The sequence below is a fragment of the Pseudochaenichthys georgianus genome, chromosome 8, assembly GCF_902827115.2.
Source record: "Pseudochaenichthys georgianus chromosome 8, fPseGeo1.2, whole genome shotgun sequence".
Lineage (NCBI taxonomy): Eukaryota > Metazoa > Chordata > Actinopteri > Perciformes > Channichthyidae > Pseudochaenichthys > Pseudochaenichthys georgianus.
Genome location: NC_047510.2, coordinates 2,755,975 through 2,871,748, shown reverse-complemented (window position 1 = coordinate 2,871,748; position 115,774 = coordinate 2,755,975). Strand labels below are relative to the sequence as shown.

The window sequence follows — 115,774 nt, the reverse complement described above, 5'->3', positions numbered from 1 at the left end:
CGCATGCCCTCAATAGGGTAGTCACGCTTTGGGAAGAGGTGTTTCATTTCACAGATCCACCTTGATTGTTATTGTGAAGAGGGACGGGACGGGGGAACATTCAGAGGATGAAGAAGCATAAACATAACTTGTTTGTAAAACGGACAGCACGTCAGTTTCAAGAAAGATGACACCGTGTTTATGCATGACATGCAACATATCTTGAAGTCCTACAAAAAAAGAGTATATTGTGTTGAAAATATTGCCAAAAGTCGTAATATTGTATAATGTATTAGTTGCATGTTGTATTTTTGCTAGCAATCACTATGTAGTTTTTTCAAAAATATAATGGAAAAAAAAGCGAGAAAGACAAAAACAAAATACGTTGAAAAGGGGATGAGTATGTCTGTCTCTCGGGGGGTTGGTGTGTTAAGAGTCACAGTCTTAAAGAAAATCTGCTCAGAAAAAGTACTTAACTTTCTACCAGTTGTAAAGTTGTCATATATAAAAAACGCTATCAAAAAAGTAAGAGACTTACTGTTCCTTTGTGAGAGAATTACACACAAATCTGCCGAGTGTCTGTAAAAAGTCTTAAAAATCACAAAACCTGCCTTTTAGAGAAACAGTCTTTTAAAAAAAGATATGATCAAGGGGGCATTAAGATCTTTAAACTATTAAAACCCTCTTCAAAAGAGACTTCCCCTTCACTGTCCTGCTTCATTGTAGGATTTCTGCCATGTCTCTACTTCAGTTTGACCATCTCTGTTATTATGTGATGGAATACTAGATAAATAAGTAATTAGATACCTTACCGTTACTGCGCTCATAAAGAATGATAAGAATAAGAATAATGCGTATTGAACTGGTTTAATTAATTAGTGATTTTATTTAAGGTAATTAGTTAGAAGCCCTATTTTATCAGTATGTCTGCACAGCAGTTACAATGGTCAAACTACATTAACACAGAATTGTCCCCATTCTTTCTTTAATAGTTACTAACATTAGATATTTTTAATGAGATATGGACCGCAAAACAAAAGATATCCCTGGTTTTCATTTAAAAAATCAAGTCACTTGTTGCTTATTTTGTTATGAGATGATGATGTGAATTACTGTTCAAATTAGTTAATGAAATAATCGTTTGGTTATTTTATGCATAGCCTAATGTTACATTTATGTGCTTAAGAATGCCTTCAAGACAGAGGAGACTGAAGCATATCTTCAGCTGTAGGCGTCTGAACCCGGCATACAAACTGTATTCGTTTCTTGATTGGAGCACCCAACGGATGTCTGTAAGTTGTCACCGGTGTCTCGCTGATTAAACTCATATCAAGACGTCTCTTGGCCATTTTCTCTCGACTTGAAAAATATTTAAGAGTGACGCTGGCTTTTTTTATTTAACCAACCTCTAACGGGGGAGGGGTGAGGGGTGAGGAAAGTGTGTGTGTGTGTGTGTGTGTTCCTCCCCCGACCACCATATGCTCTCTCCCTTCATGGTTGCGTGTAGATCTCGGGAAGACACCAGAGTTAACACAGCCCAATCTGTTGAGGTCAGTGTCGCTTTAACACTACGAGGTCCATACGTTTCTCCATTCTTCAGATTGTAGAAATGTAGTTCAAAAGGCTGACTTTTTAAAATATCTGTTTTTTATATGCTTTACTTTGATTTGGAGCACCCAATGGATGGCTGTAAGTTGTCACCGGTGTCTCGCTGATTAAATTCATATCAAGACGTCTCTTGGCCATTTTCTCTCGACTTGAAAAATGAGTGACGCTGGCTTTTTATTTAGACAGAGGGAGAGGGTGAGGGGCGGGGAAAGTGTGTGGGTGTGTGTGTGTGTGTGTGTTCCCCCTCCTTCACCATATGTTTTCTCCCCTCATGTCCTGTCATGTCCTGTTTGCAAAAACAGAGAGTTTTAAATATATGTTTTTAGATGCTTTTACTTTTGATTAATTTCATGTTATTTGCAAGTATTTGTAAGTTACATTCGATACTGTATACAGGATTAACCACACAGGAAGTGGTTAGGAGGCGGGACATATATCCTAGGCATATTAATTGATTGAAAACAACGGCATTTTATTTTTCTCATTTTTTTTAATTTTAATTTAATTTTAATTTATTTTTGTAAACCGGAAGCGGAGGCGGGACATCCGCCGGAAGCGGGGGCGGGACATCCGGTCGAACGAGGCGGGACTTCCGGTCGAACGAGGCGGGACTTCCGGTTTTCAAAATAAAAAGGTGGGACTTCCGGTCAAATAAGGCGGGACTTCCGGCCAAAAAGGGGCGGGGCGACCTGTCACTTTTTCTGCATACTAATGAGATTGATATGGCATTTGTACTACTACTAGTATGACAATACGACACCCTCTGTCCTTAGACCCTCTGTCCTTAGACCCTCACATCGTACAAGGAAAAACTCCCGGAGAAAACCCACAGTTTAAAGGGAAAAATGGGAGAAACCTCAGGGAGAGCAACAGAGGAGGGATCTCTCTCCCAGGACGGACAGATGTGCAATAGATGCCGTGTGTAAATTGAAAAGATAATACATTTGCAACATAGGTAGTCCAAATGTTTGGAAATGCATGTGTGTATAATAGGAAGATGAATCCACGAGGATATCCATCCAGGACCTTGTTGAATACATGTATTTATTAGAGCCCTGACAACAGAACAACCCCGTATTAGCTTCATGTTAAAACATTCAAACAATTATTTAACAGGTCATTCAAATTCAAAAGTATGTTTATGACAAAAGATTTTAGTTTGACTAATAAAACATTTTTTTATCTAAAACTGCACCCCAGACATTTTGTTGTCAAACCCTTTTATTTTTTCATGGTTGTTCAACCACGATTTAATTTAAAATAAGTTGCAAACTTTGTATTTTTTCCTCAGACTGAAGACTTTTCACAATGACAAACGTGTAATGTTTACTGCGGCACGACGTGGATGCTTTGCTGTGACATTATCGGTGGTGTTCAGTCCATGAAGGTGAGGAGTTTGCCCGACTGATTTTAGTAATAGATACATGGTTCATCGTGGATCATGATCATTCTGATACATTTTACAAAGAAAGCAATGTCCATTCTCAAGCAAACTCTTCAGGAAAAGAATGAACATAACAATAGAATTAAAAATATTTATTTACACAGGACATTCTCAACCTCACCATTATAAAACTAATAATTCAAAACACAGACTTATATGCGTATATATTTCTTGCCAGAAGAGAGCATTGAAGCATAACATTCTGTGAGACCATTCAGTGTGTGTGTATGTGCATATAACAAGGTGCCAGAACGCTTATTATGTGTATACTACTAAAATAAACAGGTACTAGGTAAGTGCTCGTAGTACGACTCGTAACACTTCCATCCCCCAAAAATATATATTTGAATCATCTCAAAATGAAAATAAACTGTCCCAATGAAACAAATCAACCAAAAAAAAGTCAGCAGTCAGTGGCGACATCACTCAGTCAACAAAAACGTTATTCAAATGTTGTAAATCACAGCAACCCTTGTAGTTTTTAAGCATAACGTCATAAATGAGCACAGAGACTATGAGGCTGATTGGTCAGTAGTATGCAACTTTAGTAGAAAACCACAGGCATGCACTCACGCAATCAATGCGCTCATAATGATCCACAGGCGGAAATAAAAAACAATATATAATATTTGTAAAACCAAGGTCTAAAATTGGTTCCTGTTGTTGCTGTTGTAAATATTTGTTTGTTTTTGTTTGTGAAGTTGTAAAAAGGACGAACGTGCAGTTCGTCAAACAAATCGAACGTGCAGTTCGTCCTGGTCTGAATCACAAGGCTAAAACACAATATACACTTCGCTTTGTTTAACATTTGTAGACATGGGTCGGCACTTCTGAGTGCCATCGTAGTACATGTAAAACAAGTCTGTTATTGATTTTATTCTCCTTATGCTTTGCCGGCTCTCGGGTATAACTTCAACTTAAATTACGAGAGCCACCAATTTGGCGTTTGCCAGCTAGCTAACATTCGCTAGCTAGCTAACTGAAAAACCATGCAATCATCGCAGAGTAGCTGTAAATGCTCTCTAATAAAATATATTATTTTAATGTTGCTAGTGCTAAACCAGAAGAACTAAGACATAAGCGTTTGAACCATATAAAGTCAATAAGTAGTGTGCCTATGTTGAAATCAATCCTTGAAGGGAGACCACATGAGACAATGTGGATAGAGTTTTCCTCATTGGCATCGAGGATAGGGTTCTCAAGGGTTGTGCTACGGTTCTCTCTCCCATCCTTCACTCCAGCACTTGAGAAACCCAGCTTGCCAGAACCCAACTACTACCAACCAATCACACTCCAATAGTCATAAAAGGCCTAGAAAAGGCCCACACTTGTTGTTAGTAAGCAAGATAACAATTCCTTCTGCTGGTTTTACACTGCTTCACACAACTGGTAGCAGGATAATTTAAGTCACATGCCAATTAAAAGGCATGAGGAAGAATGTCAGCACCCAACTATGAATTTAATAAATGTTTCTTTCAACTTCTACCAAAATCTTATGAGGTTAGTAAATTGACACGTTTAATAGGCATCAAAATACAAACTATGTATTTCGACAATTCACTAGCGGCATTTACTTGGCGGTTCTGACGTGGGCCGGTCGAGAGTCCCGGGCTGATTTGTGGTCCCAGTCCGCCCCGGCTCCTGACTCATAACATGTCAGGGATAGGGGCGGACAACGACTTCATATTTGTCTCATTCAGGGAACGTTCTTCTTTTGTTTTTCGACCAACAGGATCACTAACAGGACGCCACAGCACCAACAGCCGCTGTTGAGGACAGAGAAAATGGACAAAAGTTAACAGAATAATATTGAAAACCAATAATAAAGCAGAAAAACTGTAAGCGGGTTGTGTTGGTGCTCTTACTTGTCTGAAAGAGCCCTCTGTGAAGTAGAACTTGCTGACAGCAGAGATGGGTATTGGGACCACACAGGAGATGGCTATGGCCCAGCCCAGGTTGTAGGCCCAGTTTGGGTACACAGAGCCGTCGCTTGTTTTCAGAGGCTGGAAATCCAGAAAGAAGCCAATGAAGCAAACCTTGAAGGAAAAGCAGAGGAAAACAAAATCATTGTTCTGTGGAATATTTTTGACACAGTCTACCGACATTTAGGTAGGTATTCCTCCCTTTCAAACATACATCCCTGTTTTAACAAATTAGAGGTCGCCCAAATAGGCAGTAAGATCCAAGGGGGCTAATCTAGTCTGTCATAAAACAGCGGTGATATATTGTCAAGATTTAGTTATCATAGAAACATTTCTAAAAGGGCTGAGAGTGTTTATTTGGGCCTACAATTGTGTGTGCACTATAGTTCACTTCACTATAGTTGTATTCATCAAAAGTATGCATTCTACTTTCTTTCAGACTTGTGTGTAACTCACAGTGCAGATCAGAGGGGTGACGTAACGCCAGCACACAGTGTAGAAAACCCCCGGCCTCTGTCCCGTCATGTCTTCAAGTGCATCATGTATCCTCTCAGCCCCTGCATTATTAAAACTGTTTGTTAGTAACATTTTAAAAGGACAGGACCTCCTGCTGTAAAATAACGATGTACGTCACACCAATGGATTGGCATTTAACAACTTATTGGAACACAAACATTTTTTATGAAGCCCTAAAACTAACATGAGACAATTTAAGGCTAATAGACCAAATAAAAAAATTATTGTATGTACACATAACTACAACAGGCAAAGACGGATTTATCTAAAAAAGTATCTACTATATCAGGGGTGGGGAACCTCCGGCCTCCGGGCCGTATACGGACCGCGAGACCATTTGGTACGGCCCTCGAGGTAATTTATAAACACACGCAAAAAATGAAAAGATTAAAGAACTCTAGACCGCAAAATAATTAAACAAGCAAGTGCCTGTTTTTCCTGGCCAAGGTCAGGGTCCTTGAACACAACACGAGCCTAACGTGTCATCACCAGTGTTGGGTGTAACGCGTTACAAAAGTAACGGAGTTACAGTAATATATTACTTTTTGCTGTAACGAAGTAATGTAACGCATTACTAATGAAATGTGGGTAATATATTACCCGTTACAATGCTCAGTAACGCAGTTACAACACATTTTAACCCGAAATGAAATGGTGTTTTGTTTTTTAACAATGTACTAACATAGCGAGACATTCCGACACCAGACAAATTGTGTGGGTAGATTAGTAAACCTGGTGTTACCCTTCAGGCTTCGCGCCGGGATCTTTGGGGCAGTTGAATGTTATTCACCCGCTATTCAAAAAAGAGAACGGAGCGAAAAATACTAACAACAAATGGTGTCAGGTGCGCGTGACCTGCTCCGCTGCGCGTGCATCATTTCCAAAGTGCTTCCACAGCAGTGACACACATCTGTGGATAATCATTTATACGAAAATGGTTAAAGCAACCATCACTAAACGCCAGCAACACTGCATCTACTGCAGACCGTAGCAACAGGTCAGATGGGGACATCACGTTACCCTCCGTTGTGGACACTCGCTTACTCCCGCCTGACTCGCCGCCCTCGCCCCCGGAGCAGCAGTCTTCATCGCCCGAAACACCGCCGCCCCTCTGCGGCCCGCAGGTGCCAGGATACCACGGCAAATCAGAGCCTGCCCAGGTAGGTATATCTAAACAAGTACCCGCCTGTACAGTGGGGTTAGGTGGTCATTTTGCAGCTTGTGGTATACAAATAGACAATGGAATATTCATGTGAAAATAGTGCCATATTCTGCCATGCCTGTAGAAATGTTGGGTCAAACATAATGCACACAATAGCACAGATGCCTTCACCACGAATGGCTACAAAAAGATCTCATATCCCAAGCTTATCAACAAGCTGATGTTGCAGCTGAAATGATCTCCAGGTCACAAAGTCAACCTCACATGATGATGTGATCCAGTTTTCAAGCACAGTACATATTCTCTTCCCAGAGTATATGATGGGACCAAGGTGATGATTTAGTAGGCTACATGGTTTTAATAATACTTTTGCTTTTCAATGTTTGCCATTTCAAACCATGAGCTGGTTCAAATAATATTTGCCTTGATTTACGATATGTTCTCATTTGTTTTATCAGTAGAGTTTTGAAGCTGTTGTGCTTTTCTTTGCCACAGTCCACTTTGGACTGTATGAGATATTTCAGGATTGCACTTTTAACTCACTTGAAATGTTGTCACTTGCTTGGTTTCAAAACATAACAAATGCCATAATCTGTTCATTGGGACCATCAATGCTATTTTTCATTGCTGTTGCCGGCCACTATTGCTCATGTAAACCTACTACTGCTGCGCCCCCTGTAACCTCAGAGGCACCCTGAGTCATGTTGTTCTGGAGCCGGGCCTGTACACGGCCATAAACTGAACACACTACAGAGCCCATTCCATGTCCTGTTAGTGTTTACTTCCTGTCTGCCTTCTCCTGGTGATTTATCTGATGTCCAGCGCTCCGTCTTTTAACCTATTTTCCTTTCTCTTTCTTGATCCTCCTTAGCAACCTTCATTATAGTCCTTGACAGTGGTCTGTACTGTATCAACGTGTCACATGTTAAGAATTTACAATCAGAATCGAGTATTCAACTAACCCGTGTAATACAAGATGTTAGTAGCCTTAAGGACCTACACAGTTGTTATACTATTCCACATTGCCCTTCACTGGATGTATAATGAGCTGCACTAAACTATATTTCAGCATTTAAAATACCTAGCCATTCTTTTGCGGTTATTTTGTGAAAGTAACTAGAAAAGTAACTAAAGTAGTGTAACTCATTACATTTCAGAGACAGTAATTTTGTAATGTAACTTATTACTTTCAAAAGAGAGTAATAAGTAATATGTAATATATTACATTTTGGAAGTAACTTGCCCAACACTGGTCATCACGTGGTATATGTCTCGTCTGACAGGGGTGCAGTTCTGACGGAGAGCACCAGAACGCCGCTCCGGCACTTCAGAAATTGCAGTACCCATAAGGAGCTGTACACATGCCACCATTTTTGCGTGGCTGTGTCTTTAGTTGTAAACTCTGTTCATCTGTCATACTGATCATACAGTCAATAACTTTGTTGTTATTAGCATCTGGTTAGCTCAACCAGTGAGGTAAAGGCACATCTTTATATGATCATTATAGTTATAAAAAAATAAGAGAATAAAGTAAACAGGTATGAAATACCATATGACAGTAAAAAAAAGTTGTTATTAATAAACAAGAATACAGTTTTTACAATGACGGACAAATCTGAAAGCAGTCTGTAATTTTGACAGATTAGAACAAACTCGGAACAGCGCCAACGTTTCCCCGCAGCGAGGCTCCGGTGTTATGCCGTGTTATGCATGCCCTCCAAAAAGGAAAATATACCGTTTCCAAACCTAACTGTGCCGTACAAATCATTGAAATGTGAGTGTTGGCGTTTTACGCTGTGCACGCTCCCGCGAGGTGCAGCAGCCTTGCATAACACGGCGCATGCTCCCCCCCCCCCGTTGACAGTTCACCAGCATGCATTCCCCCCCGTCAGAGTTGTGTAAAGGCCGACGGTTAATTCTGGATTTTGACGGAAGTTTTACGATCCTGTCCGTCAAAATGACGGGCATCGAAAAAGTCTAGCGCAACCTTGATCCATATACAGTGGGGCAAAAAAGTATTTAGTCAGCCACCAATTGTGTAAATTCTCCCACTTACAAAGATGAGAGAGGCCTGTAATTTTCATCCTAGGTATACCTCAACTATGAGAGACAGAATGAGAAAAGAAAATCCAGAAAATCACATTGTCTGATTTTTAAAGAATTTATTTGCAAATTATGGTGGAAAATAAGTATTTGGTCAATAACAAAAGTTCATCTCAATACTTTGTTATATACCCTTTGTTGGCAATGACAGAGGTCAAACGTTTTCTGTAAGTCTTCACAAGGTTTTCACACACTGTTGCTGGTATTTTGGCCCATTCCTCCATGCAGATCTCCTCGAGAGCAGTGATGTGTTGGGGCTGTCACTGGGCAACACAGACTTTCAACTCCCAACAAAGATGTTCTATAGGGTTGAGATCTGGAGACTGGCTAGGCCACTGGCTAGGCCAGGACCTTGAAATACTTCTTACGAAGCCACTCCTTCGTTGCCCGGGCAGTGTGTTTGGGATCATTGTCATGCTGAAAGACCCAGCCACGTTTCATCTTCAATGCCCTTGCTGATGGAAGGAGGTTGTCACTCAAAATCTCACGATACATGGCCCCATTCATTCTTTCCTTTACACGGATCAGTCGTCCTGGTCCCTTTGCAGAAAAACAGCCCCAAAGCATGATGTTTCCACCCCCATGTTTCACAGTAGGTATGGTGTTCTTTGGATGCAACTCAGCATTCTTTCTCCTCCAAACACGTCTAGTTGAGTTTTTACCAAAAAGTTCTATTTTGGTTTCATCTGACCATATGACATTCTCCCAATCCTCTTCTGGATCATCTAAATGCTCTCTAGCAAACTTCAGACGGGCCTGGACCAGGGTTTCCGTTAGCCGGTAATTACCGGTTTTTAGCTGGTAAAATTTATTAAAAACCGGTAAATTCAAAACCTGCCGGTCAAAATGTCTGGTAATAATTAGGGAGGCTCCGATCGATCGGCCGCCGGTCATTATCGGCCGATATTCACTCTTAATAGTTTGATCGGTGCTCTCTATAAAGGCCGATCAGGAGAGCTGGATCTGATCGATATGGACATAAACGCGAGTGAAGTGTAACCGGACGCGAGAGAGAGATCAGATCAGCTGCTGAGTCTGACCGAGACACGCAGCTCTGCATAATCACCTGAAGCCCCGCCCTCTGTTTAGCGAGCTGCAGGAGCTGCATGAGAAACTGACGGGCTGTCAGGAGAGAGAGGGAGGGAGAGGAAAAGAGAGGATCTGTTTCTCCCGTGTTATTATTCAAATGTGATGTAAACTTTGAATAATGTACGTTATCTACTACAAGTAGTTTGTTTGAATGTAATAATTATGTTGTTTGTTGTTTGTGGAATAATTTATTGAAAAATGAATCTTTCGATCTGTTACGATTATAAACTGAAGCAATATAAAAATGAGCCCCGTGAACTGAGTTTTAAACTGAAGCATATCTGCTCATAGTCCGGTAATTACCTGCTAACGGAAACTCTGCTACACAACTCTTATTATTATTATTGAAATATGACCGGTAAGTTTCAAATTAGTCCGGTAAAATAAATTCTGCCCGGACATTTGACCGGCGAGAAAAAATCCTAGCGGAAACCCTGGCCTGGACATGTACTGGCTTAAGCAGGGGGACACGTCTGGCACTGCAGGATTTGAGTCCCTGGCGGCGTAGTGTGTTACTGATGGTAGCCTTTGTTACTTTGGTCCCAGCTCTCTGCAGGTCATTGACTCGGTCCCCCGTGTGGTTCTGGGATTTTTGCTCACCGTTCTTGTGATCATTTTGACCCCACGGGGTGAGATCTTGCGTGGAGCCCCAGATCGAGGGAGATTATCAGTGGTCTTGTATGTCTTCCATTTTCTAATAATTGCTCCACAGTTGATTTCTTCACACCAAGCTGCTTACCTATTGCAGATTCAGTCTTCCCAGCCTGGTGCAGGTCTACCATTTTGTTTCTGGTGTCCTTTGACAGCTCTTTGGTCTTGGCCATAGTGGAGTTTGGAGTGTGACTGTTTGAGGTTGTGGACAGGTGTCTTTTATACTGATAACGAGTTCAAACAGGTGCCATTAATACAGTTAACAAGTGGAGGACAGAGGAGGCTCTTAAAGAAGAAGTTACAGGTCTGTGAGAGCCAGAAATCTTGTTTGTTTGTAGGTGACCAAATACTTATTTTACCGAGGAATTTACCAATTAATTCATTAAAAATCCTACAATGTGATTTCCTGGATTCTTTCCCCCATTCTGTCTCTCATAGTTGAAGTGTACCTAGGATGAACATTACAGGCCTCTCATCTTTTTAAGTGGGTGAACTTGCACAATTGGTGGCTGACTAAATACTTTTTTGCCCCACTGTATCTCTTAATTTTGCTCTCAAAGTGCACAAGATTTATGGTATTAACTTAGAGGAGGTTAGGTCCCCCCCCACTTAAATCATGTTCACATGGATAGGAAACTAAATACATTTGCACACATCTTGTGTCCATATCTTTCTGTGTTGGTGGTCATGCCACAACCGTGCACGTGCATGCATACGCGAGTCATGGTAAGATATCTGGATTAAGAGGTTGCTTTTTCTTTGCACAGCATAAAAGAAAGGCCAAATGAATGGGCTGTGATTTTAGTATTTCATTCAGGTCAATCATTTGTACGGCCCTCGGAGGATGTTGAAAAAATGTAAATGGCCCTTGAGAGGAGAAAGGTTCCCCACCCCTGTCCTATATATATATATATATAAGAAATGTTCAGGTAGAGAAAAATCAATTGTCAATGAGCAGCATGTGGTTTGTGAAAGGATATGTGCTGGACTATTGGCGTGGGTAACACACTGTTGTCATCAATATGAACCAGCTGAGATTCCAGAAAAGTTTCTATCTGCCCTTTCGCATCTCCACATTACAGTTACACTACTTTAAGGGTGGTTCTACATGTTGCCACTGGATGTAAATTATAAGGTGTGTGAAATTAAGACCATTGTTTGTATGGTTAAGAGACAGAAAGGATTCCTAAAAAGGTTTGGTACTTTTAACAAATTAACGTTTTAGATGTACTGTATAGCTGGATATTAAAATTGCATGTGGTTAACTAAAGCATAACTGAACCTTGGTACTTATAGCACTTACCGAAGGCCCAGCCAACAGCCACACACTGGACCAAAGACACAAATAGCAGACATATCCCATTGGCACCATAGTAATCAATCAGCTCGAACTGGTATACTCCACCCTGGGTAACACAGAAGAGATAATGTCAATTAAATACTCATCCCATATGAGAACATGCTAAATGTTAGCCAATGTGTGTGGGAGGGGGAATGCCAGCCTGTTTAGTACCTGTGTGGTGAGAGTGATCTGTAACAGGAAGGTGAAAGAGCTGAAGACGACGAGGAGAATTTCTCTGCGCCAAGGTCTGCGCATCTGTCCAGGGAACATGTCAATCATTGATGATGTTAACGTTTCCAAACCTGCAAACTGACACAAACAAGCAGACAGAAAAGTAATGAGCCTAGCTGGGTTTTCACAATCATTCCATACATGGCTCACAAGATTTAGGAAGTATGGGGCCTTATCTGAATACTGGAGGTACAATCACCATTGAAGCCTAGGTGTTATGCATGGCATACTCTCAATGTTCTTTCCAATGACACAAAGACAAGAAGTATTTTTGGGATAATGGGTCTTGCAAATTGTGGTCATTCCAAATCTAACTCTCCCACAGAAACCAGAAGAAAATGATGTCGCACAATGTCTGGTTCAAAGAATGTGTTACACATGGTGCCTGTCAAGTGAATTGGTGATCTATTGCTTTTGCTAAGAAAACTACAGGACACATTTGCTCCAGTGAAGTTGCTGAAAAATGGCTTCCGATCTGGTACTCCCTTCCAACTTCCTCTGAATCTCTTGCGAGGACCAAATACTAGAGAGCTAGCTCGTGTCCTCCGCTGTCCACTGCTGTTGAAGTTTGCATTCATGATTTTGTCGTAGTGTTGTATTTTACAGGACCGGCTGCTGTGGAAACGGTAAGAATTGATTCGCAGTCAGGCAATAGCTCCAAACTGACCAATCAGAGGAGGCGCGGCACTGCACGTGACTCGGGATCGGAGAGTATGTTTGTTTGTTTTCTAAGTCATTCATTCATTACACGTTTGTTTTGTCAAGTTTTTCTTTTCGTCAAGTGTGCTGTGTTGTTTTGTTTGTTTTTTATGGAGCCTGGCGAGCTCACATAAGTGAACAATAAGGCAAGATGACGATGGGGAAGAGGACTGCTGTGCTGTTTTTGCTAATGCTAATAACATCTAGCATTCACTGTTTACAAAGCGAAGCCAACGCCGGGATAGCCGTGGGAAGCGAGCAGGTGCTGCGGCCCTATGACAGGGAATGTCTGCTGTCCTTACGGAGAAGAGCGGCCCGGAACCGGGCCTGCTGGACTATGTCCCGGAGGAGCTGCTAAAACGGCCGCCGTTACCATCAATACTCTTCAGCAACGTCCGTTCCTTTAGAAATAAGGTGGAGGAGCTACGCCTCAACACTAGGATCTTAAACGAATACCGTGAGTCATGCATGATGATTTTCACTGAGACTGGCTTCAGGAAGACTTCCCAGACTCATTAGTTCAGTTACAAGGCTTTTCAAACGTTCGTATGGATAGGAACAGTAACTCGGGGAAAGTGAGGGGGGGAGGCATTTGCGCTTATATAAAGGACTCTTGGTGCAGCAATTACACAACAAAAGACACTGTGTGCACTCCCGATATCTAACTCTTATGCCTAAGTCTGAGACCATTTTACCTACAGATGTAGCGCTTCGTTTCAGACGCCTACCCGTGCTGGTCCGTGATCAGCACGGGGTGGGCCCCTGCTGAAAAGGAAAAACCCCCGCAGGACTTGAAACGCCCCCTTGATAAATACATTTAATTATAATTAAACCAGCAGCAATGGATCATGGATCCACCAAGGGGAGCCGTGAAAAGCTGCCACACTGAAACTCATGTGAAATAAACAGCTGATCTACAGGTATCTGATATAGCGGATATTTGTTAAGATCCATATGTCATGGATAGGATCATATTCTGTGCTAAATAAGAGACATGTAATCATTTACTAAACATCACCATGTTTTTATTTAACAAAATAATGTTTAATTCACGTTGGCGTAAGTACAAAACCATCGCTATGTTTTTAGATCAGGAAATGCATCCAGGCTCAAACAAACGATTTTCAATCATAATCCTCACGATCATTTAATGTAGGCCTATCATATGTTCGCGAGTTGAAATTAATGCACTAAATTTAATCCACGTGAGTTTACAACAACAAAAATAATCGCTTTGTTTTTATATCACATCCGACCGGAGGAAAATGCAGCGGCTCTCACTACCGATCATCCTAATCCCACGGGCAAACAATAATATGTACAGTGTTAATAGTTTACTGTAGTATTAGTGTCTAATATTACTGGGGATTTCGGAATGGTAGGCCTACTGGATTTTGATTTATTGTATCGGCTTCATATCGCAATATATTCCCGAAGTCTGAAATGCAAAAATGTCCCACATTAGGGCAATTCACCCTACATTTAATTATTCAAACAAAATCATATTTCGTTTCTTTTTAACGAAATAAATGTGGTTTAATCCACATAATTTACTGTATTAATTGTTTACTGTAGTAGTGTGCACATTACTTTTCGCTGCTTGTTGCACCTGGTTAGAAGCTAAACTGCATTTTGTTGTCTCAGTACCTGCAATAATATGTGCAATAACAATAAAGTTGAATCTAATCTTGAGCAGGAACACATGTATTTAGGCTACTTAGTACATATCTGACATAAACGATTAAACACATTTGTGCATTCTGTAAACCGAGTCAAGCCGAGTCCGGAGGCGGCGGCACATTAAAGTGTGCACCTGATTGTTTAACTTGAAGGTGCCTGATGACATTTAATCATTCAAACAAAATCATATTTCGTTTATTTTTAACGAAATAAATGTGGTTTAATCCGCACAATTTAGGCCTACTGTGTTAATTGTTTACTGTAGTATTGTTTAACTTGAAGGTGCCTGATGCAGAGTCCTGCACGGGTCTGATTTTCAAGACCCGCTCCCGCGACGTGCAATACCGAACCCGCCCCACTACCCGCACATATTGCCAATTAGTTCTGCGACCAGACCCGTCGGCACAAGATCCGCAACCCGACCCGAACCCGCATAGCCTAGCTTATATATGAGTAGTGAACACGTGCAATTATTAACACATGCAGTTGCATATTTGTCTCAAAAAGCGTGGGATGTTGGTTATTTCCTCCATCTAGGATGACACCAAAAGCCTCCCAGACGTTGGATTTCGCTCTTGAGGAAGTGTTATTGAAAATGCTGTATTCTCCATAGAGAGCTTCACCTCAGCCATTTCGAATGTGGCGCGCTCAGCAGCAGATTGATGCGCTGCAGAGGTTATGATTATGCACGGTCCCGCGGGGGAGAAGTCTGAGGATTTAAACATTAAACTAAATTATTATTATTTTAATATATTTATTATGCAATACCCGCGACCCGACCCGCATCATCTTTGTTTTACCCAGAACCGAACCCGGAAAAAAGCGTTTGAAAAAATACCACCCGCGAATCACTTTTTTTGCGGGTCACCCGATGCAGGACTGTAGTGGGAATTTTTATTATTATCATCCTTATTATTATCCTTATTATATTCTTTCATATGTTTAAACCAAATGCTTCTTATTTCCTCTTGTTGTTCTTTTACCAATATTATTCTATTATATTCTCTTATGAGGTTCCCAGTCTCTGCAAGGCCACAGCTGTTTCAGCAGACTGGGAGACTCATACACAGCCAGAGACATCACAAACTTCCCTGCTCTGAGAACCGTTATGTCTATCTACTCAAGGCCACCGGGATGTCTCATCAACAATCTGACTGTGTGAACCTAGATTGTTCTCTCTCCCACTCCTTTTTTCTATATAACCTTTGCTTTTCCATTGTTCTGCGCACTCTCGGGCAGACTTTCCATACTCTGCCCGACCGGTGACAATTAATTATTATGTCGTGTATTTGAAGCTTCAAATAAATAACCAAAAGACAGCTTGGCTTGATTCACCATTTATTTGTTTTATCATTTGACTTGTACTCTCCAGAGCCGTGTTTGGGAGCCAGATTTCCATAACAAATGGCGTTGTCGGCAGGATCTCTGTATGCTTGATCGGGGAAACCTCTGGACGCTGGTGGGTGCGCGCTCCGGGATCTTTGGTCTTCCTCTACCTCGACGGGGAAAAACCGTATGGGACGAGGGGACCAGCGTGGGGGGTGGAACCGATTGACTTCACGAGATCCAACGAACTCAAAGGGCTTTCAATACTCGGTGAGATGTGCAAAGTCTAAATTGTTTAAAGTTAAACGTAATTAAAACTCCATGACATCAGGAGAGGGACTGCTCGAAAACAGAGATATTTGGTATATCTAGCATCGACGGATGAAAAATAGTGTTTTGGTGACACGGAGTGTTTTGGTGACACTTTAATAGTGTTTTGGTGACACGGAGTGTTTTGGTGACACTTTAAAAGACTTTGCTATGGGGGCAAAGCAGGGGAGGGGGTATGTACAGCCTCCTGAGGGTCCAATAGTTGATGTCATGCGAGCAAAATATGGTGAAGAAAGTCTGGCTAAATTAAATATATGGACGGAAATGTTCGGATTTCCTCAGGGAGGTTCTTTGAGTAAATTAAAAATCAAAAACCTAAGGGATAAATTACAAGAGTGTGAAGATGGAATGAAGAAGAAGAGTACAATTAAAGTAAAAGACTTAGAGAAACTAGACACTCATAGAAAGTGTGTAAAATACTGGGAGGATGAAGCAGAGTGCCGTGAAAGAAGGCAATTGGCCGCGGCAATAAAAAAGATACAGGCTGAGGATAAAAGTGCAAAGGAAGAGAAAAAGTGTTTTGTGTTTCAACATAAACTACCCCAAGCTTCCCTCTATCCTCTGTTCACAGGCGTGCGGGACCCTCTCCTCGACTCAGGATTTCCATTCCCTCCTCCACCTCTCCATCTGCTGCCTGCTGAGGAGGCTCTTGGAGGGGCTGCTGCTGCTGTCAACATACCAGACGCCGCTGGAGAAGCTGCACAGCAGGACAGACAGAAAAAGGAAAGAGACGAAGAGAGAAAAGAAAATGAAGAGGAAGAAGCAAGACTGAAAAAGATCCAGGACAAGAGAGAGAAAAAAGAGAGAGAGGCGAAGGCAGCTGAACTCTACAAAAAAGGATGCCTCCGCCACCAGAGCGAACAGGAGGACGAGGAGAATGTTACTGTCGCCTGTCCTATGATACAGGTGGCCGGACCTGAGGGTCCTGCATTAGTCTATCGCCCATGGACCATAGCAGAGATGAAGGAGATATCAAGAGATCACCTGCCAGATGTTGAGTTAGGAGGTGCTAAATTCGCTGCAGCACTTCTCATGTTCTGTAGACAATTTACCCCTACCATGCCGGAGATAAAGACATTGTTGACTCTGAAAATGGGTCCGACACACGTCAGCCACTTCACCGAAATACTGGGAGGTCAACAGCACATGACAAAACCCGAGTGGGATGATGCCCTGAACGCTACCTACCGTGATGCTTTGGGCCGCCTAGAGACTGCAATGACTAAACAATTCCCCGTCAAAGTCGATATGGCAAGAATCTATGCATGTAAGCAGAAACCGGAGGAAACAGTAAATGACTATTACCACCGCTTAGAACAAGTGTTCAAGGAGAATAGCGGGGTTATCAAACAAGAGCCGGGGGCCGAGCCACAAACAGAGGTGGGAGTGTGGGAGACACACCTCAGCAACGCTTTCCTCAACGGCCTATCCCCGGCTATCTCTGCATCGGTGCGAAACTCCTGCATTGGCGTACTGGACGGTGCCCGGCTGGAAGAAATTCGCCGACATGCCGTGCATGCCGAGAAACGGCTCTCAGAAGAAAAGGCCAGTGAAGAAAAGAAACGCCGGGACCGCAAAGACAAGGCCCAGCTGACCATGGTCCAGGCTGTCACAACCACCTGGACCCAAGGTGAGGGCCAGGGCAGAGGGAACCGGGGGGGTTTTCGTGGCCAGGGAGGAAGAGGCAGAGGACGGGGAAGAGACCGCAATAATCGCTGTTTTAACTGCGGAGAGACGGGTCATCAGATCGCTAACTGCCCACACGGAAGCAGAAAAAGAACTTTCGCTCGGATAAATCGGATCCTAACAGACAAAATTCTTCGAACTGACGGAGGGAGAGAGTGGAGGAGGTGGAGGTTCGGTTCGAGGAGACGGACCCCGTGCCAACCACATCAAACCAGGGAAGTGACACACACACACACATCATACACGCGATTGAGAAATTGGAAGAATTAGAGAAAATGTCTGTGATTAAAGAGGTACATATTTGAAATATGACACGGAAAAAGCATTTGAGAAATTTCCCACACTGACCTTAGCTATAATGGGGGTTGATATTACATTTCTGGTTGATTCCGGTGCTACGCACTCTGTGTTAAAAAGGGCAGATCTGCCAGATTGCAAATTTAGTGGAAGATTCATTCACTCGATAGGAGCAGGGGGGGTGACGGTGAAGGAGAAGTTTTCGATACCACTTCAGTGTAAAGATAACGGTGGTGATGATAACCATCCATTTCCAACAACAATCAAACACAGTTTCCTGTTATCATCTGTCTGCCCAATAAATTTACTGGGACGAGATCTGATTCTCCGTTTCGGCTTAGACCTCATTTCCACAAATGAGGGGCTCAAAGTCCGACGACCAACTCCATTGATGGTTCAAAACCCCACTTTTGATGATAAAGAATTGCTAAATGTCTACCAATGGCTGTTAACAACTCCTGACTCTCAGGAGTTGTTGCGTTTGACTCATCAACGTGTTTTTCCACCTGCTGTGTTCATGGAAACTTCTCATTTGCATTGTACTGCTAATGTTGTTGATAATGATGCATGTAGACACAATGATGAGAGTTTTTGCAATGTGTGAATGATGAGATCATGCTTAAAACAATGTATTGGAACTCTCTGTGTAGCGCTATCTCTGTTAAACTAACACACACACAAAACCAGCTGCATCAAATCCCAGGGGCGGTCCCACACATTTCACTAGCCAGGGGGCCACTGACAAATGGAGGGATTTGGGTCCAATCGTTAAAGACTGGGAATCTAGTACTGATTGGACTATCACAGACGACCCGTTGATTGAGTATTCCCCATCACATGACGTGTTTAAGTACAACATTGACTGCTCAGTGCATGTACTGCGTTCTCTGACTCTGACAGGTAATGATGACTATGTTAACCCGTGCTGGCCCATCTGGCCCGGAGTTCTCATTTTTCAGTCATATTTCTGAGCTCCCTGATGCGCTAAAAACAGTGCCTCAAACACTGTGGGCAGCTCACAAATATGACGTAGGTTTAATCCGCTCTGCGGAGCCGGTGGTTATCACTCCGAAATCCACGTTCCGTCCAAATCAACCTCAGTATCCATTGAAACGTGAAGCTGTTGATGGCATCCGGCCAGTGTTTACCTCTCTGCTTAAACAAGGGGTCATTATTCCGTGTAACGATTCCCCGGTCCGCACTCCAGTGTTTCCTGTCAAAAAGATCAGAGACAAACCTCCTGACGAGTGGAGATTTGTCCAGGATTTGCGAGCTGTAAATGCAGCGGTTCACGCTCGGGCACCGCTGGTCCCAAATCCGTATCTGATTCTTTCCCAAGTTCCAGCCTCTGCAGCATTCTTTTCTGTCATCGACCTCTCAAATGCATTTTTCAGTGTCCCTGTACACAAAGACAGCCAATTCTGGTTCGCATTTGAATATGATGGTAAACCTTACACTTTTACACGCCTGTGTCAAGGTTATTGTGAATCACCTACTGTGTACAACCAGGCATTGTGTACAAGTTTGGCCTCTCTCCAGGTTTCTAAAGGCACTGCTCTGATCCAGTATGTGGATGATCTTATGATTTGCGCACCTACAGCAGAGCAGTGTGGGGCCGATACTATTGCTTTGTTAATGCACCTCGCAGCCGAAGGCCATAAGGCCAGTTTGTCTAAACTCCAATATGTACAAAAAACAGTTACATTCTTGGGTCATGTCATTTCAGGAGAGGGGAAAACGCTTTCAGATAAGCGGATTTCATCATTGGCTGCTCTGCCAAAACCTGTCACTAAGCGACAGATGATGTCATTTTTGGGGTTTTGTTCATATTGCAGGTCATTCATTCCAAACTATTCTCAAATCGAGTTACCACTGCGTACTATTACATACGTCACTGGTTCGAAACCTACAGATCATCTTATATGGACACCGGAAGCCGACGAAGCCTTCATTAATATGAAGCTGGCTCTACAATCCCCACCGACTCTAAGTCTACCTGATCACACTAAACCTTTCACTCAGGCAGTGGATGAACGACATGGGTGTATGACCTCAGTTCTACTGCAAGATCATGGAGGAAAACAGAGGCCTGTGGCCTATTTCTCCTCCAAGCTAGATCCTGTAGCTGCTGGCCTGCCTAAATGTCTACGTGCAGTGGCTGCTGCTGAGAAAGCGCTCAACTCCTCACGTGACATTGTGGGATATGCACCTTTGACCCTGTTAGTTCCACATGCTGTTTCACTCATCCTCCTTGAACAGAGAACATCACACCTCTCTGCTGCACGTTACCTCAGGTATCACACCTGCCTGTTAGACATGCCTAATGTTTATGTCAAGCGATGTAACACTCTGAATCCAGCGTCTCTTATGCCTTTGCCTGAAGACGGTGACGAACACGACTGTGTTGCCGTACTTTCCATTGTGTGCACACCGAGACCGGACTTAAAAGACGTTCCTCTGACCAACGCTGACCTCATTTTGTATGTTGATGGGTCTGCCTCTCGCGACCAAGGGGGCACTAATCGGGTGGGTTTTTCTGTTGTTTCAGATTCTGCTGTACTCCGTTCTGGACCGCTTCCATGCCACCTCTCAGCACAGGCAGCAGAGCTCATCGCACTAACTGAAGCCTGCACGTTTGCAGAAGGCAAAACCGTGACTATTTACACTGACTCACGATATGCTTTCGGGGTAGTACACGATTTTGGGGCTATTTGGAAGTGTAGACAATTTCTTAAATCTGATGGCAAACCAGTACTTAACCATGTGCTGGTTGCAGGCTTACTAGACGCCATTTTGCTCCCATCTGAGGTTGCAGTCTGTAAATGTGCCGCACACGCAAGCAGTACAGACCCAGTTTCCCTAGGAAATGCGTCTGCTGACTCAGCCGCAAAGGCAGCTGCCCTGATTCCTCTCGCACCTCACGCACACTCATTTGTTAAAATCCCTGTCCCCTCCTTCACTGACAAAATGTCATCACTGACTTCCATGCAGCAGCTAGCTACGCCAGTTGAGAAAGCTCAATGGAAGGCTGCTGGGGCTGTTTTTGACCCAAAATCCAGCATCTGGGTTGGCCCAAATTCTAATCCATGTCTTCCCAGACATTTTTTCCCTCATTTCGCTAAGTTGACACATGGGTGGGATCATGTGTCAAAAGGGGGGATGTTAGAGTCTATAAATCAGGAGTGGTTCACAAGGGGGTTCACAGTAACAGCTCAAAAGCACTGTGAAGCATGCCTAATCTGCATCATGCAAAATTCTGGTAGACCAGTAAAGGTTACAGGACCCGGAGCACATCCACCTCCCACCAGGCCATTTGAGCACCTAATGCTGGACTTCATTGAGCTAAGCCCATCAGAGGGTAAGAAGCACTGCTTAGTGGTGGTCGACATGTGGTCCAAATGGGTTGAAGCTTTCCCAGTAAAAGCACAGACAGCAAATGCTGTGGCAAAGGCACTACTGAGGGAAATAATTCCTAGATGGGGACTACCAGACAAAATTTCTAGTGACAACGGTTCACATTTTGCTAATGAGGCCATTACGCAGATAGGAGAATACATGGGCATGGACATCAGAAAGCATTGTGCTTATCATCCACAGAGTGGGGGTGGGGTGGAAAGAGAGAACGGCACAATCAAAAACAAACTAGCAAAATGCTGTGCAGACACAGGTCTGTCATGGACACAAGCTCTGCCCATTGTGCTGATGTACATGAGGATGCGGAAAAGAACACGGAGTCAACTCAGCCCATTTGAAATCCTTTTTGGGGCTCCTCCACAGATTGGACTCAAGGCTCCAGGATTTCCTCTTCCCTCCACAACTTTGTGTGAGGATGCTATGTTGTCATATTGTGTTAACCTATCATCCACTTTAGCAGACATCCGACGTCAGGTAGCCGCAGCCTTGCCTACCCCTGCCACTGGTCCGCTTCACCGCCTTCAACCGGGCGACTTCGTGCTGGTCAAGGATTTCCGGAGAAAGAGCTGGAAATCCAATCGTTGGCAAGGTCCCTACCAGGTGCTTCTCGTCACCCAGACAGCGGTCAAGGTCGCCGAGAGAGCTACATGGGTCCACGCCAGCCACTGCAAGGTCGTGGTCACAGGAAAGGAGAAACGGTAGAAGAAGACGACAACAAGTGACATGTCCAAGTCACCAACAGATGACAACAAGTGACATGTCCAAGTCACCAACAGATGACAACAAGTGACATGTCCAAGTCACCAACAGATGACAACAAGTGACGTGTCCAAGTCACCAACAGATGACAACAAGTGACATGTCCAAGTCACCAACAGATGACAACAAGTGACATGTCCAAGTCACCAACAGATGACAACAAGTGACATGTCCAAGTCACCAACAGATGACAACAAGTGACGTGTCCAAGTCACCAACAGATGACAACAAGTGACGTGTCCAAGTCACCAACAGATGACAACAAGTGACATGTCCAAGTCACCAACAGATGACAACAAGTGACGTGTCCAAGTCACCAACAGATGACAACAAGTGACGTGTCCAAGTCACCAACAGATGACAACAAGTGACGTGTCCTAGTCACCACCAGCACCACACTTGCACTACATACACCAAAACACACTACACACAAGGTGTCACGAGCGAGTGCCAGCTGAGCGGTTTCATATGCTCTCTGGTTCCTCGTTTGGGTTATCAGTGTGCGAAGTCTGACGGTCCGTGTCACGAAATCGACCGAGAGAATACACTCACACACTCCATGGAACATTTCCCCCTCGTGATGAGGGCTCGCCTGGAGAGACGACAACGCAACCGTGAGCAATGTGAATGCTACTGGAGAGCCTGGACAATCATAGAATGGTTCCTCTGCATACTTGCCATGATAGTTGTGTTAGGACTAGTCCTATATTTTATGTATCCAGGGTCAGCACACAGCATGTCAGCCAAAATCGAGGTATCCAAGAGGTTCATGGGGAAAGGAGGGCGAACCATATGGGTCGAGGGGCGGGGGAAAGCAGGGCGAACCACATGGGTCGAGGGGCTGGTCAAGACAGGGATTGGTAACATTACTCTAAGGGATGGGGAAGATAGCGCAGTGCAGTTAGACCCGTGCAACTACATGCATTGCCCCGACCCTAAGAAACTGGGGGGGGCAGACGCCTACATTTGCTATGTCGAGAGTGACAGTTACACCGCCACCTCACTGCTCGGGGGGCTGGACTTTTGTTTTATGGACCACCGCGCACACCGATTGGGGTTATACCTTATGGGACGACAAAACAAACATCAAAGGGAGATTGTCTATCTCCAAGGTCAATTCATCGAGCCCCGTCATCCTGTTGCAACTACAGGCTGCCCAGATATCAGACAAGGGTTATTTTGTTGTCTGTATGTATGTATCCGGCGCCGACCCGTGTGGCACATTTTACATAGACATCGCGCCCAAAACTCAGACCCCGGAAAAGCGTAAGCAACCTTTGACGCCACTGTTGACATCCATAGGTACATCTACATTTAATCTATACATAGGCGACCATAGCAACATTGATGTGGGTCAGACTAGTAATGGGATCACCGGTAACGTCTGGTGGCACACTCTGAGATCATTCTTGCAGGCCGCAGGACAAAATGGGTCATGTTATGCATGCACCCTTTTCCCCCAGGACTCATCAATGTCCGTGCCAGTTCGTCCGCGCTCTCTGACCCAGGTTGAACACCTCTGCGCGTTTATGGCTCTGACAAGGCCCATCAAGGGTGAAGACAGCGTAACCGGGTGGCGTTATGCTAGGCAGCTTCCCCCACCATGCAGTAATCGGTCTGACTCCTCTTTGCGTGCATCCACGCTTGACACCACATACGCAAAGTACCAACCCGTCAGCCATGTGCACCCCAGTCATTTGAGAGGGATGAAACACAACCTCTGCATCCAGAGAGTTTACCACAAAACGTCTCTTACACCACATTATTTTTTCCTAGGCACTACTACTGGTTGTACTCGCATCCTACGGAACACATGCGGGGACGGTGCTCACAAAATCTCGTATTGTCACATATCTGGTGCCCCTGAGAGAATCCTTTCTAACGTAGCATTCCCAGATGTTGAACATATTTCCCTCCAACTGGCGTGGCCCAGTGATTCTGGGTTTAGCGCGCCAGAAGATTACGTTTGGTTGTGCGGCAACAAGCTCTATCAAGTTCTGGCTCCCCTTTGGATAGGGACATGCACTCTAGTGGATTTGAATCCAGCAGTCACTGTACTCACGTCCTTAATGCACACGACACATCATTACCCAGAGTTCCAACACCCCGACCACCACAAGGTAAAAAGAGATATGACGTCCGCTGGAGCTAAATTCATGGGTGGCCTGTTCCCATGGTGGGGTACAGTAAACAATGCCCATAAAATAGATACCTTACACGTCCGGCTAGAGAATCTGACTTATGAGACGACTCAAGGCTTCCAGGCTTTGACCCCATTCATAATAGCCTCTAGGAACATGCTCATGCAGCACCAATTCGCTCTTGACCTTTTGTTTGCCTCAAAGGGTGGCCTGTGTCATGTGATCGGTGACTCCTGTTGCACTTACATTCCCGACGCCACCAAGAACATCACTGACACCGTGCTGCATCTTAACAACCTGTTAGCTGACATGAAAGCTGATGACATATCCAACGCAGGGGGCTGGGACTGGTGGGCCTGGCTTACATCAGGCGGGTGGAAAGCATGGCTGGCTAGTATAGTTACACCCCTGGCGATCATTTTTGGCCTATTAATCAGTTGTACCTGTTTGATAATCCCAATACTGAAGAAATGCGTTTCCAGCATGGTGTCCTCAGCTTTCGTTCAGTATACTACTATTCCATTACAAGACAATCCTTTGCGCCACAGTGAGATAGATCAGCTAGAATCAGAAGAGTCTGATTCCGATTCATCAATATAATCATGTGTGTATCTCCTCTCTTATGCTTACATTATATTGGAGTCTGTCCTCCACAAAAACAGCCAGTTTTCTATGATATATTTGTGATGTGTTTACTTAAACCAGCGATGGAATGTATTCATTGATGTGTTATATCAGTCTATCCTATCATTTGTTTTTTTTCTATTGATCAAGTATGATCAAAAGGGGGGAATGTAGTGGGAATTTTTATTATTATCATCCTTATTATTATCCTTATTATATTCTTTCATATGTTTAAACCAAATGCTTCTTATTTCCTCTTGTTGTTCTTTTACCAATATTATTCTATTATATTCTCTTATGAGGTTCCCAGTCTCTGCAAGGCCACAGCTGTTTCAGCAGACTGGGAGACTCATACACAGCCAGAGACATCACAAACTTCCCTGCTCTGAGAACCGTTATGTCTATCTACTCAAGGCCACCGGGATGTCTCATCAACAATCTGACTGTGTGAACCTAGATTGTTCTCTCTCCCACTCCTTTTTTCTATATAACCTTTGCTTTTCCATTGTTCTGCGCACTCTCGGGCAGACTTTCCATACTCTGCCCGACCGGTGACAATTAATTATTATGTCGTGTATTTGAAGCTTCAAATAAATAACCAAAAGACAGCTTGGCTTGATTCACCATTTATTTGTTTTATCATTTGACTTGTACTCTCCAGAGCCGTGTTTGGGAGCCAGATTTCCATAACAGGACTCTGGCCTGATGTGAACATTTCCAGAAAACTCTAGCTTGAATGTCCTTTGTATGTATACAGTAGGCCTACAGTACAGCCCAACCATGTACACCTTTCTTTTTTCCCGTCCAAAGTTTGAATTGGATAAAGGTAATGGTTATCGATGGTGCTTTTATAGCCTATTGTATAATAACTGTGTGATTTATATTGCTTTTCAAATGCATATATGGCCACCCATTTACACGGCTCTTCCCGTCAAGAATATGAATAGAACTTAGTTAGATCACTTTACATTTCTGCAAATAAATGATAAATAAAATGAAAAGAGGAAACAATTTTCAAGTTCAGTTTTCAACGTTTTATTTAAAATAACTGACATAACAGACACCATACTGTAGGCTGCGGAAACCAGGACGAGCTATTTCGGGATCTGTTTTTCCGGGGCTCCCTCTCATTTACCCGGCTCCTGATCTTATGCCACTGGTCAATGTTCAGATTTGGGAAACAATTGGAAACATAGGACTCAATCTTTTTCAACCTCTTGACGGGAAAAAAGGAAGGTGTAAATGTTTGAATGATGAATAAACAGTGAGGAGGGGTACAGTATGAATACACTAGATATACACAGCAGCCCAGCCTGTGAGCAGTATGAACACCAATGAGCGCTCAGCTCAAGATACCAGCGAGTCGAGAGAGAGAGAATGATATCTGCATTTTCTCTTTTGGTTTGATTAGGACACATCCTGGGGATTGTGTTTACAAACATTGACCAGACCGTTCACCAGCCCCCACCCCCCATGTTGCCTATATATGCTGTCCTGTGTTGCGAACTCTTTGTTTAAAACGGCCCGCGAAACTCGCGGAAGTGATTTCAAAACAAAAAGCACTCGTTTGCTTGGAACAAAGAAAACGGTCAAGACACACTGCATTGAGTCTAGAAAATGAATGTTATTAAGGGCTGTAAATATAATAAGCCTGTGTCTAAAATTGACAACAGGCTTATTATATTTACAGCCCTTAAGATACACTTTTGTGTTTAACAGCTGACCACCATGACATACTTTGTTTTAGTAGATTTCGCATGAGAGAAAAATGTATAAATATGAGCATTACATTATATGAATATGAGAACAAAATGCATGAATGTGTGAGTGACAATATATGAATGTGTGCATTGAAATATGATAATATGAAAAGTGAAAAACAATGAACAAGACTTAACGTATTCATCATAATTAATTATATTTTATTTCGTATGGATGTAGGATTTTTGACTTTGTTTAGAGCAGTGATCTTCTACTATATGAACATTGTGGACCCCAAATGACAAAAAAAACGTAAAAACTGATTTTGAAAATGATATTATTTTTCATATAGGTAACACAAACATACACAACGAAACCATTTAAAAGCTGGAAATATATACATGGGATTTTTGATATGATAATGATAATGTGATATGATAATGTGAAAGTTTGATTGAGGTAGCATGGGATTTCATTCTGATAAGGCAAAAGTGTTATTATAAATATAATACAAATATATATATATACACATTATGTACAAAAATCTGTTTTTTATGTCTTTATCTGTGCCACGCTTCAAAGCGGTTTCTGTCAACTACGACACAGAGGGCAACATCACAGATTCCTCCTCCTTCAGGTAAAAAAACAAGCTTAAAGCTTGACTTACGTTCAGAGTTCTCTTCATCATAGTTGAGTCTTCAAAACTCTAAATATATCTAACTATATCTAAATTCTCAATGTTTGTCTGTCATTTTACTTCAATCGCAGTCTCCCGCAGCCTCTCTTCGTCTCCCGCCGCCTGTCTTCGTATATCTTCGTCTCTCTCCATTTCCCGCCGTCTCTCTTCGGTTCCCACCGTCCCTCTTCGTCTATTTTTGTCTCGTTTCGTATCACTCCGTTTACCTGATTACCTCACCCCCTCCCTGGTAAATACATCCTGTTGAGCATAATCTACAGTTTCCAGTATTTTCAGTTTCGTAAAATGATAAAATACGGCGAAGATATTCAAATATGTGCTTCCATTTTTCATACCTTTGAAATGTATTAACTTTATATCATCGTATCTCCGTGTTTACTGGGTCTTTTTGCATGAAACAAAGACGTTGTAACGTTGCAATGTTGTCCGGACTGTTGTTTTTATGCGGCACCGGCTTCAACAGGTCATGTGATCTGATCACGCCGGCGTGACGGTCGACTCCAAAGGGTTAATATTAAATACATATAAGTATTTTTACAACTTGTATTTAGAAATACTCTGTTGTAATTATTGATGCATACATGTGTTCATCCATTCAATGTGGCATCTGCTATAATGGGGTTAATGTATGATATTACTTAATAATACAATACATTATAATATATGATATGATAATTACATTTTAGTTTTATTCATTTCTTATTTCATAGTTTCTCATTATTATTATTTGTATCGCTCATCTTATTTTTGATTTTATTAATCTGTGCTGTCCTGTTTTTCACTCTCACCCTGTTGCTGTTTGAACTACTGAATTTCCCCACGGGATTAATAAAGGTCCATTTTATCTTATCTTAATGTATAAGTTGATTTACTTCAATCTACTGTACTGTGTAAAAACACCCCAACAATATTACAAGAAATATACTGCATAAAGCAAACTATATACTTTATTTGATCTAAGATATTGATGTTTCTACAACACCCAGTTTTCCTTGTGTATTTTGTGAATAAAGCGCCATCTCATGGTTAAATCCTGTAATTGAACAAATGGGGAAATTGGGCAATGCCCTCTAGCAATTTGGCAACACCCCCAGCCACTAGCATCCGCTGGGCTTTTGACTGGGACACACCCATGTGAGTCCTATCTGGGGTGATACATCTGTACCTAGAGACTATGAGAAAAATGTGATCTGTGCTGTTTACATCCCACCCAATGGTAACGCATCAAAGGCTGCCTCACGTGTAGCGGACTGCGTGCACGAGCAGTTAAAGAACAAACCTGATGCACCTATATTTGTAAAAATAACATACTGGACAAATGTTATGGCAACATCAAAGATGCGTATGCTGCTCGGATTAGACCCCCCCTTTCAAATTCGGACCATAACACCGTCCAGCTAATCCCCACCTTTAAGGCTGCCATCAAGAGAAGTAAACCTGTCTCTAAAACTGTCAGTCTATGGCAGGATGAGCATAAAGAAAAGCTAAGTGGCTGCCTCCTGGCCACAGATTGGGAAGTATTCTACCAGGACAATGACACCGATACCATCGCTGAGACCATCACAGACTACATTCATTTTTGTGTCGATACTGTTGTGCCAAAAAAGACCATTAGGATATATCCAAACAATAAAGACTACATCTCATCGGATATTAAACAGTGTATCCGACGAAGAAATATCGCTTTTCAAAAGAACGATGCAATACAACTGAGATCAGCTCAAAGAGCACTAAAGGGGAAACTTAAAGAAGCCCGAGAGCAACATAGTCTGAGTGTCCGAGAGGCTTTCCCAACCAAGAACTCAAAAGAACTGTGGGACTCTGTGAAAGAAATTACAAATCTGAACTTCGGCAAGAGGGAGATGCATGTTCTGGATGAGCTTAACAAAGCAAATTAATTTAAAGGTGGGGTAGGTAAGTTTCAGAAACCGGCTCGAGATACACTTTTTGTTATATTCCATGGAATGCTCTTAACATCCCGATAGCAATGAATATCTTAAGTGCTTTGACAAAAAATCCATAAAAAAAATTCATCTGTAGAAGTAATACTGTAAAAATACTGTAAAAAGTACAACCGATGGCCTACCTGCCTGTCAGCCTTCCATCGGGGCACAAACTTATCTCGTGCCCTCATTGGTCATGTGCGCGTTCGTGTGTGTTGGAGGAGGGGCTCTATAAGGAAGTGGCAGATTTTCTCCGGTTGTGTATTTTCAAATTCTAGCGATCTCGAGCCGGTTTCTCAAACTTACCTACCCCACCTTTAACAACTTCTAGAAACGTTTTGATATTAATTCTGCTTCTAACATTGATGCATGTAATAACTTGTCAACCTATTTAACCTGTGACCCAATACACAATAGAAAAATAATAATTGATGATAGTGCTGTGGCCAGCGTTTTCAAACAACTGCATACTAAGAAGGCCAGTGGGCCAGGCGGTATTTCAGCACTCCTGCTGAAAACGTTTGCAGACGAGCTCACCCCTGCCTGGAGTCCATTATTCCAGCTCTCTGCTGACTCTGGAAGCATCCCTCAAATATGGAAGAAAGCTGTCATCATACCAGTTGCAAAAAAACCATGCCCACATGACAACAACGACTTCGGACCAGTGGCTTTGACCTCAATAGTTATGAAGTCAATAGAACGGATTATTGTAGGGAACTTGCGAACTGAGGTGCAACACCTCTTGGACCCCTACCAGTTTGCGTACAGCGATGGTAGAGGTACAGATGATGCTCTGACCTCTACAACTCACTTTATTCTAAAACACCTGGAAAATCCTTTAGCTTATGCTAGATTAATGTTCATGGACTTTAGCTCAGCTTTTAATACTATTCTTCCCCAAATTATGTTAAAGAAGCTCAATCAGATGGATGTGAACCCTTACTTAATCAGATGGTATCACTCCTTCCTAACTGAAAGACAGCAGCAGGTGAAAGTGAACTCGACCCTCTGACACACAGGTCATAAGCACAGGGGCGCCACAAGGCTGCGTTAGCTCTCCTCTTCTCTTCACACTCTACACAAATGAGTGTAGGAGTCAGCACACACACAACCACATCATAAAGTTTTCTGATGACACAGCCATACTTAGTCTACTGACTAGAGACTCAGACATTTCTATGTATAAACTTGAGATTGAAGAGGTCGTGAAGTGGTGTGAGGCGCACAACCTGGTGTTACATGATCCAAGGAAATGATCTTTGACCCCAAGTCAGTCGGTGATCACAGCCCCGTCCTTATCAACAGGGAGGGAGTTGAGCAGGTTACACGTTTTAAATATTTGGGGATTTATTTTGATGCTCAGTTAGGCTGGGCCCATCAGGTGGATCAGGCATGCTCAAAGATAAGCCAGCGCCTGCATTTTCTGCGTCGGCTCAGGGTTCGTGGAGTGGATAAATGTATCATGTTAATGTTCTACAGGGCAGCAATTGAGTCTATTATTCGTTATTCGTCACAACATGGTTTGGTAACTTGTCAGTTCAATCTACATCACAACTCCAGAGCTGGATAAAAAGGGCCGGAAAAATAATTGGCATGCTTCCACCATCCTCTCTTCAGGAGATATTTGAGGAGATGGTCAGAAAGCAAGGCCGTAAAATCCCATGCGACCCCAAACACATCCTGTATAGAGAGTTTGAGTTGCTTAATGTTCATGGACTTTAGCCCGAGGGCAGAAGGTTTAGATTACCAAACTGTAAATTGAACAGGTATACGTTTTCCTTTATTCCGCTGTCAATCAAGCTGCTCAACAGTCAGAAACAATTGTGATTATGCTGTTAGGAGTTGTTGGGAGGTGCAATGTTTACAGTGTAGTTTGTGCAAAAGAAGGTTAAATAGCGGAAGTGCATTATGTGTAAATAGGTATGGACACAATAGGGATATGTGCAATTTGACGGACATTATGCATAGGTGCAATAGGGAAAGTGCAATATTGATTTGTGTATGAATACAATGGGAAAAGTGCAATATTTGATTATGTATGTGCAATAGGGATATGTGCAATAGGGAAAGTTCTGTACCTGTATGTTTCTTGTTTGTTTATTTGCCTTGTGATATGTAATCTCTGTTCTGTATCTATGACTGATTGACCTGAATGTTTTATGTGTATTATCTCGATGCCCAAGACACATTTCTAAGGGAGACAATAAAGCTCTATCTTATCTTATCTTAACTGGCCCTGGAACCGGTTCGGTGGGAAAGGGGTATCAGTGAGACTAATCTCAACGGAGAGCTGCAGGAGTGGCCCACATGAGAATACGCTTCCCTCTGAAGCAACCTTCCTTGAGAAAACTTAATTAGTTGATTTTGGATGAACACTAAGACTACTTTTAAACGACAAGCCTGATTGTGCGTTCACATCGGACGCATCGCTTTACTCGCAGACGTTTTACTCGCAGACGTTTTACCAAGGCTGTCAGTTGTGTCTAGTCACGTCACTCCAACAAGACGCCCGGGTGAGGAGGCGGGGCATACAGAAATGAATAAAGCAGCGACTGTATTCACCATGCCACAGACATTCTGTGATTTGTACATTAATAACTTCTCTCCAGTTTCTGAACAGATATGAGGAGCTGTGAGCTCTGTGTGCTGTCTCCCAGAGCCAAAGGCTGCTGTTTTGGTTTTCTGATTCAACGTCAGTGACGAGAGTCAGACATTCTGAACGCTGATTGGCTTTTTGCGAGACAGCATCACGCAAATGTGTCGCTCGAGTTGAAACATTTTAACTCTCACCAATGACGCGCCAATTGCGCCATTCGCGCAACTGCAGTCTATCCGCGTCTTTGCATTTACTTTACATGTAATCGTGACACATGAAAAAAATCGCATCGCGTTTTGTGTGAATGTACCTTTAGAGCTCAATTGTGATTCCTGCTCAGATCCATTTTTATTTTTAGGCTTTGTCGTCTTCTTTTTCTTACCTTTCTGTTTATTTCTGTGTGAGTGCAGGAGGGTAACGGAAAAACACAAGTTCAAGTCAAGTCCTAAACTTTGACAAAACGAGTCTTTAACAAGTCATTATGTGCTTTTCACCAAATGTAATAACATCGAATAACAGATATAATACTTAATAATCAAACTGCTCTTTGTTAGTCACATTAATAATCCATTTTCTCTCTGCTGGTAAAGTAACGTGTTTTTTTCTATTTTAAGAGGGATCAGTAAGGTAAGGCTACCGTGACGGTTTGATTCAGAATGAGTTTAGTGGATAAGATCCCTGATGTTGAGGTGACCAGAATATTTATTTCCACTGTGTACAACATGTTTTAAGGGACCCACAATCTATCTGTATGCCAGGGATAATGTGCAGCGAGGCGGTCTCTATGGGGAAAAGAACACCTGAATCTACATCCCTCTGCAGGTGGTACTTTAACTATATTTGTACTTTTACTTGAGTAACATTTTGAATTCAGGACTTTTGATTGTACACTCAGGTACTTTTACTCAAGTACAAGTCCTGAACCACCTCTGACAATAAATCCAAGTGATTACCAAAAAAAAGAAACCTGCTCTGAAGGTTATATTCATTTGACAAATCCTGCACTCAGCTTTGCTTTCTCCAATATCATTGAAATGCAGCCAGATGCTGCTTCTTTTTTCGGTTTTCGCTAAATTCTTGACTTTTTCCGACGCGCTTGCATTTAAATCCGGCTCCCCATCTCCCTGTCGCTCTGTAGCTGGCCTGTACCACTACACCTGCTGTCTTTGGAGCGTCTGCCCCCCACCCTTCTTTCACATAATGGTATGATCTTAGTGTGTCCTCGCATATGATCAGCAAAATAAAGTCCCGCCCCTGCCTGCATGGATTCACAGCAAGAGTAGGAACGGCTGAAGATTCTGCTCCCCCCGACTGGAGTCTGCTCTTCTAGAAGCATCTCGCGATTGGCGTGTTGGAGACCCCTGAATGAAAGTATCAAGTCACCTCAAGTCAGAAGGCTCAAGTCCAAGTCAAGTCCTGAGTCATTGGTGTTCAAGTCCAAGTCGAGTCGCAAGTGTTTTGTGATTTTGTCAAGTCGAGTCCAAAGACATCAAATTGATGAATCGAGTCTGACTCGAGTCCAAGTCATGTGACTCGAGTCCACACCTCTGCTATTTAGCTTCAGCTAGTTAGCAGCAAAATGCCTCCGTTCTCTACAGATGACTTCCAGTGGTGGATTTAGGATTGTATGAGTTCCGGGAGTTGTTGGGTGGGGGGTGCAGGGATAAAGTGCAATTTTTTCCAAGTGGGGGGTGGACCGAACATCCTTTAGGGGGGTCGTCGGCTCCTCTAGGGGGGTCCGGGGGCATGATTCCCCGGGAGCATGCCCCCTTTGTATTGAAGTTAAAAGCATCAATCTGGTGCACTTTGAGAGCATTAACCCTCTGGAGTCGGTGGACGCGCCGGCGCGTCCAAGTGCGCATAATTTTACGTAATTAATCATATATTTTCGAATATAAGGAGTAGAAACATGATTCAGATATCCACGGAATCGCTGGAAGGGTATCTTTCCAGCGGTATCTCCTGTGAGACTGTAACCATGGCACAGCAGCCAATATGGCCGCTCAAAGCAGCTTGACTTTACACTGCGTGGGATTGGTGGATTGGTGTGTCCGTCAAGGAAATCTCGGCCGGCAGCCATCATGGTCTGAAATGACCAATGGACATCGAGAAATCACTAAGGACCTACCCACCAAGTAAAGAAAACATAAACCACATGTCTCCCATCAGTTTACGTCTGTGTGGAGAGAGAGACAATCAGAGAAAATGGCTAAAAAAAACTTTACAGTTGCCGACTTCGCTAGAGATTTTTTTCGCTAGCAGCAGTGAAGATAGAGCCTCAGAACCTGAAGTATTCGACTCGTCTGAAGAAGAAGAACACAAAGACAACAACAAGGATATATTTGGACATGGGTAAGTGTAAATATTACAGTAATAGTGTACTGGCAATGTGTGGGGAATACCGCGAACATGAACAATAGGTTTATTGATATTTTTTATCGATAGTCATGAACTTTTTCTTCAAAAATAAAAATAGACTCCATTAGCAAACGTTTACTCTGTGTTAACGTTATTTTGGTGTGTACAGTGAGATTACATGTGTAGATGATTAAATGAATCATTTATTCGTCCCACAACCGAGACATTTACAGTGACATCGATTATTTTATCATACTGTCCTGTACAGATGAGACTTTGTAATCAGATGTAGCCTATGTATATGTGTGTCTGTGATTTTATACTGAAGTAAAGTAACTGGAACTGTGTGTGCGTGTGTGTGTGTGTGTGTGTGTGTGTGTGTGTGTGTGTGTGTGTGTGTGTGTGTGTGTGTGTGTGTGTGTGTGTGTGTGTGTGTGTGTGTGTGTGTGTGTGTGTGTGTGTGTGTGTGTGTGTGTGTGTGTGAGAGATCGAGAGAGACTTCTTCTGCAACCTCCCAAACTTTCTTTTTATGTGTGCATTGTTATTTGTGCTTGAGCAACATTTTACTTGAACTTTATTTCAATGAAATTAGTTGTAATTATTGTCCTACATTTTAATTTGTTTTACAGAGATGTTTCACAGCTGCCTGGGCCTAGTGGCCCACAGGTGGCGTTTATCCAGCAGCCACAACATCCATCTGTGCCGGCCCCCAGGTCAAGATCTACTGTTGCTCAAGGGCCTTCACCAGAGCCATCACCACCAAGGACCAGCAGACCAGCATCACTACAGCTGCCTCCACCTCCATCTGCGGCTGCCACCAGGTCAAGATACACCTCAGCACAAAGGCTCCACCACAGCCATCACCTTCAACCCAGCCAGCAGGAGGTCATGGAGGTCTCGTATCGCACTTGTACACCCCACCTACACAGCAGCCCATGCACCATCACCCCCACCTACACAGCAGCCAGACCCACTGTCTTGGAAGACAGACAAAGACCTTGACACTATCTTGACATTTATAATGAATAGTTGGTTGAATGTTCTGATGTTCAATGTTGTAAATAGTTAGATTTTCCAGTTTCTTATATTTATATAAATAGTTGATTGAAAAAAAAAGGTTGAATGCTCAATTTGTATTTTTACACATCACATGTATGTAATATGAAGTCATTATTCAGTCCTAATGTATCTGCTGTGATGAAAGTAGAGTGATAAACACCTGTTTTACTTAAAATTCGAATTAATTTTTTTTCATTTCAGACACGAATAACATATTTATATACAGTGTCATTCAAATATTTCACTGCTTTTGTGATCCTAAGACTTTGGTAACCAAATCTAAAACAATTCGATCACATGAGTAAATTTGTGTTTTCACAAGAGTTTTGAAGATTTTCCGAAAATCGGATTTAACATTTTAAGCTTTTGAGCTACTTATCTCATCAAACAGTGCTCTAAGGTGAGTAATTTGCATATATAGCAATACCAGAGATTGTCCTGAACATTTTGATAATTAACACATGGGGTGCCATGTGAGAAGAAATACATTTAAAAGGGGATTTAAGAAAACATCAAAAATTCGAGAAAATACCCTTAGACTCCAGAGGGTTAATACCTTAAAGCGGACAAAAGGCACTGGATAACACTTATTCATTAACACCCTTTAATGAAGCAAACTAATGCCTTAACTCACTCAAATACAGTTGTTTACTTATTTCGGTGAAATGAATGTGCGTAGAGTTTTAAAGGATGCGGATAGTCTCACCTTGATTCTGGCGCATTGCTTATCGTTTTATAGATCTATTCTCATCCACCATCTTTGTTTGTGACGTAATGAGTGTAAGAGTCACGTTTCTGAATCGGACACTCTGAGTGGATGCAGTCACAGCCAATCGGAGTCTGAATCAGAGGGTTGCCTGTCAGTTCCGTTGCTATGGTTCCGTTGTTATGTGTACTGAAACGAGAGCCGGTATAATTCCACGCGCGAAAACAAATTAAAAACGTTATATCTTAGGATCATTTTTATTTATGTTCTGTATACAGGGTTGGGTTGTAACGGAATACATGTAACGGCGTTACGTAATCAGAATACAAAAATCAAGTAACTGTATTCAGCTCGCGTTACATTTGAAAAACGAGTAATCTGATTACAGTGAGTGAATACATTTTGGATTACTTATTGGAATTATTGGTGGAAAGATTTCCTCTCAACATTTAATATTCAAGTAGTAACAGCCGAATCATCACAGCCCACAAAACCTATTACCGCCCCAGATGGACCAAAATAGCGTTTGAAAAAAAAATCGCGGGTCCGCTCGCTCAGTGAAACAATAACAACGAAACATGGAGGAACAAAAGTCTGCGTTTAAATCGCGTGAGTGTATATATAGGTGTGTGTGGTTAAAACACATCAGCCTGCGGTCGCTCTTTAGTCTTTAGCCTTACTAATGATTATTGCTGAAGGTAAACACAGTGAAGGCGGTGCGTGAAAGGCGGTGCGTGAAAGGCGGTGCGTGAAAGGCACTGCGCGGCTCGCTCGTCTTCTCAGAGGCGGAGTTAACCCTCCTGCTGCCTCCTGGCGCTGCAGAGATGTCATGAAGTGAAGGAGGTGTTCCTTCTAAAAAACAGCTGTGGGCAGCAGATACTGTGAGTGTCACGGACATGAATTCATAGATCAAGGCAGACTGGTGCACACACTCTCCTGTTTTGCCAATCCGGTGCTTAAACTATAGCTCTACACCCCTGGCCGACATGTCCTTAAAATGAAGTCTGAGTTCGACATTTTAATTCATGTCCTGCCAACACTGGACAGACAGGTGACACGCCCGTTCTAAGCCGTGTCCCTCACTCTCCTCACATCCCAAGCTGCATCCCCAAAGAGTGTATTATGTTGCTACATCGTTTCAGATGTTATGTTTCAGTTGTGCTCTTGATAAGCCATTAAAACAGTAAAAACACGTTCAGTTTCCTTTTGATTTTTTGTGTCTCCTGTTCACCAAAACATACCCATCTGTGATGGAAAAAGAAAGTAATCCAAAAGTAATCTAAAAGTAATCTGATTACGTAACTGTAACTGTATTCGGATTACTTTCAGAGCCATGTAATCAGTAATCAGTAACTGATTACATTTACAAAGTAACCCTCCCAACCCTGTCTGTATACATACTAACATAAGGGTATACTTAGTGTGGTTACTCCATGTTTACTAGCTATAACATTAACGTTACATCACTCTTTTTCACTTCTTACTCAGTCAGCCCTCTGGCTGACTGCAGATATCACCATTAGATTAACAAACCTGAAACATCATCCATTTCTTCACTGCTTTTGATGACATTGTTGTCAGCCAACCCAGTCTCACGGCATTTCGTGTTCACCAACACGATTTTTAATCTATTGATTCGTGTTCACCATCACGATTTGCCCCTTTTTTTCGTGTTGCACAGGACGATTTTAAAAGCAATGTATTTCTACTGGTAATGTGTTTCATGCCTGCAGGCTGCAGCAGGTCTTTTTCTCCAGTCGGGTCGTGGAAGACCGGAAGCTGTGTGGTTCATAAAAACATGTTCTTACTCAATATCAAGCCACAATTATTGCTTTTATTTTAAATCGTATAATTTCGGACTTTTGTTGCCGTCTGTGAGGAAAATAAATGGGGCTCAGAGCCTCAGGATACTGAAATCTGTATTTTAAATATTTGTTTCCTTCTAATTTGTTATTCTTTTCAAAATAACACACTGTTATTTACTCACCAATAACACACAATTATCCTTGCTTTTATTTATTGGTTTAATTCCATAATCTCTGGCTTTTTTGGTGTCCGTCAGGAACTGAATTTCAAAATAAAAATAACCGGAAACAGACGTAGGCCTATAAGGGACATTTCTAGCATCATTGCGATTGTCAACAATTCTGAGTTTAGGATGGCCGAAGACACTACACTACCCATAATCCCCAGCTATCGTTTAGGACTACAGTTCCCGTAAGGTTACGCAGAGCGTCAAACAGCTGTGTGAAATGGAACGAAACCACGCCAGACTATCCAAAACTGGAATCGAACACCCCTCCAGAACTACACATGCTGGCTATTGTGTTTCGCAAAATGTTCTATGGGACGTCTCGACTGAACGTTTTCGTTTTTCCCACAATTAGAAGTTGCCATTATTAAACACATTGGTGTTATCAAATGTAAAACATATAATTAATAAATGGGTGAAAACCGCTTGTGTCCATAATGCGCAGCATTAATATATACCCACATGACAGCTCATTGCTACTTTGTAATTCTACTCCACTACAATTCAGAGGTTAACCTGGTATTTTTACTCCACTGCATTTATTTGAGTTACTTTGCAGATTCTGATTAATTATGTGAAATATAAACAACCCTTAAATCAGACTTTAGTTACACCTGAGTAAAATTCAGGTAAGGTGATTGTCAAGTGCCAACAATCAGGAGAGATATTTGATAGTTGGTGCTTGAGAAGACTAAACATGTATCTGCAATTGACATGAATGGAAACAAGTAATAAAGTATATTCATTACTCGTTATTCTCTACTAATAGTTAATTAAAGACTGTATATTATGGCTATTTTGCACATCCCTTTCAAGATTTTCAAAGGTTTATTGACATATCATACACAACTACGGTGTAGTTATGCAATGAATGAAAAACTTGGGTCACAGGTTCCTCAACAGTACATTACAAGACATCTATCAATATGTGTGTACCTCCACCATTAAACTGTCATATTCTGCACATTTCTTATTCTATCTACATACATAGTATACATTATAATTAATGTGTATAATATCGGTTAAAATAAGTGCTTCAACATAGTTAACATTGCAGGAAAGCAATATATTAGACGTTAATTACTTTGTCAGGCTTAATATTTAATATTTAATGTTTAAATAAAGGTTAATCCGTTTTTCTGTTTTGCACCTCCTCCTATTAATATCTTTGTACATTCTGCACTAAACTGTTTTATTGTAGAGATCACTTATAGTATCTTCTTGATTTTTTATATTCTATATGTCTATATTTATACTTTCCCCCTATGAAAGTATGTACTCATGTACATAAAAACAAGAATTCAATAACGTGCTTTAACCACTAGGAGGTGCACACAAGGTGCACACAGCCATAATAACTTTGTATTATTAGTGTGTATGTACAACATCTGAAGATGTATAGTTTTATGCATGCTTTCACATCATTTTACAGCATATTGCTATACTATTTCAGACACAGTATTTACATTCTTACATTCAAAGAAAATCAGTAATATCTTTGAAAGCTACAGTCCTTTTCTATCAGCTGTGCACCGTTATGGTGTAAATATAACCTATCTATGAATTAGATCAAATGTAAAAGTCAGCCGAATTAGTGTTGATACTGCAAGGAGACGTATTGTGTGAAGAGAAATTGAAGATGTTGTTTAATTGTTGATATATTTATGATCCACGTCAAGTATTCAGTTTCGGCGCCATTTCTTCCAGTTTTTCCAAAGGTCTTCTCATCAGGGCTCTCTAAATAAAGAACTACGGCAGATCTGTAATATGTAATGCAGCCGAACCGTGTATTACAATGCCGTTATGTGATGACTTTCAAAGAGAAAAGCAAGAGCACTCGGAATTAAGTATTATTTTATACTTTTAAAATGTTTTCCGGATTTCATATAATATAAACACCAAATTCCAGCATGCATTGCGGCTAACACATCCAATCAACGAGCTTAAAACCATAGCTGAGGATCTTGGGTAATCGCTCGAAATGCCTACGTCTGTTTCCGGTTATATTTATTTGAAATTCAGTTCCTGACGGACACCAAAAAAGCCCGAGATTATGGAATTAAACCAATAAATAAAAGCAAGGATAATTGAGTGTTATTGGTGACTAAATAACAGTGTGTTATTTTGAAAAGAATAACAAATTAGAAGGAAAAAAAGATTTAAAAAATACAGATTTCAGTATCCTGAGGCTCTGAGCCCCATTTATTTCCTCACAGACGACAACAAAAGTTCGAAATTATACGATTTAAAATAAAAGCAATAACTGTGGCTTGATATTGAGTAAGAACATGTTTTTATGAACCACACAGCTTCCGGTCTTCCACGACCCGACTGGAGAAAAAGACGTGCTGCAGCCTGCAGGCACGAAACACATTACCAGTAGAAATACATTGCTTTTAAAATCGTGCTGTGCAACACGAAAAAAAGGGGCAAATCGTGAACACGAATCAATAGATTAAAAATCGTGTTGGTGAACACGAAATGCCGTGAGACTGGGTTGTGTCAGCTGCTGATACTGCTGCAGCTTGTGGCGCCTGCTTCAATGAAAATAACTTTATAATATCCGTAACTTTATAGGCTATTAGCAGAGGTGGGGACTCGAGTCACATGACTTGACTCGAGTCGCATATTTTTTGACTTGAGACTTGCTTGACTAACATTGATAAAAGACTTGACTTTGACTTGGTGTTCATGACTTGAGACTTGACTTAAGCTTGAGACAGATGACTTGAAAGGACTTGACTTTTTAAAATTAAATATGTGCATTTGTTTTTGTATTGAGATATTACATTTAGTTTTTTCTAAACGTGATTGGGTGATTATAGCGCCGTGTGCGCAAACCTGGCAACCCACTAGACGGCAGGAGTGTCGAGAGGGGTCTCCCTGCAGACCTCCACTCTCAGGACAGTTCCGGTGCAGACCTCCACTCTCAGGACACCTCCACTGTCAGTAAAGGAAGTGACGATTCTGACGTGTGCTAGGCTAATAATGATGCTAATGATAGCTAATTCCTAATAGTAGTATGTGTGTCGTTTGTACAGTGCTACTTATATGTTATGTAAAGCCTGCATACTTATGTGTTTTATTTCTGTATTGTTACAGTTTTACAAAGTAAAAGAAGACTTTTAAATGTTAGCTAACTGTCTAGCTACGCATAGGGATACGCGCTGTAAGGGCAGAACAGTTCAATCAATCTAAGTGATACTGTACTGATATGAACTACAATACAAGATGTCCCTATATATATATATATATATATATATAAGTTGGTCATAAAATGTGTTCTGATCTTCATCTAAGTCACAACAATAGACAAACACAGTCTGCTTAAACTAATACCACACAAACAATTATATGTGTTCATGTTTTTATTGAACACACCATGTAAACATTCACAGTGCAGGGTGGAAAAAGTATGTGAACCCCTCGGCTAAAGACTTCTTCAAGAGCTAATTGGAGTCAGGAGTCAGCCAACCTGGAGTCAAATCAATGAGACGAGATTGGAGGTGTTGGTTAAAGCTGCCCTGCCCTATAAAAAATACACACCAGTTTTGAATTTGCTATTCTTAAGAAGCATTGCCAGATGTGAGCCATGCCTCGCTCAGAAGAGCTCTCAGAAGACCTACGATTAAGAATTGTTGACTTGCATAAAGCTGGAAAGGGTTACAAAAGTATCTCTAAAACATACTTGCCAACCTTGAGACCTCAGAAATCGGGAGCATTTCAAAACCACTGCGCGGGGGGGATCGCCGGAGCTGTATTAGATTAACATTAACATGCTTATTGTAGTTGTAAGTGCACTGCCTTGCGGCCTGTAGCACCATCCTTGATGGAGCATATGTGTGGGCTGGAACTGTATTTTACAGGAAAGGAGTGAGCAGAGGGTCGAGTAGTCGATTGTTGTTCTGTTTTCTGTGACTATCTTCCTCACCCTCTCAGACTTTCAGTTGTGCGCTACTGAAGAGATGCGCTACCATGGAAACCAAACAATGGTGTAGCTGTATTAAAATCAGAGTGGAAACAGTCCTGAGTAAATCTGATTTGGTCAGACATCGGGAGAAATGTGACCCCGGGAGGAAACCGGGAGAGGGCAATGAAATCGGGAGGGTTGGCAAGTATGCTCTAAAAGCCTTGATGTTCATCAGTCCACGGTAAGACAAATTGTCTATAAATGGAGAAAGTTCAGCACTGTTGCTACTCTCCCTAGGAGTGGCCGTCCTGTAAAGATGACTGCAAGATCACAGCGCAGAATGCTCAATGAGGTGAAGAAGAATCCTAGAGTGTCAGCTAGAGACTTAAAGAAATCTCTGGCACATGCTAACATCTCTGTTGACGAATCTACGATACGTAAAACACTGAACAAGAATGGAGTTCATGGGAGGACACCACGGAGGAAGCCACTGCTGTCCATAAAAAACATTGCTGCACATTTGAAGTTTGCAAAAGAGCACCTGGATGTTCCACAGCACTACTGGCAACATATTCTGTGGACAGATGAAACCAAAGTTGAGTTGTTTGGAAGGAACACACAACGCTATGTGTGCAGAATCCAAAGGGTTCACATACTTTTTCTTGCAACTGTATGTGCTGGGTCCAGGCTCAAGGGTGTATGGCACTCTCAACTATTTCCAGGACATGCCGGGGCCCAGCCTGCCAGTAGCTTTGCCGATATATGTGTTGATAGGTAATAGATTAAGAGCGGTGAATCAGCTTAGAAACAGGAAGCGCTCAAACGTTTGTGTGAGTTTATCAAATTTAGCAGTGATTCCATGTCAGCCAGAGCTTGTCACAAAAAACCTGACTGATAGTGTATTAACAAACTTAGACTAGCTTTATTAAATGTCAGGTCTTTGGCAGGAAAAACATTTTTAATCAATGATTTTATCACTGAGCACAATCTCGATTTTATGTTTTTAACGGAAACTTGGTTTGAACAAAATAACAGTGCAGCTGTTCTTATCGAATCCACCCCTCCCAACTTCAGTTTTATGAGTCAGGAAAGAATGCATAAGAAAGGAGGTGGAGTTGCTATTTTGTTCAATGATTCCATTCAATGCAGGAAGACATCAATGTGAACTGTGCTTCTTTTTAATATGTGGCCCTTCAGCTGAAATGCTCCTCTCGAGCTCTGTTCCTAAATATCTATAGACCACCCAAATACTGTTCAAAAAGAGTTAACTACAAAGCGATATTTAACTGAAAATACTAGGGAAATGTTTACTCAGAATTTTTCTTCCACATTTGCCCCTGCTAACATCTCAGTAAATGAGCTAGTAGATCATTTTGATTAAAGAAAATATCTCCATGGAGAAAGGCCATGACCGTGAAAACAGAAAAAAGAGTGTTGAAAAGCTGAACGCAGGTGGCAAAAAAAAAATCTCCGGGTTCATTTTGAAAGAGAGACTTGGCTTTTATAAATTTGAATTGAAAAATGCACGACAGTCTTTCTTCTCTGACATCATTGACAAAAACCAAAACAACGCACGTGCCTTGTTTTCTACCATTGCCAGACTAACTAACCCCCCAGTGTCAGTAGCCTCTGAATTTCTATCCACCAGGGCCTGCAATGAATTTTCCCCCTTCACTGACAAAATTCAGAAAATTAGACAAGCAGTCAGTGCCTCTGTATCAGGTACAGTAAAAGTGTTGTCCCTGTGTCCACTTAACATCAATTCAAACACCATGACACAATTCCATCAGATTAATGATAAAAACCTAGAGGACATTATTCAACTTCTGAAATCCTCCTCCTGCTGCCTTGATATTATACCTACAGGATTTTTCAAATATGTTTTGCCTTGCATGGCCTCAGATCTACTTCATATAGTAAACACATCTCTTCACTCAGGTGTTTTTCCACAGGCTCTAAAAATGGCAGTCATCAAACCGCTCTTAAAAAAGAATAATCTAGATGCTTCAGTAATGAACAATCACAGGCCCATATCAAACCTGCCATTTCTAGGTAAAATCATTGAAAAAGTAGTTTTTCAACAGTTGAGTAATTTCTTGCATTTAAAGGAATGGTATGCTCATGACACTCATTTTTTAAAAATTATCATCCGATAAAACAGACCAGTCTCTGCCAGTCTCTCTTTTTTTCTTTTTAATCCGATGACATTATCAGTGATTTTAAACTGATTATATACCGAAATAACATCAACACTGTGGGCGCCGCCATTTCCCGGACGTGACGTAATCCATGCGTTTGGTTTTCGAAGACACGTTGATCTCCATGTTATTTACTGTAGTTTCTCTATTCAAATATGCCTCACTGTATCGCGAAATATTGCCATAATTCGGATAGGAACAATCCACGGAATGCTCGGTTCCATCTGTTGCCAAAAGGTAAGCATAAGAAGTACATTCGGAGGCAGTGGCTAGCGAAATGTGGCCGGCCCGAACCGAGAGATTTACAGGCTCATGTATGCAGCGAACATTTCACATTTCCGGACGACTACTCTGAGAGTATGATCAAACATAACATGGGATTTAAAGAACAACCATTACTCAATGGAGATGCAGTACCATCGGTCTTTCTGGTGTCATCACCGACCAGGACACCAGTTCGGCCAGTTGAGAAATCGCCCTCTGCAAGTGTGAAGCGACGGAGGAGCAGAAGTAGTGCTCGGAGTAAGAATAAGGTATGTTATAGCGCATTTCCATTGCAGCGGCTAGCCCCGTTTTAACGTCCTTTAGCGTCCAGGCCAGGACAGTTTTTGGTGGCCTTTCCATATAGCGTAGTACCGGCTAGTGTGTATTTTACCCGAGTTTTTTCCGGCCCCATAAAATCGTGATTCTATGGCCAGGGACAACGAAGCTGAGTATGCTAAACTAGAGAGGGAATCGCTAGCAAGGGTGGTACTACATGCATACATATAGTATCTTATATCATCTTCCCATTATACACACATGCATTTCCAAACATTTGGACTACCTATGTTGCAAATGTATTATCTTTTCAATTTACACACGGCATCTATTGCACGTCTGTCCGTCCTGGGAGAGGGATCCCTCCTCTGTTGCTCTCCCTGAGGTTTCTCCCATGTTCCCTTTAAACTGTGAGTTTTCTTCGGAAGTTTTTCCTTGTACGATGTGAGGGTCTTAGGACAGAGGGTGTCGTATTGTCATACTGATATGTATGGCTGAATTCCCCCATCCAATCTCTTCACATTGGTCAAAACTTGTTCCTCTGCTGACGAGTCCGAACTGAAATACTCCACCATGTTTCCGTGTGTTGACAAAGTGAACGCATGGATGACGTCACGACCATCACGTGACTACTGAAAATGGCAAACATGGCGGCGGCCAGACGGAATATACAGGTCTTGATAAAAAAGAGCTATAAAATCATTATTTACCGGGGAATATCGCTGATTTCTTCAGGGTATGGTTTAAACATAACGTTTCACTAAATACTGAAGTTTTGATTAATTATCTAATGAGTGGACCATTCCTTTAAATAACTGTTTCGATGTGTTCCAGTCAGGCTTTCGTCCAAACCACAGCACTGAGACTGCTCTTGTAAAGGTCTTCAATGACATCCACTTAAACAAAGACAGTGGCAGAACTTCAGTGTTAGTATTATTAGATCTCAGTGCTGCGTTTGACACTGTTGACCACAGCATATTACTAGACCGACTGGAAAACTGGGTGGGACTTTCGGAAACAGTTCTAAATTGGTTTGAATCCTACTTAAAGGACAGAAAAAAACGTTGTTTCTATAGGTAAATACACATCTGAATTGACAAATATAACATGTGGGGTTCCTCAAGGCTCCATCTTGGGGCCTCTTCTCTTTAACATCTACATGCTACCACTGGCTCAGATAATGAAAAACTACAAAATAAGTTACCATACTGTAGCTATGCGGATGACACCCACATTTACACAACCATTTCACCAGGAGACTATGCTCCAATTCAGACACTGAGTAAGTGCATTGAACAAATCAATGACTGGATGAACTTTCTCCAATTAAACAAAGATAAAACTGAGGTAATGGTTTTTGGAGCCAAGGCAGAACGTATATAAGTTAGCGCTGAGCTTCAGTCTGCAATGTTCAAAACAACAGATAAAGCCATAAATCTAGGTGTAGTCATGGACTCTGACCTGAGTTTCAACTGTCACATTAAAATAGTTACTAAATCAGCCTACTATCACCTAAAGAATATATCTAGGATTAAAAGACTAATGTCACAGCAGGATTTGGAAAAACGTATCCATGCTTGTATCTTCAGCAGACTGGACTACTGTAATGGTGTCTTCACAGGTCTCACTAAAAAATCCTTTAGAAAGCTGCAGCTGATTCAGAACGCCGCTGCTCGAGTCCTTACCAACACTAAGAAAGTGGATCACATCACTGCTGTTCTGAAGTCTTTACACTGGCTTCCTGTGTGTCAAATAATTTATTTAAAAAATACTGCTGCTGGTTTATAAAGCACTGAATGGTTTAGGCCAAAAATACATTTCTGATCTACTGCTAAATTATGAACCATCCAGATCTCTCAGGTCTTCAGGGACTGGTCAGCTTTCTGTCACCAGAGTCAGAACTAAACATAGTAAAGCAGTGTTCAGTTATTATGCTCCAAATATCTGGAACAATCTTTGTGTCGCTGCTTTTAATTCATATATTCATATATTAAACTGCACTGTAACTTTTATTATCTTTGCTTTTTATCTTTGCTTTTTATCTTTGCTTTTAAATTAGTGTTTTTAAATGTCATTTTATATCATTGTTTTTAAATGAGTGTTTCTAGATATCATTTTATAATATGTTTCTTAATGCTCTTAATGTCTTTCATTTTTGTAAAGCACTTAGAATTGCCTTGTGTTGAAAGGTGCTATATAAATAAACTTGCCTTGCCTTACAATCCCTGGCCCAGAAAGCTTATTCTAAGTCTATCGACAAGTATAGCTGAGTTGGTTAGGAATGTTAGCTATTGGTTCCATCTTGAACCAAAGAGTAATTACAATTTGGATGCTGGATGAAAAGTCAGAGGTAGTAAGTTTTTACTAAAAGAAAAATATGTCAAAAGAAAGTCAGGGAATTCATCATTTTTGGAAAGTGGAGTTTGATGGCAATCCATCCATCATTTTAAAGGTATTTTAGTGTATATTAAAGTGGTCGACTGACTGACCAACTACATTGCCATCATATTATATTAATATTTAATTCTCCAATATTACATTTGCCAATGTTTTTGCATGTGTGTTCACTGATACAGCATAAACAGTTGCAGCATATCTTAAGTTAATCCTATGTGAAGGACACCAACCGTTTGTGGTGTATCTTACCACAGTGTCCAGTCCCAACAGAATGAGCATAATGAAGAAGCATGCGGCCCACAGCTGAGGCACGGGCATCATGGCAACAGCCTGAGGAAAAGCGATGAATGCTAGCCCCGGGCCTGCGAGGACAGAAGAGAAATTTGAATTGTTGTGAGGGTACTTTTGATTCTGAGAGAGATGGTAGAGATGGTAGCTTTGCACTTGAAAATCGTACCTGATGTGACAACCTTTTCGATGGGAATGCCCTGTTTTTCGGCCATGAATCCGAGACATGAGAAGACTGCAAACCCGGAAACTAAGCTGGTGCAACTATTGAGCACACATAACCACACACTGTCCCTGCATACACAAACACAAAGCACAGCATGCAGAGCAGAACTCAGTGGGAAAATGTACTGACAGTAATAGACTTTATGTTGTTGAGCGGACAATCCGTCCTTAGGTAGTTTCGATGTTCTTATTGCCCCTAGATGTATCTATATCTTAAGGTAGTTCTAGTTTTCATCTTTGAGATTTACAAAAGAAAGCACAGCTACACTTTATCCCCTATTTCTTAGTATTGTTTGAATGTAGTCATACATTATTATTAGGGCTGTCAGTCGATTACAATATTTAATCGCGATTAATCGCATGATTGTCCATAGTTAATCGCAAATTAATCGCACATTTTTTATCTGTTCTAAATGTACCTTAGAGGAATATTTTTCAAGTTTTTAATACTCTTATCAACATATGAGTGGACAAATATGCTTTATGCTAATGTTTATTATCATTTGAACAATAACAAATATTCTATATTAAACACATAACCTCTGAACATTACAAATATTCGCCTCAATTCAACCTGGAACCTCTCTCATACAATACAAATGGGGTGTGTGTGTGTGTGTGTGTGTGTGTGTGTGTGTGTGTGTGTGTGTGTGTGTGTGTGTGTGTGTGTGTGTGTGTGTGTGTGTGTGTGCGTGTATATGTGTGTGTGTTGGATCGTTGGAGCTATGTGCTCGAACGGGAGCTGCCTGGACGCTGCAATCATGTTGCTGCAATCATGAGTGTGCTGACTTCTCCTACAATGTCCCTCTGTCTGGCTTCCTACATAAAGTCAAGTACTCGGTGCAGTTGTGGCGAAATGTCGCGACTCTGTTTTCATTTAAACAGCTCCTTATATCCGTTAGCGCAGCTAGCTAGCACCAGATGCTAACAACAACAATGCACGTAAGGTCTCTCTCTCGCTCGCTCGGGCCACACACACACACACACACACACACACACACACACACCCTCTCGGTCCTCCCGATGGCCAGTCGGTGCCTGCCGGTGAGCGTGGAAGTGTGGTCTGCCACAAGCGGGCAGCAGGAGCGGGACTGTCAGCAGATGGTATTTTAAACTCGATGCGCTCTGAAACTACGGGGCAGCCGAGGAAAAAAAATACACATGCGTTAATCGCGTTAAAATAATTAGTGGCGTTAATTTTGTTTTGCGTTAACGCGTTAATAACGCGTTAACTTGACAGCCCTAATTATTATATAACCCAGTACGTGGCAGATACTCAAAGAAAATGAAACCCAATCAACAAAAGCTTCCAATATATTAATGGAGCTACTGATCACATGACTAACCTGTAACAGTTGTTTGTGACTTTGTTGTAACTGCTCATTGTGATATGGCTTCCTGATGCAACGCCATAGGAGAAGAGGACCTGGGCACAAGCCTCCATCCACACCTCATGAAGAAAGATTTAAAAAACACGTATTTAGGTTATCAGCGTTATATCAGTCACAGGAGGATCTTGTTTCATCTACCTTCTTTTGTGTATTCAATTCAGGTAGGTGTGCAACTGTGCAGGGTCTACCTGAAGGTCCACCAGGCGAGAAGGATCTGGATACAGGTAGTAGACCACACCCTGCCAGGCCCCCGGCAACGTCAACCCCTTGACCAGCAAGATGGCCAGCATCACATAGGGGAACACAGCTGTGAAATACACCACCTGAGATGAATAAAAAAAATCCTCTATGTTTATTATGTGACCTGTTTGTAGAGGTCTACTTAATATGTTATACTGCACATGAACAATACAACAACATGCACAATGGTAGATAGCTCATTTGAATTAAGAGGAATCAATTGTACAGCTGCCAGGAGATGCACATCCTGCACCTGGTAGGATACCTGCAGAAAGGTTGTAACGGGTAAAAAATACATTTATATAAATCCAAGGGCACAAACACAGATAGAAAAAATGCATGTCATTGGAGTTCTGTCTAATATTTTAGAGGAGAGTGGACAATGTCTTTAATCCCAATCAAACTTGGAATGTGTACGTTTTCTTTGCAAAACTACAGGTGGCATTGTTAGGAAAATTAGCGTTGGGCGTGTCTGGAGCTTGGGGGAGTGAACGCAAGCAACGCGACCAACAACCAATCACATGAATGTTCCGCCCCGGTCATAGTAAACAAAAAAGCCCGGTTCTTCTATCCACTAGCCAAAATGGATGCCGGTTTGGTAGCAAGGGTGGCATTGGTATATGCAGTGTATCTCGGGAGGCGACATCGTGTGCGTCGCTGTTGGGTACATCTGATACTCCGAAAACGTCTGCAACGGGGAGAATACCACGTTTTGGTCCAAGCGCTCCATCTGGATGATGAACTGTTTCACCAGTACTTCAGAATGAGCAAAGACCATTTCGACGAGTTGCTCGGCAAAGTGGGTCCACTGATAACAAAGGCGGACACCACCATGCGTTTGTCAATCGGACCCGCCGAGCGACTCGCCATCTTTCTACGGTACGTTTTGTGTATTTCTATTTCTGTAATATGACTCTGTATAGAAAGAGAGAGAATGCATGCCATGGATGAATGATGAATGAAGTATGTGATTTAGTTCAGATGGATAACATTAATTAAGATAGCTAGGTAAACACAGTATTGCTCCCCTGTGCATGTGGGGTCTTTGTGTGTGTGTTTCTGTGGGGTGTGTGTGTGTGTCTGTGGGGTGTGTGTGTGTGTCTGTGGAGTCTTTGTATGTCTGTCTGTGGGGTGTGTGTGTGTGTCTGTGGGGTGTGTGTGTATGTGGGGTCTGTGTGTGTGCATGTGCGTGTGTGTGTGTGTGTGTGTGTGTGTGTGTGTGTGTGTGTGTGTGTGTGTGTGTGTGTGTGTGTGTCTGTGGGGTCTTTGTGTGTGTGTCTGTGGGGTATGTGTGTGTGTGTGCGTGTGTATATGTGGGGTCTTTGTGTGTGTGTGTGTGTGTGTGTGTGTGTGTGTGTGTGTGTGTGTGTGTGTGTGTGTGTGTGGGGGGGGGGGGGTCTGTGTGTGTGAGAAAGGCAGAGAGGGGTGCGGCAGATGTACTGTGGCACACAGAGCAGGTGTATGTGTGTGTGTGTGTGGGGGGGTCTGTGTGTGTGTGTGTCAGCTACCGCCTGACACCGTCGTCCCAGGAGCAGAGCGGCTCGGCCTTCTTCCCCATGTGTTTGTTGGAGATGAGGCTTTTCCGCTGATGGACAACCTGCTGCGTCCGTTCCCTGGACGTCACCTCACACGCGAAAGGAGGCTGTTCAACTACCGCCTCAGCCGGGCCTGGTTGGTGATTGAATGTGCGTTTGGCATCCTCTCATCTCGGTGGAGAATGTTCAGGCGTGTCATCACCACCAGCCCGGAGGTAACAGAGTTGTGTGTGAAGGCCGCCTGTGTGTTGCACAACTTCCTCCGCAGGAAGACAATAGGAAGGAAAACACGCAAATCTGTCGAGGACTCCATGATGCTCAAGATACTCCAACCCTGTGTGATGTACCAAGGATGGGCTCCAACAATGCCACACGCAGATCGCTCCAACTGCGGGAGAACTTCTGCTCCTATTTCAATGAGGAGGGTGCAGTGCCATGGCAGCAGAATGTGGTGTAGGGTCACCATCACCATGGCTCTTTTAAGAGCCTCCAAACCAAAAGCTCTTTTAAGAGCTACCCATATTTTCTTTAAAAAGCAAATATTCCAAATGAGCCATTTAAAAATAAAACATTCCTAATAAACATGTTTCTTGAATTGATGTGTGTGGATAAAAAAAAACTCAAAAATTATTTTGTGGAACTGAAAACGGACTCCTTAAAAATAACTCGTCCTCATCCTCCACCACTACTGGTGGGGGTGGTGGAGGATGAGGACGAGGTGGTGGCGTGAGCAGAGGACTGATGGCTGACATCAAGCCCTTTTCAAAGGAGGATATCTCCCTTCCCCTTCTCCCCCGGTCCTGGTCCTGAACAATCGCCACCTCCTCCTGTCCTGTCTCCCCTGCCTGGGCTGGCTGACTGTCGGCTGGCTGGCTGGCTGTTGGCTGACTGTCTAGCTCACTTTCTTGCTGGCTCTCTGCCTCTGGCACCAGGTTGGATGGGGGCAGGGTTTGCCGGGGGACATTACTGGACGTCTCACGGTCAATGAGAAATGGGGTTAAAAACCCCATCACGGGGAACAGATGTGGAGAGGCACAACGCAAGGGCGCCGGAAGCAGGGGGGCCAGGGGGCCATTGCCCCCCCCCCACTGTACAGCCCTGCCCCACATTTTTGCAGCGGCGGATGCCGCGGAATACTGTACACATCCTGTTTCAATAATTCCCCTCTACTTCTAAAGTTGCATCTAAAAATCTGATCTGATCTGTGTATATTTTGTTATTTTTTATTGTTATATTCAATCTCATTAGCTACAGGCATTTTTGAAGCTTGTAAAGGGAAGATGACAGCTCTCACTCGCCACTCTGCTGTTCCACAGCGCCGCTTCCCCTCCCTCCGCTGAAATTATGAATGTAAGGCGTATTATAGCGGCCAAAATCAAATATAAGAAAGAAATATAACGCAAAGTAAAGTGCCGCTGAGGCACCCGTAAGCTAATCTTACGCATGGGAAAGAATCAAGATCCGAGCAAAAGTCGTTTCAGTGCGATTTATTATACACACATCAAGCATTTCTCTTCCTTCTTACCCGATGGTAAAAAACCATAAGCCTACCGGGTGTGCCGCTCACTTCCACCTGTTTCCCATATTTATAATGAGCAGGTATCCCCTCCCCCGGTGCCCAAAGGCTGCCTTTACAAAAACAGAGGCATAGTACAACTTATTTGATAAACTTAAATAAGAATTAAAAGGAAGATTTACTATAAACAAAAAAGAACAATAAAATAAATGGATAACTATGAAATAATATAAGCTCCTAGATATGGCTTCATCACGTATAGTAATCATAGGTAACACGTCAGGTTCCGTTACAGTTTGTTTTCATCTGATTTCAAATAAACAAAGTTTTAGTTTAAAGTTTATACGCACTTTTTGTCCCCCCCACTTCTGAAATGAATCCGGCGCCGCTGGCACAACGTGTCTACGTACATGCACTCCCTTAGAATAGGTTGAGGGAAAGGGGTAGCAAGTAAGAAGTAAGGAACAGAGGTGGAGAGGCACAATGTGTCTACGTACATGCACTCCCTTAGGATAGGGTTAGAGAAAAGAGTAGGAATTAAGATGTATGCGCCACATCTATACCATGAGCGCATTGCTCCTAAAAAGTTTTTTTGGCACTGACACCAATCAACAGTTGTGCGTCGACTCGGCAGGGATCAAGGCATGGGAAAGGCATGTGCCTCTCCCTGCTTCCACCGTCTACACCAGCGGTGAAAAAACTAAAATACACAGTGGGCCAAAATTCAAAAAGCGGTACTAGTCGAGGGCCGGACTGGTTCAATGTTTATTGCATGACTTATTGTAATGAACTTATTGCACACATTAAACCTGGAACTAACAAAGCTTAAATTACTGCCTATAAAAACAACATTAAACATTAAATAATCAGTTGCATTCATTTCTTATGGCTCTATCTGCAGCTTTTCCGGAGTCATTTCTTACGATTACATTTTCCCACAGACCAACAACAGCTTTAAAAAAACAATTTCCCTCAAAGAAAAAAACTAACATGCTCTGTTGTCGTGAGAGAAAAAGTGCAGAAGGAAACATCCATTAAACTCAGTTTGCTGCTCTGTGATGCTAGTTCAAGCCAGATACTTGGCATCTCATCTTGGGTGTAAGTTCATCAATGTTTGGGCTCAGGCTCAGAGCTGAGGAAATCCTCAGGATTGAGTGAAGGTGTGCGTGCAATACACCGGCGGGCCAGATCTAATAGTAATTAAACATTATCCTGTGGGCCAAAATTAAATCCACCAAGGGCCTTGAGTTTGACACATGTGGTCTACACACACAACCAAATTACATCTATACCATGAGTACATTGCTCCTAAAAAGTGTTTCTGGCACTGACACCAGTACTCGAGTTGAGGGGGGATGAGGGGGGATGGCATCCCCCCTGAAATAAAAACGGTCAAAATCATCCCCCTTCTAAAACTGCCATTCCCCCTTTCCATCCCTTATGTAATTGTATCAATGAACGTGGCACTGGTATTACTGCTATTTCAACATTAATTTTGCGCATTTTGAGTAAAATACTGTGGGCGAGGGAGCACGCACACACGCAATGACATTTTACCAAGTCACTGACGCTATACTATGCGAGTGCCGTAGAGGGCGCCAGAGCGCCGTGATGTGCCTGTTTGATCGATGCCAGAAGCGCAGGTAACGGTCATCACAATGGCCAAGCAACCAGGAGGACAACGCGATCTGAGGGACTTCATATTTAAAAATACTAAAAATAACATTTCAGGTAAGCCAAGAATCAGTAATCTTAGTCAACTCATTACTCACTACTTTAGTCACCAAAGGTGGAATCTATGGACATAAGCAGCAATAACAACTTAGTTTGGAGTTATACGTTTTTCTCTCGTGTTAGCTAGCTGGTAAGACTCAAAAGAAAACTGTTGATGAAATGATACCACCAGCACCAGAAGAGCTGAAACCCCTCCTTCAAGCAGTGAACACTCTGGTCATCGCCACAGCGAGGTAAAAAGCATGTCAGCCTTGCTTTTCATCAAGTGTGTTGGCCCTCCACTGAATAAGTTCAGACCAGAGGTATATGTCAAGACTTGGCTTCAAAGCCATTGCTTAGCTAACAATCCGAAAGCAAGAGCCAGACAAATTGAGACCAAAAAGCATGATTATGAACATCTTTGGAAACTTCTATGAGATGGGGGAGAATGGAGTAGGCAGCCATTGACAACATTGGTCCTATTTTGTATTATCTGTATATTTTTTTAATATATTTTCATATTTTGTAAACAATTTCAATTTGCACTTAATGCCCTGTTAAAAAAAGTAACATTGGGAATGTTAACATAAAATATTTGTATTTGAACTGCAATAAAATGATGACGGATCAATATTTTTCTAATTTTTTTCCTCAAATTTTTCATGAAGTGTTTAATTTACATAATGATTTTCATTAATTACGATACAAATGTAACCCTTTAGATACCAGTTTTGATTGTATACCAGTAACTGCTTAACCTACAAGATTTGTACCATAGACTTCCATTATAACCACATTTTTGTATCCCCTCCCCCCTTTAAATTAAAGTGAAAAAAAGATTTTGCACTAATTGTCCTCTGCATTTGACCCTAAATGTTAGTGGTGCCATGGCAGCCCGGGGACCGACTCTAATTCTGAGGTGCCTTGGTCAAGAGCAATGAAAGGAGTATCTTAACATCCATAACATGCATGTTGTTTTAGGAGTATAATAATTATCTTTATGCTGGTTGGTCTCCCACCCTCGGCGGGTTATCAGCACAAATTATGTCCCCATATGATAAAATCCACCATCCCCCCTGATTTTGACATTCATTTTGCAAGTCCGAGTCAAGTCTCAAGTCTTTGCGCTCAAGTCCGTGTCAAGTCTCAAGTCTTTGCGCTCAAGTCCGAGTCAAGTCTCAAGTCAGGATGGGCAAGTTCAAGTCAATTCCAAGTCCTAAACTTTGACAAAACAAGTCTTAAACAAGTCATTATGTGCTTTTCACCAAATGTAATGACATCGATCAACAGAATAATACTTAATAATCAAACTGCTGTTTGTTAGTCACATTAATCATTTAATAATCAATTTTCTCTCTGCTGGTAAAGTAACATGTTTTTTTCTATTTTAAGAGGGATCAGTAAGGTAAGGCTACCGTGACGGTTTGATTCAGAAGGAGTTTAATGTATAAGATCCCTGATTTTGAGGTGACCAGAATATTTATTTCCACTGTGTACAATATGTTATAAGGGACCCACAATCTATTTGTATGCAAGGGATAATGTGCAGCGAGGCGGTCTCTATGGGGAAAAGAACACCTGAATCTAGATCCCTCTGCAGGTGGTACTAACTATATTTTGATAATACTTTTGTACTCTTACTTGTAACATTTTGAATGCAGGACTTTTTATTGTAACCGAGTATTCCTACACTCTGGTACTTTTACTCAAGTACAAGATCTGAACTTCTCCCACCTCTGACAGTAAATCCTGAGTGGTTACAAAAGAAAAACCCTGCTCTGAAAGTTATTTTCATTTGACAAATCCTGCACTCAGCTTTGCTTTCTCCAATATCACATATAAGATATAAGATAAGCTAGGTGCCTTCTCCTCTGCCAAAGCCCCTCTTACCTGTGTGGTTCCCCAAGGCTCTATTCTGGGCCCCATCCTTTTTCTACTGTACATACTGCCCCTAGGTTCAATTCTCACAAAACACAACATCCCCTTCCATTGTTACGCCGATGATGTACAGATCTATTTGCCTCTCAATTCTAATGTCAACTCATTACAGCTATTGATGGAGTGCTTGACAGAGATCAAATCCTGGCTGAGCAAACATTTTCTCAACTTCAACGAGAACAAGACCGAGGTCATCTTTTTCGGACCCCAACCGCCAGCCTCTCCGGTTGATATTCTGGGCTGCCTCAATAAAAATATCCTCCCCTCTGTCATGAACCTTGGAGTGACCTTCAATAGCGCTTTTAAATTTGATAAGCAGGTCAGCTGCGTAGTCAAAACCTGCTTTTTTAAAATACGACTATTGGCCAAGACCAAGTCGTTTTTATCTTTTAAAGATCTGGAAATGGTTATTAATGCCTTTGTAACCACAAGGTTGAATTATTGCAACGCCCTATACGTGGGTATGGACCAGGCGTCAATTAGACGCCTGCAGCTAGTGCAGAACGCAGCTGCACGTCTTCTCACTGGCCACAAAAAGCGTAACCACATCACCCCAATTCTGGCCTCATTGCACTGGCTTCCAATTCGGTTCAGAATTGATTTTAAACTCCTTTTAATGCACTAAATGGGCTGGATCCGGCCTATATAGCCAAACTCCTCCATCGCCACACCCCAGCCAGAGCATTAAGGTCGGCTGACCAGCTGCTGCTGATAGTGCCCAAGACCAGGCTCAAAACCAGAGGGCTCCGAGCCTTCGCAGCAGCTGGCCCTAGGCTCTGGAACACTCTGCCCCTCCACGTGAGGTCGGCCCAGACCCTAGGGGTTTTTAAATCTTCACTTAAAACACACTTCTTCTCTCTGGCCTTCTAGTCAGAGCGGAGCACGACTCATGACATTTCCCTGTGTTTGATTTTTATATTTGCTGTTGTAATTTTTTGTCTTCTGTTTGCGACTGTAGTAATGTGTTATTTATTATTTGCATGTACAGCACTTTGGCTCGACAAAATCTTTGGCAAAAATCGTTTTTAAAATGTGCTATATAAATAAAACCTGATTTGATTTGATATTCATAATATTTAATAAAGAAGTGTTAATTAATGGAAAAACTTCCTTTAACAGATTAGTTGGAATTGGGTCTAAGATACACGTTGATGGTTTAAAAGAAAGAATCATTGAATTCAATTGTTCAAGGTTTATGGTTGACAAGCATTATAATTTACTATCTAGTGTAATATTAGAACTTACGTTTCTGGGAGCTGTTGATAACACTATACTGGTCAAAGGCAAGAGGTCATTCATTATGTTTCTAAGAGTAACAATTTTATCATTAAAAAAGCACATAAGACTTCCGGTTGGGCATGACGGAGTAGAGACGTGCGTAGTTCTGCTCCCGCAAACTTTTGTGTTGTAACTTTTCTGAAGCCCGTAACTCTTCTCTAACTTACATTTAAGTGAACGTTAATATTATTCCACTCACAACGCCACCGTAGTATGCCGTCCAAACCGGCGAACAGCAACAAAAAAGAACAAAGCGCCAGGACCGATAGCCCCGAGCTAGCTAGCAACAATCTCAGCATGGCGGGCATAGCTGGCCTCCTTGAAGATCACCGTAGAGCTCTCTCTGCCGACTTTAAGTCTGCCATCTCAACTCTCGAAGCAAAACTAGACCGAATCCAAGCGACTGTGTCAGACGGGCAGACAATTGCTTCGCTCGAGTCCAATGCTAACTTGCAGGACGAACGCATTTTAGCCCTGGAGGCTCCTTGTGCTACGCTAACGGACAGCAATGTTAAACTGCTGGCCAAAGTCACTGATCTCGAGTCCCGCAGCCTGGCGCAACAATATAAGAATCGTCGGTTTGCCAGAATCCATTGAGGGCACTCATCCCTCGACATTCTTACCGAAGCTGCTGATGGAGGTCTTTGGTGAGGGCGTCCTTGATTCGCCGCCGGAGTGCGACAGGGCCCACCGCTCACTCACCGACAAGCCCAAGCCGGGGCAAAGGCCACGGCCGGTCATCATCCGCGTCCACAGGTACCAGCAGAAGGAGAAAATTATCCGCGAGGCCCGGGCCAGGAGAGGCAAGCTACAGTACCAAGATACGCCCATCGCCATCTACGAGGACTACACACCCGAAGTGATGGAACAGCGCTACAAATACCGAGAGGTGATGGCGGAGCTTTACAACCTAGGGCTCAAGCCAGCCCTGCTGTTCCCTTCGAGGCTTTCCATCGTATCGAAGGAGGGAGGTAAGAAGAGATTCTCCTCGGTGGCAGAGGCTAAAGGCTACATAGCATCCATTCGTCCTGACGCTGACTAGCACTAATGGTGCCGATAACTCTTGCGTCTGATGGGACGTTTGGTAAGAGACTATTACTTCTTCTTTTTTCGGATTCTGCTTTCATGGACACTTTTTGTACATGCACCTTAGCCACTCTGGTATTTGCACTGATAGTTTGAGCCAAGTGCTGATATTGCAATGAACATGAATGCACCTGCTACTGTTTACACTACATGGGACCCAAGTACTTGGACTGTAATGAAATGCTGTTTGAACTGATTCCTTCTATGCAATTTTATTTTGTTTTACTTTATCTCTGGGCCTTATTTTTTTGTATGTATGTTACTTGAGATCTATGTCAGTGCCTTATTGCCCTCTGCTATGCTTATATTGGCTGGCTGTTTACCTATCTATGGATGTTGTACTATTCTATGCATATAGATATACACTTGAGTTTGTTTTTTTGTTTGTTCACTTTAATACTCTTCCGTGTTACAATGGGCTTCCCGCTTTTAGTATAGGGAACGGGACCCCGGAAGATAAGTTCAGCTGTTGAGCTTTCGAGGGGTGAGAACCAGAGGGGCGTAAGTGACATTTTGGTCAAAAATGAGTTATATATATCAAATGAAAGCTCTCGATGAGCTCTTTCTACTGCCAAAAGGGTGCATGTTAATTCAAAACCAATCCAGAGTTATTCATCAAAAACCAAAAAACTTAACACAGAATACACTGAACTATTTTGGGGCCAAAAGGACGTAAGTGCACTTTTGGCCCTTTTGGCCCTGAGAAATGTATTATGGGTAAAGCCTTTGGATAGCACTTGAGTCAAAATGGCTGACACCATATGTAAGCAAGCCAGGTCAACCATGAGAAGAAAGCTTTTCACTGCTGAAGAAGTGTTACCATAGGCGGCGCGTGAGGCTCAGGTTTGGGAAGGCTAAATCACTTTTTTTACCTGACGCTGCCCGCCTCCGGCGTCTATAGAAAAGAGATCAACTCAGTGAAAGCACCGCCTGCTGACCAATCAGAGCTCAGTGTGCGGAGTTTAAATCTATCAAGTCATATTACAGGATAAAGGAAATACAGTTTAAACTGCTGTATGCAGAGAAGACGCCGACGTGTCGCACTTATCATTCATATCACATTCAATCAGATCATCGATCATATAATATCATAGCCTATATTATCTCCTTATCTGAGTCAGCTGAGCCGTATCTGGCCGTGCAACACTCACAGTGTCACATACTGTATGCAGAAGTATTATTTTAAGCAACACATTAGGTTGACTAAACACTCAACTCAAATGTAATTAAAGTCAGATCCACTCGTGTCTTAGATGGGGCAGTGATATCATAAAACTGTTACGCTTTCAAACACTCGGTAGTTTATTTATTTTTTTAACCAGTTGTTCTGTATTCACCTTGCAGGTGGCTTGTATCCTGGATTATTATGTTTAAGTCATGGATGACTAATATTAGACAAATATGAACTTTAAAGTTCATATTTGTCTAATATTAGTTTACTTTTCATTAATGAAGTATGACGCTGCGCTGTCAGTACACTTGTCCCTGTTTGTGATTGGTCAAATGTTGCTAACCCCACCCCTTTCACGTGAACGCGCTCTCAGCTGGTGAGAGAAGCCCTGGCTTGATTTACCGACTTGATATTAACCAGCGTCGAGATCTCGTTTGTTAGGGTTAGTTTAGATAACTCAAACATATCCAGGGTTGGAACTGGCTTCGTAGTACAGGGCACAGGTGGCTGCATAGCAGTGCTAATGTCAAAGACACATTATACATTATATTTTTATTTTACCAGGATGCAGTGACACAAATATCTGGGAAGGCTTAGTCTTCCCTAGCCTACAGCACCCGCCGCCCCTGAGTGTTACTAAGCTTATTTCAAGATGCAGAAGAGCTTGATGAAGAGAATGAAATAATCCAGGATTCAAAGTCAATGCTGAATGACAAAGGAAACTTAGTTTCTACAGATCCATCTTCAACAGAGAATTCAACTCATCAGAGATCAGCACGCATGTTCCAGTATCTGTCAACTCTTTCAGGTACTGAGCATGTGGTGCTGTACTCTGACACATGTGGTGGGCAGAACAGGAATGCTGGTTTTAGTGCCATGTGTCTCCATGCAGTCAACAACTTGCCCATCTCCATTCATGGAGTCTGGACACAGCAAGATGGAATGTGACAGTATTCATGCAGCCATTGAGACCGACAGAAAAAAAGGGCCTTTGTACAGTTCGGAGGGGTACTATACTGTTGTGAGGATGGCAAGGAGGAACATGCCATAGAAGGTGATTGAGCTTGGGCACAGTGACTTTCTGGATTTCAAGTCCTTCTCACAACACGCTGCTCGATTATGGCAAAAATCATAATCACGATTATTTTGGTCAATATTGATATCACGATTATTAAATACGATTATTCATTGACTTTGAAAACATATTGAACTTAAAAAAAAATAATAATAATTTGAACAGTATCTTTTTAACAGTTGATTACCCTGAACTTTAAGTATAACTCAACTGCAAAGTATTCAGCTGAAGCCACATCTTTTTTAAATTCCCCACGGCATTTGTCATATAGGGCAGGCAGTGCAGATCTGGTGAAATGATGCCGAGATGGCATGGCGTAACGCTTGTCCATAGTGTTAGCCACTAGCCAGTTGCTTAAACCCCTGGTTGCTAACCGTGCTAACTGGGCACATGTCTTTAGCTATGTAGAATGTGATGGCATGTGTTATATCTTTGTGTCCTTGCGAGCTGGTTGAGTAGGCCGTGGCACTGTAAAGCGCGTCCTTAATTGATGACTGTGATATGGTGGATGAAGTCGAGGGGGCACGCTCGTGAACTGTCAACAGGGGGGGGGGGGGGCCTCGCTGCGGGGAAATTGTGGACCTCGTTGCAAGCCAAAATCGTAATCGAGATTAAAATACGATTAATTGCACAGCCCTACAACACACGGTCCGAAACAGAACCAAAGACACAGAGGGACAAACAGTTAGTTGGCAGAAAATGAAATGGCTGTGCCTGTGCTACACAAAAGAGGATCCGAAAAGGACTCAGTTCAAATATGAGCTGTCCGACCAAGCTGCAAGTTGGAAAGCAGGAGAGTGATCTCTTTTTTCCTTTTGTTTTTTTTGTTTGGGTTTTTCTCCCTGTGTTTTTGTCTCTTTTCCCTGTGTTTCTTTTGTTTTTCCCGTGTGTTATTTCTGGTGTTTTCCCTTCCCCTTGTGTGTCTCCTGTGCTCATCAGTGTCAGCCCCGCCCCTGATTGTTCCCACCTGTGTCTAGTTACCCTGTGTTTAAATCCCCCTGTCTCCCAGTGTTCAGTGTCGGTTCGTCTTGTGTATTGGCTTGTCCTCGGTGAGTGTTCTGTTCGGTATTTGTCAGCATAGCCTTGGAATAAAGGAATTCTTTTTACGTTAATCTGCATTTGGGTCCTACCTGCTTCACACACCGTAACAAGACCAGAGGTGCTCGTGCAATTGAACCAAAGAAGATGCACACAGGTCCACCTGCGATCACTGCTGTGAAAAAGAAAGACGTACTCACACAAACGGGAGTATCCCTCACTCCTATGTGGACTATACCAGTCTTTGCAAGTCATCCAGGCAGAGCAGGCTATATGTCCTTTCAAATCAATCTGAAACCTTAACGTACATGGTCTGCATGAAATATGCTGTTGTCGTATATAAATAATTATATTGCTATACAATGTTCTAAAGTAGTTTTTGATTTTCCAAACAGTTATTAGGCCAGGTTTAATGTAATGTATTGTTATTCAGTGAACTCATTTGATATTGATATTTGATATGATCCAATGGACTGTAGCCTATTTTCAATTGGTGATTTGGGGAAATGGCTAAACAATTAACTATTTGGCAAAATAATTACATTCAATGAACTAATATGATATAAGGATATTTTCATATAATATTGTTATTATAACAATTGATTACTGTTACTTTTGACCTCATTAATGTAAAGCCTTTTCCCTATTTTGATCAGATACCTTTTTCTTAGTTTGAGATAAATCTTAGTTCCAAAAAGGCGCATGTGACTTTCTTCCGCATAAAAAAAAGATAGAAGAATATTTTTTTCAATGAAAGTCAAAATATTGTTCATTAAGTATATTGTCATCCACATGTTTATGAAGTTTTCATATTAAAGATTGAATTTAATAAACAAAGTCAAGACAAAGTATGGTAGTTTTTAGTTTTGGCTCTCCTGAAAAGTTGGTCAAACGCCCCTCTGGTTCTCACCCCTCGCTTTGAGCTATAGCGCTCAGACAAGGTTTGTATTTGGGATGCTCCAGGTATGGTCACATTTGGGTTTATGGGTTGTGTTTTGTTTATGGTTTGTCTATTTTTGCCTTCGCTTGTTTTTGTTGTACTGTTTTTTCCCCCCCTTCCCCGGTCTTCTTCTTCTTCTTCCCCCCCACCACTCCTCTCCCCTCAGTCCTCGGGAAGCACAACGGTTTCAGACCACCTTCATTAGACTCCCCATATGACTAACAGTATGACGACTGCTGGCAGAAGTGTGCGTCTGATCTCCTGGAACACCAGAGGAATGAACAAAGCTATTAAAATTGGTAAGGTCTTGACTCGACTGCAACATCTTAAAGGGGACATTATATTTTTACAAGAAACACACCTTAAAACGTCTGACACCCTTTGCATCAAGCGGGCGTGGATGGGCCATTACTTCCACTCAAGATTTTCTAGTAGAGCCAGAGGTGCTGCCATTATTATTCACAAGAGTGTGATGTTCGTACCAACAAATACTATTCTCGACAATAATGGCCGCTACGTCATAGTTTCAGGTGTCTTGCAGGGCATGCCTGTAATTTTGGTTTCCGTTTACGCACCCAACTGGGATGATGACCAATTCTTTATGAACCTTTTTGCTAAAATCCCGAACGCAGACAATCACCGCATAATCATGGGTGGAGATTTTAACTTGATTCAAGATGTGCACCTCGACAGGTCATCCCTTAAGCTTGGCACTCTCTCAAAATCCGCTAATGTAGTCTCAAATTATGCAGCACAATTAGGAATCTCAGACCCTTGGAGATTTAAAAACCCTCAAAGTAAGGCTTTCTCTTTTTTCTCACACGTCCACCACACATTCTCGCGAATAGATTTTTTTCTGCTCGATGACAGCTTGCTACACCTTGCCAGCGCGTGTCAATACCATCCTATAGCCACCTCAGATCACGCCCCTGTATCAATTGACATCCACTTCCCTCTTAGTGTTACTCCCGCTAAGTTGTGGAGGTTTAGTTCCCACCTGCTGTCAGATGACAAGTTTAAGGACTTTGTTAATTCACAGATTCGTTTATATATCGAAATTAATGACACTGCTGATGTAAGTTGTGGAACAGTGTGGGAGGCTCTCAAAGCCTATGTTCGTGGGCAGGTTATTTCGTATGTTTCCAAACTAAGAAAGGATGAAAGGGTTCGGCTGTCTGCAATTTTGGAAGAACTTCTCCGAATTGATGAAACGTATTCCTCCTCCCCCTCACCGACCTTATATAAAAAACGCATATTATTACATTCGGAACATGACCTTTTAATGACGAGCGTAGTGGAGAGACAACTGAGGCAAACTAAGCAGCGCTTTTTTGAACAGGGGGACAAGGCTGGGAGGCTCCTGGCTCAACAGGCTCGGGCAGTTAACGCCTCCAGATTAATCCCCAAAGTAAAGTCGCCCGAAGGCAATTTAGTCTCTGACCCGATTGAAATAAACAAGTCTTTCTTTGAATTTTATAATAATTTGTACACTTCTGAATGCCCCATAATTGGCACAATAAACCCAAATCCTCTTGACTCCTAGTAGTTAACACAGGCAGAATGGGGGACCCCATTTCCACTTTAGAGATACAGGAAGCCATCAAATCTATGCAAAATGGGAAATCCCCTGGTCCGGACGGCTTCACAGTCGAATTCTACAAGGCGTATTCGTTTCTTTTGGCCCCAATTCTAGCAAGGATGTATAATGATTCCCTTAAAGAAGGCAGATTACCTCAAACCCTATCCATGGCATCCATCTCTCTACTATTGAAGAAGGATAAAGATCCTACTCTTTGTGGCAGCTACAGACCAATTTCCCTCCTAAATGTTGATTGTAAAATACTGGCTAAGATTTTGTCCGTCCGCCTCCAACTCGTGATACCTTCTATAGTTCCGCTTGACCAAACAGGCTTTATGATAGGGAGACACTCTTTCTTCAATACCAGGAGGCTACTTAATGTTATTTTCTCGCCCCCGTCCAATGTCCCCGAAGTCATAGTTTCACTCGATGCGGAAAAAGCTTTTGATAGGGTTGAGTGGAGCTACTTGTTCTTCATTTTAGAAAAATTTGGCTTTGACTCCAAATTTTTTCTTGGATTAAACTTTTATACGCCTCCCCTTCTGCATCGGTAAACACAAATGGCATTCAATCGTCTGCCTTCCCTCTCCAACGTGGGACACGCCAGGGCTGCCCGCTTTCTCCCCTATTGTTTAATTTAGCCATCGAGCCTCTAGCTATATGGCTCAGAGGCCACAATGGGTTTGAGGGCATCACTCGCCATGGTATAGTTCACAAACTTTCCCTTTACGCGGATGACCTTCTCCTATACGTCTCCAATCCTGTGTCCTCTCTCCCTCCTATATTGTCAATCCTTGAGCAGTTTGGTCGTTTATCAGGCTACAAATTAAATCTCCAAAAGAGCGAACTATTTTTTGTAAACCAACTGGCGAAGACACTCCCCCCAACCGCTTTTCCCTTTAATATTGCATCAGACGGCTTCAGATACTTGGGGATATCCATCACCAGCTCCTTTAAAGATCTGTTTCCCAAAATTTGAACCACTCTTAGCTAAATGCAAATCGGATCTATCTAGGTGGTCTTCCCTTCCCTTATTCCTTGTTGGCCATGTCAATCTTATTAAAATGGTAATTCTGCCGAAGTTCTTATATCTCTTCCAGCATATCCCAATTTGCATCAATACATCTTTTTTCACCAGTCTTGATAGTCAACTAAATGCATTCATTTGGGATGACAAACCCGCCCGTCTTAAAAAATCAATTCTTCAGCTCCCCAAGTCGGAGGGCGGCTTGGCACTCCCGAACTTACGTCACTACTACTGGGCCTCTAATATTAACCGACTCCTTTACTGGACTGGCCCCAAGACTCCTAACTCCAGCCCACCATGGGTTCACATGGAGATCTCCTCCTCCTCTAGCTCCTTACACTCTGTGATTTGCTGCCAACTTCCCGTAATGACGCACAAAATCTCAGTCAACCCAATTGTTACCAGTACTATTAAGATTTGGCTTCAATTCAGAAGGCAACATGGCTTACACAGAGCCTCAATCCAAGCTCCGATTTTAAATAATCACTCATTCTCTCCATCCTGCTCGGACCCCACCTTCCGAATGTGGGCTGCCAACGGGCTTGTCACAATCAGTAATCTTTACAAGGATGGGGTTTTCTCTGACTTTGCATCCTTGTCAGCCAAATATCACCTGCCAAACAGTCATCTTTTCCGCTTCTTCCAAATTAGGCATTTTGCTCAAAAGCAATTTCCCCATTTTCCCAACCGCCCCCCTGAGTCAGGAATTGACCAGTTTCTCACCCTTGATTGTGACCAAAAAAGGCTGGTATCTACTATTTATGGAAAACTTGCCTCCTTTGACCTAGCCTCTACTACATCTATAAAAGAGTCCTGGGAGGGTGAGTTGGGTTTAGACATATCTGACAGTAAGTGGAGGGACATTCTTCGTTTGGTGCAAACCTCATCTATCTGTGCTAGGCATGGTCTAATGCAGTGTAAGGTGCTCCACAGGGCTCACTTTACCAATGCTAAACTCGCCAAAATATTTCCTCTTAGAAGCGATGCCTGTAACAGATGCAAGCAATCTCCTGCCAATCACACACATATGTTTTGGTCATGCCCCAGCCTGAATGCCTTCTGGTCTAGTATTTTCAAAACCCTTGAGCAGGCCCTTAACACACCCATACCCCGTAACCCTCTAACTGCCTTGTTCGGCGTCCCCCCACACAGAACATGCCCACCACGCCCAGCGGGTCATCGCCTTCACAACCCTGCTGGCCAGGCGTTCCATTCTTCTTAAGTGGAAGCACGTCTCCCCACCCACACATGACAGGTGGATACAGGAACTATTACAGTGTATTAATCTTGAAAAGATACGATTTTCACTACAAGGATCCCTGACACTCTTTCATAAGACCTGGACTCCCTTACTACTGCTAATCAATGACCTTACAATCAACCCTGATGCTGATGAGGTGTGAGTGAACCCGGTGGGGGGGGGAGAGACCTTCACTTCCCCTTTTCCTTATCTCCCTAATACATTGACCATTACTTTTTTTGCCTTCTCTGTTTCCTCATGTAACTTGCAGTACCGTTATTTCCCTGTTATTTATTTTTACTGACTACTAACATGAAGAAGCATCTGTATTTGTATGTAATTTTCAGGTATTGGTCTTTGTATTTCATGTAATTTCTACCCCTCTTTTCTTTCTTTTTTTTTTTTTTTTTATGTTTTGTAAGTTTTTGATTTATGTCTTGTTTATAATGTGATCATAGCCCATAGGGGTGAGGGTGGGAGGGAAGGGTGAGGTAACTATTTAATTTTCTTACAGACCGTCTTCTATACATGCGTACCTACTGTATTGCCATTGTGATGTCTGTCAAAAAGCCAATAAAAAGATTTTTAAAAAAAAGCACAAAATTCTTCTTTTTCAAAGGAGCAACAGAGTCTAATTTTATTCACAGCGCATCTGTAGCATTATCAACAACATGATCAATTTGGGGTGGTGTACATTTTGTATAAGTTTCCTCCCTTACATGCAGATATGCTATCGAATTAAGTATTGGTGGAATCTCTTCCTTAAATGTGGCTATAGCACTAACAGAGCTTTTGACTAATGCTTTGTAGTCTAGTAACAGTACTTCAAAAGTTACTAAGAAATGGTTGGATATAGCAGGATTATGTGGTTCGACTAATAGTTGCTCAATTTCAATACCATAAGTCAGAACAAGGTCGAGAGTGTGATTATAGCAGTGGGTTGGTTTATTTACACTCTGACGGAAACCAATAGAATCTAATATAGAGTTAAATGCAACAGTAAGGCTATTTTTATCATCGTCAACATGAATATTAAAGTCACCTACGATAATTACTTTATCTGTTTTAAGAACTAAAGTTGATAAAAACGTAGAGAATTCTGATAAAAATGTGGAATAATGACCTGGTGGACGGTACACTGTAACAAATAAGATTGGCTGCAAAGTTTTCCAGGTCGGATGCGTAAGACTAAAAACGAGACTTTCAAAGGAGGTATAATTTAATTTTGGTTTAGTATTGATAAGTAAACTTGAGTCAAAGATTGCTGCAACGCCACCTCCTCAGCCTGTGCCTCGGGCAATATGAGTGTTGATATGGCTGGGTGGAGTGGCCTCATTTATGCTGACATATTCTTCATGTCTCAACGAAGTTTCAGTGAGACAGCATATATCAATATTATAATCTCATATTAAATCATTTACCAATATTACTTTAGATGCTAGAGATCTTATGTTTAAGTGTCCACTTTTAATCCTCCTGTTTTGTTGCACTGTAGTAGTTGTTACATTTACCTTTATTAGGTTATTATGTATGAAACCTCTATTAGGTTTTACTTTAAATTGTCCTTGGGCAGACACACACACACCGTTAATATTGGGTATTGTAAGGGAAACTTCTGCAGCAATGGAGAGTCAGGACTCAGAGAGACACGAGGAGAGTTGGAGCGTTGATGTCAAACACTGGTGGTTTATTACAAGTATCGGCCTGAGAATTTCACATCACAAGTCACAGCAGCCAGAGGTTCTGACTGCACGGGTGGGTTGCCACATCAATTCTGCAGCGCCTCTCTCTCGATAGCCCTTTTAACTAGTTCATAGAGAGTAAACAACATATTTTGGGAGATATACTAAACAGCTGGGCACCCTGAATCACTTGCGTCTGACCCTTAATGGCCTCGAAGCCAGCGTTCCCACAACCGTAAACCATTTCGTGACTGAGAGTTGACCGGTCATAAACTGGTTTATCAAGATAGCTGGAGCCTCCCATTCCTTAAGAGAGATAACAGACTCAGGGTTGCTCATAAACGTCAACAGGCGAGAATTATTCCCTCACAGGTATTTTATTGGCGAGAGCGCAGAGAAGCGTGTAAGACTGCGACTCCGCCTCTTGGTCTCAACTCTAGTTTCTCATGGATTAAGGCAAGGCAAGGCAATTTTATTTATACAGCACCTTTCAGCACGCGACAATTCAAAGTGCTTTACAAACAGCTCAATTAAAAGCAGCGGCAAATATATATGTTTTTAGTCTGGATTTTAAAATAGGAAGTGTTTCAGCGGACGTGAACGATTCGGGTAGTTTGTTCCAGATTGTCGGGGCATAATAGCTAAACGCTGCTTTTCCATGTTTAGTTCTTATTCTTGGAATAGAGAGCAGATCCGACCCAGAGGACCTGAGACTCCTGGATGGTTCATAGTTATGCAGGACATCGTTTATATACCTCGGTCCTAAGCCATTTAGTGATTTAAAAATTAGCAATAGTATTTTTAAATCAATTATTTGGCCGACTGGAAGCCAGTGTAATGACTTCAGAACCGGACTGATGTGAGCCACTCTTTTAGTGTTTGAGAGGACTCGAGCAGCAGCGTTCTGAATCAGCTTCAGCTTTCTGGTGGATTTTTTAGTGAGCCCTGTGAATACACTATTGCAGTAGTCGAGTCTACTGAAGATGAAAGCATGGACACGTTTTTCTAAATCATGTTGCGACATTCGTTTTTTAATCCTAGATATGTTCTTCAGGTGATAGTATGCATACCTAATAACTGTTGTAGACTGTTAAAATGCAGGTCTGAGTCCATCACTACAGCCAGATTTCTAGCTTTATGAGTTACTTTGTAGTCTGCCGACTGAAGCTCTGCGATTACTTTTAATCTGTCCTTCTTTGCTCCAAAAACAATGATCTCAGTTTTTTGTTTGTTCAATTGGTGAAAGTTCTGAGTCATCCAGTCATTGATGTGCTCAATGCACTTGCTCAGTGTTCTAATTGGAGAGTAGTCTCCCAGTGTAATTTTAAAATAAATCTGGGTGTCGTCTGCATAGATATGATGGCTTAGATCGCTGTTTTTAATCATTTGAGCCAGTGGTAGCATATAGATATTAAAAAGCAAAGGTCCTAAGATGGAGCCTTGAGGAACCCCGCATGACATATTTGTCAGGGTTGATTTGTAATTGCCTCTTGAGACAAAGTTTGTTCTGTCCTTTAAGTAGGAACTAAACCAATTTAGAGCTGTTGCTGAAACTCCCACCCAGTTTTCTAGACGGTCTAGCAATATGTTGTGGTCAACAGTATCAAAGGCAGCGCTGAGATCTAATAGTACTAACACTGATATTCTGCCACTGTCTGTGTTCAAATGGATGTCATTTAAGACCTTTACAAGAGAAGTCTCAGTGCTGTGGATTGGTCGAAACCCCGAGTGAAACACATAAAAACCGTCAGTTAAAACATGAAATTACTCAACTGTTGAAAAACAACTTTTTCAATCAATTTGCTTAAAAAGGGAAGGTTTGATATTGGCCTCTAATTATTCATTACGGTTGCGTCTAGGTTATGCTTTTTTAGAAGCGGTTTAATTACTGCAGTTTTCAGGGCCTGTGGAAATACACCCGATTGAAGAGACTTGTTTACTATGTGTAGTATATTTGAGGCCAAGCAATGAAAAACAGTTTTGAAAAATCCTGTCGGGATAATATCGAGGCTACAAGAGGAGGATTTCAGATGTTGAATAATGTCTTCCAGGTCGTTAGCATTTATTAGACGGAATTGTGTCATGATGTCTGAATTGACTTTAGGTTGACACAGGGACAAAACATTTGCTGTACCTGATACAGAAGAACTGACTGCTTGTCTAATTTTCATGATTTTGTCAGTGAAGAAGGAGGCAAAATCATTGCAGGCCCTGGTGGATAGAAATTCAGAAGCTACCGACACTGGGGGGTTTGTTAGTCTGTCGACGGTAGCAAACAAGGCACGCGAGTTGTTTTTATTTTTGGTAATGATGTCAGAGAAGAACAATTGTCGTGCCTTTTTTATTTTCTGATTATATATTTTCAAGTGAACCTGGAGATTTGTTTTTCTCCACCTGCGTTCAGCTTTTCTGCATTCAGTTTTTGCTGTTCTCACGGTCATGGTTTTTCTCCATGGAGATATTTTCTTGCAAAAAACTTATTGGAGCAATGGTATCCATGACATTTGTTATCTTATAATTAAAATTATCTACTAGCTCATTTTCTGAGTAGTTAGCAAGGGCAGTTGAGGGAGAAGAAATCTGAGCAAACATTTCCCGTGCATTTTCAGATAAGTGACGTCTAGTGGTTACCTCTTTCTTAGGCAAGGCAAGGCAAGTTTATTTATATAGCACTTTTCAACACAAGTCAATTCAAAGTGCTTTACAAAATGAAAGACATTAAGAAAATGGCATTTAAAATCAGTCATTAAAAAGAAAAGCTAATAAAATAAACATTAAAAGAAAGAATACATGGATAAAAGTTACAGTGCAGTCTAAGATATGAATAGTTCAATTAAACATTAAAAGAAAAAGTACAAGGATAAAAGTTACAGTGCAGTCAAAGATATGAATAGTTCAATTAAAAGCAGCGACAAAAAGAAAAGTCTTCAGCCTGGATTTAAAAGTAGTCAGAGTTGCAGCGGACCTGCAGGTTTCTGGGAGTTTGTTCCAGATATTTGGAGCATAATAACTGAACGCTGCTTTACCATGTTTAGTTCTGACTCTGGGGACAGAAAGCTGACCAGTCCCTGAAGACCTGAGAGATCTGGATGGTTCATAATTTAGCAGGAGGTCAGAAATGTATTTTGGGCCTAAACCATTCAGTGCTTTATAAACCAGCAGCAGTATTTTTGAAATAAATTATTTGACACACAGGAAGCCAGTGTAAAGACTTCAGAACAGGAGTGATGTGATCCACTTTCTTAGTGTTAGTGAGGACTCGAGCAGCGGCGTTCTGAATCAGCTGCAGCTTCCTAATAGATTTTTTAGTGAGACCTGTGAAGACACCATTGCAGTAGTCGAGTCTACTGAAGATAAAAGCATGGACAAGTTTTTCCAAATCCTGCTGTGACATTAGTCTTTTAATCCTAGATATATTCTTTAGGTGATAGTAGGCTGATTTAGTAACTGTTTTAATGTGACTGTTGAAACTCAGGTCAGAGTCCATGACTACACCTAGATTTCTGGCTTTATCTTTTGTTTTGAACATTGCAGACTGAAGCTCAGCGCTAACTTGTATACGTTCTGACTTGGCTCCAAAAACCATAACCTCAGTTTTATCTTTGTTTAATTGGAGAAAGTTCTGACACATCCAGTCATTGATTTGTTCAATGCACTTACTCAGTGTTTGAATTGGAGCATAGTCTCCTGGTGAAATTGTTCCGTAAATGTTTGTGTCATCTGCATAGATATGGTAACTTATTTTGTTGTTTTTCATTATATGAGCCAGTGGGAGCATGTAGATGTTAAAGAGAAGAGGCCCCAAGATGGAGCCTTGAGGAACCCCACATGTCATATTTGTCAACTCAGATGTGTATTTACCTATATAAACAAAGTTTAGAACCAAACCAATTTAGAACTGTTTCCGAAAGTCCCACCCAGTTTTCCAGTCGGTCTAGTAATATGCTGTGGTCAACAGTGGCAAACACAGCACTGAGATCTAATAATACTAACACTGAAATTCTGCCACTGTCTTTATTTAAGTGGATGTCATTAAAGACCTTTACAAGAGCAGTCTCAGTGCTGTGGTTTGGACGAAAGCCTGACTGGAACACGTCGAAACAGTTATTTAAATGCAAAAAATTACTCAACTGTTGAAAAAGAACTTTTTCAATGATTTTACCTAGAAATGGCAGGTTTGATATGGGCCTGTAATTGTTCATTACTGAAGCATCTAGATTATTCTTTTTTAAGAGCGGTTTAATGACTGCAGATTTCAGGGCCTGTGGAAAAATACCTGAGTGAAGAGATTTGTTTACTATATGAAGTAGATCTTAGCAGTTGTTTGGACGGAAATAGAGCTCTCAAAGAAAACACAGCAATGGTCTGAGAGCGCAACATCAGTCACCACAAGCTTAGAGATGTGCAGACCCTTTGATACAATTAAGTCCAGGGTGTACCCCTTATTGTGCGTCGGACCCTTCACATGCTGAGTCAGTCCATAATTATCGATAACACAAAACCGTTCTTTAGCCCCTCTGTCCTGAGGGTTGTCAACATGGATATTAAAATTGCCAACAATGACTAGACGGTAGGGGTGTAACGGTTCACAGATGTCACGGTTCGGTTCATACCTCGGTTTGGGGGTCACGGTTCGGTACGGGTTCGGTACAACAAGAAAAAGCAAAAAAAAGTGCCAAATGCATTATTCGAGGTTTGTTGTTATTTATTTTTGAACAGTAGTGCAAGTTTCAGTTTAAAAATAAGTAACTCTGACATTTTGAATAATTAACTGTATTAAACAGTTAAAAACAAACCACAAACAGTACCACACACACTCAGATGGCCATATTCTCTATAATGGCTGATGTCAAACAAAAAGGTTTCATCAAGCTGTACAACTAAAAAGAATGTCTTGAAAATATTACATCATAAATAATAAGAAAGTGTTTCAAGAGCGCATAGTCGTTGAAAAACATATGCCAATAGCTTCCGTTATTTATTTTGGTGTCACTTTTTTCATGTTTATTGGTTTATTAAAAACAGCGGGGATAAGCTGTTGAACTGCTGTTGTCTTTTGTCGGGCTCCGGTGATTGGCAAATCTGGGTGATGCCTTCTGATATGATTTAGCATGTTTGGCGTGTGTTCAATTAGCATATCGCACCGCTATCGAACAACGCCGACACACCGTCCTCGTCCGATCCACCACTCGCACACTTCATCGTTATTGTAGTCCACAGGGAACCCGAAATGTTCCCACACAGCTGATTTAAAAGAAGCAGGTGGGTTCTAGCTCCTGTGTGTTATCTGAAATCGCCATACTAACTTTTCTTCTTCTTGTATTTTGTTCGTTTTGTTGTTGTGTTTCTACTTGTTCTTCATTTGTTGTTTAAGGGTGGCTGGCAAACAGCTTTTAGGCGCAATACCGCCCCCTGGATTATATATAGTGAAGTGGATACTGCCCTGAATGACAGACTTTTTTCCCACTCGTAAAAAAAAAGGCGTATTCGTCGTGTGACTGCATGTGCCGAACCGTGACATCCGAACCGTGACGGTACGGGACGAATACGGATACCATTACACCCCTACTAGACGGTCAAAGTCAATACACACTATAGACAACAATTCGGTAAAATCATCAAAAAAGCTTACACAGTATGTGAGTGGTCTATAGATGTTTAGGAAAAGAGCTCGAGAGGAGCATTTCAGCTGAAGGGCCACATATTCAACAAGAAGCAAAGTTTCCAAACATAGTCTGCTTGCATTGAAATAAATCAATAAACAAAATAGCTACTCCACCCCCTTTCTTATGCAGTCTTGCCTGACTCATATAACTAAAGTTGGGATGGGTTGATTCTATAAGAACAGCTCTGCTGTTGTTTTGGTCTAACCAAGTGTGTTTGATGTACTATCACTCTGATTGTTTGTGATAGACCGTGGAGTATGTGGAATCACTGTTACATTCGATACATTTAAACAGATGCTTTTGGATTTTCAGTTTTTAACCTGAGTCATCAACCTTCTGTGGATGTTGGTTATAACAGAAATGTGTCGCTGCACTGGTATAGAAGCCATAGTCGTTGGGTGGCTCCAGAGAGCGAGATGGCAGGTGTCAGCGGCATCAGTGAAAAAAAGTTGCGGGTAGAAAAGTTTCTAGTAGTCACAGTGTTATTGTGCATGACCCTATCCAGTTCTGCTGTGGTACTGAATTGTCATGTCTGTTTAGCAGTGTAGACAGCATAAAAAATGTTAGCAGCCAGAGCACGGCTACCCTGGGAATTAGGGTCCACTGGGGCGGGTAACCTCCTATGTCACGGTGTTCACAGACGCATCCGTGATAGGTTGGGGGGGGGACCTGCCTAGGGAGAGCTCTTAGGGGGTCGCTGGTCTCTGACAGAGACACGGCACAGCAACCTTCTAGAGCTGCGGGCAGTGGTGTTAGTCCTCCAGCATTTCAAACCCTTAATACAGGGCAAACATGTGCTGGTGAGGAGCGACAACAGCACCACAGTGGCGTACATCAACAGGCAGGGCGGAGTCCGCTCCGCCACCTTGTTGATCACAGCAGAGAAACTGTGGTTGTGGGCTTCAGTGATTGTGTTATCTCTGAGTGCCCTCCACATCCCGGGACTGGAGAACAAGGGGGCCGACCTCATGTCAAGAGGTGGGCCCCTGCCAGGCGAGTGGGTGCTTCAGCCGGAGGTGGTGAAGCAGATCTGGGCCCAGTTCGGGAGAGCGGAGGTGGACCTGTTCGCCAGCCGGCACAACTGCCTGTACCCTGTGGTTTTCCAGGGCTCTGCGGGACAATCGTTTGCACACGAGCCATGGCCAAGAACGCTGCTCTACACCTTTCCACCGGTACGCCTCATTCTCCCTCTCCTGGAGAGGGTGAGAGGAGAGCGTCTGTCAGTCATCCTAGTGGCCCCAGATCGCCGCCTGGCGCCGTGGTTCGCAGTGGTGACACAGTCGATGGTGGGCCAGCCCTGAGCGATTCCTCAGTTCTGGGGGGCTATGTCTCAAGAGGCAGGTGCAATAGGGGCGTTACCCACTCTGTGCCAACCTCTCCAGGCTTGGCTCCTGAGAGGGCCAGGCTGAGACAGGGGGGACTGTCTGACAAGGTTATTCAGACTATCCAGGCAGCAAGAGCAGGATCCACCACAACCTGTTACAGGCCAAAGTGGGCGGGATTCCAGCGATGGTGTAAAGAGGGTAGTCTAGAGCCCCTGTCGTGTACGTTGGGCTGGCTCATTCCACAATTAAAGTGTATGCAGCAGCCACCTCGTCCTGCCATGAGGGATTTGCCGCTTATGTCACGTTTTTACAGGGGGTCAGGAGGCAGCGCCCAGTAGTGCATGTCTCCACCCCACAATGGGATCTGCCATCTGGAGCTCTCCTCCCTGAAAGTACTGTCATGGAAGACAGCCTTAACGTTGGCCAAGAGAGTGTCCGAGCTGACCGCTCTGTCGGTGTAGCCAAGTTGCTTAGTGATCCGGTGTGACCGTAGCGGGGCGACACTCAGACCGAACCCCTCCTTTGCTCGTTCAGGTCAAGGGCTATTCAGTTAGGGGGCTTTAGTCTTCCACCCCATAGTAGGGCCAGGGAAGCTACATTTCACCTCCTCTGTCCGGTGCGTGTGCTGGCATGTTATGTGGAGTGCACGGCTGCCACTAGGCGCACTGAACAGCTGTTTGTGTGCTTTGGGGGCGGCATGGCCGGTAAAGCTCTGTCCAAGAAACGCCAGGCGGGATGGCTCTGCGAGTGCATCTCACATGCCTACGGACAGAATCTACCTACGGGTGCAAATAAATAACCTGAACCTGGACAGGTGGAGAGAGCCTTCCCCACGGGGGTCCGTGCACACTCTATACAGGGTATGGCTGTATCAACAGACTTATTTAACGGAGTGAGTGTGGAGGATATATGTACGGCGGCATCTTGGTCCACGCAAGGCTTTATCACTTGGACATGTCTGGCTCCTTCTTGTCATCTGTGCTTGCTGGGGCAACACAAGACTGGTGAGGGGGGGGACATAACGCACTTATGTTTTCCCGTGCTCAGTGGGGACCCGGGAAACGTGGTGCGCAGTAAGCCCCATACAGGGCTGGGGTCAGCAGATATCTGACCCCACCAGAGCATAATGCACTTATGTTTTTCCCCGTGCTCCTTGGGGACCCGGGAGGCATGGTGCGCAGTAAGCCCCATAAGGCTGGGGGGCTCTCCCTGCCTGCCTCCTCACTGTTTTCCAGGCACACTATTCACGAGGTAAGCGTGTCTGAGTGTGCCCTACCAGCCAGGTAAACTGCGGCCCCGACTTCTCCCCGGGCACAACCGGAGGAGAGGAGGTTGCGGTGCAGTGGCTATTAACCAAAAAAAGCCGCTTGAGTTATAACGGTGGGTTACGTATTGTAATCCTAGGTATATAAGCACAGGCGGAGCCCTCTACTCGGGCCCTGTCTGTTCTATGCTGCTCGCTGAAGAGAAGTGTAGGATGACAGCCATGAGGCGAGGCCGCCTTATATACGGTGGGCTTGTGCGCACATTCAGGTAGGTCCCCCTCAGGGGGCCAGCTACGGTTATAGATATCTCAGTTGATGAATGCTTGCATAGTATGGTTGAGAGGTAGTACCCATAGAGTCCAGTAGAGGGCTCCGCCTGTGCTTATATTTCTAGGGTTACAATACGTAACCCACCGTTACATCCACAATGCAAAAGTGCCTACCAACCATGACAAAAAAGGTTACGCTACATCGTTAGCCGCACTGTTTAAGTAAATAGGTTGTGATCGCTATCTTGTAAAGATGGCCGACTTGCTGTTGATGACATCACAATCCCATGCCCTGTTGCTCATCTATTGATAATATTGACACATTATTTTTGTCTTTACGGTTTTTTCCAAGAAGAAAAGTTCTCAATGGCATTTAACTACAAACCAGGTTGTAGGAGATAGTTTTGGCAAAAATATTCACAAACCTTCCCTGTGGAACGGACCCCTTTCCAAATGCAGAAGTAGCAAACGACCCAGACAGCCAGGAGACACAGCAGCACCTCCCACTGCACTCCACCCAACTCCTCTATCCCCCCAGACATAGACAACACGCCTCTCCTGCAAGGGGACACAAGACAGTCAATGATAAGTGCAATAAATCTATAGGTTACTTACGTAACCCCAGTTCTCAGAGTAACATGAAGTGAGATGTCTCACTATGGGATGCGCCTCAACGCGTATGCAAACCGAAGCATCAATCTCATTACGCCAATCCTGACAGGTAGAACCCTGTCTCAACACAGGGCCCAGCACTGTGCGGGCCACACTTGGAGCAGAGACATCTAGCCTGTAAAAGCGGACAAAAGTGAGCGGTGAGGACCAGCTCGCTGCTGCACAAATGTCTTGGATGGAAACACCCTTGAAGAAAGCCCAGGATGTAGCCAGTCCACGAGTGCATGCATGCAGACCCGTTGGTGCCTGCAAACCCTGACTCGTATAAGCCAGAGCAATCGCTTCCACAATCCAGTGGGAGAGCCGTTGCCTGGTAACGGGCTTGCCCTTATGAGGGTTAGCCCAGGATACAAAGAGTTGGTCATTGCATCGAAACTCTTTTGACCTGTCCATATAGGTGCGTAAAGCACGGACAGGGCACAGTAAATTCGGCCGCAGTTCCTCAGAGGAACACAGTGGCGGAGGAAATGCGCCAACCACATGAGCCAACCACCTTAGGTACAAAGGCAGGGTTGGGCTTCAGCAACACTCTCGTTTGCCCCGGGGCAAACTGAGTGCATGAAGGACGTACAGAGAGTGCATGAATGTCACTGACTCGCTTGGCAGATGCCAGAGCCAGTAACAACACTGTCTTCAGTGACAGGTGTTTCATGTCAGCTTCTTCCAGGGGTTCAAATGGAGGTCGAGTGAGCCCATCTAAAACCACTGCCAGGTCCCATAAGGGCACCAGCGACCTGGAGACAGGGAGGAGCCTGCGAGCCCCCTTCATAAAACGGCAGACCAAAGGATGTTGGCTAGCCGTCTTTCCCTCAAAGCCCACATGGCATGCAGCAATAGCAGCCAGGTACACTTTGATGGTATAGAAAGCTCTGTGTTTATCAATCAGGTCCTGTAGAAATGATAGAATCACCCCGACAGGACATTGAAAAGAGATGTATCCCTTTTGAAGGCACCACTCCTCAAACACTCTCCACTTACAGTCATAGAGGGACCTGGTGGAGGAAGCTATTGCGCTCTGAATAGTGTTTATCACCTTCTGAGGGAGACCCTCTGTATTCAGGTTATACCACTCACGGGCCAGGCCCATAGTGCCAAGCGCTCTGGGTGTGGGTGAAAAATCCCCCCCCCCGCCTGAGACAGTATGTCCCTGCGTAGCGGGAGCTGCCACGGCTGCCCGCACAGCAGCTGATATATCTCCGCCAGCCAGTACATTGCAGGCCAGTGTGGAGCTATTAGGATCAGAGTTGGGGGTATCTGAGCCAGGGGTGGGAACGCGTACAGAAGGACCGGAGGCCAAACGTGCGCGAGCGCGTCCACACATAACGGTGCGTTTAAATCGCGCATTGAAAAGAACATTGACTTAAACGAGCAGCGGAGCTTGCTGTCTTTGATGTTAAGCCCATTTCCCTCATGGCGCGAACTTGAGGATGACGTTCTGACATCACTCGAGGCGGCGGGAAGATGGGGGCATGGTTGCACCCCGGAAACACATGAGCATCTAACACTGGAACGTGTTCTGGAGCTGGAGAACAGGGAACTGCCAGCTCTTTTATCGAGGAGAGGAGAGGAAGCTGTCAGGCCGCCCTTTTCTTCTTCCTCGTCTGGTGGCTGAAAGTCTGGACCGGCTGTGCCTGAGCGGCTGCTGCCGGAACCGGAGACTTTCTTGGCCAGCTCGTCTTCGCCTCGTGTCTGGGCTGGAGACCCGGGGCGGGCTGTGGCCCCTGCTGTTTCGGGATCTTGAAACGGGCAGGACGTGAGGCAGCCTGAGCGAAGGACTGCCGCAGGGCCGTTGAAGGCGGCGGCTGGACCCTTCGGGGAAGACAAAGCTGGAGAGCCTCATCCTCCTTTTTTTTGGATTCACACCGCTGCTGCATCGAAGCTAGAGCGGAGCCAAATATGCCCTCGGGAACAATAGGCATGTCCAAGACGTCCTCTTTTTCCCGGTCTGGAAGGTTCGTCAGGATAAGCCACCTGGCTCTCTCCTGTACCACCATTATCGCCAGTGCTTTGCCCGTGGCTTGGACTGCACAGCGCTGCACACGGAGACAAATGTCCGTGATCGCTGCGATTTCGTCCCACACGGCAGGCTCAGGTTTGATCGCCATGTCCTCGCAGAGCTCCGCCTGGTAGGCGGTCAGCAGCGATGAGACGTTGAGCGCCCTGGCGGACAAAGCTGCGGCTTTATAGGCTCGTTCGGTCATTGCTGACTGGAAGCGGTCTGCCTTTGCCGGTAGCGTGGGGTTCCTGCTCGGTGCCAAAGCCAGCCGCGGTTGGAGGTGCGCTGCCACCAGCGGCTCCATGGGCGGCATGCGGAGCAGGCCGAGCTTCTCCATGCCATCACAGTCCAAAGAGGAGGCACCCTGGATTGGGGCCTTGTTGCTGAAAGGGCGGTCTTTCCAGGAGACCGACACCTCGTCCAGCATCTCTGGAAAGACTGGGAGAAGCTGCTTCTTCATCCTCGCTGCTTGGGGCAAGTTATTCCCCTCATAGAGAGATCTGGAGGTCTCCTTGGCCACTTCAGGCCAGGGGATGTCCAGCCTGGACGCAGCGCGTTGGCACACGGCCTGAAAGTCCAAACTGAGGCAGGACGAAGCTGGTGTGCTTTCGCCCGGGGGAGCGGACATCGCCTCCGGCTTGGCAGCCTGGGCAGATGAAACGAAGATGTGATCTTCGTGCTAATCCGAGTCGGATAAGAGGAACTCAGAGGCATCCTCTTCATCCTCCTCCATATAATCCAGCTGTAGGACATCCTCCGCGGGCGGAACCACGGTGAGGTCCAGTTGGGAGCCCCAGCTTGACACAGCGCGGGGCTCCGCTCTCGCGGCTCTTGCCGCCACCGGGCCCCAGCCTGACACGGCGCGGGGCTCCGATTCCGCGGCTACCGCCGTTGTTGAGCCCCAGCCTGACACAGCGCGGGGCTCAATCTCCGCGGCGGTCGCTACCATGTCCCGATAGCCGGCCGGCGAATCAACGGACATGAAGGGGTCCCGTCCTGACAGGCTAGCTTGGCGCGCTAGCCGTCGGCGGAGGCTCTTGATGGTGAAGCGGGCACAATGCCCGCACGAACCGGGGGTATCGATAGCTTCCTGGGCGTGTTCCAGCCCAAGGCAGGACGAGCAGACCTGGTGTGAGTCCGTGCCCGAGATCTTAAACCCGCCGAGCCTCCGACTCCTCTGATGTGAGGGAGAGAAGGGTCCATCCTCGTTTGCCGGGGTGTCGGCGCGGAGGGACAAGCTAGTAACAGGTATGTTACTGTTTGAAGAAAAAAAATCAAACCTTACTGTTATTTCGGAAGAAAAAACGGCGGGGCAGATTACAATATTAACTGGTGTGTTAATATTTGTTCAATTCTTCTGCAAAGCAAAAAAAGTAACCGGCAAGCGCCCGTCGACCGACTGTTAGCTTGGGTTCAGTCTGTGGACTGTTAAGCTAGCCCGGCTACTGATATTCGAGATGTGCTCTGAAGCGAGAAGAGGTGTTTGAATGACGCTGCGACGTAGCGCAAGCTACTTAAAGGGTGGGTGGATTCCCTGACGTAGACGTCAAGATCACCAGCCAATCAGGATTGGCGTAATGAGATTGATGCTTCTGTTTGCATACGCGTTGAGGCGCATCCCATAGTGAGACATCGAACGGAGTGTTATGAATGAGAACACAATATACTTTAAACATGATCCATTGCTGCTGCTCTACGTAATTTATTATGTGCTTCAGGGGACAACATTGACTCACTCCCAGAACTCAGAGACTGAAGACTTGGTGAGATTTCCAGATGTCCAGTTTACTGACTGGTTGCCTCTGTGTGTTTGAGTAGAGTTTAAGGAGGACAGGTCCACACATCTGTCTGTTAGTTGGAAAGCAAATCAAAATGTGGTTAAAGTGAAAATCTTTATATCAGATGTTAGTAAAATGGTCATTCATTTCGTCATTCGTTATTGTTTTTAGTCATGAAACACAGCAATGTGCCAACAAGGCAAGGTAGAAGGTTGGTACAGCACATTATACAGTATAACAAATTCAAATATTTAAAAAAATATATGCTTTGAAAATCTTGTACAGTATGTGTGAGGAAATGCATTCTACACATCACCCACAGATGACCATGCAGACCCGGTCTTAACTCTGTCACCTTTGAATTACTCAACTATCCCCGCAAATATAAGCTATATATAATAATTAATTAAAATGTTAAACATTTATGCAGTGTAATATCAGAATCATTTGCGGTCTTTGTCTCCAGGACAGTTGATGTGAAGAAGATATCAGTCAGTTAGCAAACAGATCAATACGTTTGCAAACCTTATTCAAAATAATTATTTGCATTTAGTGATTCTATTGTCTAGCTCTCTGCTAACCATGTGTTTCTCTTGGAAGATATTCATATTTATTACATTTAATTTCACGGTATATCATAACTTAGAAGCTAAATTAGCTTTTGTCTCTCTGTTTCTCAAAGGTTAGCAAATTGGTAGCTCTGGGTGAAAAGTTAACGTTTGCCAAAGTAGAACACGTTTTGATCAAGTTGCTTTTTCCACATTGTTTCATAGTTTGTTAAATGTATGTTATTGTGTGCCGCTCATGTTTTGTGCATAATTTGTGGATATGAGTTATTTTAGAATTTGTCAGTTGATTTCCTCTACCTTTTTGTTCTCTGGTAAGTTTTCCGTGTGTTGAAAGTGATACAAAAATGTTTCATGCCATTGATTTCCATCATGTGACCAGGTGATCATTTATAAAACATGAAATCAATCCGATTATTACCATAACATTTATGTAAAGGAGACCGTGTCTCAAAAGAGCTCTTGAAGAATAATGTATTTGTCAATAAAGGAAAAGGTAGATGCTTTGCACCCAGGTGTACATAGTCAACAATGCTGTTTGCCCCGTGGCAAACATTAGATTTGGTTTTGAATGTATGTATAGATATGCAAATGTATAACATTGGTTGTGATTGATTGTTTAGGTAATCGGAACATCAGAGATCAGTGTTATATTGGACTTTACAGACCAACCAACATAACCTAATCTGGGATTGTAGATACTAGGCACCTATTAGTCAATCATTAATTAGGATGTTTCCGGCATAAAATAAATACAGTTGGTCGGGGTATGGGTGTGAAGATCCGAATAGCTGCTGTGTGACAAATCTTACCTGGGTGCAAATAGACTGTAAAACAACAGCTGACTGGCACTTCGAAAGAAGTAAGTACTTTAGGACCTTTGAACCCGCTGTACGTCCACCCATACTTCCCCTATACAGACCTGTGTTCCAGGGATTGTTGCAGGTGGCCCAGGGAAGAGGGTCTCTGAAGCAATAGATGAGGTAGAGGAGGGCCCAAGCCAGGATAATGGTGTAGACTCGGCTATAAAGTTGGATCACTATATAAGAATAGCCAGTACCTGGAGAGACAGAGAGATCATCCGAAATACCCTCGGTTTAAGCTGTAAAGAATATGTGTAAAGAAGCCGGATGTAAATTAATCACGGCAGCGTTTAGCTGAGTTTCTGCTGGTAGACAGCCTTCTCTTCACATAGCTCACTGCTCGCATGTGGACGCTCCAAAGGGGCGTGGCCAGCAGCAGCTCGGTTACATTTAAAGGGCCAGACCCAGAATCAGCACTTTAGTAACAGGGCTGAAATATATTGGTATGAGGACCTAGATTTTAGACTTCTTTTGGAAACAATCATTTCCGTGGCCCATTCCACAACACCATGCCCAAATGCAAGAGTCCTAATGGTAGAATACCACTATAAAATGGTCACATGTTCCATGACATTTGTCTTTCCTGAGAAAAATGTCAATGCCAAACAAAACAGAGATTGAGTTTTTTTTGTCTCAGAAGTCCACTGTGGCTGAAAACAAGGTTAACAGGAAAAGTCTGTACATTCATTAATATGTATTAATGTGTGAAGAGTCCATACTGTATGACATATCAAATATGATATTTGGTTGAATAACAATGCTTTAGGCATGTAGAGTCTGTATTATATTATTATTCTTAATTCACATACAGCTTTGGGGTCAATATTAACAAAACACAATGATTATGATTCCTGTTTCTTGTATTGGTAGGATGGGGTACGTTCACGAAGTATGGCTTCAGGGATTTTCATTTTAGAAAACTTGGTGTTTCCTGAAATACACTACTGAAAATGTCATAAATGGATTCAGTATCGTATTGTCAACATAGGCTATTATGCCATTAAGGCTAATTAACCCATGTTATGCTAATTATGCAAATTGCCCAACATGTGCAAGTTAATATCCGGCAGTTTGTGCTGGGGACCAGTACTATACATTTCTAACATAAAACGTGTGGTTACCCTGTGCCAGGGGGCAGAGCTTGCTCCAGCAGGTCATGGCGCCCTCTTGTGTGTACTGACCCATCACGGTCTCCATCAGGTAAAGCGGCAAGCCACACAGCAGGGCAAAGAAACAATACGGCACCAGAAAGGCACCTGAACACACAGAATATTCACACCTGAGACTATGACATGGATGTTCAGTTTTGATGTTCCCCTACATTTAATAATAACCATGAGAAGGACAGATTCTGCATGAATAAAGTGATAATAAAATGTAGATATACAACAAATATTACTGTTATGGCTGAGGCGAAGTCCCTCCCCTTCCGGTGGACCTCCATGGGACCTTATTTCACAAAAAGTATTGAAGTCAATGGAGAGAGAAAGATTATCTTTTGATCCCGTTTGAATTGTGCAACGAATTACACATATGATGTTTGTCAATTTAAAAGATCATTTTGCAAGTAAAAATAAAATAAAATGTGTCGTAAAACTGTGAAGTAACACATTATTTTGTGTGAAACGCTCAATGAACTACATCTCCGGTCTTGCATACGTCACCAACACCAAGATGGCCGTCACGTTGGCACATTTCACCTCTTTCTTTCAGAATGAAGCGAGAAGTATTAAAAGAGGTGAAAATCACTACACGTCTGGCCATGTTGAGAGCTGTACATACACAAAAGGGGAGTTAGTCTGTTCCAGCATGCAGGACCGGCTTTACAAGGTGTCAGTGAGTAACACGAGTGTAATGTGTAACCTTAATGTACGCGACTCTGGGATTTGTAGGCTTTCTAGTTGCGTATTTTTCACAGTCTTATATTACAACAGTTTTAAGACAAACTGTGACTTTTTTGACATGGAAATGATTTTTTAAGATTGACAAACATATGTGTAATTTGTAGCACAATTCAAACGGGATCGAAAGATACGTTTTCTCTCCCCATTGACTTCAATACATAATTTTTCAGAAATAAGGTCCCATGGGGCGGAAGTAGATGGGCGTGACTTCGCCACTCTATTCAAACAGAGTGAGGGGTGAGGGGGTGGGGATTATCTCCATGTAAATACTATGGTAGATTAACTACAACAAAATTAACATATTTGACCGTTTTAAACGAAACCGTTTTAAATGTGTGTTTCATGAATGGATATCTGTGGCCTGTACTATGAAGCAGGATTTGCGGTTAGCGAGGTAACCGCTGAAAAAGGTTGGGAACCACTGATTTAGAGGAACAAAGAGTTTCACCGGACGAGTAGAACCACACCAGCAGGAGAAAGCCCTGCAAAACCACATTCCCTGAAGGCATCCACAACAGGTTCCTTGATCACAACTATTCATATGTTAAGCAGTAATGGAAAGTAACTAAGTACATGAACTAAAGTATTGTACTTTTTTGACATATTATGTACTTTACTTAAATACGTCCATTTAATGCTACTTTATACTTAATATCATACTTTTTACTCCACTACATTTACTTGAACACTCACAGTTACTAGTTACTTTGCACATATAATAATAACACATATATGCCCATATAGTATAATGCAGTACTGCATGCACTACTAAACTACACAGTATCTAAATCTGGTCCAAATTGAACGACTACAACACTGAAATGCTCTAGTGTAAAAACATGATACAATTAAAACCATCATCATATAATACTGTGAAAGATCCATTCTGCATAATGAGTACTTTTACTTTTGATACTTGAAGTACATTTAGCTGATATTACGCATGTACTTTATATTATTATGAAATACACCATTATGCAGAATGAGTAGGAGACCAGGGACAGTTGTAACACGGGTCGGTTGTAACACCTTCAATATCTCCAATCACAAACAAGCTAGAGTGATGAAAGTCACTCTGCACATGCGCAGTTAGATGGTAAGATCGCTGAGAAAAAAAGGAGCCATGTTTGAATTTCTCGCGTAAGATATCAGCAAAAGTGTGTTTCTGAGGTAAAATATTAACTAAAATTATATGATGTATCTTTTGGATACTGTCTTGAGTTCAAATGTCTAGGAATCCAAACTAGTATTATTAGAATCACTGTTTTGTAGGCTACAAATATAACTAGCTAAATATGGGTCAAGCTAGCAACCAGGCAGGTTCACAGGGGGTGGAAGCCAGACTGGTGGTCCTGGGACGGTTGTAACGGGACGGTTGTAACATGGCACATTTACAATGATCAATTGTTCATTCAAGCATACAGTTGTATTGCTAATTGGTGTGCATTGTCCCTGTACAAATAAACAGAATAACATACTGTACAGTAGGCCTAAAGTGTGTGTGTGTGTGTGTGTGTGTGTGTGTGTGTGTGTGTGTGTGTGTGTGTGTGTGTGTGTGTGTGTGTGTGTGTGTGTGTGTGTGTGTGTGTGTGTGTGTGTGTGTGTGTGTGTGTGTGTGTGTGTGTGTGTTTACAGTATGCCAAATGTCAGAAAGAGGAAGAGTGCCACTTGCTCTGCTGCAGAGGGCCTCAAATGAAGTGCAGAAGGGCAAATCATTCAGGGAAGTGGCAAAGTCCCTGGATATATGCCATGTCACCCTGTACCGGTTCCATAAAAAGAGACTGAGGTTGGAGAGTCAGGGATCACAAACACCCCCAAGAGTAGGCTACTGGACACCAAAGAAGGTGTTCTCAGCAGAGCAGGAGATGCTTTTGAGAGACTACCTGATGGAGGCAGCTGATTTATATCATGGTCTCAGCTCAAAGGAGGCAGGTCCACATAATTAAGGTAGAAGCATCTCTCAGAGAACAGTTTAATCCTTCACAGAGGATGATGCTGTGTGTGTTATCTGTTATCCTGTTCATTGCTCATTGTTTGATGGAGGAAGTATGAAACCCCATTCAAATCTTGTTGCCTTAGAATTTGACAGCTTTCCCTATTTGTTGTCATGTAGTGTGAAAAAGGTAACCGTTATTAACATGTTACAACCGTGCCTGGCATGTGCTACAACTGTCCCTGTACACAAGGACAGTTGTAACAGTTGAGTTTTAAATACATTTTCCAACCTGTACTTATTTCATAAAAGCATCTTAAATACATTGTTTCAGTAGCTGACATATTGATAATGTATAATATAGCAAAATGGCTATCCTATTGTAAATGTTTTTTTACTTATTGGGGAAAAACCCCAAAAGTGTTGCAACTGTCCCTGGTCTCCCCTACTTATATTTCTTTGTACTTTAGGTAATTTGAATTACTTTTTAATTGTTATAAGTATATATTTTTTAAATCAGGACTTTTACTTCTATATGAGTATTTTAAGACTATAGTATTTGTAATTTTATTTAAGTAAAGGATCTGTGTACTTCTTCCGGCATTGATGTTATGTCATGCCAACAGGCTCTACAGTTTCTTGGCTGTTTTACTTGTGCTTGGTAGATAGTCAGGTCTACAAAAAGAACACATACAGAAGCAGATTAATAATAATCGCTACTGAGTACAATAACTTCCATTATTTTAGCAGCCGTGTATCCATGTGGCTATAAAGTCAATATATATACTTTCAAATGTTATTTTTCATGTAACCTCAAAGTATTTAGATTATTTTCAGTTATTTTTACACACTCCTTATCATTACTAGAGATTAGGGATTTTCATGAAATCATTTAAAATGTCACAGTTGATTGTATGTAAAGCTCACCTCCTCCGTTCTTATAGCATAGGTAGGGGAATCTCCACACATTGCCCAGGCCCACCACATTGCCTGCTGCTGCCAGAATATATTCCCTTTTCCTCGTCCACTGTTCCCTCTTTTCCACTTTGTTCTCCATTTGTGTTCCTCTTTCAGTCCTCTGCTCAGTACTGCAGCACACAGCCCTGCACACAGCATATGACTGTTGCCTGAGGCCTTGGGAGTAGAGAGAGGAAGTGCTTATTATAATTACATGTAGAAGTATCATGTATTTAGTCTAAAGTTCCCTGAGGCACATTTGTAAACTGTGATATTCTGCCACAAACATACAATGTGATTCATTGATTAATTAACCTTTCAAAAATGTTGGTGCTGTTTCGAATGTAAAGCGCCATTTCTTAGTGAAATTGTTTATTTATGAAATCAGAATTACATAATTATAATAAACAAATACAAAACAATTATATTTATTATTGAGGATAAATATCTTCTGAGAAAATAACTAAATATATGTTTAGTTTCGATGTGCACTTCAATTAATTATAACGATAGTTTATATATCGAAAATAAGATTTTAACAAACAGTTACACTTTGAGTTGTCTCTTTTTAGATCCTCAAACAGGGAGTTGGTTGATGTCAAACTTGCTCACTCAGATACAGGAAAACATTCCTGCCAACAGCAATAACACTTTATCACACCTATGGCAGGCAGAGAACTCACTGCTACAAAGTTCTTGTTTTCTGATATCTGTATTGTAGAACAGCCTAAATTATTTTGAGCATTTTACATTTAGTATTCTTGTGGTTCATTTTGTATTTCTACTGTAGATACTAGATATGTATATAGACTTGCTGCTGTTTATTGATTTAATTGTAATTGTACTGTGTTAATAGTTTCCACCTTTAAAGATTTAAAGATGTTACTGTCTGTACACACTGCTGCTACTGTAACTAAATAAGTTCCCAATATGGGATCAATAAAGTACCTACAGGGAGATGATGGCAACTGAAGAGCCACATATTCAAAAGTGACTTTCTATAGATGTTAGCACCTTGCATTGGAGGGAATCAAAGGGCATCAAAACAGCAATACCAACTTCTTTCAAATTCCAACTCCCATTGAAATGAATGAGGAAAACGATGCAAATCTCACTAGTTAAAATCGCATTTCCGATATCAAGAATACACATTACAACTAGTTACAATTGAATTTCTGATATCAAGAATTTGCATTCTAACTAGTTAAAATTCAATTTTGTATATGAGAAATAAACATTATTACTAGTAAGAATTGCATTTTTGATATCAAGAATTTGCATTCTTATTAGTAAGAATGGATTTTTTGATATCCTCCAGAAATGAATAAAAGCGGAATCGGCTTGCCATACAGATGCACCCCAAGTCATTTTGTTCTGGAACTGGGCCTGGATGTTGTTATTTAATTTCTCCTACAGAAGAGAGACACAAATCACTTAAATATTTGTTATAGGTATGATGTATATATTTATATATCCAAAATGTTTCACGTTCTGTGGGTCTTATCCACACATGCATCAAAATCCTCAAATAAGAACTGTAAGTTATCATTTTATAATCAAAACATTAATATTGAATTTGTAAGTATATTTCACACACTTTCATGTTTTCATGGAGTATGATCTTCTCGTTCGTTTAAGAGATGTATATATTTTGCTCTTATTGAAACACTTTAATAATGTAATAATGTATAAGCTGCAGTAAGCAGACGGCTGTAGATCTGTGGGCGGAGCTTTGATGCGCGAGTAGTGAAAACACTTCCGTGTAGTCTACACTCATGTCTACACTCCCTCTCGTCTCCTCTGGAAGACTCCTTCCTCCTCTCTCCTCGACTCTTCCATGTGCATTTCAGCGATTGGGACGTCCTTCAACATGGCGTGTCTTTATCGATTTCCGGTTCAAGTCACAGAGGAGAGAGGAGTCGAGGAGGGAAATTGGGATGAACCTATTCTCTCTCTCTCTCTCACACACACACACACACACACACACACACACACACACACACACACACACACACACACACACACACACACACACACACACACACACACACACACACACACACACACACACACACACACACACACACACACACACACTCATTCTCTCTCTCTCCTTCACACACACACACACACACACACACACACACACACACACACACACACACACACACACACACACACACACACACACACACACACACACACACACACACACACACACACACACACACACACACACACTCACTCTCTCACACACACACTCTCTCTCTCCCTCTCACATACACACAATAATATCTTCTATCATATATACTGATCATTTAGTTGAGCTACCACATACTTTCAACATATGTTTTACTTTTGTAACTCGATGTTTGTGACAAATAGAACTCCTTGTGTACTTGTACAGCCATCCAGTCATATTTTGGCATTTTAAGTGGGGTGCTGCTCTGAGGTTTTGAGTGATATTACCTAGGTCTTCTTGAGCCATACACTGTCTTGAGATCTGATCCATTGTATCCTTGTCTTGTGATTTTTGACTGAAAGGGCAAAAGGCTAGACCTACTTTGGTTGAACTATGTAGCTGCGTCCCTGCTTTTGACAAATAGGTGTGCAATTGACATGCCAGATTGCATGAAAATTAAAAACATTGGTCATGTTGGGTAGGCGTGTTGTTACGTGAGTTGAGAGGCCCTGAGCTCTCAGTGCCCAGGGGCCCCTGGAAGTAGGCCTACTTATCCGGCCTTAGTGAGTTGGCACTCAAAACACATGGGTATGGGAAGTGGGCTGAACCTAACCTGGTTTCTGCTTCAACTTTCAACAAGTTTGTTGAGTTTTGGAATGTCGTTATCTCTGCCTGACGATGTGTCTGGCAGAGATAACGACATGCCAAAACTCAACAAACTGGATTTTCATATAATGTGTGAGAAAGAGCGGCAAACACTTTATGCCTGAAGAGAACAGACAGAGGGGGGAAATGGCAACTGGAAAATAAAAACAATGTTAAGGTATCATTAAATAATAATGTGAAGCTATAGAAGGTAAACATCGCTTTTAGTTTTGTTCTTTAAGAGATTAAAGGGGCCCTCTCCTGCTGATGTTCAGGTGTATATCAGTATGTAGTGTCTCTACTTTAAAGAGTCCTCTCCTGCTGATGTTCAGGTGTATATCAGTATGTAGTGTCTCTACTTTAAAGAGTCCTCTCCTGCTGATGTTCAGGTGTATATCAGTATCTAGTGTCTCTACTTTAAAGAGTCCTCTCCTGCTGATGTTCAGGTGTATATCAGTATGTAGTGACTCTACTTTAAAGAGTCCTCTCCTGCTGATGTTCAGGTGTATATCAGTATGTAGTGTTTCTCTACTTTAAAGAGTCCTCTCCTGCTGATGTTCAGGTGTATATCAGTATGTAGTGTCTCTACTTTAAAGAGTCCTCTCCTGCTGATGTTCAGGTGTATATCAGTATGTCGTGTTTCTCTACTTTAAAGAGTCCTCTCCTGCTGATGTTCAGGTGTATATCAGTATGCAGTGTATCTACTTTAAAGAGTCCTCTCCTGCTGATGTTCAGGTGTATATCAGTATGTAGTGTCTCTACTTTAAAGAGTCCTCTCCTGCTGATGTTCAGGTGTACAGTATATCAGTATGTAGTGTCTCTACTTTAAAGAGTCCTCTCCTGCTGATGTTCAGGTGTATATCAGTATGTAGTGTCTCTACTTTACAGAGTCCTCTCCTGCTGATGTTCAGGTGTATATCAGTATGTAGTGTCTCTACTTTAAAGAGTCTTCTCCTGCTGATGTTCAGGTGTATATCAGTATGTAGTGTCTCTACTTTAAAGAGTCCTCTCCTGCTGATGTTCAGGTGTATATCAGTATGTGGTGTCTCTACTTTAAAGAGTCCTCTCCTGCTGATGTTCAGGTGTACATCCGTATGTAGTGTCTCTACTTTAAAGAGTCCTCTCCTGCTGATGTTCAAGTGTATATCAGTATGTAGTGTCTCTACTTTAAAGAGTCCTCTCCTGCTGATGTTCAGGTGTATATAAGTATGTAGTGTCTCTACTTTAAAGAGTCCTCTCCTGCTGATGTTCAGGTGTATATCAGTATGTAGTGTCTCTACTTTAAAGAGTCCTCTCCTGCTGATGTTCAGGTGTATATCAGTATGTAGTGTCTCTACTTTAAAGAGTCCTCTCCTGCTGATGTTCAGCTGTATATCAGTATGTAGTGTCTCTACTTTAAAGAGTCCTCTCCTGCTGATGTTCAGGTGTACAGTATATCAGTATGTAGTGTCTCTACTTTAAAGAGTCCTCTCCTGCTGGTGTTCAGGTGTATATCAGTATGTAGTGTCTCTACTTTAAAGAGTCCTCTCCTGCTGATGTTCAGGTGTATATCAGTATGTAGTGACTCTACTTTAAAGAGTCCTCTCCTGCTGATGTTCAGGTGTATATCAGTATGTAGTGTCTCTACTTTAAAAAGTCCTCTTCTGCTGATGTTCAGGTGTATATCAGTATGTAGTGTCTCTACTTTAAAGAGTCCTCTCCTGCTGATGTTCAGGTGTATATCAGTATGTAGCGTCTCTACCTTAAAGAGTCCTCTCCTGCTAATGTTCAGGTGTATATCAGTATGTAGTGTCTCTACTTTAAAGAGTCCTCTCCTGCTGATGTTCAGCTTAGTATTTTGTTTCTCTACTGTGACATATCTCCATGCTTCATTGTTCAAAAAGCTCTTTATTTTTCTCTGCAGCACCTCTTTTCACCCTCTGTCTGAAACCAGAGCTCACTCTGCTTTGATTGGATAGCTGGCCGGCTCTGTTGTGATTGGTCATCCGCTTAGAGATATCCCCCCCTTAGCTTATCACAAACTATGTGTTGGAGCGCTAGCCAATAGAAGCGCAAATGTTAGTTAGAGATGTTGTCATTTACCTGCACAAAAACCTATAAGAAGCTACAGGAAAGTGGAAACCAACATAAATCTAAACAGGGCCCCTTTTAATATACTATTTGTCATAATATTACAATTTTTGTATTTTTTTTAATATAAGGTACCGTATTGCAAAATAAACAAAATAAGAAAAAACTGCATGATAAAAAAAAATAAACATTGCAATGCATTTGTCCCAAATATGCTTTATTTTCAACATTATAAATCGTCCTTTCTCTTCCAATATTCTTTTTATGAGAATTTTGAGATTTTTGAGATTTTAATATGTTCTCTCAACAATTTGACTCAGTGGTCAAGAAATTAACAAAAAACGTGTATCCCTTCCGTCAAGCAACATCACAATCACAATATAACTGTTGTTCAATAGATGAAATGATCTATTTCTGAGGATGGACCATATAGAAGGCATGCAAATGTTCTCAAACCATTGAAGTTCGCTATTCAAGATTTTAATTTCAAATTCAGACACGTAAATAATAATAACCCTGTCACACCCTGTCAGCAAAGCAGGATTTTAAAACTAATGAAAGGTCATCTAGTTTGAAAAACTGCATTTAAGGCCCCGGCCCCACGGGGTAAAACACGGTAAAACAAAACACGGTAAAACACAAACGCAATCGCAAAAAAGGCTTCCGTCCACACCTATGGTCCACACGCAATAGACACCGGAAAGTGTCTGTTCACACGAGACAGCTCTGTCACTACCATGGATGTATAATAAGAACTGGATACAGCGTGGGAGGCGGGGCCTCATTCATTCCTATGAGAGCTGCTTATAGAGAGGCGAAGTCCCTCCCTTTCCGGGAGCCTCCATGGGACCCCGGAAGCGTAAAATTATACATTGAAGTCAATGGAGAGAGAAAGGTTATCTTTTGATCCCGTTTGAATTGTGCCACGAATGACACATATGATGTTTGTCAATTTAAAAGAATATTTTGCAAGTCAAAAAAATTAAAATGTGTCGTAAAACTGTGAAGTTACACATTTTTTTGTGTGAAACCACTGAGTGAACTACAGGTCTCTTGGTCTCGCACAATACGCGTCACCATCACAAAGATGGCCGTCACGTTAGCAAATTTCACCTGTTTCTTTCAGAATGAGAATAAAAGTATAAAACGAGGTGACTACAAGTCTGGACACGTTGAGAGCTGTACATACACGAAAGGGGAGTTAGTCGGTTCTGTAAGAGCAGCGGGACCGGCTTTACAAGATGTTGGTGAGTAATATGAGTGCAATGTGTAACGTTAATGTCAGCTAGCTAACATTAGCTAACAAGGTACACTAACGTGTTTTGTTTCAGTAACTAGTGTTCTCCTTTAGAACTTCGTGGTCTGTGTGTATGCTGCTGTGGATAACATTAGTGTTCACAAGAACAAGGTAAACTCCCGTGTTTTGTTTGTTAGTTGCTCTTCAGATTGAAGCGTCCAGTTTTATATCGACTATACTGTATGTGTGATCTCCTTTTACATATCGTTGTGTCATTTGAGTTTATTTGCTGTGTGTAGATTCAAGGGTTTTGGTTATCTTGTCAATGTGTTTGGTTATCCAGGCACAGCTGTGTGTGACTCCCTCTGGTACACTGGTATGTGTTTTCCTAATGTAGAGAGCATTGATTAATTAATAAACTACACACTGAGTCTAGATCCTGACCAAATCCTTTTTTATTGTTGATCAAATGTTTGATCAAAATGTATTCATACACATTTAGAAAAATACAATGTACAATCACAACCAGTACAACACACATTACAAAAAATACAGAAAAAACAAACAACAATAACAACAATCAGACAAAACTATGGAAAAATAACCCCTCCCACCCCCAGATCCGGACCATCCTTGTATTATTGCTCATTCAATCTATTATAGCATGCTAACAAACATGGTACTTACTTTATTTGTACAGATCTGCATGGGAGACGATGGCACGATGCAGAGCGCTGTCTGTGATTGTGCACGGGGGATGTACAAATGCAGCCACGCTGCAGCATTGGCAATATGTGCCATGTGGCAGATCAGCTCCACAGATGTCGAGTGCCAGTGGAGGAAGCCTGGCACTTCCAAAGTAGTCCAGCCGGTGTCTCAACTTTACCAACAGTGAGAGGAGACATACAACCCACTGGCCAGAGACATCGCCCCTCAGGATGTAGACTGGTTCAGGTCTGCACTGAGGGGCGCACAGTGTGGCATGGCATGGCTTTTGTCACCTGAGCCAGAGCCGCGGCCTCAACATCAGGCCATTGTCACCGTGCCGGAGCTGGTGAAGGGGCATGGGTGTCGGGGGCTTGAGGCAATTCTTGCCTCAATGCGACTGAGCAGAGACCAGCAAGCTGCCATCCAGACAGCCACCGGAGGACAGCGGACAAAGTGGCAGTTACACAGGCGGGGCAGGTTGACAGCCAGCAAGTTTGGTGCTGTGCTGCGGTCGGGACTTTCATCCACTCCATGCGCGTCCCTCATGAAGAGGGTGCTCGGGGGGTACAACTTGGACGGAGTCATGGCTGTCAACTGGGGGGTTGTAAACGAGGCCGAAGGGGTGAAGGCTTTTGTGCAGGCCTATCAGGAGACAGTGTTCGAGTCTGGTCTCTTTGTGAGTGAGTCGGTGTTTTGGGAGCATCCCCCGATGGACTTGTGCAGCCATCTGCCCTGCTGGAGGTGAAGTGTCCACCATCATTATATAGGATATATATATATATATTTGTATACATATCTGTAAATTGTATAATTTTATTTGATTTAAAAGTATTTTTGATCTCTGTCTATAAACACAAACTGAGTAAGATTGACAATAAAGTTGACTTTGAAAAATATATATATTCTTTATGAAAATAGTTGACTGTTGGAGAAATGAATCCAAATGAAACGTTGGACTGAACTACAACTACGCCTTTAAATCTCTACGGACTGTTTTTCAGTGGGATGGCAAGTTCCTATCTTTAAACATTTATTAGTTTTTTCTCAGAACAGATTTGATTTTCTGAAGTTAATTTAACTTAACCATGTAAGGTCATTATTAAAAAGGTACAATCAATTTGTTTAGGGTTGAATAAAATAATGATAAACATTTCATTTGGATAATTTACTGACAGAATAAGAAACTCAATGATGCTCTACTCATCTGTTCCTTTTTATAAAGTGAAACAGTTGAAACGATAGATTTTAGTAAATTTAAAAACAACCTTCTCCAAAAGCTATCAAGGAATATACCGAATACTTGTTTTAGAACTTTATTACATATTTTTATATAAATAGTTTGAATGATCCATAATTGACAGAAGCTTGTGTTTACACTGACCTGTTACTCATATATTAATGTCTTTGTAACTTCAGTAAAGCACTACCTCACTCATTTCTTTCATTCATCACGGTTCAGTAAACTAAGTGACACATGAACCAGTTTAATAATTATAATAACGTAGGATTGCAACTCTTTGAAACTGTAGGTGGCTCTTAAAAGAGCCGTTGTGTTTGGGTGTGCTGGTCTCAGGTCAGTTTAAGCCTTGGGCATGATGGCGACCCTCTTTGCTTGGTTCATCTTACTGGGGGGCAGCTACATGGATGTCGGTGCAGTCCACAGTCATTGTGCAGTTGAAGGCAGAATGAATTTATTATTGACTCCGAATGAAGCACAACTTCATGTCATACAATACATTGACTTTATTTGTAATTGTGTGAAAACATAAAGCATAATGATTAGCAAGCAGGACCTGCAGGAACAGAGCACGGTGATGGATGGAGCTGGGAAGAGAGAAGAATAAAGAAAACAGATCAACTTCATTATCGGATATTAAAAATTCAATTTCAAAACAAGTTGCCGCTCCTACAGTTTTCTAGTATGTAAAGATGATTTCACATGACCTATGCACAATATCACACTCAATACATGTGTGTCTCTGGGGGGTGCATTGTGCCTTTGATGTATATAAATAATATACCATAACCAAATACTATTACGTACAGTGGAAATCAGGTTGCCAGAGCAGGTCAGTCCAGTGTGCATGTTCCTCAGGGTCTCAGCAGTTACAGGTGAGGGAAAGGAAATAAAAGAGAAAAAGGTCAGTAACAACACTTTAAATAATTATCTCTTTTAATAATGTTCTATCAGTAATCACTCAACTACTGTCTTTCCAACAAACAGATTGACTCACTATCATCACAATGAAACACGTCCAGAAGAATGGACCACAGATGGACATTAGCTATTAGCTATAATCTGGCATATTGCATCTCTTCTCTTTGCTGAGATTAATGTTTTTGTATGCATGGTCCTTCTATAAATAAATAAATGTCATGCAAAGCTGCCTTCCTTCCTTCGACTCTCCCTGAACTGCCTGATCTTTTAATGTTCAATGTTACCCATTTGAGCAGATAGCATTAAGTAGAAAAGATCGCAGATGCTAATCTGCCGTTAGCCTACCTCCCTCCGAGGGGGCGATAGGCTCCTCTTCAAATGTTTCACAAAATACTTACCATCATGACTACTCTTACTGTTTAACATTTGGGTTCACTTCATGTTAAGGCTAATACAAATGACAAGGCTAAGTAATGTGATGCTAACTAACGTGCTCGCTACTAGCTATGTAGCTAGCTTGACTGTGTTCCATGCACAACATGTGTATTGTCTGATCCAACGACTCCTGGTCCTTTCATCAGATGGGAAGCGATAGAACGAGCTATGATCTATAGTATGATCACTTATGTGATTACAACCTGGTACAAAGCACACAGGCATCTTGTAAAAGTGAATTCATTTTTAGCAATCTCTTATTTATTGGAGGGAATAAATCAGTTATGAGATCTTCTTCTTCGCTTTAATTACGAGTCGCAACCACTTGGAGCATGATCGCCTGTGACATCACTTACGCGAGCCAGAATGGGATTTGGGATTTGTAGTCTTTGTAGTCGCGTATTTTTCATAGTCTTATATTTCAACAGTTTTACGACAAAATGTGACTTTTTTGACATGGAACTTATTGTTTAAGATTGACAAACATCATATGTGTAGTTCGTGGCACAATTCAAACGGGATCAAAAGATACGTTTTCTCTCTCCATTGAATTCAATGTTAATTTTTCGCTTCCGGGGTCCCATGGGCCGGAAGTAGATGGGCGTGACTTCGCCTCTCTATTGGCGCATGATGATAAAATGGCCCAACTTTTGAGAGAGCGATACGTCACAGATTACCCAGCATGCCTGAGAAGTACCCGTATGTGCGCTCATAGAGCATGCGCAACTTTAACAACGCCCCCCAAAATGCTCGTTCACAACATTAAGCACGTCAATTTGTACACGTAACAGCACCGCACGTTCATGACAGCATGGTAATGGATTGTTATATGATGGATTTTGATATTAACGAGGCGGCCACGGCAGTTAGCAGCTAGCGGCTAGCTAGTAATTATGCTAATGCAGGGTTGCCAACTCTCACGCATCTGGCGTGTGACACACGCTTTCACTCTCAATCTCACGCTCTCACACTGCCCAAACTATTCTCACGCCAAAACAAGAATACCGAAGACAAGAAACGGTTTTGAAAACTTTTATCACGTAGTGATCGTCTTCCCAATAGAACATCTTTGATAATGTCTTCTGACCAATCAGAATCACGATAACGACGTGGTGTTGTTGCAGGAAGTCCCGACGGAGAATACTTTTGCTGTAGTACATCTCTATACATCGATACAACATTCAACACGTAATGAAATAAGTCCCCACGGTTTGATGATTGATAGGTGTGTGGGCTGTGTAAGGAAATATTTGTATGTATTCATGTTAGTAAACTATGAAGAAGCTTAAAAAGGGGAAAATGATTTGTGTAGAAAACTGAGTTGGTTTTGGGGCCTGTGAACATGTGGTGTTTTGAGGACAAAGGAAGAGGGGGAAGGTCAGGAGTTAACATACAGTCATCCCTGTGATAATGAAGCTGAGCCACTGGGATTGGGGAATTTAAGATGTGGGGTGTTGATGATAATTTGGGCAGCCAATCACTGGTCTGGAAGGGAGGCGCAGATAACTCCTCCGGTCAGCGAGGTATTTAGACAGGAACCCCGTTGTGTGCTCTCTCTCTTTCTCCTCTGGCTGGCTGGCTGGCTGGCTGGCTGGCTGGCTGGCTGGCTGGCTGGCTGGCTGGCTGGCTGGCTGGCTGGCTGGCTGGCTGGCTCACGTGAGTATCAGGTAAATGTGGGATCCCACAGAACTGTATGTAATTTGTACTGTATTGATAGTATTTGATTTGTATTGCATTGTATATTACCATTAAAGTGGATTATTGTTTAACGGTTAAGTGTATGCTCTGGATTTCCTTCATGTAAGATAACAGCTTGTTTAGGGACGCGGGGAGATTTGGAAATGCGGCCTAGTTATCATTTATATCTCCTAACAAATGGTGATCTCGACGCCGAATAAACATGAGCTGTGGAAGGATTCAGGCGACCAGACTAGGTCGGGAACAAACACTTTTAGACGCCTCGGACAATAGCAGGGCCCTGCGCCACTACAAATAAGGTAACGAAACTGTAGGATTGTCTGTAGGCGTTTCAGAGTGTTTTTGAAGTTTGAATGGAGTATACAATGCATATTTTTGCCATGTTAGGAAAGTTATATAAAACACGTGAACGTTGATCGCAAGGTACAGAGAGTCCTGCGTGACGAGAAATAAAGCAGTTAGCGTGGATCTCAGGTAGTTTATTCCTGAAGTGGCGTGGAAGCGGTGCAGTTCGTGGGCTGTGGGTGTGATTCCTACACGACGAAACCTGGATGTTCGATATTTCAGATCGAGCCGCCGTTTAAAACTGGGGGTAAATAACAGTCTGAGGCCGAATAAGCGAAAGTGTCAGTGGACTGTTATCTGTTAAATCCTTGGGAGAGAGCGCTAACGTCACCTACATTGTGACGAGACCGGCTCTCGTTTCCCTTGTCTGTAAACATTAATTTGAAAGGTTGACGTAAACATAACGTTGATCGCAAGGTAGGCAGAGAGTCCTGCGTGACGACATATGAAGAACGTTATCAAGCTAGACAAACTGTACGGGGAATAAATCTGTGTGATTTTTACCTGAATAACCTGTGTGAGCATTGTCTGTGGTAATCAGACATTCGCTCAGAAGAGTGAAGCTCATTTGTGCTCTGCTGCTGCCATCTAGTGGCTGAAAGGGGGGGAAGCACGTTAATTAAGTCAGATAAATAAAAGCGAAGTCAATATATTGCGTATATTTAAATAAATGAGCTGTCTGTAGGTTGTCATTGTTGATTAGTACAGACCTTGTTTTATGTTGGTAAATGTAATGGTACAAAAGCAAGCTATTCATCACAATTGTATTTTTAGGTTATGAATAAAACAAAAAGTAGTAGCCTAAGAGATAAGCAGAAAGGTTTTTGAACGCTTGTCAGTTATGACAGGGGTGCTTATGCCCGCTTCGGTTTTCAATGTACGCCATCACGTTAAAACAGGATTGGTGGCATTTTCAGTTCATTGCTTGCTTCCACACGCCTTCCCCCTCCTTGTCTCTTTCACGACTATAGTTAATGCATTAGAACGATTGTCGCTGTTCCGGAACAGCCTTTCAAAATAAAAGCCAAAGGCCGCTGTTCGCCAGAGATGCCTTCACAATAAAACAGTAATTACCTTAACAATATATTTAACTTATATTGCGTCTTTAAATATTGATTTTAATTCATTACAGATCTAACCTGCTTGTAACACAACTTTGATAAACAATTTCAAAATAATAGGATAAGCAAGTGGTTAAAGGGGGTTTCCTGTCTGGCTCATTTGATTTAGAACTGAAGTAAGGGAGAATAGTGTTTTATGAGTCATTCCTCATGGTTTCTGAAGATAAATCATCAGTTTGTCTGGACTTTGATATAGAGATAGGATCATGGTGGAGAAGGAAGACCTTTTTTGGTTTCAAATTAAAGAAGAGTTTAAGGATGAAGTAAGCAGGACTTCAACTGGCCAAAAGAGATTTTAAAGTTTAATATTCTTGGTTAGCAAACAAGACATCTGATTATTATGTCACACATGATAATCTTGTTATAGAAACTAGCTTAAAATATTGGAGAAAATATGTAGATGTTCTTTCATAGTGTGTGGAATATGTGATGCTGGAAACATGTACGTTTTTCAATGTATAGGAGAAAATGGTTTCCTGAAAGAGTTATGTTGGGTAAATATGTAGCAATGGATGAAACAATTTTTAGAGTGAGTTTTTGTGATATCATTAGTAGACATCAATTATGTTGTTTAGATGGCATTTAACAATTAAGACAGATGGTATGATTAGAAAGACTCAGAGTGGAAAGGGTTGGATTTATTTAACCTCAGTGTGCTAGATTTTTTATAGGTAATGCGTCCCGAGACCTGGACTCCCCCTCTGAGTTAGAAAAGGCTACGATCCCAACCCTCCAAGCAGACAAAAGACCTAACCCAACAGGAGACTCCTCCTTCTCCATCGAACAGACAGAGAACCAGAGCTGAAACAACAACAACAAGACTGCAGCCAGAACTATCTCCACCTGTGGCATCCAGAACCAAACAGCATGCTGACAGGCAGAGATCTACGCTCATCAGTCCCTCAGACGGGACCATGAAGTTCCAAGCTGAGCACAAGAGCAAAGTGTGGGACATGAGAGCAGAATCCGCCCTCCATAAAAACAGCAGGGAGACTGTAAAGGAGGAGATGAAATGCAAAGCAGTGCAAGAACATTAGCATGATGGGGCATGCAGATGTAACTGGGCCAATGGCTGCCTAAAAGAGTTACAGCTGATGAAGTTACAGCTGATGGACTGAAGAGAACACAGAATCAGAGGAGTTGGCATGGTCGATTAGAAGTGAGGCGGCCGGGGTCACGGCTTGAGAAAACCAGAGGAGGAGAAAAGGAAAACGGGAATGAGTGAGTTTACACATAAACACACTTATTCACAAAACGCACATTTAAAGCATAAATACGTAAAGACAGAAAGATTTATTAAATTAAAAATAGTAGTAAACTATTAGAGTAAAATGAGAACACACTGAGGGTTCAGAGTACAACCATATTCTTCAATCTTTTCATCATGTTAACAAAATATTCTTTGACATTTTTTATTCACGTGTGAATAAGGTAGTGGGATAGTTTTAGGAACCACTCTATAAGACAAATCTTTATCTGTATGGATAATGTTAAAGGGAGAGCTGGTGCCAAGCCAGATATAGTATTCCAATCTAAATAATTGATTTCACCATTGTAGCATAGTTATTACCATAGGAAATATGAAATGACTTCTGTTTTTAAATCCTTGATAAAGGAGGAAGTAATTGTTGCATGTTCGGACATCCAGGGTTCCACACACTGCTAAAGAGTTTAACATTGATTTTTAGGTGGACCAGAATTGAAGACGTGTGGTTGTTATACCATTGTTATCGTGAACAAAAGATAAATATAAATAAGTGAAGATAAGAAGATGTATTGACCATAAATTAGTCAATTGGTAAATAAAAATAGCGGAAAAGAGGAGAACTATTAAAGTGAAGTGGAAAATCAGTCTAATACACGCACTGTTAAAGAGGGTAACATTGTTCTTTAAGTGCACCAGAATTGAAGATAAATTGATAGAATGAGTTATGGAATACATAGCAGATCTTTACAGATCCTAGTAATGTTTTGACACAAGATAGTGAGGTACACATGTTTCTGAAATATATCTATTAGTCATTTTAATACTAATTAGGTGTAAATGAATTGCAGTAATAGTAATAGTACAATAAGGAAGTGACATTTTTTTGGCTAGACACTTTTCAGGGAATGTGGGAAACAGCAAGGAGGGGTTGGAGATATCTTGAACATTATAGTTGTAATTGTGAATTAATAAATGATGGCGCTCCATATATACAGATTTGTATAGACGGAGGATGCTGGCCTGTGCTGGAACATCAAAGTCTCTGCAGAGCAAGACACATGGCCAAAAAGACTAAGACCAACTGACCGACAGGGTAACTTGGGAAGGCACTGTCAATGACTGACTCTGCGGTGAACCTGACCAAACCTGACTTTACAACCTGACAGTGTGAGTGTGAGTGTGTGTATGTCTGCACCTGATCAGTGCAACTGCATGATTTAAAACGATGACTAATCAAGCATGTTTTGGACTAACACATTATTTATGGGTGATAATAATGTGTGAAATGAGAGGTTTCCTAACATTGCACAAAAGGGGAAACCGTATCTAATCTGCTTGATGATGTTTCACTCCCACAGGAGGTGGCGGTTTGAAGAATGTGAAACTCAAACTATGACATTTGGAATTCTGTTTCTTTTAGGACTGAATGATGGAGAGAAACACTCAAGTGTTTACTGTGGAACTAATGGATGTACATTTGGGAAAAATGTTTGGTATTGTCTTATAATCCATTATGACCTGAAGGTTTTCTTCCCATACAGGTTTTTGTTTACACATGAGATAATGTGTAAAAAAGGGGGAGTGTAAACTTTACAATGTACATTTTTCATTTAGGGACTGAAAGGAACCTGCTGCCCAACTCCATTGTTCAATCTGACCATTGATTGACAGTTTTAGAATTGACCTGCTCCATATCTGGGGATAACACACTGTTTGATGAATGTTGACATGTCTCTAATATTGATTGAGTTATAGCAGGTAACACAGATACATAATCAGTGGCCAAGGGGCTACCAGAGAGATGTAAGTCCAGAATGAAATACTGGAGAGGCTGACCGGTGAGTAATGTGTCAACTAATGTTTCAACAGGTATTAAAGTAACTGAGGTTTGAAATGTAGAAAGAACATATTTACAGTTAAGCTAAAACATAGTAATGTAATGAGACACAATGTAATTTGGACAACATCATGTAACTAGTCTGGTAAAGAAGTAAAAGCCATAGACTTTATTGTTTAGGTCATTATGGGGATATACATTTCATCTACATTTAGAAAGACATTTGATGACAGTTGGTGGGAATTCTGTATTCATTTTTTCAGTGGGATAATATCTAAGCACTGACGGGTAGAAGCAGTATCACCAGGAAGCCATTCACTTTGTTAGTATTGTGATTTTGGTTGTTTTTGAATCCATAACATTAGCAGTTCAAATCATATTTAGATTTTTAATGGGATCTCAGGGATTTCATTTAAAAATAAACACAGATGCTTGTCAGAAATTCAGAGCTATTGAAATATGTTATTTAGTTTACCTAAAGATGTTGGGGTTCTTATTTAGTGGGCACAGTCCAAGTATTAAGATTCTGAAGCTGCACAATTAATTTAGAAAACCTGTGCTCAGACGTCTGTTGTTTTAAGCCCCACCAACAGGCTCCAAGTGGCCACGCACTGGTGGGTCAAACAGCCGAGGGCCCCAGAGCCCGGAGCGTAGGCTTGAGGGATTTGTATCAGATTTCTCCACACAGGTTGTGGATGCCAAAAGGGGGACCCGAGACGCAGGAGGCTGACTGTCAACCCCAGGCTCTCCGGCCCCGACCGAGTGACCCAGAGGACATCCCATGCCGTCCGCCTACAAGGAAAGGGGGACAACTGGTACCACTGTGCGGAGCCAATGTGCGGCGGGGGAAAACACCTGCGAGGACCCTAGACGACATCAGGACGGATCGGGCTCTCATCATGGAGGTCGACTCGGATGCGGTCATCAGCGGACTGGAGGAGAAGGACCTCGAGGACATCCATCCAGCAGTCGTCCCGGGAGGCATCATCATCGGACCGGAGAAGGAAGATCGGGAGGACATCTATTCAGCATCGACTCGGAAGCCGCCATCAGCAAGCCGGAGGAGAAGGAAGACATCTCTCTAGCAGGCAGCCCAGAAGCCGCCGTCAGCGGATCAGAGGGGACAAAGACACGGCAAGCCAGGATGGCACAGGGGACTCCACTCTCCGCTGAAACAGGAGTGTGTGTTAAGTGCAACAAGACGGTGTATGGAGCCAGCCAGGCCTGCCAAGCTATGGGCAGCCTCTACCATGACAGCTGCTTCACCTGCAGCGCCTGTAGTAGGGAAGGCGTTCTACTATGACGCAGGAAGGGTTTTCTGTGAAGAGGACTTTAAAATCTACTGTCTGAAAGACTGCCACAGGGTCCTGGCGCCTAAATGTGCTGCGTGTAACCAGCCCATCCTGCCCTCAGAGGGGTCTGATGAAACCATTCGAGTTGTATCCAGAGAGGACAAGTATGGAGACTCAGCAGACAAGGATGCATTTTTTGCAAGTGCCTTGTGTAAGTTGCACTCTTGTTTAAGAGTGCAAAAGAGGGAATTGTAAGGAAATATTTGTATGTATTCATGTTAGTAAACTATGAAGAAGCTTAAAAAGGGGAAAATGATTTGTGTAGAAAACTGAGTTGGTTTTGGGGCCTGTGAACATGTGGTGTTTTGAGGACAAAGGAAGAGGGGGAAGGTCAGGAGTTAACATACAGTCATCCCTGTGATAATGAAGCTGAGCCACTGGGATTGGGGAATTTAAGATGTGGGGTGTTGATGATAATTTGGGCAGCCAATCACTGGTCTGGAAGGGAGGCGCAGATAACTCCTCCGGTCAGCGAGGTATTTAGACAGGAACCCCGTTGTGTGCTCTCTCTCTTTCTCCTCTGGCTGGCTGGCTGGCTGGCTGGCTGGCTCACGTGAGTATCAGGTAAATGTGGGATCCCACAGAACTGTATGTAATTTGTACTGTATTGATAGTATTTGATTTGTATTGCATTGTATATTACCATTAAAGTGGATTATTGTTTAACGGTTAAGTGTATGCTCTGGATTTCCTTCATGTAAGATAACAGCTTGTTTAGGGACGCGGGGAGATTTGGAAATGCGGCCTAGTTATCATTTATATCTCCTAACAGCTGTCTTTCATTTTGACACACAGAACAATGGGGGCTATCCACCCTTATCCACAACACGAGCCTAACGTGTCATCACGTGGTATATGTCTCGTCTGACAGGGGTGTAGTTCTGACGGAGAGCACCAGAACGTGGCTCGGCACTTCAGATAAGGAGACGTACACATACCGCAGTTTTTGCGTGGCTGTGTCTTTAGTTGAAAGCCCAGTGGCGATCTGTTCATCTGTCATACTGATCATACAGTCAATAGCTTTGTTGTTATTAGCATCTGGTTAGCTAGCTATGCTAACGAATATAAGAAGCTTTTTCTACAACCAGTGAGGTAAAGGCACATCTTTATATGATCATTATAGTTATAAAAAAATAAGAGAATAAAGTAAACAGGTATGAAATACTATATGACAGTAAAAAAAAGTTGTTATTAATAAACAAGAATACAGTTTGAAAGGAGAGTGATTTGTAAAATATCCATAAAGAAAAAGTAAATATGCTTACAGTTCTGTTTCATATGGGTGTTGAGAGATTATCCATAGATCTCTTAATGTTGCTCTCAAAGTGCACCAGATTGATGCTTTTAACTTCAACATTTAAAAAAAAATCTTCCCGGGAGGGGGTTAGGTTCCCCCCCCCCCCCACACTTAAATCATGTCCACATGGATAGGAAACTAAATACATTTTCACATTTGTGTCCATATCTTTCTGTTTTGGTGGTGATGCCACAACTGTGCACGTGCATGCATACGTGAGTCATGGTAAGATATCTGGATTAAGAGGTTGCTTTTTCTTTGCACAGCATGAAAGAAAGAAGAAATAAATGGGCTGTGATTTTAGTATTTTTAAGCAGAGGTCAATAATTTGTAGGGCCCTCGGAGGATGTTGAAAAAATGTAAATGGCCCTAGAGACGAAAAAGGTTCCCCACCCCTGCCCTAAACGCACCAGGAGCGTCTGTGCCGCGCTGCGGCTGCGCCACGCTGCGACCTCCTGCTGCGACCTAACACACCAGGCGCGTTTCAAAACGTTGCGGAAGCGGAGCATCGTGTGTGCAGCCTCGCAGTTGTTGTTGATTTTGGAATATTTCCTGGACATTTGTACTTCTACAAGTAGTAGGCTATGTAGTTAAATGGTTTATGTTTGTGTCTGTTTAAATCGTGTTTATTGTTGTTATTTCCTATGTTGTTGTGTTGTAGACTATAGACACAGTTAATACTAATTGTAATATTCCAGTTATAAATGACATGAATCAAAGATGTGTTGCTGTATTTTAGTGGTAAAAAAAAATGTATTCATCATCATAATTATTGTATATATATATATAATTTACAGTGCCTGTAAACCGGAGGAGAACGCTGGCATGTATTCTCCTACTTGAAAGACGGTGCTGGGGGGGAGGAGAAGGAGCCGGTTTTGGGTGCACCCCCTCAACCAGCAAAGCAGACAACAAGGTGATTTTCATCACTTCCTGCCTGCGCCGCGCTGCGTCAAAAATAGGATTCCTCCTATATTTTAGAAATTCCTTGCGGCGAGGAGCTTCGAGCCGCGGCGCACTAGAGTGGCCGCGATCTTTGCGAACGCCGCGGCCGTAACGCAGACGCTCCTGGTGCGTTTAGGGGGTTAGCCCTACTATAGATTACCCAACACAAATACTCCGTGGACGCCACTGCCGACCCGTATTGCGCATGCGCAGATCTAAGATCCAGTAGAAATGATAAAAAGTAAAAGTCTGCTGGTTATTGTTCTACTAGGCCAAAATAGAGTCAAAGAGTATATGAGACTGAGAGTGTGTTAATTAATATATTTGGCAGTTTGGAGTAAGTCTGTACATTTGTTTGTGTGTGTGTGTGTTTCATGTATAGGCCTCTCACGATAATTAATTTGGTTGGATACATACCCGTAAATTATTGCGATAAACGATAATATTGTCGGCACCGTTGTATGACCATTTTAGACCACTGACATAATGATAATATATAATAATAATTCAAGTACATCCTTTCAAACTGCTAGTCACATCCTCATGTAAATGGCAATTTATCGAGTTCATTTTTATTTATCGTACGATAAGTCAACTAATTGCTTATCGCGACAGGCTTATGCACACAATAAAACAGTGGAAACAAACATGTGTTTGACTTTCATTAGTGAATGAAACTGTGTGCCCTTTATAGTCTGTGTCCAATATTGTGTATTTGTATATATTGTATATATATCCTATTATGCTAAGTTCCCGCTACTGACACGATAGCACATTTCATGCTCATATGTGTAATCAAACCCATGATACCAAAATCTCACTCCAGCCAGGTACCCAAAGTTGGCAACCCTGTGCTATGTACTTTTATATCACGCTGATCAAATCAAATCAAGTTTTATTTATATATAAAGCAAACAGATATTGTTCTAAACTGTATTAAAGTAAACAGGTATTATCTTGAACTGTATTGAAGTGAACATGTATTATTTGGGACGGTTTTTAAGTAATCCTATATATATAAACCTTCTTACATACACTTTCCCAGACACCCTGACACACACACACAATACACTCCCTGACCAAGATACCAACACACACACACACACACACACACACACACACACACACACACACACACACACACACACACACACACACACACACACACACACACACACACACACACACACACACACACACACACACACACACACACACACACACACACACACACACACACACACACACACACACACTTTCCCAGATACCCTGACACACATACACTCCCTGACCAAGATATCAACACACACATACACATACACTTCCTCTTTAACAAAACACACACACATGTCCTTTTCAAGGTTCTTTTTGGGGCTAATGTTTGATACTAATATATCTGTGTACAATGTTTGATACTAATATATCTGAGTACAATGTTTGATACTAATATATCTGTGTACAATGTTTGATTGTTTGAGAAAGAATAGTTTGTGTGAAACCTTCCCTGGGAAATTAAAGGAGTGAAGTCCGGTGGAAGATAAGCAGTGACTCTCCGCCCCAAAAAGGTCCATATATACTGTTGTTTATTCATGCACGGTGCCCCCTGTTGCTGACTGGCCGGTCCCGATACCTGTATCGCACGGCAGTGGAGCGGGGAGCCCGGAGTGCTCTGTTACAGGGCACTCTGTATTTTCGGATTGTGTCTTTTTACCATTAAAATCAGATTATTGTTATAACTTTTATGCCGGTGTTTTGAACTCCTTTTCTTATTAATCTGACCGACTATAAGAGTCGGGTAGAGCAGTCCGGACCTATAGTGCACTAAGTGTGTGTCAGAGTCTGGTATTGCAGTCCAGTACCTTAGCTCACTAAAAAGAGAGTAAAGTGAACCAGCGAGGTCTCCGTGAGGTAGTCTAGTCCTGCACGGCTGACTCGCTGGGAAAATTCTGTAATAAACTGTGTGATTTTTTACGTCGAATCTGTGTAATAATTGAGAAGAGAGAGCAGAAACATAGTGACCGGAGAAGGTTGGCAGAAGCTGGGAGCTTCATCAGACAGAGGAAGCTCATTTGTGGTCGCCCCAGTGAGATGATAGTGAACTGTTCATGAACTTGTCATGAAAAGTTCATGAAATATTAGTGAACCATATTCATGAACAGCTCATAAACAGCTCATAACAAAGTTGATGAACTGTTCATGAAAGTGTCATGAACATTAAATGGCACTAGGGCAGTTCATGAACTACTCATGAAACTCCTGTGCTGGAATGGTTCATGAACAATTCATGGAATATGGTTTTAGGCAGGTTCATGAACAATTCATGAAATGGAGTTTTCAGTGAGTGTGTAGGAATATTCAGTTTTCAACCAAGAACATATCAAGAATTGTTCATGAACATATCAAGAACTGTTCATAACAACTTCATGAACCATTCATGAACAGTTCATACCCAGTCACTGAATATAATTCAATGGCTGGCTATGAACTGTTCATGAACTGTTCATGAACCATTGACCATTGGTCAATTGGCAACCATAGAAACAACAATTATGTCTATCACAATGGAACTTTACTCAAATTAACAAACAAACAAACATGTATACAGGTGGAGCACTACAATTAATCCTATCACTATTTGAAGCAGTTCTTGACACTCAGCTGCACAACAAATGTTGTTACGGGTCCCAAAAGCTTGGGTACCACAGCAACAATAAATGATTTCTGTAGAAAACAGAAAAGTGCAGCAGCAATAATTATACACAGGATCTGGTTGATCGTCTGGAATGCTTCTTATTCAAGTACACAGTTACATTCAAATAGCTGAACTTTACAAACATCACATTTCTCCATTTAAGTTATCTGTCTGTCACAGTCAATTACTGTATCTCAAGGACAAATTCAACATAGTCAATATAAATTATTACATTACATTGCATTTAGCTGCTTTTATCCAAAGCGACTTACAATAAGTGCGTTCGACCAACAAAATACAAACTTGAAGAAAACAGAATCATATAAGTACATCAGGTTTCATAGAGCAAAAACATTTCAAGTGCTACTCAACTGGCTTTAGATAAGCCAGCCCATAAGTGCTTTGTTAATAGTTCTATCGCTCGAAGTGGAGTCGAAAGAGATGAGTTTTCAGTCTGCACCGGAAGGTGTGTAAGCTATCTGCTGTCCTGATGTCAATGGGGAGCTCATTCCACCATTTTGGAGCCAGGATAGCAAACCCAGGTGTTTCTGCTGATGGGAACTTGGGTCCCCTTCGCAGCGAGGGTGCAGCAAGCCGTTTGGTTGATGCAGAGCGGAGTGCACGTGCTGGGGTGTACGGTTTAACCATGTCCTGGATGTAGGAAGGGCCAGATCCATTTGCAGCATGGTACGCATGTACCAGTGTCTTGAAGTGAATTCTAGCAGTTACCGGAAGCCAATGAAGGGAGCGGAGGAGCGGCGTGGTGGGCGAACATTTAGGAAGGTTGAAGACCAGACGAGCCGCTGCATTCTGGATGAGCTGCAGAGGTCGGATGGCACATGCAGGTAGACCAGCCAGGAGGGAGTTGCAGTAGTTTAGGCGTGAGATGATGAGAGCCTGGACCAGAACCTGCGTCGCTTTCTGGGTCAGCTGGGGACGCATTCTCCTGATGTTGTAAAGCGTGTATCTGCAGCAGCGGGTTGTAGCAGCTATGTTTGCAGTGAAGGACAGGTTGTTATCTATAAACACATAACGCTATCAAATAATACTTTCTATCAATATATCTATCTTTACCAAATATAACATATTATGGAGATCACAAAAATACACTGTCAATGTTAATAAACAAAAAACAAGGCAATGTGCCTGCAAGACTGCACTCAGGTAAACAAAACATATTACCCGTGCGCAGCAGCTAACCTGCCTGCGAGCCTTCGCTCAGGTCACATTTACCCAGGCGCGGCTGAAGCTCGCGAAAATGACATCTATTGTTGCCGACAGTTTAGTATTTTTAAAATACCGTTACTATGTCAAACATGCTCAAAACCTTCTGACACACTCTCCTAAACATCTCCAACATCATATCTAATTCACACAAGTTAACATCGATCATTTTCATTATGTACTGACCTGTAGAAAACAGAAAAGTGGAGCAGCAATAATTATACACAGGATTCGGTTGATCGTCTGGATTGCTTCTAAGGCGGAAGTGTCCCCCCTAAAATAACCCAGATGTCACCGCTCACCTGCCAAAGGTTCCACCTTGGCGCTACTTACTCGTACTGCTTCTCAAACAGTACAGATAAACCATAAAATGATATGAATGTCACCAAAATAAATACAGATAATGTTCAGTTTCAAAATCACTATTGTTTTGTTTTAAGATTAAAAGTTTAAAAAAGAAAGAAATGTTCAAATAGTAGATGAATATTCAAGAGGTCTTTAAAAACATCACACTCACTGATCATCAAAAGTTCATAAAATGCTCATGAATATTCCAAAATATTCTGAACTTGCCACAATCATCCAAAATTCATGAAATGCTCATAGTCATGAAAAGTTCATGAAATACTCATGCAAACTTTTTGGGGTTTTAATTATAATGTTGTGATTGGCTGGATCATGAAAAGTTCATAAATTGCTCATAAAAGTCTGTCATGAGCAAAATAGGAACTTTATATGAATGAACAATGTTCATAAAAAATTCATGAACTGCTCTTTAAAATGGTTCTTGAGCATTTTAAGAATTTTGGTTCATGAACATGACAAGTGAACATATAATGAGTTGTTCATGAATGTTTCATGAGTGCTCATGAACAGCTCATAAAGTCATGAACTCCATCTCGCAGGGGAGCTGCTGCCCTTTGTTCTTCAATATTATGTGTTGCTCCACGTTGAAAACTTTGAATTCAGACTGTGTGCACGTCTGAATTAACAGGACATTCAAATAAATAAGAATAAGGACATTAAGAGTAACGACAAGATTTGTCCAGTGTATTAATAAATACAAGTGAACACATATTAACCTAGTCAGATAAATAGATACGAAGTCATTCTTGTTTCAAGGAAGCCCCCCTCCTCCTGGAATGCCTGTTCCAGCCGGGGTGTCTGTGAGAGTACCCACACCCCCCCTCCTTCTTTTTCTCTCTCCTGTTTGCTCTCTTCTTGAATGCATGAAGAAAGAGCGTTGAATTTAAAACAAGGAGTGAATAATCGAGTGGTCTGAAGTTGGAGTGAATAACATTGAAAATTAATAGATCAATGTGTCGTAGATATTTCAATTAAATTCAAAACCTTTATTTATCCAGGTAAAATCCCATTGAGATCAATGATCTCTTTTTCAAGGGAGACCTGCATTTAAATAAATAAGAAACATTGCATTGTGAATTTTACACTATTCGTCATTAACTGATAATTTTACTTAATTATATTTCAGAGGAACTTAATTGCATACAGTAACGTTGAGGGAAAGTAGAAAGTAGTTTGCTGAGTAGTACATGCAGGTTAAAGTTTGATTCAAATTGAATATAATAGTGGATTATTCCACCTAGATTACACATAGAAAGATGAGAATTTGTTAAACATTAGATAACGAACTCACTGTAAGAAATATATATTGTAATGTTATTTAGGAGTTGTATTGATCTGTTTGTTGATTGTTCTGTCTGTTGGTTGGCATTGTTGATTCGTAAAGACCTTGTTTTATGTTGGTAAATGTTTTGGTATACCAATAGTTTGTTGTTAGTTGTTGAAAGAAGCCCCCCTTCTCTTGAAAAGGCTGAGAGCTCCAGCCGGAGCCAGTATTTGTACTTTCTGATTCTGTAGAAGAGTACTCTTTGTTTCAATCAGAAAAAGAGCAAGCTATTCATCACAATTGTATTTTTAGGTTATGAATAAAACAAAAAGTAGTAGCCTAAGTAATAAGCAGAGGGTTTTTGAACGCTTGTCAGTCAGAAGGAATCTATTAATGTTATATGACAGGGGTGGTTATGCCCGCTTCGGTTTTCAATGTCCGCCATCACGTTAAAACAGAGGATTGGTGGCATTTTCAGTTAATTGCTTGCTTCCACACGCCTTTCCCCTCCTTGTCTCTTTCATGACTTTATTTAATGCATTAGAACGATTGTTATCGTAACTTTCCGTGTTTCTAGAAGTCAAACTCACTGTTCATATTACGGAGTATATTTCCGGAACGGCCTTTCAAAATAAAAGCCACAGGCCGCTGTTCACCAGAGATGCCTTCACAATAAAACAGTAATTAGCTTAACAATATATTTAACTTATATTACGTCCTTAAATATTGATTTTAATTCATTACAGTTTTCAAATACGGCGCGGATTGAATACAGTTATTTGTGTATTCTGTCAACCTCACCATGCTTGTAACACAACTTAGATAAACAATTTGAAAATGAATAGAATTAACCAAGTAGATAAAGATTAGTATAGTGGTTAAGGAGGGTGTCTTTGTTTTGCCTATTAACTTAGAACTGAAGTAATAAAGAATAGGCAGACTACTATCATTAGTTTGTTTTAACATTCACATATTTCAGCATTCCTGACCTCAGCCGTTTTATTTTGTAACCCGTTGGGAGAGAGATTTAAATTGAGTTTTTCTCAGTAGCTGAATGTGATTACAGCAGCATTGGATAGTTCTGCACCACCTTTTGGGTTCTCTGAATCAGTGTGTTGGTGAAGAGTTGCTCACTGCAAACAGAAGAAGTGTGCAAAGAACGCATCTCTGAGGAGATATTGACATTTGCTTGTGCCTCGTTGTCAAGGCAACAGTGGTGTGAAGAGGTACTGCGGTTTTGGGGGATTTCTGCTGTACAGAGGACAACGTGTGTCTGCCAAGTGATTCCTTCCCTCATCCCAATGCCAGGGAGAGTTTCCTTGGAGCCCACTGACCAGGGCCGGTCCTAGCTTTTTTGGGGACCCTGCCACTGACTACAGCTGCATCACTGACTGTGCTCATTATGACAAGATCTTGAGACATGCTTGTCTCAGATTGTTCTGGAGGAATGATGCAATGATTTTACAGCATAATTGTGCAAGAGTTTCCCAGGGGGTGGTGTAGAAACCTTAATGCTTAGTGTTTAGATAAGAGGCTGCTTGTTTAAATGATGGTCTGGAATACTGAAAAGATTAAAGTTTAATATTCTTGTTTAGCAAACAAGACATCTGATTATTATGTCACACATAATAATCTTGTTATAGAAACTAGCTATGGGTAAAACGTGTGGTTGTTATACCATTGTTATCATGAACAAAAGATAAATAAGGAAATAGTATCTGCTTAAAGATGAACGGATTTCATATCCTAGAGGGGATTAGTTATTGTGAATACTCCACAAGGTATCTACTAATGTATTGTAAAGAACTTGAATTGACTTGATAAATAAGTGAAGATAAGAAGATGTATTAACCATAAATTAATCAATTGGTAAATCAAAAATAGCGGAAAAGAGGAAAACTATTAAAGTGAAGTGAAAAATCATCCTAAAACACACTGATGAGGGAGGGGGGGCATGATGGAAGTATGCACTAGACTTTAAGTAGTGGGTGTTTGGGAGTTAGGAGTACAGAGTAGAACCATATTCTTCAATCTTTTCATCATGTTTACAAATTATTCTTTTAGAGTTTTTATTCAAGTGTGAATTTGGTAGTGTTTTAATTTGTTACAGTATTGATCAGTTCAAAGGGAGAGTTTTAGTAACAGCTCTATAAGATCAGACAAATATTTCTTTATATAGGTCATGTTGAAGGGAAAGCTAGTTCTAAACAAAATATAGTATTTCAATTTGAGGTACTGGTTTCACCATTGTGGCATAGTTATTACCATAGGAGGGCTTTCGGATGGACATACGAAATGACTTCTGTTTTTAAATCCTTGATAAAGTAGGGAGTAATTGTTGCATGTTCGGACACCCAAGGTTCCACGCACTGTTAAAGAGGGTAACATTGTTCTTTAAGTGCACCAGAATTGAAGATAAATGAATATAATGAGTTATGAAATACATAGCAGAGCTTTACAGATCCTGATAATTATATGCACAAGTTTCTGAAATAGATCTATTAGACATTTTAATTTAGATTAGGTGTTAATGAACTGCAGTAGTAGTGTACAATAAGGAAGTGACATTTTTTGGCTAACACTTTTCAGGGAATGTGGGAAACAGCTGTCCCAATGAAAAGTTAGAGATATCTTGAAAAGTATAGTTGTTATCGTGAATTAATTAATGATGGCGCTCCATATATGACAGATTTTTGTAGACAAAGGATACTGGCCTATGCTGACATGTCAAAGTCTCTGCAGAGCACGACACATGGCCAAAAAGACTGAGACCAACTGACCTTTGACCCTGACCGACAGTGTAACTTGAGAAGGCACTGTCAATGACTGACTCTGGGGTGAACCTGACCAAACTTGACTTTACAACCTGACAGTGTGAGTGTGAATGTGAGTGTATGTCTGCATGTGATCAGTGCAACTGCATGATTTAAAACAATGACTAATCAAGCATGCTTTTGGACTAACACATTATTTCTGGGGCTCTGTGGGAAATGAGAGGTTTCCTACAATTCCACAGAATTGGAAAACCGCACTTGTGACCCGTTTCTAATCTACTTGATGATATTTTACTCCCACAGGAGGTGGCTGTTTGCAGAATGTGAAACTCAAACTAAAACATGAAGATTCTGTTTCTTTTAGGACTGAAAGAGGGAGAGAAACACTTCATTTCACTGAAGTGTTTACTGTGGAAATGATGGATGTACATTTGTGAATAATGTTTGGTATTTTCTTATAATCCATTATGACCTGAAGGTTTTCTTCCCATACAGGATTTTGTTACACATGAGTTCATGTGTAAAAAGGGGGAGTGTAAACTTCACAATCTACATTTTTCAATCTGACCATTGATTGACAGTTTTAGAATGAACCTGCTCCATATCTGGGGATAAGATACTGTTTGATGGATGTTGACATGTTTCTAATATTGATTGAGTTATAACAGGTAACACAGATGCAGAATCAGTGGCCAAGGGGCTACTGTGAGAGATGTAATTCCAGAATGGAATACTGAAGAAGTTGACCTGTGATAATGAAACAATTTTGTAATATTTCAACAGGTATTAAAGTAACTGAGGTTTGAAATGTAGAAAGAACATATTACAGTTAAGCTAAAACATAGTAATGTAATGACACAGAATTTAATTTAGACAACATCATGTAACTAGCCTGGTAAAGAAGTAAAAGCCATAGACTTT

General features: G+C 42.0%; 2 protein-coding genes across 2 annotated transcripts; one reads left to right on the top strand and one right to left on the bottom strand.

Annotated features, from left to right (window-relative positions):
* Nucleotides 1-4,484: 4,484 nt before the first annotated feature.
* On the bottom strand, nucleotides 4,485-87,425 carry LOC117451052 (sodium- and chloride-dependent betaine transporter-like). The gene is made up of 14 exons (XM_034089137.2): nucleotides 87,267-87,425; nucleotides 83,624-83,758; nucleotides 82,562-82,699; nucleotides 81,032-81,143; nucleotides 77,053-77,185; nucleotides 49,233-49,367; nucleotides 49,000-49,103; nucleotides 47,598-47,722; nucleotides 47,390-47,502; nucleotides 11,988-12,125; nucleotides 11,778-11,880; nucleotides 5,410-5,510; nucleotides 4,897-5,067; nucleotides 4,485-4,797 (listed from the first exon to the last, which is right to left on the bottom strand). The coding sequence occupies exons 1-14, from the start codon at nucleotides 87,394-87,396 to the stop codon at nucleotides 4,678-4,680; spliced, it is 1,758 nt and encodes a 585-aa protein (XP_033945028.2). The 5' UTR covers nucleotides 87,397-87,425; the 3' UTR covers nucleotides 4,485-4,677.
* LOC139434230 (uncharacterized) lies at nucleotides 15,792-18,571 on the top strand. The gene is made up of 2 exons (XM_071203923.1): nucleotides 15,792-16,022; nucleotides 16,654-18,571. The coding sequence occupies exon 2, from the start codon at nucleotides 16,980-16,982 to the stop codon at nucleotides 18,036-18,038; it is 1,059 nt and encodes a 352-aa protein (XP_071060024.1). The 5' UTR covers nucleotides 15,792-16,022; nucleotides 16,654-16,979; the 3' UTR covers nucleotides 18,039-18,571.
* Nucleotides 87,426-115,774: the final 28,349 nt, after the last annotated feature.

Excerpts from the sequence above, each read along its gene's own strand:
- LOC117451052 (XM_034089137.2), bottom strand. The coding sequence starts at position 87,396 with ATGGAGAACAAAGTGGAAAAGAGGGAACAGTGGACGAGGAAAAGGGAA. Across the intron at positions 47,723-48,999 it reads GTCACAAACAACTGTTACAG|GGACAGTGTGTGGTTATGTG; the intron begins GTTAGTCATGTG and ends TTGTGTATGCAG. Across the intron at positions 12,126-47,389 it reads TGTTGGGACTGGACACTGTG|TTTGCAGGTTTGGAAACGTT; the intron begins GTAAGATACACC and ends TGTTTGTGTCAG.
- LOC139434230 (XM_071203923.1), top strand. The coding sequence starts at position 16,980 with ATGATACAGGTGGCCGGACCTGAGGGTCCTGCATTAGTCTATCGCCCA.